Source organism: Mercenaria mercenaria, chromosome 3 (assembly GCF_021730395.1).
Source record: "Mercenaria mercenaria strain notata chromosome 3, MADL_Memer_1, whole genome shotgun sequence".
NCBI lineage: Eukaryota > Metazoa > Mollusca > Bivalvia > Venerida > Veneridae > Mercenaria > Mercenaria mercenaria.
In genome coordinates this window covers 19,025,662-19,169,840 of record NC_069363.1, presented here as the reverse complement: position 1 = coordinate 19,169,840, position 144,179 = coordinate 19,025,662, and the positions used below count along the sequence as shown (strand labels likewise).

General features: G+C 34.2%; 1 protein-coding gene across 1 annotated transcript; it reads left to right on the top strand.

The window, feature by feature from the left end:
• The first annotated feature begins 41,432 nt into the window (after positions 1-41,432).
• On the top strand, positions 41,433-92,870 carry LOC123525333 (QRFP-like peptide receptor). The gene is made up of 4 exons (XM_045304299.2): positions 41,433-42,148; positions 90,358-90,453; positions 90,680-91,395; positions 92,492-92,870. Exons 1-4 carry the CDS (start codon positions 41,818-41,820, stop codon positions 92,849-92,851), a joined length of 1,503 nt encoding a protein of 500 aa, XP_045160234.2. The 5' UTR covers positions 41,433-41,817; the 3' UTR covers positions 92,852-92,870.
• The last annotated feature ends 51,309 nt before the right edge of the window (positions 92,871-144,179 follow it).

Sequence of the window (144,179 nt, the reverse complement as noted above, 5' to 3'; positions counted from 1 at the left end):
ACCAGTCAATGACAGTCTTATATTTCAAATAAAACAAAAGCTTGGATTTCGTGAAGAAATAAAATCAATCAGATGCGTAAGCAAGCAACACCGCTGTTACATCTGTTAGCGCCACCGTGATTTTAATCTGCACACACAGTACTAAACGTATGAAAAGGAAGTGTAATCAGACAAAAAATAAATATCATTTCCACTTCATAGAAGAAGGTTCTTTTATTTGAGTTAATATATAGAAACGTCACAGTGTTTATACAAAGCCTTTATAGCTTATATCAGAAATAGGTAGATTGTTTCATTATTTTGCATTACTTATATGAGACCATGTAGATGACTTTTCTAACGTTATAAATTGATATAGAATATTCATAAAAATGTATCATTAAACAAAGATCTATAGGGTATCATTTCAATGCGATCTTTTAAATATACATAATATATTATATTGAAGTATGTTCAAGTTAAAAAATAAAATTTCAATGTAATGTTTTATATCTGATAACAGATTTTACATTTTACATTTTCTTTCATATCTCTTTCAAGAGTAGGCAGAAATAAACACCAATGCTCTAAAAATGAATTTAAAGACTTATAATGATGTCCTTTTAGCGTTATATCAAAACACGTTACTGGCCCCAATATTGGCGAAATAGTCATTAGACAAAATTTAAGTAACTTTTATGACGTAAATGAAAACATGCAGGCAGTATACAGCCCTATTTATTGTCTGTCCGTCCTGGACTGTCACAGTGTTTCTGGGTCACTTCGGGTATTGATTTGATAATTTCTTTGCTGAAAGACGCGTCAATTGAACGTTTGAAATATGTTTTGCTGACGTCCTTAATGCCTTGCTTAGTACTGCATTCATTTTTACATTGCCAATAGGAGGTCACAAACATAATTTGTAGACGTATTTAAAAGGTGCTTTTAGAGTTCTCGGAAGTCCCTTTCAACCGGTCTCAAGAGGTCAAAGTTTATGAACTTTTTTTTTGGAGGAGAGATGTTATAAAAACACCTTACTCATTGTTTTCAAAATAACTCGGAACAATGGCGCAACACTGATAAACTTCTGCCTTCAAACGGTCTGGCCTATATCCCCTTACTGTAGCAGTGTCATTATTTTGATATATATTTAATATGCTGTTTTTAATCTGTATAGTGTCTTTAAACATGTTAAGCTGACAAATCAGACAGGGGTCTTTAATGTAATTGAAATGTGTTCAGCAATTCCATGAATTTTCCATGCATAGTTATTTTTAGACTTGTTTACTTGGTTTCTCAGCCAATCATATTGTCGCATTGGTTGAAATGTGTGGTCACATGACTTAGTAGTTCTGTGCAGAACATATTGATGACAGCTAGTGATGTGTTGTCTTTTTGAGAGATGTCATATGTTTTACTTGGTTTTAAGATTTGTTTGGATTGTTTGGATTCAGGTATTTATTTCTTTGGTTTGCAGTTTATTATTGCTTTGCCTAGATTTATTTGTTTAAGTGCTGTTTCTTGAATAGCGGTTTTATTCATCCTGTGCACGTTCTTCTGTCATTCTTGAATTGGCGCTTGTTTTTGTAATGGCTGACCTACGAACTGCCACTCCATTCTTTTAACACCTTGCATAAATATTTGGAACTTAACTTTACAGCACAGTTAATACAGTTGCTGCACAGAGAACAGTGTGTGTTTGTTTGAGATCAGATGTCAGTAGAATGTAGGAATCAGAGTTGTACTTGTGTTACACATAAGGTATGTCATGTTATGTTTTGTGTTGATTATATACATGTTATACATGTACGTAAATATAGAATATGATTAAGATGTGATAAACTATGTTTCTATTAATATGTGATATGTTTAGGTTCTGCCAGATATATTGACAACTAGGCTGAGTAATGTTTATCATGGAGAACTATGTATTTTATATGTTTTAAAGGATATCTTGTAATGTATTTATTTGTAATATACATGATGTTATATGTGATTAAGTAATTAATTAATGGGTCTATAACAAATATGTTTTAAGAGTGTTAGATGTTATAAATATTGATATCTTTTGTCTGTATGATATCAACATGATACCCTTTGATATCATTCATTTATTTATGATGCTTACATGTGTTTTTCAGACCCAACACTCTATTTCAGTATATTCCATATCCCAGAGAATGATGTATTGTTTGTGTTATTGTATGATAGACAGATAAGTAAATAAACATCCAGTAAACTACCACTGAGTTCAGTCGTGTGGCCCTGCTAGACTGATACGACACGGGTTCCATATCAAAGATATCCTCATTAAAAATGACATTGTAAGCTTTACCAAAACACACATTACGTCATTTCTGTTCTTACAAGCAGCAACTGCTCGTGTCACATGTTCGAATTCCGAGTCTTAGGACTCTATAAATAATAATGGCGGTCTGTCAGTTACAGCCAGTGAGTATTTATGATATTCATATAAATTATACAGTAAAATACTTGTATAAATGTAACAGCACAATATGGCCATTCTGTATAATTATTATAAGAGAGTTAGTATTCTTGCACACCGGACTGGCGTTTCCAATGGTTTTACACATGCCGGCAAAACCCATCTGGCACCCCATGCCAGATGACTCTCGGGCTGGTAATGACAACTTGAGATTCATACATTGATCATATATTGTTTATGTAAAATACGAAATAACAGTTCCTTTACAGTTTCTCTCCGTTCCTTATAGTATATTTCTCGATTCAAAAAACGTTATTTACGGTAACAACATACCGTTACGCTACAAATGATAAAACTAAAGTTGAACTTTATTATTGTGCATCGCTGATACGTCGTGGCGTCACTTCTGCTTACGGACGTTAATTTCCCGCGCTTTGTGTATATACGCTACTATAAGAAAGAGTGTTACAAAGAAAGTACTTCTATTTGCTTTATATGTTCTATTATTTGTAAAATACGGTATGAAAGAAAAATAATCTGTAAGAATAAAAAGCTTATATTATACGATATGCAAGAAAAAGTATCAGTCATGTGTTTACGAATCGGATAGAAATATCCGTCCCTCGTTACCGCCCAATGCGCAGGTGCCCTCGGGATGGATATTTTTATTCGATTCGTAAACACGTGTCAGATATTATGTATATACATATATACACAAACACATCTACGTATCTGTAAGAATCGCGACATTTTCTATGCATCAGTTACTAGTATTTCCAGAGTGAATCCAAGGAACATATTCTTATTACTAGTTTAATGTGAGATGAACAGCATTGTTCATAACGCTGACTGCAATAGGAGCACTTAATTAAGCGCACTTAAGAAATATTGTTTAAAAAGTATAATCTATCGATGGCGAACAAATTAGCGCAGCTGTTTCCGTGATATAAACAGACAGGTACAGAGTTAAAATAAAGTAATACATTATTTAAATACATAAAATATCGTCTTTGTTGTATATCATAACAGGTTTTTGGAACAAAGTTATATTAAAGACGGATGAGTCTTTTTGTTCAATCTTGCTAAATTAAAAAAAAATCATTTTCAAAGGAAGAAGCTTTCTCATTTTTTTTCTCTAAGATCACGGCACTATTTGGCAAAAACGGCTTTTACCTATTTACCACACAACAGGCATCAAAACCAATATTTGAAAGCCTTTATTGTTAGGGCCTTTCGAAAATGAAGTACCGCTTTTATTTTTGATGATATTAAAATTTCTGGAGCCCATAGGGCAAGCTTTAGAATAAGAAAATATAGCTATTTCAGTCCAGTTATTATGAGTTCTGATAAGTGTTTAATATCTATGAAATAATTGAAATTCAGGAATGTTTTTGAAATAACTTGACAATTATTTTATATCATGTTTGGTTAAATCGATTAAATTAATCTCAATATCGTTATTATAGAAAGTACTATGTCATCAATGCAAATGTTTTCACATTTGGTGTAAATGTCACGGTATAAGACAAATATTAAAAAGGGGAGAAGTGTTTAGGTGGCCGGGTAGTTCAGTCGGTAGAGCACCGGAAAGGTATTCCGAAGCCCCGGTGGCTGCACATTTTTCTCAGCCTGTGACATTTGGTGCCCAACGTGGGACCGTGACAGCATTGCACTGGTTAGTCTCCGACGCCTGCAATTGCTCATATATAAGGTATGGGGAAACATGTCATGGTGCAGGACTTATTAAAAGAGGTTACGACCCAACTGTTTTGAGACATACCGCATGTTTAGTGTTCAATCAGTTTACAGTTGGACATTACGCTTCCCTCTTTGACTGTGTCTGACGGAAGAGGGGGAGGACTCTATGATAAGCAGTTTTTAAATCCCATTAGGACTGAACTGTTTTGATATTTGTCTTCTAGCCTGTTTCGTCGGGTCCTTAAGGGTGTTTTTCTTGATACTCTTCTTCTGCAAAGGCATTGAGTACATACGTTTTGGCTTTTTATATAATTATACAGGAACATTTTTGTGTTTTACATGCCATGCCTTTTTGTTTCCATTACGTGTGTTAGAGATTTACCTGGCGGGGATTACTTTTATTTACACTGTTCCGTGTCTTTGGAACATGGAGGGGGTAAGAGTGAGGTTGGGTGCGCACCATAAACCGGTTTAAGCTCCCCAATGGTCGTTTTGCCACTGACCGATCCAAAGGGGTCCCCCCACCTCCTTTATTTGTTCGTTTTGTCCTGGTGTGTCTGCTTTGTGTGAGTGCTTGTGTGTGTTGCTGCGCGTCCGCGGTCTGGGTTAACCTTTTGGGAGGCTGCGTTTTTGGAACGTGGCATTCTCTGTTCGATATTTATTCTGATTTTCATTAATATTACAACAGGGAGAACATGTGTAGGCGGCCGGATACTTCAGTCAGTAGAGCACCGGAACGTTATGGTTGGCTGCAAATGTTTTTCACCCTGTGACATAAGAAATACTCATTGTTTTCTAATTTATCCTAATATTATCATAAAGAACTTTTCACATTATTATAGAATACCATTATTATAAAAATGAAATTGAACATTTTTCCGTTTATTTTCAAATCCGCAGCTGTATCTAAACCACACTGCCTAAGCGGACTCTCTGTATATGATGATTTATAGTTACATCAATTGTTACATATTGACCACCAAAATGCATGTTTGCATTTCGCTTATTTGTAAATAATGACAATAGTCAAATGTCTCCTCGGAACTGCATGCCTAATTAAAATTAATCAGAAATGTTGAAGTTAGAAAACTGCAAACAACATCTTCTCCTGGAAAGGGGTGTGCCTCCGGTGATTGTTAATATTGCTATGACTTCGTAAACAGGGTCATTAGAATTATCTGTATACATCTTCCCTCCTTAACCACATGTCCAATCATGACATAATTTCACAGAAGTGTTTCTTGCTGAATTCTAATCCATTTTTATTAAAGCCTCTAGATTTCTCAGAATGACATGGCGGACTGGGTGGGTCAGCATATGGCCTAGAGGAAGTCTTTGGTTTAAATATTACAGTCATATTGGTTATACATTTATTTATAGTAATTAGAGAAGCAAGATTTACGGAGACGGAGTTGAAAATGAATATGAAATAATATTTTGAATATATTTTAAACATACCATAATGTTCTCTTTTTCATTTTAAATCTAAGAATATGTGTATTGAATAAATAAATTACTTTACTACTACTTTCCTAGTGTTTTAGGGAAGGTCGGTGGTCCTACCCATGTGTAAGGCCGCGATGAAATAATGCACGGAGAGACAGATGCGTCTTCCTCCAAAGCCGCCATATGACCTATAATTGTGTCGGTGCGACGTTTAACCGAACAAAAAACCCTTCCTAGCGTCAACGCATTTTAGCTCACCAGAGCCAAAGGCTCAGGGTGAGCTATTAGGATCACTCACTGTCCGGCGTCCGTCGTCCGTTGTCCGTAAACATTTACTTTAAACGACATCTCCTCATAAACTGCTAGGCCAATTGCATCCAAACTTCACAGGAATGTTCCTTCGGTGAAGCTCTACAAAAATTGTTCAAAGAATTGAATTCCATGCAGAACTGTGGCAACCGAAAGGAAAAACTTTAAACATCTTCTTATCAAAAACCAGAAGATCTAGAGCTTAGATATTTGGTGTGAAGCATTGCCTAGAGGAACTCTACTAAATTTGTTCAAACCATGACACCGGGGTCAAAATTGACCCCGCCCCAGGGGTCATTTGATTTTACATAGGAAAATCTTAAAAAATCTTCTTCTCAAAAACCAGAAGCCCTAGAGCTTAGATATTGACATGTAGCATTGCCTAGTAGACCTCTACTAAAGTTGTTTAAATCATGACCCCAGGGGTCACTTTATTTTACATAGATTTCTATAGGAAAATATTCAAAAAAAAATAAATAAACCAGAAGGCATAGAACTTAGATATTTGACATGTAGCATTGCCTAGTGATCTCTACAAAATTTATCCAAATCATGATCCTCGGGGTCAAAATTGACCCTGCCTCAGGGGTCACTTGATTTTACATAGGAAAATCTTCAAAAATTTTCTAAAAATAAACCAGAAGGCCTAGAGCTTAGATATTTGACATGTAGCATTGCCTAGTGGACCTCTACAAAATTCATTCAAATCATGACCCCCGGGATCAAATTGACCCCGCCCCATGGGGTTACTTGATTGTACATAGAAAAATCTTCAAAATTTTCTAAAAATAAACCAGAAGGCTAGAGCTTAGATATTTGACATGTACCATTGCCTAGTGGACCTCTACAAAATATGTTGTTCAAATCATGATCCTCGGGGTCAAAACTGACCCCACCCCAGGGGTCACTTGATTTTACATAGGAAAATCTTCAAAAAATTTCTAAAAATAAACCAGAAGGCCTAGGTCTTAGATATTTGACAGGTAGCATTGCCTACTAGACTTCTACAAAATTTGTTCAAATCATGACCCTCGGGGTCAAACTGACCCCGCCCCATGGGGTTACTTGATTGTACATAGAAAAATCTTCATAAATTTGCTAAATAAAAACCAGAAGGCCTAGATCTTAGATATTTGACATGTAGCATTGCCTAGTAGACTTCTTCAAATTTTGTTCAAATCATGACCCTCGGGGTCAAATTGACCCCGCCCCATGGGGTTACTTGATTGTACATAGAAAAATCTTCAAAATTTTCTAAAAATAAACCAGAAGGCCTAGAGCTTAGATATTTGACATGTAGCATCGTCTAGTGGACCTCTACAAAATTTGTTGTTCAAATCTTGACCCCCCACGGTCAATTTGACCCAGCCCCAGGGGTTACTTGATTGTACATAGGGAAAACTTCATAAATTTGCTAAAAATAAACCAGAAGGCCTAGCTCTTAGATATTTGATATGTAACATTGCCTAGTAAACTTCTACAAACGTTGTTGAAATCATGACCCCCAGGGTAAAATTGGCCCCGCCCCAGGGTTTACTTGATTGTACATCGGAAAATCTTCCAAAAAAATTCTAAAAATCACCAGTTTGACATTTGAAACATGTAGTTTATATTTCTCAGGTGAGCGATCCAGGGTCATCATGACCCTCTTGTTTAGGTCATTCAACGATCTAGGTAAAAATTAGATTTACATAAGAAATTGAAATTAGATTTACATATTCAATCATGCATTCCCGCGCTCAAGCTGTTAATACGAATATATTATGCATTTCACGAGCTCAACACAAATTTTAAACGCCAAACATGTCTGGGATATTATTATTATTTATTTTTATACCAGATTTGTATAGCTCTAGACACGTTCAAAGGCGTACCGATACACACGAAGCCGTCTTTTCTGGGAAGAAACAGTATACAGGCCTCTTAGATATTATACAACAGAGCGAAATGTGTTAAAGGGCACGAAGTCATGACTTAAACGAAATAACTCCTTACCCTGTCATATCTTTAAACAGATGACCATTTATTGGTGATAGTTGAATATGCCCTCTAATCTTATTTAAATATCACAATTACTTGAACAAAGTGACAAGGTTTATTTTCCATATAAATTAGGCTATGAGGCATACAAATACAAAACTACTGGTAAACAGTAGCAACAACACATGTATAATGACTATGAATACTAAGTATAGAGACCGTACCATAGCCCTTCGCATACTTTGATTTTTCAAACTAAAGTGATTTTTACAAGTGCACCGGTTACGATAAAAATGTAAACAACGGACTCTGTCTATGAAACTTTGAAATGAATGAATGACAGTCGATCTTAGTCATAATACTGACTGACAGTGAATGCTAATGACTCCATGTGTTGCAGAAAGGTATTTAGTTTGTAACTGTAATTTCCCAGCAATTGAAATCTTCTCAAAACTGGTAAAATAATTACTTATATTTGGACAAAACTCACCGTCTTTGCCGTTCGGCAGCTGCAAAAAGGGCAACTATAAAAGATTCAGTGTAAGTAATATTTCACTGGTACTACCAGTTAGTAAGTTCATACTCTGAACAACACGTCAGAGAAATTTTGGCAGATTTGACCGATTATGACGTTGGCAGCATTAGATTATATTTTTTCTTTACACAAAAATTGCCGTTAGGTAACAAAGCGAATACGCCAATAATCCGGAGTTCACCGATTATTGTTCCAGTTCACGCAATGTAATCCAGCAATTAAACTGCATAGCTATTAGCTACTGCTGTTATAGGGAAGTGGTAGAGTGTCTGCCTTGGGTGTGAGAGGTCCTGGGTTCGAGTCCCAGTTAGAGCTTAACTATTTAGATTCTGCTAAAGCATAGTTTTGCTGTTAATAGACTGTTCCAGATGTTCTAAATTTTTAGCACACAGTATCATGGATCATTATTTAGCAATCCAGATCAAAACTGAATGTTAAATCAAATGCACCCAATTAGAAAATATTGACTATATTATGTCCCTTTGATGTTTATGCTCTCCATGTTCAAGAACAGTTACATTTCCTTGATCACAAAATTTTCGTTAACATGAAAATATTAAATGCTCATAACTCCACACTTCTGGTTAAAATATTGTCGGTATTTCTGTTTTTGAGAAATATATGGACATTTGTATTCATTTCAAAGCTTTTTAACTTCAAACCTATGATTTGAAAAATTTAGGTACTATCTCTACTAAGTAGCTATTATATATAGTTTATCACAATGGAGAAGGTGATATAAAGTTGAAAGCAATCTCTTGCTTGCATGGTCATTTTCATACAGTTTTGGTAATTACACATTTGTACATTTACAACACAATCAAATGTCTACAATATTCCAGTTTTACGTTACCTTAAACGAAACGAAACAAAACGGAACTATCAAATTTATGCGAGAATATTTAGTAATACCATATGTGAAAAAATTGTCAAAAAGTGCAAATTATCAGAATAATTATTTGTACTGATATTCTTAATCATAACACCGTGTTATGTTATAGTAATATATACAAAGAACGCGTCTGTATTTTGTAACTTTTTGTAAACATTGGTTATAAGATTCTTAACGATATTGTTGCACTATCTTTTATATTTTCTGAAAAACATATCTGTCTAGATTTTTGTGAATAGGACAATGTTCTCTTAAACCTTATTTTGCCTACACAATTCTGTTCCCAACATGCCATAAAATATTACTGCTGAAATTAAAGATTTTCGAGAAAATGGGCATTGCCCCATATTTAGGCCACAAAAGTAAAGATTTTAGTAGAAAGCGCAGTCAATGACCACAAAAATATTTTGACCGTAATTCCAGCTTTTTTCATTGAATTAATGGGGTTTTTTTTTGTTTTGGTCGTCGCTGTGCCCATGTTGAAAATTTCTTATTTCTTTAAAAATTCGGTTGGAAATTAAAGGTTTCCAATTCTCAAAATGTTAAAAGTATTTTAATTTAGTCAGCTATTTTCTTCACCAATGAATGCAATTTAAACAATTGCATACCGTTTGATAAAACAATACTTTCAGATGAAAGAAAACTTGTAATTGTCCATTTAGAGACTTCCAGCTTTTAGGTCATTTTGGGCAAAACGAATGTTAGTGCTATGTAAGATATTGCAAAAAACTATAGAAGGGCTTTGGAAGTTTCAATTAATATACAAAAATGTATATACTTTTATTTTGAAGTAACATTTATGTTTTTCACCTGCACTAAAGTTTATATTTCATTTTTTTGACATCTAAATACTAGTAGCATCATTGAGAGATCAGATCTAGTAATTATCAATACAAGTATTGAAATAGTAGTGTTGCTTTATTTGCCTACAAACGAATAATTCGCCGAGTCTGGTCGCATCACAACTATCATACAAGACATTGATCTGTCTATATTCTGCGGTAGCCAAGTGAATCATTTTTCACTTCTGTAAAACCAATAAGAGGTTAAAAAGTGAGTGTTAGACAATACAATCTGATGATTCAAAATTCTCCGTCCTTTTCGAAAACAACACATTAATTGCGAGCCATCGAAAAGTTCCATCTAAATCGGGAACAATATCTTCTAAGCTATACATCATGCTTGTAAGAAAATTTAGTTTGTTCTAATTACAGGTCAATGAGATATATCTAAACTGTATTATGTAGGTTAAAGTTTCTGATCGGGACCTCCGTAGTCGAGTGGTAAAGGTCTCTGACTTTGATTCAATTGTCTGTCACCGTGTTTTGGTTTGAAATTCGGGTTTGGTGAAAACCTCTTTTATGTGATTAATCAGACTGCTTTACGGAAGGTCGGTGGTTCTAGAAAAGTGTCAGCACTTACCTGAAAAAATGTCATAATGGACTCCTTGGGCCTTCCTCAAAAGCTTTAGTTGCCAAATGATCCAAAAGTGTGCCGATGAGACTTAATATCTGATAAGCTTTCATTGTAACCCTCATTACGGCAAAGGTTAGCAGAATACAGGTAGGAAACAAATCACTGTTTTGATGCTGCGCAAATCTTTTGTCCAACATTTTTATAAATAATGTTCCATATTTAAATAACAAAAGTAATACGGGTGACGGTTTCCTTTTTTTTTTGTATATCAGATGACGCTGAAAAATATTGTTGAATTTTCATAGCAAATATTAGTAAAAACACACGACGTATTACAAGAACCATTTCTCAAGGTATATTTTTAATTTTAAAGAGTTTTCAACTTTTCCCGACTTCTTTGGCAAGGTCAAAGAATTAAAACGCTCCTTAACGGGATCTTGTCTTTTGATCGTAGTTACACGTGTACCGTTGATAAAAATACTTTTACAATATCCTTTAAGATGTAACTTTTGAGTTTTGCTTTATTATACAGCATTCCTTCTCAAAGCGAATACAAAATGATCAATGTAAGAAATACCAGTCACAAAAAGTCGTGATATATTAACCCTTTGTAAAATATACATATAAACGTTTGTCAGAAGCATCTTCAGTCAATTAACATTTCCTAAAAGAATTGTTCGAGAATGAAATTGATTGCAGTCTCCTAAAGTTGGGTACAGTTAAATGTTTTCTTTAGACAATATGCCTTAGATGAAATGTTTACTGATAGATTTGATTTAACATCATGAAACATTTCGAACACATGTTGCATATATTCAGTTTTGATCTCGGTCAGATAAGGCCGTATGACAATTTCATTAATCATATATCTGTCATATAAATACATTATTGAACGATTGCTTCAATAGGTAGTTAGATATACATCTGTTAAAAAAGAATCTCCTTCATCATACGCTTCTGAAGTATTTCAATGGTGACATGAATCCCTCCCATGTTTTATAATACTGTAACTGTTTCTTACGAAGCGAAAATAACGTTTTATTCTCTTTGCAGTTACATGTTAGATAAAACTATTTGATGCAGATTGTGCTGTTGTTTATTTATATATTTATTTATTTGCCGCAAGATCAATTGTGTCCATTTGCGTGTAAACTGAGATGCTTAGTAATGACTGGTATCATTCTCGATTTTAAGTTGGTACACACCAACATTATTTGTTACATGAGATTTGATTGTTCAAAAAGATCATGCGATTCAAATTTATACGGCTGACCTACTCATATAAAATAAGAAATGATTGTAAAGCGAATCGGTTTTGAAATGCAATTGAACTGATAACAAAGACAAATGACATAATCAAAATAAGTGTTCCTCAATTTCTTGGCAAGATCATTTCTCATACTCCAGACATTGTCTTGACCAGAATAAAATGCCCCTATTGAAATTAAAATGATATAAATTTTTATGTTTGTATGGCGGCTGTAAAAAGTCTCTCCGTACTTGGATTGAGTGTTGTTATATTTTCTGGTCCTTAGGGATCATGGAGTTCATTCAACTTATGTGAAATAAGTGTTCCGCCTAAGCCGGTGCTAGGGGGCGTGAGAGGTGTTGCACATTTCATTACCTGTCATGAACAGATTCAATCAAACCGAGTTACTATTATTCTAGGTTGCATTCTTTGTTTCCAAAGGATCTTTGTACAGATTCACAACAGCAATCTTTAAGTGCAGTGTGACGGATGTAAAAAGTCTTCCCGTACTTGGATTCAGTGTTGTTATATTTTCTGGTCCTTTGGAATCATGGAATCTATTCAATTTATGTGTAATAGAGTTGCTATGGGCGTGAGAGGTGTTGCACAATTCATAACCTCTCATCAACAGACTCGATCAAACCGAGTTTGCTATTATTCTTCTTGGTTGCATTCCTTGCTTCCAAAGGATCTTTTTACAGATTTTGTTTGATGTATTTGCATATGATATACATGCATAGAACGTAGAAAACAGAAGTAATTCCTGTAAGAGTTATTACAGGCCTAAAGGAGGTAAAGGAACAAATGCGAGGATCTACTGCTATACTCGCGTAATGGCGGAGAAGATATAGAATACTATTTGTTTCACTTGAGACGGGCACATTGGTATACGTTAGAGCTAGTTCTGTTTTAAAATATTGCGGATGTATATCGAGATTTTGGTTAAAACAATGAGGGAGGATCTGCATTCATTGAAGCAAAACCAAATATCAGTATGGGCAGTACCAAGCAACATCATTTCAATTTTGATGTAATTCTGAAATGATCAAAATGTGACTTTGATATAAGATGCATGCCTCTTTATTTTATAGTAACTTATGTCAGTTGAAAGTTATTCTTCAAATTAAGGTACATATTTGTTATGACTGACAATCCCCTGCCCATATTATGTAGAACATAAAATAGTGGACAATGTGTACTGTAGCCCGACAAACAAAGTGGATTATAATACTTGATATAGACAAATTAAATGGTTTTGAATTTAATGTGTTAACATTTACGCCAAATCCCGTAGTATAATTTCCCTACAAATTAAATGAGCTATGTATGTTAGATAACTTAACCATTAAAAGCAAAGATTTTTCAAAATATTTCAGGTAATGTTACCACTATCCATAAATTGTATCGTCAAGTACCATTCGAAACATTTAATACTCCATCCTATCTCCCATCATAGAATAACTTGAAATGTAAAACAAATGTTAGAGCATGCACTCAACAACTTAACATCAGTTCTGTAGACTTCCGTACTTTCCTTATGTCTAATCGATATTGTTGTGGTTTGTGTAGGAATTAGATTTGCATAAACATTTAGTCAAGTGATTTTATTGTCATGCAAAACTTAATAATAGAGGCTGATTTTGGAAGCACTGGAAGCAGATCTTATTCCTTGCATAAAATGAGATGTACATGAATAATCCTTACTGCTTTGTATCAAGCTTACACAAAAATAAGCGACTGTATATCTGTAACATTTAGTACTTTTTTATCTGCATTAAATTAGTTGGATGACGGTTAAGTATTGAGAAATGTGAGTAAAAAGTGTATGTAGCTTTTATAGAATATATCAACAAACATACATATTTCTTTAATTAATAAGCTAATCTGTGTAAAATCATAGATCGTATATATAATTATGCTTTTTATCAAGAAGAAGTATATTCAAAAATTGATACCTCGATGTTGATGAAAAAGAACGATACTAGCAATTTAAGTACAAAATTTCCCTGTAACGTTTTAAAGCCTTGCTATATGTATTTGCATCTGTGGTGTATGATATCTAAGCTATTCGAGTAGAAAAAAGAACAGTACAGCAGTTTGCACAAAAGATATTTAAGAGCAGGATAGGCTAATTGAAATCAACCGTATTTTGCTCATTGTCGAAGCTGCTGTATTATATATTAGAATAGAGGGAAAAAGATACTTGTGAATTATTCTAAAAAAAAACTAACATAATACAAATATTGAATATTATTAACTATTAAACATTGCAACACTTTCGAAAGGGGACACGTACAAGCTATTCACACAGTTCTGTTATTATTCACAGACAACTGGAGTTATGTCTTTACCTGTAATATTGTAACCATTATAAGGTATTTTATATATACAGTCCAACACACATATTACACTGAAGCAAAGGGACCTTCGGAAAATGAATGAGTCAATGATTGCTTATATATTGACACCTGCCTATATAACAAATTGTGACTGACATATTAAAGTCATAATAACTTTAATATAGTTATGCCAGCGCCTTTTACAAACATCCTCTACAGGCCTGGACCGAGAAAAGTGAAGAGAGAATATAACATATTAATTTTACCATCCCGCTTTGAGTACTCTATGAAAACTAATTACTGTAAGACAACAGAGTGACAGATAGACGTTTCAATACTTTGACGTTAGACATCAGCTTTTAGCGGTTTTGGGAATTTTTTGATTGTTATTTCACATATATTTACCATGCCTTCTTATTTCAGATGACTAAAAAATGAATTTAATTTTTTTCAGAATAAATATTTTCCTTGTGTTTACTATAATAACTACTTGAAGGGAGCAGCCAGGGTATTAATTTAGACGCGGTATTTTAGACAATAATCAGGTAAGCAACGATATGTTATAAGAATTATGGAATGATACACGGGTTGTGGCGTGTAATTCCAAGAATAGCGGCGTTTAGTCCCCAGATAAATTAATGGGTTTGCCCCAAACGAGAAAACAATGGGCAGAACTAAACAAACTGAAATTTAGAAAGGGGATCTGAGGTTATAGAGCCTGCATATCACAGGAACTGTCAAAAGAAAAAATTAAAAAGCAGGCACCATATCCAAGGGGTGATCATACAATACCCAAGGCTATGAAAGCGGGAGTATTGGAACCACCCTGGCCGAAATGGTCATGCTGAGAAACTAAACAGTACCATTAATACGACATAAAAATTGTGCGAAACGATCTGAGAAGATCGAAATATAAAAGTCATGCAAGGCTCGAAATGGAGCTGTAATTGGACTGTTATGGTGATAATGTTATCTAAATTTCACGAGCGGTTTTCATAACAAAATATATGGCTCTTCTTGGGTAGGATTAATTCTATGTACGGTGCAAATAATGATTGTATTCTCAACAAGATTTGCAGCTTTGTGCAGTATTTGAAGTGATTAAATTTCTCTGTTTTTTTTTTTTTTAGATAATTGCATTAATTTGGTAATATAGTACTTTGAAGAGTGATCTGTAAAACAGAATCGTTCTTGAATTATAACACTTTTTAATTCAGCAGGGAAGGAAATGAATTAATTTCCTAAAATACTATTCGTCTGTTCCACATTTTTTATTGATAATTAATGAAAACTTTATGCTTAACCTTGGAAATTTATTCTGCCCAATTAAAGTATTGGTGGGAAAAGTGTACCTATTTAAAACACTTCATTTCATATTTAGAACATTTAATCATGTTAATGACAAGTCTTCTTTTTAATTTGGTATGCAACGTAGTATGCAATCTGACTAAAGTACATATCCTATTACGCTACGCATAGGATCTGAGAACGACCTATTCATTGCCTCGTTCTGACGACCCTTTCGCTAGCCAATCAGAGCCTAACTTACAACATCTTGCAAATCTACCTGTAGCCTTGACTTTTGATATTTACAATTTTTATGTCATAATGTATCAGATAGCCGGTTAGCTCAGTCGGTAGGCCACTTGCTTTGTAAGCGAGGGGTCCTGGGTTCGAGCCCTGGAATAACTGCACATTTTTCTTACTCTTTGACATTCGAACATGTCGTCTGATTGGATAAAATAAAAATAGCAATACTGGAAATCCAAAATATACAGAAGACGAATGTGAATGGGTCGTTCTCAGATCTTCGTTTAGAAGATCAAGTACTTTAGTCAGATTGACGTAGTATGGTGTTTAAAGCAGTAATTGAGGTTGCTGAAGTTATGGGTCAGCATTTTCGGCCATTATAATATACTGAAACAAACAATTAGTTCGAGTAGATTACAGACCTATAAATACAAATGTTAGGCAAAAGTCAATTTTGTCTATGGAAGTTGCGAGGTCATCGTGTGTTTGGCATGCAGATTGCTCTAAAATGACTGAAATTTATAAATCATGGTGAACAACTGGTTTGGAGAAATCCGCAGTAAAATCACACTGAGAGACAGTGATATAATTTAACTACTTAAAAGAGGTAGAAACCAACAGACTCGAGATTGCATATGTAATCGAGTTTAATCTGCAAAACAAAGTACATCGCAAAACTGTATCGAAGTTAGGATAGTCACAGTAGCTCAAAATATTGAACAGTAAGTCTATGTAAATATATGTTTTGTTTTGTAACGTTCTGTATACTGAAACTTTAAGTACACTAAGTTCAATGATTATTATAAAACAAAGCTTCTAAAACACTAACAATTGTAAGCTAACTTATTTCATTTTTAAAGCATAATAGCCATATTATTCTGAACTGTTCAAGAGTTCTCGACCTTGAGGCTTAGCATTTGTTGTGGAATCACAGTACTATAGATAAAACCTTTTAAAAGTTAAATTTTATAATAAAAGATATCCACGGATGTTGGTTGAAAGATCAACAGCCCTGGACTTTGGAGCAAACGTATTGGAAACCGGACGTCATTACTGAAATGTAATCTAATGTTCTAAGACCCTTTTACTGAAAACATGATAAATGCTTTAGCTTGTGGTGAACAATACTTCCAGGTTACAAAGCCATCCAACTGTCATGCAGACGGTCGGCTGGTCTACCCATGTGCCCACGGATTTTCACCTGGGGTCTTCCTCCACCCAAAAAATCTGGAAAGTCATCATATGATCTTTAATTCTGCACTTCTGTTGGAGAGACGTTCAACAATGTGCCTCCGCCACTCCCCCAGTTGTGGTATGAGAATGATATAGCCTCATGCAATCATATATAGACTGGCAATTTAAATGTATGTTATTTGGTATCTTATTTTTATATACTTGCGCAAAATGTACATGGATGAGATTTTAATAAACTATCTTAGCTTGGAGCAGATAATTATCTTCAGTTGTTAACACCACTTATTTTATACACCACAGAGTTTTATCTGTTGGTCAGTAACCTTTTTACATTCATATACAAGGTTGCTTATTACTTTGGTATATCATTATCGAAAACAAAATATTTATTAGATAGTCTCTATTTTGAATATTGTTTGAGTGAATCGTAAACATTAAATATGATAAAAATGCACGGGAAATTCCGTCGTGTCACAGTCATAATTGGTTTATGTTGTTCATTTGAATCACACAGATTTAGGGTAAGTTATGCTATACCGACATTTAAGGAAATCCGTTACCTTCTGTAAACGATTTTCTTAAATTTTAGTGTACTTTGGTCTCATCATATTTAATGCTATAATAAATTGTAAGTATATATGCAGATGAATACAAATGAAACATGATAAACAACAGTATGATAGGCTGTCTTTAATCAACAGCAAATAATATAGGTGACAAGTTTTATCAGTATAAGAGATAAGTAAATGTGCTGTGTAATGTATTATTACTTGCATTTAGGACGACACTGAGAAAAAGTATTTCATCAGATTACTGTAAACAATACTCGTGGCTAAATGAATAATTTTTCATATAGAACACTGCTTCATATCTTTTAAAATGTAACTTTTATTCAAACGTATTTCTAAATTGCATATCAGTAAAACAATGCGGCGCTTTTGATACACTTACCCTGGTTTACCTTGATGATAAGCCATGGCTTTTTAATATTTTCTGGAAGATTTGGTGTCTTAATATCTTATTCTTGAGTGCTTTAAACAAAATTAGTTAATTTTAAAGCAGTTGTTCTTAACCATTTTAATTAAGCTACAATCAGCATGTAGATATATTCGGCTTAATGTTTTACACTTGTACAGAAGTGGGATGTGGTTAAATTAAATTTTTTAACTTTACTTATCACTGCCTATAGTAAATCCATGCGGGGTTTTTCAGTGTGGCTAACGTTCTGCGATATTTCGGTCATTGCAAAATCTGAGGCTTATTTTCACAGTCGGCTTACTACTGAGATTTTATTAGAATTTAGGTATCTATATCAATAAGCAAATATAGGGTTCCTATTCTATTTTCAACAACTGAACAGTTCTCAAACTATCATTTCAACATTTCTTTTGTACTATATATTGAAGTTCAATCTCTTTTTTCAAGTAAATAATACCGTACATATTTGAAGATTAGCCTACAAGATCAGATAAAACATTGTATAACTACATGCTTTAGCTTTCAGGCTCATTTTATATGTTTCTAAATGATTTGATCGTAGATTATATACTGACGTTTGCACAGTATGTGAACGATATATGAACCTTTCTGCGAGGTGAAAACCCGTTTATTTTTGTACCTATCTCTTGATGTTAGAGCAAATGGTTATCTGAAATAAATAAATAATATTCAAGACATTGAAAGAATAATTATAGGAAAACCAGTGTAAAGAAATGAAATGCTATTACAATTACGTATACTTGCTCTTCCTGTTAATAGTTTGTATTTCTGTTGCTTAATGTTCATATTCGTTATGTATGTCGTTTTATTATCACTTTATAAGTCCATGTATCTAGTTTTAAATTCTTATTTGGAAACCAAGTACGGTCATATTCTATCATGTTTTTCACAATAACTTGCGAAAAGGACTTTTTTCATAACATAAATCATCATACAACTGTATCTGAGGTTTTACATAGTGAGAGTTATGTAGAATTGAGCATAACAGGATGGAATCATTAGGGATGTCGTTCGCAATTTTTGCTTGGTTATAGCTTAATTATCAATGCTGCAAAACATATCACGCAATCCTGCAATTGTAACTGATGAATAAATACATCACGAGTAGAAAACAGAGCACGAAGACATAAATGTAAAACAAATAACAGTGATATGAAGTTTGATCAGACATGTAAAAACATTCAACAGAATGTGTAGATATGTTAGTAATAAGAATGTGACAAATACATCAGTTGATGTCAATGAATATATTGCGAAACCTTATAACAGACGTATTGTTTGCGCCATAACGGAAGAGTTGTAAAGGTGGCTTACTTCGGATCACTTGTCCCTTACCACTGTCTTTTTGAAACCTCGCTTGACCTGTAGAAATCATTAATGTTATGAAGCCATCACGACGGCTTTACACAGGTGCCAGCCCATGACTTATAATTCTCAGATGGGCACATTGGGTTTTCCTTCAAAGTAAAGAAGAGTCACTTGTGAGCATTTGGCCTAAATTGTGTGGGTTTACGTTAATTCCAAAGAATACAAAAAATACAAAAAGTTTTTTTTCAGCCACACATCGAGTCAAAGTAGTCGTGGATGTTGAAAATAGTTGTAATGAACAGAAACTTTATCAAATGACTACTTGTCAGTGAATAACCTTTTTACATAATGCATGAATCTAAAGCTGGAGAAATACAATCTCGCAGAAGTGTAAACAAATAGCAATGTTGTTACACCTGTCGTGGTCTCAGCTGCATATGCAGTGCTATACTTATAAAAAGGAAGATTAATGAAACATAAGATAAATCTTCTTGATCGTTTATCATTTCGCGCTTCATGGAAAGGTGTTTTTTTAAGTGAATGATACAGAAGCTCTTCAGTGTTTTGAACATGTCCCTTTTTTCGTTATTATTTTATATAGGAAATAGGAAACACAAGACATATTTTGCAGACGAATGACATAGGTCCTTCTACCGCTAAGAAGAGTAATTGTTCCACGTGCTCAAAGTATGTGAAACTTAATACACGAGAGAGGAGACGTTATTAAAATACCATTTACCAATGGTTTCGAAAATGGTTAAATCATGATTAACTTATGTCTTCAAACCATCTGATCTTTATCCCCATGACATGAGAGGTTCCATATCAAATTTTTCATTGTAAGCTTTACCTGAAACGCCATCTCCATCTTTGCAACTGCAACATCTCGCGTCACATGTTCATCTCAAAGTCTACTGCCTCTGTAAATGGTAATGCCGGTTTATCAGCCACAGCCATTGTGAACGAGGTGCTTTTCCTTATAAAGGTAGTAGTGTATCTATTGGACTTCTTATGGTATTTGGTTATCTTTAAACATTCGGTACTTTTGCCTCGGCGATATATGTCGATTCGCCATAAAAACCCAACTCACTCACCCGGTACTTTTGCCCTTCGCTCTACAACAAAATTCACGAAAATTAGTAATCATGGCCAGCAAAACGTTTTAGCTATGTCAATGAAATGTGCACTCGCTGTTTGTAAATATTATGTACAGTCATTATTTCAAATAAGACTTTTACAAAGGATAACTTTGTTAAACAGCGACAGAAAATCAACCTTGGTGTGATTTTTTAAGATTCTTAGTACTTTTTCGTTTGCTTTGTTGCCTAAAAATATATAATTTAAATCATACCCTTTGTTTTTATATTTCTTAGAAGTGCCACTTATGTATGCTTCCTTCTTAAAAACTTATATTACTTTTGTATTAGATAATTATGAAAATTATGTGCCTTGTTAAATGTCATAAAAACAGAAAAATGATTAAGGTGCTTCCGAGGGATCTACTTTCTAGATTTTATTTTATTAGGATAAAACGTTAATGAGATATTGGCACTATTAAAACTACATATAACGTTTGTTGTTTACGTTGTTGCTCAAAGAAATATACTGATCCCAACTATCAATAACTCTTCTTTTGAAATATATTGACATAATTAAAAAGCAACATCTATATAATTATGCGGAAAAATTGATTCCTGTTTAATTAACTTAGTGTGTGTATTTATCACATATGTGTTATAAGTAAGATTATCACAGCTGTAATATTTTCTTTGGTATATGAAGCGTGACTAGCGCTTTTGAAACTTGTTTGAATTTAAAGAAAACTTTAAAAACCTTCTTAGAAACTGCTTGTACAATTAAAATTAATCAAACAAATATTTCTTGGGTGACTCTATCAGGATTGTTCTACATTGTTAAATCAAGTGACCAGAGGTCAAACCAGAAAACTTTGCAAACAACATTTCATCGTAAATTATTGGTTTGACTTTGAAATAATTTCATAAAAATACTGCAGTAGGCCTTTGGTTACTGTAATTTTATTCTGCTTTTTCATAAACATTGATCACCAGAGCTAAAAGTAAAAATATTTGTATGCGCCATCTCTTCCTTAACCATATGTCCAATGATACAATTTCACAGAAATGTTTCTTGACTGATCCTTAACTTAAATCTGGAAGCAATTTGGCAGAAATGATTCTCGTTATACCTGCTTCAACTGTAAAACCCTAAATGTAAATGTATGAAGATTGAAAAATAAATTATAAAAAGAAAACTGTAAAACTCTAGTAACGGGTATATTCTCTTGTTATGAATTTGACTGACACATGTAACATTTTTGTACATGTCATATTTGTTCTAAAGAATGATTTATTTTTATTTTGGTAGGTGCAGATGGCACTTTCATTAATCACATATCTGTAACTTAGAGGGACTTTTCACTTACACTCATCTGCAATTAATTCTACAAAAGGTGTAGTTACCCATGTTCAGCGACTTACAAAGTGTATTTTAAAACATCTCTTTGAAATATCAATTTATTCAGTGATTGAATGTTTTGAAGAAGGATGACTACATCATAGACACAGTGTGAAAATGACCTTGATCTAGCAAAGTTTTGTGTCTGATAAAGATGATATTTTTTTTAAGTTAGGTTTCAAAGTTACTAACATTAGCATAAAATTGTTGTTTATTAATACATTATGATTGAAATGGCATGTGCCGAAGGAAATGTTAACCGACTTTAACATGAAATGTGCAACATTACATCATCTAGTGTAATAGATTACTGAAAAATACATATATATATCTCTGTAAAATCAGTCGTGTGCTAGTACTTTTAGGATATGTTCTTTTCGGAAAAGTTCTAGATATTGTTTGAAATGGTATTGTTCTGTTTATCAAGATCTAAAGAGGAGAAACATTCTTATTTCGACTGTTTCTTCCCTATGTATATCGCGTTTAGTATCACACTCTTATCGTTCGTACGTTTATTTTGAGTAATTGGAGCAGCAAGAATTACTGAGACAGAGCTGTTAAAAGAAAATGAGCATAAGATATGAAATGGATACGTTGGGTGTTTGTGCCTTTTAAGCTGAATCCTATGGGACATGTCTCTAAAAGGATGTCAGTTTGTATTACATTGGCAATGCCTTTATGCTACGAGTACTACGGAAGTTTGAATCATTCTTCAGATATATACATACCTCATACTTTATGAAGTACAATATTTTTTAATATATTTTAAAAAATACTGCAGTAGTTTTTCAGTTTTAGCTTAGGAAAATGTTATGTGTATTTATCATGCAACTACTATGCAATGTGCCTGATATCACTTGCCTGATATTTTATTTTGTTATCAGGTCATTGACCTGATATCAAAATGAAGCCCCTCCCATATTGACGGACTAGTTTTTACATCATTCCAGATTGAATTTTATTAGAGTCCAGTTTCGATGTTGCACAACTTTTTTTCTAAATAGATTCTGTAATTTCAACAAATTCCTCGAATATGGTTGTCTCTAATTTTATCACACAGACAATAGCACTGAATGACGTCATTGTGAAACGTTCATCATGACATCACAATGTTCACATGCATCGATTCTTGGAAAGGTTTACAATACACTTGACAATGTATGATGTACTTATTCTTGATTTAAGCCTTATTTAAGGCATGCACATTTTATTAAGTATAACCAAAAGTATTTATGTTAATCATTATTCTTGAATCAGTTTAAAATTAGTGATTTTAAAAAACTTTAAAGTATCTCAAAGACTCTGACCTGAGTCTGGAAATGGAAGTAGTGAAATTTTCAGCGCTTTGGACATGTAGTTGTCTGAGTCAAATGTTTCATAATATGGAAATAAATCATGTTTTGATTTATTCAAGGAGATGATTTTTGATTTTTTTTATGCCGGTAAGAGTTTATTTCATTGTTATTTTTTTAAAAAGAATATCAGAAAGTCAATAAACTTTGTCGGAGTTGAATTCAATATGGCTGCCGTATTGTTTCGTTCAGAAGTTTCAGGGGCGGATGAATTTTCAAATCCGTAAAATATAAATCTAATTAATTGCTTCAGTAGACATTTTTTACAAAATAAGAGATGAAGACATAGGTTGTTCTAAGCAGTTTGTGCGAGTTTCATGATAACTAGAATAACAGGCTACTGTCTTTTGATATCAATGTTATCAGGTCTCGGCTGATATGGGCGGAAGGGGTTCGGTTCCCTCACCCCTTCAAGCCCATATCAACCTCGACCTGATAACATTGATATCAAAAGACAGTAGCCTGTTACTCTCTATAAAATAGATTTCATTACTGCGAATTCCTTCCTAGGTAGAATTGGTTTTACATAAGTTGTAATAAGATTTACATTTTCAGACATGCATTCCAATGTTTAAGCTGCTGATGCGTATATAACCAAATGACGCCCCAAGAATATACGTAAACTAATCACTTTCTTTTATCGTTTATCGTTGTGGAGCTGAGAATTCAAAACTCTTGAATGAACATAAAGAAATCCTGAACCATTACTACAAATAATCGATTGTGTTGCTCCACAAGATCTATTTATTTGTGTTTCTGTTTTGCAATTAGTATATATCTATTATCACTTTGATTATGATACTGTTTTGTTTGCTTTTTATGGTGTGTATTGGGAAAAAAGCTTGTAATGATAACTAATTTGTTTGCAAAGTATAATGGTTTTGTGAGAGGCATAGTAGAATTTCCTCATGAGATGTACTAGAAAAAACGAGAATGAGAGTTCAATTTTGGCAGTACACATTCATCATACTCACCAAAGATAGTGATAATTGTCAGGATACGAGTTATATGACCCAGGGAAGTGCCTACGCCTTAGTATCTTGAACAATGGTTTGAGTCCAATCGCTAAGGTGACTACGTCTTAGACTAGCTGACAAACGATGTAGAATGTCCTTTGTTAAAACGTAGAGCTGGTGAGACCAAATATCTCGTATTTAAAAGTTTCCTCTGGCTACCTTGCCTAAATGATTTCAGTTATAAGCTAGATAATTTCAGGGATTAGGCAAAAATCATTCAAAGTTTCAACTATCAACCTTTAACTCAAAATCAGCAGCTTAAACTCCTATAGGCTGGATATACTTTACTTGATTGGTCTCTCGAAGTTCCCTTCAGACAATGTCTGAACAACAACGTACGAGTCCTATCGCATAGATGCTGAACCTATGTTCTCTTAATGAAAGCTGCAACTCAAAAAGATTGCCCTGACTCCTGGATGCTCAGCGCCTATATGCTATCACTTATAGCATTCAACTACCATATAGGTATAACCCTGATACCTTGGCTGTACTTTGCCAATAACGCTGAACCTCGGCTATAAGCTGGAACTCTCCTACTTTCACAGTAGATCACCAAAACCTATGTCTCTGCCTCAGCTTTCCGATGCTCAGCCTATATTTGCTATCGTCTATAGTATTCAACTACCCTTAAGGTAAAATTCCTATGCGCTGGCCCTATAGCTCGAAACCTTGTTGAAATTCTGCAACTTTTCTTTAGTCTATGAACTTCAAACGTTTTCTTTTTAATAATTTATCCGCCCTGACAGTGTAGTTGCAATAACTTCCTCATCAATGTACTGGGATAAATTATTAGTTGAGTCCTCGATGTGTCTTCTTCGACCGCTGGATACAGAATGGTATCTCTGTCACCATCTACCTATTTATACCTTAGCAAACTAAGCTTTGATTGGTGCTGTTAATAGAACTTGTTTCTGATTGGTCCAAATTTATACATAGTATTTTACAACGAGTACTTGCTCTAACAAATATCTGTTTCCCTTTAACTATTGTATATAACATAATGTGAGATGCTGGGATCCAGCAATCAACATATGAACCCAATTCAGTCACAAATGACCCAAATCATATAATTAACAGCAATTCAACAATAATTATAGCAATGATAGCATGAAAAGGGAGTCAAGCACTATCTGTGCTTATGTGTTACGTTATCAATATATCAGATATAAAAATCACACACATAGACACACATACACACACACACACACACACACACACACACACACACACCTTAAAGACAACCAGCCTGTTTAGCCAAATAAAGAGAGCACATGTCTGTATGTTGTTATTTATATTGCATTGTACACAGAAATAAATCTATCTATCTATCTAATGATCATCGGGTCGTGTAATTCGGTCCTCGGTCGAAGATTGTGCCTTAAATCATTGGTCATCCACCCCTTATTCCTGTAGAGAAGTTGGCAGTAACTAGCTGAAAACAGGTTGGTAATGTTAAAGGAACACAGGTTAGGTTCACTGTTCACCGTCACATAACTGAAATGATGTTTGAAAAACGTCGCCAAACCCGAAATACAAACAAAACCAATAAAAAGACACGTTCTTGGGAAGAGCCAACCCACTCATGTTTTTATAGCAGTACGTTAAACCCTTTTGCTTTTGACAATTTTGATATATGTTGCTTCGTTTTAAGAACTATGTAGAAACTATTTTATTAGCTCTAGTTATGTAAATATCATATATTGAAATTTATCATGAAGAGGTGAGAAAATATGTGATTTAGTGCACCCTTTCTAACTCCTTTGCTGATTGAAATTCGAAGCAAATAGCATTGAAGTTGATTCTTTAGGGGTGTAGCCGGGTGTGCAACGGGTTCGAACGCCTACGTGTTAAATTCTTCTTGTGAGTAAGCCATCCAACTGGCTTACGTAGGGTCGGTGATTTTACCCACGTACCTGCCCATGAAGAAATAATGCACGGAGTGGCATCTGGGGTCTTTCTCCACCAAAGCTTGAAAGTTACCTTCACTGTGTTGGTGAAACGCAAAACCAAACGAAATGTATCCAACTTTGCAATTTCCTACAATCACAAATACCATTTAATCTAACACAGTTTTCATTTTACAATTATGATAACTAAAAGTTTTATATTTAATACTGATTATTTGAATGCGGCCAGTATATTTCATATGAAACCCAGTCTGCCACAGAATATTTTAACAGAATATTAGGTCGCTTTAGCAGAATTTCTCTTAATCACTGTAAGTTTCTGGAAGGTGGTTACGTTGTCAAGCTACTGCGAATAATCTTTCTATAGAGCAGATTTGCCTGTTTAACGAAGTATTCCAAAGATTGGGTAATTTTGGGCTCATTTTCCTGTCAATAAGATAAAACATCCCAATTTTCACCACACATTTCTTATATCGAAATGCCTTTTCTACGACAGAACTGCCAAACATTTACAATATCACAGAATCTATTATGATATTACTGATATTAACCCTTACCATGCTGGACACGTTTGGTTGTGCCTTTGCGCCCATGATCTGCACTGTTCGCTATTCAGCCAGTATCTTTTTGGTAAGCACCCCTTTTAACAGATAATGGTACTGTCCAAATTGGAAGATGGACAAGTTCATAATAGAAGTTTAACATTTTATTTCTATATTCATTTTATTATACCACATTCACATCTACACGTTAAAAAGTGCTTTACAGAATAAATTGCAACACAAATTCAGCTCGAAACAAAAGTAATTGCCTTTTTACATTAACAAATATAAAAAATCTTATAGATATAACCAAACAAGAAAAAGATATATACATATCTAAAAAAAAAACACACACACAAAACAAAACAAAATTAAGTGATTTTAGGATAACATACTGTTCTACGCTTTGATATGTAAAACAAAAGTGTATCGGTCGGTTTGTAAAATATTGTACAAAGAAGTGGGTTTTAGTAGGTTTTTTAAAGCAGTCAGCGTATCAGCTTCCCTAATCTTGACGGGAAGGGAATTCTAAAGCTTGGGAGCAGTGAACGAAAAGCTGTGATTGCCATGTATCACGGTTTGAATCTTTGGCACAACCAGTGACAGCGTGTCTTATGATCTTAGGTTAAATACACTTCTATCATATTCCTCATATAGGCAGATGACTGATTGTGTTAAAGGCCGGGGTCAGAACCGTGTACTGTACCGTGTATTTCACTGGTAACCTGTACCGATGTAACATGATTGAGACGGGACGTTCTGGTGATAATGCGACCTACCGTATTTTGGACATGTTGCAATTTGTTAAGTGTGGTGTTTGGAATACAACTTAACAAGGTATTTCAGTAGTCTAACCATGTGGGAACCAGGTAATTGACAAGGGTCTTTGTTGTATCACTGCTAAGATTATGTGACCGTCTGATGTGACCAAATCTACGTAGTTGTGCATATCCAGCCTGGCAAACAGAGTGATTTGCTCTTTCATATCAATGTTATTGTCTAATAGTACGTCAATATTCCTATACTATTTTGTTTATCCAACACAGAGTCACCGACACGCCTGCAATGTACTTGGAGTTATGCTTAGATGTGAATAACATGTCTGTTTTATCAGCGTTTAGCTTCAGCATGATGCAATGCATCCACGAAAATATTTCAGCCAGACAACCTTTAATACCTCTATTGGTTTAAAGAACAGGTATAATTGAGAGTCGTCGGCACAGAAATAATGAATAACTAAGTACTTATCCCTTGGGCACACTGAACATTATCAACATAGACGTCGACAACTCACCATCAACGAACACAGTTTGACAGCAGACACATTGATATAGCGACACCCATGCATGCGCTTTGTCTGTGACTCCGAAACGATGTTTTGGTCTATGTAATAGTGTTCATTGGTCAATCTGGTCGAAAACTGCAGATAGATCGACTAGCAAGAGGATTGTTACAGAATTTTGGTCGAGAGATTTGAGGATGTCATTATGTGCCTTTATCAAAGCTGACTCTGTATGCAGACTGAAGTCCCTCGCGTAGTTTAATTTCACTCAAATGCCGCTCAAGACGTGCATCAACAAACTTTCCAGTTTTTTTAAATGAACGGGAGGTAGAACAAAAGTCTATAGGTTTCGAGAATATTTTGTTCAAGACCTAGTTTCTTAAGCTGCGGTCCTATCCTCGCATTCTTAAACATCTTGGTACGTAACCTAATTCCAGGATTTGTTTGGAGATTTTTGTATGATTTCTGTTACCTCGTCAACAAGAAAGTTCACTACTTCCTGATGCTCTGTACAATTTAAGTCTACTTAATCACAATCAGTCTGGCTATGTGACAAGATGAAGTTTGAAGTTTATTCCATAATACACATAATATATTTGATGTAGGTCAACATTACCAATGATCAAAACTTGACAGTAAATACACATTCTGAAAAGGATTCTCGATGGCGAGAATATGCTTAAAGAGTTTAAGTACATCCATAAAAAATACACCTCGCTGTAACAAATCATCAATTTTTCCTAACAGTTGCAAAGCTGTGAAAGGAGACTATGTATTTTTAGTTCCAGTACGGTAGAAGTACAATCAGAAAGAAAAAATATATAATTCAAATACTGTCTGTGTTACTCACAGTGGATTAAACAATTACGCATACGAGTTTCTGTTTTCAAAGGCGCTATATATGAAAGTAGATAAATTTCTTATGACTTTTATGTTTTCAGATGTTAATAATTCGATTGCTTTGTGCATGCTCGGTCTTTTAAAAAATATGACTAAATATATTTCTTTCTAAAATCATTATATAAAACTCATTCTAGCAATAAATGGTATGTCACTGGTAATGTGAATTTGTAGGGACGGGCATCATCTTGACTGATTGAATCATTGAAAACCTAATAGTTCTTTTGTTAAGACCTTGCAAAGCAGTGAAAGCATAATTATATCTTTCTTCTTCTTTATTTATTTGCATTTAAGGCCACCGGCCCATACACAATAGTATAATACAAGCATAAATAATAAAATATGTGTATGTTGTCATGACAAAATGTTCAGGTAAAGGTATATGGTAATACAAAACTAAATAATTAAACAAAACGTAAGTGATGACAAGATGTTACATCTAAACAAAATTACATGACATTATAAATATACACTGTGCTAGGTCACATTGCATACCTAATAATTTAAAGTTACGATATTATTTCAGAGCGTAATTTCATGGCATAATATATAAACTGTGAAAGGTTACGCAGTAACAAGCAATTCTTACTAGACATTAAAACATTAAATTTGTGTATAGTTGGATGGCGCCAAAACTTATCAGGTATATATCTTATGCGAATTATCTCATAAAGTGGACATTCCAGCAGGAAATGAAACTCGTTCTCAATAACATGATCACAATGAATGCAAAAACGGGTTTCTTTTGATAAGCCCATATATCTACCTTTTTCAATCATTAATTGATGAGATGATGTTCTAAGACACAATACTACGTCGGAATTTAACAATATTTATGTGTTCAAGGTAATCTTCAAAAACAAATCTTTGCTTAAACCCTTTATATAATACCAGTTTCTTATTGTTAACCATTTCAACGTTCCAAATTTGTAAATATTGATCTTTTAATCTAGTTGTATATTGTTTTAAGAATACATTTGGATTATCTATTGCTTGTTTCTCCCATATATATCCAAAGCCATTACTATACAAATTATTTCTCAATGTAGTAACCCAGTTTTTATAACCAAGATGGTCCCAGTGTTTAAGCATATTGTAACATTTCTTAACATATCTATCTTCAGGCATATTAACAATACGAATCCAAAATTTTATACATCTCTTTGAAGCCCATATATACATAGGAAATCTGGCACAATCACCTAAAACAGCAGCATTGCAAGCATACAATGGTGCATTCATATACCTTTTACAAGCATATACATGAACACGTTCTATACAATCCCTGACTTCTAAGCCCCAAAGTTCTGAACCGTATAGTAAAACCGGAGATATCTTAGCATCAAAAATCTTAAAGAAAGTTTTATAAGACATTGGTAACAAATTATACATACTCTTTAAAAGGGATATCAAAGCCTTGAGATGTCTGGTGGTTGCGGGTTTTGCTAGATTTATTTTCATTTTAAATGCCAATCTTTAAATATACATGTATAAGAAACAAATACTAATGTGCCTCATATCTAAGATAACCTCTGCCTGACCTTACATGAACAGCTGGAAGTCAGTGATGTAACCATAGACTGGAATACCTAATCATTGACAGGTCTTATATAATCTAAATGGCCAGTGTGAATGGATATAGAGGATGAATAAGAACTACTTGATCATTGATAATTCATCCGCATTGTTCATGAATGGAACTACTTTTTGTAGCACATGAACATATCCTTTGGATGTGATTTGGAATCAAATAAAGATGCTACATGATTGTCAGAAATACACTTAACTTTGGTTACGGGATAAACCCGCAACCAATAAATAAGGTGCAAACATTTTCTTTGTGATCTGAAACTTTAGCAGGCAGATCAATGACACTGCAGAACATTAATTGCAGCAAACACCTGAAATTATAAATGATCAGTGATTATACTTGAAATTACCTAATTATCAAAGGCACAAAGGAATGAGTTTCGCTTATAAAATGATGTGCTTCATTATATAATTTGATCAAGGTCGAGACATTTTGTCATTTTTAGTTTAATGTATTTATTCTTCAACTAAACTTACTTTTAGGCTCCTTGGCTGTGTTTGGGGTGTTGTGTGGTTCCGGGAAATCTACATTCACCTTTATCTTCTAAGTATAAATATAATCGAAAGTAATCGAAAATGTAACCGATAATTACACAAGCTTTAGGTCCATAATCAAATACATTACGATTACAAGTGATTGATATTGACTTCAATTACTGATACTGTCTATTACTCGGGAAATGTATTTGATTACATTTGATTATGATTACTGATTACGATTACATAATCCCTTTAACCAACCATTTGATTTTGTTGATTTACCGACCATTTGGTCTTGATGAATTACCAACCATTTGATCTTGATGATTTACCAACCATTTGATCTTGGCCACTTCCAATAGTTTCAGGGTCATATCAATACAAAAAAATCATATCACGCCGTATGTAAAGTGTCATGTAAGCAAATGATTGTACTATAAGCAAACAATTTATTACAACCAACTGACAAATTAAGACACAGCAAGGAAACGACCGTTTTCTGTTTACAGGTGAAAGAGTGTTTTTTTCCACAAGAGATATTCACGCTTATCAAATAACATGGTCCATTCCGTACATGTTAGCCATGTCGACACCATTCAAGAATTGTTTCTTAGCATTTGACTGGCAAGTTTTGCACCCTGTTAAAGTAAGTATCAAATAAATAAATGGAACTAAATGAATGATCGAAAACCGTCTACAAAATTTTGTGTGACCTGACCAGTAACATCAGTATAAGATATTGCCATCTCTGCGGATACTCGCAGCCATGTTAGAAAAAGAGCATAGTCTTGCATCTTAAGAAAACACTGCCCAGAGCAGCTGGTTAAAATGTGTTTCATGTCGTATTAATGAGCAATTTGCATCTGTTATTAAAGTGATTATATCTATATTGACGACGCAAGTTAAACTTTGCTGTGTTATTTGAATATTTTAATGTTTACAATACAATGTTTTATATCTTTCGCTAAATTCTTTTATTTCGTCAAAATATATAAGACTGAGTTAAAAAGTTCTCTAAACTTAAATGTTCTTTTAATTTATTGTTTCTTCCAATTTATGAATAAGATCGCGATGCCAAACGAGGTCAAATGCCTTGGAAATGTCACAGAAGACAGAACGTACCCCCTTTCCTTCGTCAAGAGCCTGACAGAATGTTTTATAGATGGAGATGAGCTGATTTGTAGTGGAATCATTGGGAAGCCAGATTTAAGAGATGTAATAGTGTTGTTTGGAATAAAGAAGTTGAAAACATGTTTGTGCTTAGAAGAGAGATTGGTCTGTAATTTGAAACTATGGTAGGGTCGTTTTTCTCGAGGACTGCACAGACGTGTGCTAGTTTCCACTTGGAAGGTACTTTTCCAGTTTGTAATGATTTGTTGAAGAGATGACTGAGAGGATGTGCTAGTTCTTGCAAAAGTTCTTTTAGTATTCTGTTGTTTATGGATTCTGGACCCGATGCCTTACCTGTAGATAATGAATTTAGTACTGATGCTACTTCTTGTGGTGTTATTTCAATGTTTTTTAACTGTGGTGTGTCTACATTTCTATTTGCATTTGGAAGGGGTTTATTGTTATCGTTCAGTTCTGTCTGCGAGTGAAAGTTGTTCAATAGATTTGCTTTGTCTGTGTCTGAAGTTACATATGTCCCGTTGTCATTAAGTATTTGTATGCCTGTGTTTTTGTCGATTTTGATGTAAACTGTTTGAGTGTTTTCCAAAATTCTGTTGGAATTAACCCCCCCTCTGTTTTTAGTTTATCTGCGAGTTTCACAGTTAAGTTATTTTTGGCGTTTCTTAGGAGAGTTGTTGTTTTATTTCTGATTTGTTTATATGTTTGCCAGTGTTGTGGGTTATTTGATTTTTTTTGCTTTGTCGTATGCTCTTTTGCGTTTTTTGATTTGTTTTCTTATCTCTTTGTGGATCCATTGTTCGAATATGGTGACTAATTTTCATAAAAACTATAGATTTTATTCTTTCAAGAGATTATAAATTTTAATAATTGTGTTCGAGCTTAACAGTTAAATCCTGACATTTTACTTGTATTGCCTACTGCTGTTTCATTGGTAGAAAAATACAACAATATTATGGAGTTTCATGAAAACCAGAGTCGCTTTTGGGCGTTTATTTAAGAACTATGCATAATATATACAAAGTATGAAAATGGTTGATTTTAGCGAATACTAAATTTACATTTTGCAACCAGTTCCGTTTTGAATTCTGCTTACATTCCACTCATTATTACCTACAATACAGTAAGCAAATTACCGGTAATTAAGGAGCTGATACATTACTGTTAAAACATTCATAACTTCAGTTTAGATTTTAGATTTCAATAGTTGAACTGACTTATGGCCCAGCTACTTTGCTCAAAACATTTGGCATATTTCATAAAGAATTCTCTGATGGTTTTGAAAACTTTTTTTCAGTTGATAAATTTACATTTGAAAGATTTGAAAACAAAAATGGATTTGTGTTCATATAGAAACAGAATCTCCTTTATTTGACAGAATATAACAGAAAACCATGAAAATGACAACTTACAAACATGCCAGATATAACATGTAACGCATAGAGGTTTGTTAATTAGGAGTTAATGTTCGATTGCCCGGGGTTTTTACGGAATAATTGGTCGAAGGAGTGCATAAGGGCCTGAGAGTTTTTTTTGGAAAGGGCTTGTGTTTGATAACAATTGACATGTCATGAACATTAGATGAAATAAGGAAGCCTTAAGATATAACCTTCAACAAGATTCTCCTCAAACTAGTTTTACATTATCCTTTCAAGAACTTTCGGTGTATGGCAGGGCTTGCTGTAAGTCATGAATATTTGAGATTCCTCATTATCTTTAAATATCATCAAAATATAATAAGAATGCTCTAATTTTAACTAAAACAGTTACTTTCGAAAAAGAATCATTCAAATGGAAAATATAAAGAGACCACGTTTTGCGTTTGCTTGTTATGAGAAATAAAGATTCTCCAGTTTCTCGTATAGACTACATTGTAATAAATTACAATGCCGACGCATAAAATATTACTAGACGATAAATCTTATGTTAGCATCACAGTTTGAGTGGTTTCGGGTTACATTTTTCAAATTATCTCAAACACAGCAAACTCAGATTTGCTATGAAAGGCAAAAATGCATTTCCTGCATTCCGAATTTACACAGACATATAGACAAGACTGTTTTCCAAACAAAAAGAATACATTATCGAAAGAAAATTCTGTGTTGTTTATGTTCCTTTAACATGAAATTACACCGAGTACTGGTTCCGTGGTTAGAAGAGAAATATGAAATGAAATCCATTATGATGTGATTTTGCAGTAAGAGGGATGGTCTGTTGCGTTTTCAGCATGATTTTAAAATAAAGCCTACCTGGAATCGTAAAAAATATATATTAAATTATTCACGTTTTTCATCGTCTGCTAACTATTTTTGTCTCCGGTTCCCGGTAGTTATTTTACCGCGTTTTCTGCTTGCAATACACGATTTTCTCATGTTTTCAGTGCATATAAATGATTGTTAACTGATATTTTTCGCTCGAGGTTGAATATTTGAGAGCATAACAAGTATTTTGATTATTTGTTTATACCCGCCCACCCACCCTTACAGACATTTAAAGTTTCTTAATAGTTATTGCTGGTGGCTTGTAGCAGTACTCGAATATTAAAGGCAGATCGAATATTAAAGGCAGATTTGACGTTTTGATTGTAATTTAAACAAGAGTTATCATATAGTTCTAGAGAAATACCTCAGGTCAGACATTACGTCTCCTTTATGTTCTGATAGAAAATAAGGTTCACAGTTACGTACCTTATATTTCAAGGGTCTTTAGACATGAACATTTCCTTGATAATTACTGTTCACGGGGAGGGAAGTGTCACACGAAGGATGGAGTTCTTCTGATAACCTGTCATGTTTTCTTCTGATAACTGTTACGGAATTCCTGGAAAACGTTACAGAGTTCGTCTGATTTCTGAATGACGTGCCAAGGAATCGTAGGAAAAAATGGTAATTATCTATCTTTAAATAGAGAGAACTAAAGTTTGATGATCAAGGTTGCCTGATGTCTTGTGCTATGCGTCAGAAAAAACTGTTTAGTCTAATAATCAGCGCCACTGCTTTGAAAAGAAGACATTTTGAGTAAAATAACGAAATCGTTTGCTCATCCATACATATTATTCTTCTTATTCACGTGCTTCATCCGCAGCACATGCAATAGAATAACTTTTAGTGCAAAGTTGCAAACATATACCACTTTCTAACAATTTTATGCCCGATTTTTCAAATGTTACGGAATTCCGGTGATAACTCTGAAGATGTCACAGAGTTCTTATGATAACTTTTATTACTGCCAGGGTGTTTCTTGAGCTATGTTAAGATACTTTTTAGCTAATTTTATTATTTAAAAAGGGTGTTAACGATGTTCTAACGTAATATATTTATCCAAGGTACAGTATTGTGGTTATATAATGTACGGTATGAGTCTTTTCTAAAGTTTAAAACTATATGCAGTATAATGACATATATAGTAAAATACGAATAGTTAATAAATACAGTAAATTGTATTTTTTTTCGTTCTATCAATGGATGTGCTAATGGTCGTGAACAACGATTTATTGGTTTCCGTTTTGATTGATCACTGAATTGAAATCAAATCCGTTATCTTTAATTTAGGGTACATCTATTTGCTGCATTTGCAGAGGCTGTCCTTTTCTGAAGTGGTTGATTGGTTTATAGTAAAAGTTCAGTACCTCATGCAATCTCAACCATCAACATAATACTGTAGCATGTGTGATTTGACTAGAGCATGACCATACTATGAGAATATGGAAATAACTCTAAATTAAAATCGTTATTGTATGATATTTGTTGAATAGGGACCATAATTTGCCACACGACAGTAGATTATACTCCATAATCAACAAAAATCGTACAATAACTAATTAATACTTAAACGGCGACAAGAAATTATTTTAAAACACACCAATATTATAGCCCCAAATGTACAATACACATAAAATTTATCAAGGATAATTGTGTTTGCTAATGTTAATCGCATGACTATTTTCATGAAAGCATTTAACTTTAATCCGAACGCCTTCGCCTACAGTTGTATTCATATCAATAGAATTTTTATAAAGAATGTAATAATGATAAAAAATAATGCTATATAGTATGATTTACCATGATAATTATAACTTTACCATCATCATTTTTTAATCCTTCATATAGCTGACACTGAAAAAGTACAGTCACAATGCGACACTACGCAACACAGAGAGCGAGCTACCGCTTCATGTGTAATCAAATGACATGAGTCATATGATGCTATAGCATACTTACCACAGATTCGAGGCAGATAACCGACATGTTCGTAATGTGACTGGCGTTAATACTGCAGTATTGTCATTACATCTTACAGAATGCATATAATTTTCGATGCGCTGAATACTGCGTACCAAATAGGGAGTTGTCATCCTCATACGTGCATATACTATTTGTCATATAGAATATCATAATGAGTGAATACTGTGAATTTTAAAGTGCTATCTAAATGCTATAAGATGAATAGAATGGCATTTTAGAGTTTAGCTGGAAATATTATAAAGTAAGAGGATTCTGCACTTTCTTACAATAGAATCCACAATGTAATTTCCAAGCCAATTAAAGAGTTTAGCTGGAAATATTATAAAGTAAGAGGATTCTGCACTTTCTTACAATAGAATCCACAATGTAATTTCCAAGCCAATTAAATGAAAATAAGAGTATATTTCTGTCACTGTTTAACACTGTACATCATTTATGTGCAATTTGTATTTAAAAAATTAACCAAAGTTAGCCAGATCATCAATTTTAGCGTACACAGTCCTTTTAAAAGTAACATCTAGTCAGAATAACAAATATAACACTAAAAACTTATCATTGGAACTCAAAAACACACATACCGTACATTATATAACCACAATACTGTGCCTTGGATAAATATATTACGTTAGAACATCGTTAACACCCTTTTTAAATAATAAAATTAGCTAGAAAGTATTTTAACATAGCTCAAGAAATACCCTGGCAGTAATAAAAGTTATCATAAGAACTCTGTGACATCTTCGGAGTTATCACCGGAATGCCGTAACATTTGAAAAATCGGGCATAAAATTGTTAGAAAGTGGTATATGTTTGCAACTTTGCACTAAAATTATTCTGTTGCATGTGCTGCGGATGAAGAACGTGAATAAGAAGAATAATATGTATGAACCAGCAAACGATTTCGATATTTTACTCAAAAGTCTTCTTTTCAAAGTAGTGGCGCTGATTATTAGACTAAACAGTTTTTTCTGACGCATAGCACAAGACATCAGGCAACCTTGATCATCAAACTTTAGTTTTACACCCCATTCTCTCTATTTAAAGATAAATAATTACCATTTTTTTTTCCTACGATTCCTTGGCACGTCATTCAGAAATCAGACGAACTCTGTAACGTTTTACAGGAACTCCGTAACAGTTATCAGAAGAAAACATGACAGGTTATCAGAAGAACTCCATCCTTCGTGTGACACTTCCTCCCCCGTGCTGTTGAGTATTCATGTATTACTAGAACTTTAAAGGCAGATATACATTTAACATTAAATGAGAACATTTGAATTCTTCATGCCAGACTCGGTATCTACATTTTGAAAACTGACATTCATATGTACGCATTTAATTCTATATCAATATATTTTATGTTGTTTTCCCCATGCAATGTTATTCTTTCGTTATCAAATGTAAATTGCCGTTATCATCTTTTGAGCTAGTTTTCATTTTATTTTGATTTTACCTTGAAAGAATGTTATGTTTTAAACACTGCACATTTTTTCTTATTTTGTGGTTGTTCAATGAAGCTGAGAGAGACCAGAATGGCCATCTTATTTGCTGTTTAACTATTCCAGATTAGATGAGTTCAAGTTATTACATTTGGTTCATTCTTGACCTAATAGAAAACACATTTTTACAGTTAAGATTTTCATGTACATCTGATTATATGTTTGCCTTAAATGTTGATAGTATTTTTCAGGCTGAGTGGTGTACAAAGATAAAGATAATCACATTTACCCCACTTCTACTGGTCGACCATCACCACATTGCACAACATCGTACCATCTGACATTTGCAAGACAAATATATTCGTATTTTTTGTACATTGGAATGCTGTCAAATACTAAGACCTGTATCCTATATTTTGTTTGTTGTTTTTGTAGTTAGGAACATGAAATTAGTGAATAATTGATTTACTCACGACAAAGAGTGAGTAAGACAAAATAATGTGTTCTAAAGTAGCAATCTTTTAGGGCATTATGCAAGCCATGCGAGAAACAATCCCTGTAATGCGGAGAAACATTGTTTTGGAAGAGATGAAGATATAAGTAACCTATGTAGTGTATGTTCCGATTTTGTATATTATCTGACACTGTACAAATAGTCTTTCATATAACAGTATGTAAACATTTACCTTATTTTTCTTGCATTTACATGCCAAAATTTCAAAATGTTTTTTTGTATTGTAAATAGCTAAGAATTAAATAGCATTGTAAAAAATGAATTCTAACGCGACCCGATTCATATTAAACAAAGAAGGCTGAAAACAGTGAATTATTATACAACAATTCACTGTTCTGACGTCACAATCATTACGTCATGGCGTCAAACGGCATAGCGGCGCGCTGGAAAAGAAACCGATTGAAAACGGGCAAATATTTAATGAATGCCGTCAAGGATGTACTTTAAAGTCTCAGGTAACGTGTTAGAATCGAAATAATATATCTCATTTAGTGATTTGCTCTTGAATAAAATCATTGTTTGTCGTTCAGATGCGTATTATTATATCACTCGGGCTGCGCCCTCGTGATATAATTCCTTCGCATCTGAACTCAAAACAATGATTTATTCAGCGACAAATCACTAAATGAGATATATTGTTTCTTAAATAAAGCTTACGCGGTTCATTTAACAGTTTTGTTAAATAATAAAAGTGTAAAATTTTACCAATAAATCAGCAATTGCTTAAGGTTTATTTGGATGTTGCTAAATGGAGAAAATATTTTTATTGGGACAAATCTGCAAAAGAAAGTCATACTGGTGTATATTACTCTACACAAACATTTATCTGTATCATAAAAACGTTTGTGTGTTTCCCTTTTTTAATTTGACGTTTTCTGGCCCATAAAAACAGTGTAATGACCGGTCTTATTGTATATGCTCCCGAGGGTGATTTATACGGAGCAGTTTTTCCACCACCCAATTGATTTTCGATACCGATGGCTAAGATAATTGCGGGTTTAGTTTATGACCTTGTATTTTTGGTTTTTGAGGTTACATTATACTAATTCAGTTCCTACTTTATTTTATATAAATGATTTAATTTTGAGACCTCATTTTCAGTGCAATGATATGAAAATCATAATAGGCAGTTAGTATAATATGTCTTCTTACTAAAAACGTAAAAAAAAACCTTGAGATGTTATAATGTTAATCTGTTTTGAAAAATAACATCCTCTCAAAATGCTCACAAGAAGTTTGCTGTTTAGCAATTACGCGCATGTAGACATGTTCTCAATCAATTAAACAAAAATATCAACATTTACAATAAAAGTGGTCTTGATCTATACAGTCAAACCTGTCTTAAGCGACCGCACAGGAAAAGTTTAGACTGTGGTCTCTTAAGACAGGTTGTCTCTTAACTCAGGAAAGACTTCTGAGCATATCTCTAGGTAAAAAAAAACTGTCACGAAGAAACAATTGCTACTACTATGGAGTTTATTAAGTACATGTATTAAAAAATAAATATGGGTGCTCTGACATGCAAAACATATACATTTAAAATCCTGTTTTTGTTATTGCAAAGGTTTTCAATTTCAAAACACAATCGTTTGTTATTGAACATGACACATGTATATCAGGACGACTATGGCTCTCTTTATTTTCTCCATCGGCATCATCATCATCATCATCAATATCATCATCATCATCACATATTTGCCGATCTGTCTCAGACTCGCGCAGCTCATGAAGGAGTTCATTTTCATTTAAGTTCCAGTTAAAACTGCTGTTTTCACATGTTACAATATTTCTGTCAATTTCTATCTAATCTTTAAAGGGGCACCCAAAACGTTCTTCAGCAAGTTTTTATATAATCAGCAATAAAACTAAGCCAAAAATAAAATGATGTCTCATAACACCATATTTCATCAGCAACATGGAACTATATTTGGGACTACTTCATATGTATACTGTAATTGATCTTTTGTTTATTTAGTATAAAACATTCGGTGATTACACACTTGGCAAAATGATCCATATTAAAAGTAGGCTATTTTTTATATTACATTTATGGACTGCGTAACAGGTCCGCGAACTGGCACATTTACATCATTCAGGAATTATGTATAATATTATACAGGTTTATGTTATTACGCCGTGTAACACCTCCCGATAATTGTTTTATTACGTACGTATCTACATTGACATATATGACGTCACGAAGTCTGTATGAAAAAGGGCAATATTAACTGGACCTTTGGTTCCAATGTCAATAAACGGAAACAGCAAATGCAGGGATAATAAATGTATGTTTCGTTGGCACAGCATATATCGTGAGGCTTACATTACATTGAGAGCTACCTATTTCTTTAGTTCAGTAAATTCCAAGCTGTATGGCATTATAGTGGCTATTAAGGATTAAATGTTATTTCTTGTGCGTTACATATGGGTATAAACCATTTTCGATGATTTGCCAGAAGTCCCTATTTGGTTTTTAACGCGCGAGAAATTATATTAAATCCTGATATCTACATTTTTATAATAGCTTACTATAAAAATATAACGTTCCTTTCCAAAAAAGCATGAGAAAATCATAATTATAAGAAATCTCCGATTATCGATCTTTACAATAAATTTATTGTAAATCGCCGTCCGATAAAATATTTTAAATGCAATGAAGACTTGTATGGTCATATTGTTTAATTTTTTATCTTTACCGTAAGAAAAATAAATTTCAGTTTTAATTGAATGTTCTTATTGAAATTTTAATTGACGATTTTTAGATTTTTTTTAAACGACGCCATTGTGTTTATTATTCTTTTTTTTTATGAATGACCCCAGATCCTACGTGCAAGCCCATGAAAAGGGTCGCCCTTGATATTGTTGAAACAGCATTGTTCATACGAAAATAAATGTTATTTTCTTTGTACATAAATTATTATGTTAATGTTAATATTTATATATAATTCATAAAATTATCACATATATATAATTATATTTAAACGAAGTTTCGTACATGCAAATGGAATAGCAAGGCAAGTGGAAAATATCTACTTCAATAATTTAATACTCGGCGGAATAAAAAGAAACAGTATTTCCCCCACAAAAGTATGCTTTTCTACTAGTTGCGATATATCCCTTGAATCTTTGCGAGATTCTATCCAATACGCAAAATGTTTCTATATTGATGATACAAAATTTCCAATAGCGTCTTGCCCTGTCTGTTATAAAAGTTTTCTCTGTGCACTAAGTCTTGACGGGTAAAATGCGATTTATCCTATAACGTTTACTGCATATATCTTTGGTGATATACAGATCATTCAGATAATAGAAACTCAAGGTAGTTGATCACAGAGTTCAACTCTTGGATTACATGATCTAGCGACAAACATGATTTCATAAATTTTATTTCATAAATATAATAACACACGCGAGTAACTCCGCCGTATATATTCTTGAGAAACTGTGAAAAAAAATTAATTCTTAAAAAAAGAATGGATGAATACATTATTTGGATATGTAAAACATCATAGTTATGTTTCATTTGATGAAGTTCATAAATAGTTAATGCATGGTATTTCTTTTGAACAAAATTAGAGTAAGGGCCTAGGTATGAAACTAGACTATACATATACACGGTCACACTGAAATGCTTATCAGCAATACTGAAGATATGGATGTGTCACATGTTGGATTATTTGAGGATAATCACTTGGTCGAAAACACTACATATAATATCAGTGAAACCTTTGATGGTGATTGGCAAGACTCACTATGGAAAAATGTGATAGAAGATTTCAAACAGACACAGTTCACGCTGAACGAACCAACTACAATAGTTTTAATGGTGTTATATGTGCCTATATTTTTAACATCTTTAATTGGAAATGCAATCGTCCTGCTCGTGATTGTACCAAACCAAAGGATGTGGACTGTCACAAATAACTTCCTCGTCAATTTAGCTGTTGCCGATTTATTAGGTATATAATTTTCTCTTAGTTTACGTAAATGGCGTTCATTGTATATTTATAAATTATATCATTTTAAACCCCTACCACTTTAAATATAACCATGCCGCTGTTACAGCGACCTGTTATATCATTTTCAGAAAAAAATGTGAACATTTTTAAGATAAAACTATTTGCAAATATATTTTAACCTAGTTCTCATAATAATCTAGACCTTATTTTTCTCTCTGGTTTATGCTAATCAGTTTGCAGTTTCAAATACTCGTTTTTTTCATGTATCCATTCAAAATCCCACCAATGATGCGACTATGTTCTGTTACAAATAAAAAAATCAGTATCGTGTTGTTCATCAAGTTGCTAACTATGCTTTAAATTTATTATCTTAGGGAAGTAGTTGTTTTATTATCGGTGATATTACACAAAATATGAGCCGCACCATGAGAAAACCAACATAGTGCATTTGCGACCAGCATGGATCCAGACCGGCCTGCGCATCAGCGCAGTCTGGTCAGGATCGATGCTGTTCGCTTTCAAAGCCTATTGCAATTAGAGAAAACGTTAGCGAACAGCATGGATCCTGACCAGACTGTGCATATGCGCAGGCTGGTCTGGATCTATGCTGGTCGCAAATGCACTATGTTGGTTTTCTCATGGTGCGGCTCATATCATGTTGTGGAAACGTAAACAATAACACATTTTACCTGGAACATTTTTGCTCTGTAGAATCCATTAAATTCTTGGAACTCAAAATAAAATTATCTCTATAAATTAACAAAACATATGTTTTCAATAAATTGACTGTTGGCAAATCATGGATCGTTTCTCTTATCGCTGACGATTTATTTATTAGCAATGCTGACGAGCAGTTGATTTCAAAAGATACCCTGTAGTGATAGAATATTGTTGATCTCTATTCCCAAAGGAAAAGATAAAAGAATGGATAAAAATGTCAGCTGACATGGTAATGGAGGAAAACATTATTGTCACTACCTATTGTTACTATAGAAAACAAACTACTGTGTGTGATCGCTGAATAACAACACTTCAGTATAAGAACTATAAAGTAAATATGATGTTAAATTGTCAACTACTAGCTACAAAAAAAATCATTTATACACAACGTATTTAAAACTGCGTAATAGAATCAAAGTTCTCAAAACACCGTCCGCAGTCAAATATGTTTTCTTCATAAAACCGACATTAATGTAGCTCCTTCTCTCGACCCTTTTTCAACCTGGTGATCAATTAATGATTATAACAAGATCTGCCGAGTGTATGTTATTATATAAATACACCAAATCAGTGCCCAGTCAGTAAGGAAAATAACAGTCTGTATTTATTTGGTTTACATTGTGCATATACATGTGTTCAAAATGCTTGAATTTCGCCGATAAGAATTATTTTCCTTAATTGGCCACGGGAGATTAAATGCTTAAGTGATCTTATGACATAAGGAGTCCTTTCTTTCTTAAATGCACGTTTTAAATAGGCTAGTAGGCTTGTTCTAATATCACCTTTAAGTTTCTGACGTATCCTGTTAACTTATCAGTAAACGGAACTATTGTGCACGAATTGTAATTTTTCACCGAATACAATATGACATTATGTCTGTTAAAGGAGCGTGAATAAAAAGATTTTATTAAATCGTTAGATGGATTTTCCTTTTATGATCACACATTTTGTACTTTTACACTAGTAACACTTACAAAGCATTGTGTGGTAAACCAATTTGCATTACTTCACGTAATATACCCTGCTCAATCTATTAGATTAGATTAGTTTTTGGACCATGTATATGTCTTTCATAACTATTATGCATCATTATGTGACAGGTCTTGTTAAATATGGACTTAGATCGACTTAATGATATAGATAATATTCGACATCAATCTATTTTATGCAGACACTGACTGTTTCTTTCTGTGACCAGCAGTCGTTATCATAGAAGAATAAAAGGTACTTTAAACGAAGTCGTTAAATATTTACGCAGTGCAAAATATGAGATAATAGTTGTTAATAATACATCGAAATTAAGTGATGATAATTACGTATTTGTATAATATATAAAGCTTCTTATCCAAATATGATACAACGGAAATTAGGTAACACTATATACCATAAAATCATTTTGTACTGCTCGTTACGCCGTTTGATATTAAAAAGATCAACACCAACACGATATTAACAACATTTTTGTAGTTTGTGTTTTATCTTTCATTACTTTTACTTTTTCTGTTACTACATTTGGAATTTTTGGCAATAAATAAATGTAAACTTGTATTAGAGGCTATGCATATATAAATATAAATATTTGATTGTTCATAAAGGATGGCAAATCAGCAACTTCTGAATTAATACAAGAAAAAGCTCAGTTAATAATCAGTAACTAATAAAACATTATCTTAGAAAACTGCGTGTCATTCGTAATATGAATTAAGGCACCGCCTAGCATGGGGATTTATTTTTTATATATCCACTTAGAAAGAAATATTTAACGCTCAAGAAAGTGAAACTTCGCTCTAAACAGTAGTTTACATTTTGTGTCATCATACCTCTTACAGCGAATATCATACATTGCAAAATTTACGGGAATCCGTGACGGTGACGTCATTCAGCGTTCTCGCACTGGCTTTAGGATTTTTTTGTTTGTTTGCATTCCACGCAGAAACTTGACGGCCTTTACACTTCCTTAATGTTTTAAAAGTGTTTTTCAGTTGCATGTACAGTTTTCATTACGAAAAAGAAGTAAAATAGTCATGTTGGCGCGGTTTACGAATCTGTGTGACAGATTCGGGGTGCTCGGATGTTCATAAAGACAACCAGTCAGCAGATTTTACATAAACCGGAACCGGAAAACATCGAAAAAATTGCCTCAGTAGGGTAGAGACCACCAATTGTTTTCCCATAGACTTACATTATAACATTATGGCGTGTACGGCCTTCCATACATCGAAACATGTATATCTAACTACACTATCTTAGTTCTACCAAAATATCGGACGAAACACATATGAATAGTGATGCTTTATATAAGTAATTTTCGTGTGAATGAGATGACCCCCTGTTTACATCGTTGGCATGGCGGGAGAAATTCGTTTGATAAAAATTTTTTTTAATACACATAAAATGTAGCAAATTTTGTCAAAATGTATAATAAAATACTGTAAATGCAGTGAAAAAATATCAATTTTGAAAAAATAATCACTTCCTGGGTTTGTTTACATGACTGACCAATCAGAACGCACAGACGTTACCTTATTCCCAGGTATACACTTACCTCATTCCCAGTAAGTTCCCTGTACTTTTTTGAATTGGTGGTCTCTGACCAGTATATGCAAACAGCAAAGACGAATATCTATATACGGACGTTACCGTCTCGGGGATTTTCATCCCCTATAAACACAACTACGTGAGGTGTTCATCTTGTATTTGAACATATTGCCGACATACATATATGTTCAAAGCTCTGAATTTCGTTACAACAAATGTTTTATTTGAGATCTGGTCACAGTAATAAACATGATTGAGAAGGCAAAGTTGTATTCATAGTTTGTTATTCCAGTTTACTCCATACGTCATTAAACAAAATTCTAAGTCAGTTAATCTGTTTATAATCCGGTTGTCTCGCCAGGATTTCTGATAACCCACATGTCATTTTGGCTGCTTACAACGACTTCTGAATCCATCCCTCCTCTGAGTAAGGATTTTGAGTTTTTTAGTTTGATTTACCCAATGCCTGATCAGATGTATGCCTAGATACGGTCTACTGATGAACCATCAAATATTAAATGAAATTTTCTGTGCATATATTTGTTCACAAATGTTCGTAGCGGTTTCAATTTTATTATCGAATTCAGAGTTCGCTGAAATTCATTTGTTAAGAATTCGGATCGATTTCAATTTTGTTTGAAACAGTACTTCAGCCCAAGCAATAACCTCTACAGCAAAAGAGCTAAGCTTAACGATCATCAATTTCTCACTGTCAATATCACATTTTCTAATATATCATAAGAACTTAGTCTCATCAGATAAAAGAAAAAATATTCATATTCGATTGTACATTATTTACAGCATCCAAGAACTAGCCCTTTGTTGATTTGTATGGTGTTTAACTAATGAATCTTCTTGCTATTTTCCATGAGTTTTCTCTCATACTTTAGAATAAAACACTATTTACTTGGCAGAAATGTTCTCTGTATCGGTTAACCGGGTTCTGAGGTCAAACTAGCAATAATATCAGTATATCTTTTATTGCACTGTAGCCAAATTTTGTGACGAATATCTGATAATCATCTTAGAAAATACATAAGAAGCACATTTACCCCTTTATACATACTTTTACATAAATGACTAGTCTTCAGCACTATTCAGTATGCCTCATCACACATGTTACAGTTGCTTAAGTACTCTGGCTACATTCAAGATAATATGTTTAAAAATGTTAACAAATCATAAGTTCTGTTATTCATTAGTATGTCAGCAACAAAATTGCACTTGACATAGAAGACTAACACGACAATCATGATCCGCATTGCAAAGTATGTGATAATGGTTGTTAATGATCCGTGGTAATAGTTAAGCAGTTTATGTAACGTGGGATATTTCAGAATTCTTATATAATAACATTTGTGAAAAGCTTCTCTCGAAGCACAGAACGCAACCAAGCAACATAATAGCAGACTCAGTTTGATTTAGTCTGTTAATAAGAGGTTATGAAGCATCAGCTTAAGTGTAATTCTGTTATTCTAAAACAGAATATTTTCAATGATTCCAAAGGACCAGAAAATATAACAACACTGAACCCCACTCAGGATTAACCTGCCAAAGGAAGTGGTATAACAAAAAAATATCAGCAACACATTTTATTTTAAAAGCTGCTCTCGTTGGCATTTCTTTGCATGCAGGCGTATTTTTATTTTGCATCATACGCATTCACTATTCACAATGTGACAACACTTAGCCAAAAAATTGTTAAGCTGTACTTTACAGAGGGAAAAGTATCAGCTGTGAAGTAAGTAAGTCCAAAATGATTAATACTAGTGATTATGATCCACACACATAACTGGGCCGTAGTTATAACAAATACCCACTTTTCATTGGGTTTATCTGAAGTTTTGCTTAGCCTGTCTGCTATTGTATCATTTGCCAACATGTTTTCATGATACCTGCACTGGGAATACTATTTCTTTTTTCAAAAAAAAAATTTACGCCTGGAATACTCACAGTTTTTACATGTTAAATATGTCAGACATCACTCATGAACACACAACTGGAATTTACACGTCGCCTGAAGGCTGATGTAATTTCAGTGAATGGGCAGTATATCATGCTGTGACAGCTATGTGCATTTTACCATGTTGTAGCAGATATAATGTTATCAATCACTGTCACTCACTACCATTGTGTATTTTTGTGCACAGCTGTGCACGTCTTTATATATATCTAAAACCTGCATACCACATAAAATGCATATTTCCGTCTATTTTTCTTATTTTGTATACTAACTGTGACTTGAACATACTTAAGAGAGTTAGTTGGGCAAATCAGACAAATTTGATAAAATTATCACTAAACAGAATGAGAACCAAGACCTTGAAGTAATATATCTAAATTAGGTATTCAAAACTGCCTATCAGAAGTAGTGTTGGCATGTACAGTCTAAGGAAAATTTTATTTACAAATAATCTGATAAGCACCGTCACATTTCATGTGCTACAAAGACTTCAGAGAAAACTACACAAAATATGTACATTTTATTACTACTACATTCATTATTTATATATCTTGTACTCTTGTCATTTTCATCCTCAGCAGAAGGCGGAGGGATATAGTTTTGGCATTGTCCGTCTGACAGTCTGTTTGTTCGTCTTTCAGTCCGTCCGTCTGTCTCCGTTCGTCGGAAGCCATATCTTCCAAATGGTTCGGAGTGTGTTGCAATATGGTAGAAATGCTAACTGCTATAGGGAAATACCACCCTGCAAGTTTCAGTCAGACTGCCTGAGTAAGACAAGTTTTATGTCCCCTTGAACATGTAAAATAAACATTCCATTTTCTTCCTTCCGGAGTCATATCTCGGCCTTGGTTTGAAGGATTTTAATAAAATATGATAGAAATGCTAACCGCTTTAAGGAAATGCGGACCTGCAAGATTCAGACAGATTGATTCATGTCCATCCTGAGTCATATTTCAGACTTTTGTTTGAATGATTTCATTAATTGTTAATGAATGAGATTTTAATGTATGAATGGGTCTAATTATTTCTACGTAAAAATGTTTTATCACAACCGCGCTAAACATATATGTTAGTACAAAGCATAAGTCAAAACAAAAACAGGAAACGACAAATTTCTGAATATAAGTATAGTTTCATACCTATTCAAATCAAATTTGCGAATGGGGACTGGTCTCCTGTCAATATTTGAAATAAAAAACATGGTAAATGAAAAAGATTTTACATTTCCTTTTTAAGGAAGTAGCAACCATCTACACCGTTTTGCTAGCAAGAAACTCTTCTTATATATATAATCAAAGCACTGAGAGTACTGATGGGGCGGTGCATTTCAGCTGTCTTTTGTAACATTCTTAGATGAAAGTCAAATATTGAGATAGGAACCTATGGTTTGCACAAGAGACTTCGTCTGACTGAGGATGACATTCATGCCAAATATAAGTTAGATTGCATTATTAAATGTGAAACACCACATTTTATCAATTATATTCAACGAGTTTAATAAATTTAATGTGGATAGTCACAAATGTCAGATGAATTCTTTTTATCACATGTTAGCCCTTCTTGTCGAAACACCAAATATTCGAATTTCTTCTGTTATATAAACAAGTCAATTTGACCGACGTCGCCTATACTATAAATGACGTCAATGTCAAAGCTTTATTACAATAGTGTAGTATCGTTATTATTTAATGGCTGTATTACACTCCTGCAACATCAAACATGTAATAAATAGAGAATATTAGGTTACTGTCATATAAACTAAAATTTATTAAATGAGTCAGAGAAAATATAACCAAGAGGGCCATGAAGGCCCTGTATCGCTCGCCTGACCTTTTGACTTAAAGAGTATCAAGATTAACATTCTCACCAAGTTTTATTAAGATATGGTCATAAATGTGGTTTCTAAAGTGTAAAATAGCTTTTCCTTTGATTTAACCCGGTGACCCAGTTTTTGACCTGACATGACCCAAGTTCGAACTTGACCTAAAGAGCATCAAGATTAACATTCTGGCCAAGTTTCATGAAATTATAGTCATAAATGTGGCCTCAATAAGCTTTTCCTTTGATTTGACCTAGTGACCTAGTTTTTAACGCACCTGACCCAAGTTTGCACTTCAAATAAAGATCATCAAAATTAATATGCTGACTAAGTCTCATCAAGATATCGTCATAAATGTGGCCTCTACAGTGTAAGTTAGCTTTTCCTTTAATTTGAACTGGTGACCTAGTTTTTGACCCAAGATAACTCAATATCAAACTGTCAAAGACTTTATTGAGGGTAACATACTGGCTAAGCTTCATTAAGATTGGGCCCAAATTGTGACCTCAGGGGTGTAAACAAGCTTTTCCTTTAATTTGAACTGGTGACCTAGATTTTGACCTCAGATGACCCAATGTAAAACTCTTCCAAGATTTTATTGAGGGTTCCATTCTGACCATGTTTCATTAAGATTGGGCCAAAAACTTGACCTCTAGTGTTTACAAGCTTTTCCTTTGACTTGACCTGGTGACCTAGTTTTACAGCTAAGATGACCCAATCTAAAACTCATCAAAAATTATATTAAGGGTAACACTCTGACTAAGTTTCATTGAGATTGGCTCAAAATTGTGACCTCTAGAGTGCTAACAGTCAAATTGTTGACAACGACGACCGATGACCGACACAGGTCGATCACAAAAGCTCACCTTTGAGCACTTTGTGCTCAGGTGAGCTAAAAATGAGGCTAAAAATAATTTTTTACTACATTCAATTTGATCCGAGTCTGCCTTGCATATAATTCTGGATATCATAACTAAATAAGGTCTTTTATATACTGACAGTGATCATTTAGTTATGGCATTGTCCTCTTAAATTCAATTGTTTAAGATCAGCACAGAATGCAGGTATATAAAAGTAATGTCTACATATAATTGTAATATAATTCAAATGTTTTGTCAAAAGAAGAGGCCTAGGCCTTTAAAATTGGGAAATTTCTGCGTGCTAACTGCACAGATTGGGAAAAATGCCATTTATGGAAATATGTTGTTAATGTAAACTAGAAATGTGTCCATTGGACACAGATGCCCCCACTACATGACATTAAAATGACAAATTTTTCCCAGGTCAGGGGTCAGAACTCCTACAATACTGAATGAATCTGGATGCGAAACCCCAGGTACACAACTGCACATGCTGACCAACATTCCTGTAAACTTTGGTGATTCTAGGTCAAATACTTTTGGAGCTACTAAGGCATGACACAACGTTAAAATGACCAATTTTTACAAAGTCAGGGGCCATAACTTCTACATGACTATTTGTATCCGTACGCGAAACCCCAGGTGCACAACTACACATGCTGACCAACATTCCTGTAAACTTTGGTGATTCTATGTCAAATATTTTTGGAGCTATGCGCGACACAACATTAAAATGACCAATTTTTACTAAGTCAGGGGCCATAACTCCTACATGACTCGATGAATCCGGACGCGAAACCCCAAGTGCACAACTACACATGCTGACCAACATTCCTGTAAAGTTTTGTGACTCTATGTCAAATACTTTCAGAGCTATGAGCGACACAACATTTTCGGAAGGACGGACAGACGGACGGATGGACAGGAGCAAATCTATATGCCCCCCCCCCCCCCAAAGTGGGGGCATAAAAAGTTAAACAGTAATAAATATTTTAGACTCAAATTTAATTTTTACTGTTAATGATTAGACTACGTATACAGCACTTTATTTTTCAGACTTCCAAGTTTCACAAATCTAATCACAGGCTGAGTTTTTGGGTTATTATTACCGGTACCCTCAAATTTACGCTTATTTAATACACAGGCGAACCATGACCTCTGATTTCTTTAGATACTGCCGCGCATTTGATTGATTTACTGTAATAATTCCCGTCATATGACATTTTGTTGGGAGAATAATCAACCGGAAGTAAACAGAAAAAGATGAATTAAATTTATCTCCCCTGGGTGTAAGGCTATGGATCGTCAGACAAGTGGCGATCCGATCCGATCTGCGAGTCAGGGTTGGCGAGTCACAGATCGAACCACGGATCATGAGCAACAACATATAATGATAAAAAAATGCAAGCTTGTTATTTTTGTACTGTTTTCTCTATGGAATCTAAGCTTTGCAGTTCTTATAGTGTTCAGTTTAACAGTTTGACCTGTGTTTTGCTCATTAATTAAAGTTAGGTTTCGCAGTAGGACTTCTGTAATGTTCGGCCATTCTTGCAGATGAACGATATCAAACGTCGGTCATTATTATCACAATATTTAGTAACAGTTCTGCTTTTTCTGATAAAAATTTTTATTTGTTGGACAGAAATTTTGTATCTAACATTTTATTGAATTTAATTACTTAAATGATAAATGTTTATTCACTGTTTTGACAGATTCCGTATTAATTTTAGTTCGAAAATAGGACCGAAGCTTAGACTACCAAAGACATTTGTTTACATCCGGTTTAGAATCTAAAAACGCGTAATCATCTTAGATGTGCAAGAAAATTCATTGAAGACATTAAATGTAGAGACCGTACCATAGCCCTTCGCATACTTTGATTTTTCAAACTATAGTGATTTTTACAAGTGCACCGGTTACGATAAAAATGTAAACAACGGACTCTGTCTATGAAACTTTGAAATGAATGAATGACAGTCGATCTTAGTCATAATACTGACTTACAGTGAATGCTAATGACTCCATGTGTTGCAGAAAGGTATTTAGTTTGTAACTGTAATTTCCCAGCAATTGAAATCCTCTCAAAACTGGTAAAATAATTACTTATATTTGGACAAAACTCACCGTCTTTGCCGTTCGGCAGCTGCAAAAAGGGCAACTATAAAAGATTCAGTGTAAGTAATATTTCACTGGTACTACCAGTTAGTAAGTTCATACTCTGAACAACACGTCAGAGAAATTTTGGCAGATTTGACCGATTATGACGTTGGCAGCATTAGATTATATTTTTTCTTTACACAAAAATTGCCGTTAGGTAACAAAGCGAATACGCCAATAATCCGGAGTTCACCGATTATTGGTCCAGTTCACGCAATGTAATCCAGCAATTAAACTGCATAGCTATTAGCTACTGCTGTTATAGGGAAGTGGTAGAGTGTCTGCCTTGGGTGTGAGAGGTCCTGGGTTCGAGTCCCAGTTAGAGCTTAACTATTTAGATTCTGCTAAAGCATAGTTTTGCTGTTAATAGACTGTTCCAGATGTTCTAAATTTTTAGCACACAGTATCATGGATCATTATTTAGCAATCCAGATCAAAACTGAATGTTAAATCAAATGCACCCAATTAGAAAATATTGACTATATTATGTCCCTTTGATGTTTATGCTCTCCATGTTCAAGAAGAGTTACATTTCCTTGATCACAAAATTTTCGTTAACATGAAAATATTAAATGCTCATAACTCCACACTTCTGGTTAAAATATTGTCGGTATTTCTGTTTTTGAGAAATATATGGACATTTGTATTCATTTCAAAGCTTTTTAACTTCAAACCTATGATTTGAAAAATTTAGGTACTATCTCTATTTAATGTGGCTTTAATTTAGTTTTATTGATAGAATTTTACATATTGCATGTATTAATGAAAAAGATCGCGATCCAACGATCTTAACAATGACGAATATCCGTACTCGAACTTTTTGTCAAACTCGTGGATATCCGAGTACTCGGATACTCGTTACAGCGTTACAACTTCAAATCACTTGCCCCTCATCGATGTGGGTTCGAGGTTCGTGACCAGTACACCTTTAGTTGGGAAACACTGAAAAGCGTTTCTGAAAAATCCCGAGTAGCTGCCGGGGATCGAACCCCCGACCTCAGGATTGGAAGGCCAGTGTGCAAACCACTGAGCTATTTGTCCACCCAGTAGGGCTGTAACGAGTATCCGAGTACTCGGATATCCACGAGTTTGACAAAAAGTTCGAGTACGGATATTCGTCATTGTCAAGATCGTTGGATCGCGATCGTTTTCATTCATACATGCAATTTGTAAAATTTTATCAATAAAACTAAATTAAAGCCACATTAAATGTCTTCAATGAATTTTCTTGCACATGATCCGTGGTTCGATCTGTGACTCACCAACCCTGACTCGCAGATCGGATCGGATCGCCACTTGTCTGACGATCCATTACCCTACTGAATAGAGCCTTTGAAATAAATCAAAAATATTATAAAATAGGAGCTGAAAAACAAACGCTTACCTTGTTTAGCTTTGTGCCCGACCTCTCTGTTCTGCCTAACATTCTTGAATAATTTTGATTTGCTGCCATGCAAAATTTTGTCCGAAGTTAATTGTATACCGAATTACCCATCTTCACCAAGCAAAACGAATGACGTGACTTATACACACGCCATAACGCCGCTTGACAGAACAAATAGGCAACCCGTATCCTCGATGATTTTATTCAATAACATTCCATTCCAGATGCAATATGTCCTTAGATTGAATTGCAAAAAAGCTAAAATCCTGTTGTTTCCTGAACAAATGCTAACACGAGTCACCTTCCGTTTCCTCAAAGCGTTTCCGTTATAAAAACGTTTATGTAGTAATTGCAAATACGGTATGCATACACTATACAGTACGTTTGTACTATGGTCTCAGGAACCTAATAAAAGTCCAGTTTATAATAATAATCGCATAGATATGTCTTTTTGCAATTATTCTAAAGAACAAGATGGCGTCGTTTTAGAAAATAATAAAAAAGTAGTCCGCCAAGCTTACAAGTCACTGACCTGCATATATTTTTAGACAATTCAGGTTAAAACCAAGTGGGGTTTTCCCTCATGACGTCAGAGTTAAAAATAGTCTGGCTTACCTGCCCCTTCACTGTCGTACTATAATACATAGTACGACGGGAACCAGACTAGTCTAAAATAACCGTAATATCAAGATCAGCCTGCACAGCCTGTACATCTTTGCAGTCTGATCATGGTCTGCACTGTTCGCTATTCAGTCAGTAAATTTTCATTGAACACCCCGTCGAATAATAAATGGTACTGTCCAAATTGAATGATGGACCAGTCCATTTTAGAAATTTAGGGGGCCTCCGTTGCCGAGTGGTTAAGGTCGCTGAGTTCAAATCACTTGCCCCTCATCGATGTAGGTTCGAGCCTCACTCGGGGTGTGAATTCTTCGTGTGAGGAAGCCATCCAGCTGGCTTACGGAAGGTCGGTGGTTCTACCCAGGTGCCCGCTCGTGATGAAATAATGCACGGAGGAGCACCTGGGGTCTTCCTCCACCATTAAAGCTGGAAAGTTGCCATATGACCTATCATGTGTCGGTGCGTCGTTAAATCCAAAAAATGTTTTTAGAAATTTAGCAGGCTAAAGGTTAATGTGTTTACTCTGAAATATAATTTGCATGCAATGCTCTAACAAAAAAATTTAAGAAGTAGGATTATAAGTATGTAGTTACTTTCTGAATTGCCAGTCAGTACAGGGTATATCAGAAATAGATAAATATTTGAGCCATGCCATGGGAAAACCAACATAGTGGGTATGCGACCAGCATGGATCCAGACCAGCCTGCGCATCCGCGCAGTCTGGTCAGGATCCATGCTGTTCGCTTTTAAAGCCTACTGCAACTAGAGAAACTGTTAGCGAACAGTATGGATCCTGACCAGACTGCGCAGATGCGCAGGCTGGTCTGGATCCATGCTGGTCGCAAAGCCACTAGGTTGGTTTTCTCATGGCACGGCTCATTTATTGTTTTCTATGTACAAGGGTTTCCTGCTTGGATTTTAGCCTAGAAGTCTTACTGAAATGTTTCTTTACCCCTGAAAAAGCCACTCCGTAGCAGCCTCAAACATTTCATATCTTAACATTTTGCTTTTACCAAAACAAAAGTGCATTTCTCAAATCTGATTTATTTTTTTAGAGTCACATCGACATAAATTAGGTCATATGTCGACTTCAAGCTTTTCAATCCAGGTGCCCATCTAGCATTTATTTCAGGCATAAGCAATCACCTGGGTGAAACCACCACCGGCCTTCTGTTAGCCAGCTGGATGGCATTCTAACATGTGAAAGTCTACACCCCACCCCAACTGGGCTTAATACACGCTACTTTGAAAGATGTATACATAAAGGCATGCGATAATTCATTAGGACATTAAAGACTCTCTAATTCTCTAAAACGTTTTCAGCATTGACTGCCATTGCGATATCAAAATAAAAAGTTTCACTGTTCACTGTTGAAGAAAATTGATAGAAATATGCAAGACGCAGTATGTTCAAAATATTGAAAATGCTGTAATAACGTGCAAGGAAGTGTCTAGCCGTCTGGTAATCAATTTGTTTATTAATGAAAATCTGTTTGATCCACCTTTTTCGAAACAATGCTTTCCATTGATCTCTTTGAAATCAAGGCAAAACCATTGGTAATATTATCCGTTATTCTTAAGAACTCCGAGTTGAAATATTAACATTGTAAATTCAGGATATCTTGATAAGATAAAAGATTTTGATTGGACATTTTTAATACTTGCTAGGTTATGAATAGGAAAAATCTAAATCGGTACATAAACAGAGAAGTCCGACTCGTGCTTCTATTACACTCTGTTGCGAAAGTTAGAGCACTGCACTTTCCCCTTTTTCTATTTTTCTTTTGTGTGAAAGAGGGATTTTGATTTTTTCTTGCCAGATACTGTAAAAATCCAATTCCGAATTCCGTCTTTATTTGTATAGGATTAATAGGACCAGATTAATCATTGTTTTTAAATCAGATCGCTTCATAATACCATCATCTCAAAACATAGACTAACATTCCTATGTAATTCATTAGGAAATCTTATTAAGAAAAAAAGGTTGTTAAGTTTCAAATTCTATGACATGACTTTTAACACAACATAAAAATTATCAGAAAAAGAATACAACAAATTTCTATTATTCTTACATCAGTAATAGTTCAAAACATGATACTTATCTTAAAATATTAATGAACAAATTCTGGTTGTGAACTTTGTATGGAATGCATGGAACACTTGATTGCTCTTTAGATGTCCGGTTGGACATTTTCCACTTGCAAAGGGTTCACAGCACTGATACAAATTAATATACATTGCATTGCCATAAATACTTGTTAAAATCATAACGGGACGAGCTGGCCAGGCCTTTAGCACAAGCTAAAGATACTTGTCCATTCAACATTAAATAGACATTGCAAAACGGTAAATTGAGCCACTTAAAAGAATCGCTGTCGTTGTAATTTTGAATACTGGACGCCACGTGTGATTACTAACAGGTTAATGAAGACGCTAGTTGTTACCCGTCGTACGTTCTCAAAGTTGACAGGGGAATAGTCGTTGTAATTTTGAATACTGGACACCACGTGTGATTACTAACAGGTTAATGAAGACGCTAGTTGTTACCCGTCGTACGTTCTCAAAGTTGACAGGGGAATAGTCGTTGTAATTTTGAATACTGGACGCCACGTGTGATTACTAACAGGTTAATGAAGACGCTAGTTGTTACCCGTCGTACGTTCTCAAAGTTGACAGGGGAATAGGGTATTTACATTAGAGATGTAAAATGATCGTCGTGCTGTAATTGACGTATAATGAGTCCAGTCCTTTTTTTTGCATATAGATAGTATATTTGTCGGATCATAAGACATTATTTTACGACACAGAAAGTAACGTTACAATGCAGATGATAAAAAACTGGAACTTTACGTTGTTGTTTGTAGAGACCGTACCATAGCCCTTCGCATACTTTGATTTTTCAAACTAAAGTGATTTTTACAAGTGCACCGGTTACGATAAAAATGTAAACAACGGACTCTGTCTATGAAACTTTGAAATGAATGAATGACAGTCGATCTTAGTCATAATACTGACTGACAGTGAATGCTAATGACTCCATGTGTTGCAGAAAGGTATTTAGTTTGTAACTGTAATTTCCCAGCAATTGAAATCCTCTCAAAACTGGTAAAATAATTACTTATATTTGGACAAAACTCACCGTCTTTGCCGTTCGGCAGCTGCAAAAAGGGCAACTATAAAAGATTCAGTGTAAGTAATATTTCACTGGTACTACCAGTTAGTAAGTTCATACTCTGAACAACACGTCAGAGAAATTTTGGCAGATTTGACCGATTATTACGTTGGCAGCATTAGATTATATTTTTTCTTTACACAAAAATTGCCGTTAGGTAACAAAGCGAATACGTAAATAATCCGGAGTTCACCGTTTATTGTTCCAGTTCACGCAATGTAATCCAGCAATTAAACTGCATAGCTATTAGCTACTGTTGTTATAGGGAAGTGGTAGAGTGTCTGCCTTGGGTGTGAGAGGTCCTGGGTTCGAGTCCCAGTTAGAGCTTAACTATTTAGATTCTGCTAAAGCATAGTTTTGCTGTTAATAGACTGTTCCAGATGTTCTAAATTTTTAGCACACAGTATCATGGATCATTATTTAGCAATCCAGATCAAAACTGAATGTTAAATCAAATGCACCCAATTAGAAAATATTGACTATATTATGTCCCTTTGATGTTTATGCTCTCCATGTTCAAGAAGAGTTACATTTCCTTGATCACAAAATTTTCGTTAACATGAAAATATTAAATGCTCATAACTCCACACTTCTGGTTAAAATATTGTCGGTATTTCTGGACTGTAATGATGGACCAGTCCATTTTAGAAATTTAGGGGGCCTCCGTTGCCGAGTGGTTAAGGTCGCTGAGTTCAAATCACTTGCCCCTCATCGATGTAGGTTCGAGCCTCACTCGGGGTGTGAATTCTTCGTGTGAGGAAGCCATCCAGCTGCCTTACGGAAGGTCGGTGGTTCTACCCAGGTGCCCGCTCGTGATGAAATAATGCACGGAGGAGCACCTGGGGTCTTCCTCCACCATTAAAGCTGGAAAGTTGCCATATGACCTATCATGTGTCGGTGCGTCGTTAAATCCAAAAAATGTTTTTAGAAATTTAGCAGGCTAAAGGTTAATGTGTTTACTCTGAAATATAATTTGCATGCAATGCTCTAACAAAAAAATTTAAGAAGTAGGATTATAAGTATGTAGTTACTTTCTGAATTGCCAGTCAGTACAGGGTATATCAGAAATAGATAAATATTTGAGCCATGCCATGGGAAAACCAACATAGTGGGTATGCGACCAGCATGGATCCAGACCAGCCTGCGCATCCGCGCAGTATGGTCAGGATCCATGCTGTTCGCTTTTAAAGCCTACTGCAACTAGAGAAACTGTTAGCGAACAGCATGGATCCTGACCAGACTGCGCAGATGCGCAGGCTGGTCTGGATCCATGCTGGTCGCAAAGCCACTAGGTTGGTTTTCTCATGGCACGGCTCATTTATTGTTTTCTATGTACAAGGGTTTCCTGCTTGGATTTTAGCCTAGAAGTCTTACTGAAATGTTTCTTTACCCCTGAAAAAGCCACTCCGTAGCAGCCTCAAACATTTCATATCTTAACATTTTGCTTTTACCAAAACAAAAGTGCATTTCTCAAATCTGATTTATTTTTTTAGAGTCACATCGACATAAATTAGGTCATATGTCGACTTCAAGCTTTTCAACCCAGGTGCCCATCTAGCATTTATTTCAGGCATAAGCAATCACCTGGGTGAAACCACCACCGGCCTTCTGTTAGCCAGCTGGATGGCATTCTAACATGTGAAAGTCTACACCCCACCCCAACTGGGCTTAATACACGCTACTTTGAAAGATGTATACATAAAGGCATGCGATAATTCATTAGGACATTAAAGACTCTCTAATTCTCTAAAACGTTTTCAGCATTGACTGCCATTGCGATATCAAAATAAAAAGTTTCACTGTTCACTGTTGAAGAAAATTGATAGAAATATGCAAGACGCAGTATGTTCAAAATATTGAAAATGCTGTAATAACGTGCAAGGAAGTGTCTAGCCGTCTGGTAATCAATTTGTTTATTAATGAAAATCTGTTTGATCCACCTTTTTCGAAACAATGCTTTCCATTGATCTCTTTGAAATCAAGGCAAAACCATTGGTAATATTATCCGTTATTCTTAAGAACTCCGAGTTGAAATATTAACATTGTAAATTCAGGATATCTTGATAAGGTAAAAGATTTTGATTTGACATTTTTAAATACTTGCTAGGTTATGAATAGGAAAAAATCTAAATCGGTACATAAACAGAGAAGTCCGACTCGTGCTTCTATTACACTCTGTTGCGAAAGTTAGAGCACTGCACTTTCCCCTTTTTCTATTTTTCTTTTGTGTGAAAGAGGGATTTTGATTTTTTCTTGCCAGATACTGTAAAAATCCAATTCCGAATTCCGTCTTTATTTGTATAGGATTAATAGGACCAGATCAATCATTGTTTTTAAATCAGATCGCTTCATAATACCATCATCTCAAAATATAGACTAACATTCCTATGTAATTCATTAAGAAATCTTATTAAAATAAAAGGTTGTTAAGTTTCAAATTCTATGACATGACGTTTAACACAACATAAAAATTATCAGAAAAAGAATACAACAAATTTCTATTATTCTTACATCAGTAATAGTTCAAAACATGATACTTATCTTAAAATATTAATGAACAAATTCTGGTTGTGAACTTTGTATGGAATGCATGGAACACTTGATTGCTCTTTAGATGTCCGGTTGGACATTTTCCACTTGCAAAGGGTTCACAGCACTGATACAAATTAATATACATTGCATTGCCATAAATACTTGTTAAAATCATAACGGGGACGAGCTGGCCAGGCCTTTAGCACAAGCTAAAGATACTTGTCCATTCAACATTAAATAGACATTGCAAAACGGTAAAATTGAGCCACTTAAAAGAATCGCTGTCGTTGTAATTTTGAATACTGGACGCCACGTGTGATTACTAACAGGTTAATGAAGACGCTAGTTGTTACCCGTCGTACGTTCTCAAAGTTGACAGGGGAATAGTCGTTGTAATTTTGAATACTGGACGCCACGTGTGATTACTAACAGGTTAATGAAGACGCTAGTTGTTACCCGTCGTACGTTCTCAAAGTTGACAGGGGAATAGTCGTTGTAATTTTGAATACTGGACGCCACGTGTGATTACTAACAGGTTAACGAAGACGCTAGTTGTTACCCGTCGTACGTTCTCAAAGTTGACAGGGGAATAGTGTATTTACATTAGAGATGTAAAATGATCGTCGTGCTGTAATTGACGTATAATGAGTCCAGTCCTTTTTGTTGCTTATAGATAGTATATTTGTCGGATCATAAGACATTATTTTACGACACAGAAAGTAACGTTACAATGCAGATGATAAAAAACTGGAACTTTACGTTGTTGTTTGTAGAGACCGTACCATAGCCCTTCGCATACTTTGATTTTTCAAACTAAAGTGATTTTTACAAGTGCACCGGTTACGATAAAAATGTAAACAACGGACTCTGTCTATGAAACTTTGAAATGAATGAATGACAGTCGATCTTAGTCATAATACTGACTGACAGTGAATGCTAATGACTCCATGTGTTGCAGAAAGGTATTTAGTTTGTAACTGTAATTTCCCAGCAATTGAAATCCTCTCAAAACTGGTAAAATAATTACTTATATTTGGACAAAACTCACCGTCTTTGCCGTTCGGCAGCTGCAAAAAGGGCAACTATAAAAGATTCAGTGTAAGTAATATTTCACTGGTACTACCAGTTAGTAAGTTCATACTCTGAACAACACGTCAGAGAAATTTTGGCAGATTTGACCGATTATGACGTTGGCAGCATTAGATTATATTTTTTCTTTACACAAAAATTGCCGTTAGGTAACAAAGCGAATACGCCAATAATCCGGAGTTCACCGATTATTGGTCCAGTTCACGCAATGTAATCCAGCAATTAAACTGCATAGCTATTAGCTACTGCTGTTATAGGGAAGTGGTAGAGTGTCTGCCTTGGGTGTGAGAGGTCCTGGGTTCGAGTCCCAGTTAGAGCTTAACTATTTATATTCTGCTAAAGCATAGTTTTGCTGTTAATAGACTGTTCCAGATGTTCTAAATTTTTAGCACACAGTATCATGGATCATTATTTAGCAATCCAGATCAAAACTGAATGTTAAATCAAATGCACCCAATTAGAAAATATTGACTATATTATGTCCCTTTGATGTTTATGCTCTCCATGTTCAAGAAGAGTTACATTTCCTTGATCACAAAATTTTCGTTAACATGAAAATATTAAATGCTCATAACTCCACACTTCTGGTTAAAATATTGTCGGTATTTCTGTTTTTGAAAAATATATGGACATTTGTATTCATTTCAAAGCTTTTTAACTTCAAACCTATGATTTGAAAAATTTAGGTACTATCTCTATTGTTTGCCACGTATTTTCCTGTTTACGAACGTACATTACCGTCCTGTGTTAAAATATGTAGTTCTTTTAATTTTAGTTTTTTTACTATGATTATTTGTTGAAAATTGCCTGCAAGAAAAAGATTAATCACTAAAGGAATGAATTTCTCTCGGATAACTTTTTACGCTGCATCTAGGCAGAGCCCAATTAAGTAAAAATACTGAAAGATGCTGCTTTATCTCAAAAAGGTTAACGTTATCAATAATTTAAGGATATCTGATAAAGGAATCAAATTATTCATGTTTGCCTTATGCCTTCTTGAGGATATTTCAGTTCTTTTTAGAGAGCCTAACAGCTGAAGGTTCTTTGTAAAACAGTAATACTTAATTTCTTTTCAAGAATTGAATACGTTTCATTACATACTTTATTATTTTTTAAAGATAGTATGAGTCCATACAATGTAACGCAATCATATAAACACACAAAATCTACATATGCCTGCATTTACCATCAGTTTATTGTTGTATTATGGCAGCTTTTTCAAAAGTCCCGATACAAGTCATTAGACACATATATATCTTTATTATCCCCCTTCAAAACAACAGTATTTTATATAGATCGACAATACATTGGGATCCTCGACCAGTGTCTGATACTATAATATAGTACTATTAAATTTAACATGCTTAGCTGCAAGTTTATCGAAATATACTAAACGGGAACTTGCAGTATTACATCGTATATGAACTGGGACATGTCCACATTTTTACAGCAGATATTTGTTTATTATAGACGGTTGAATTATGCTCAACTGTGGTGGCTGATTTGTGCCATTTTATCTTTGCGCCCCGCGACCCTGCCAAGTGAAAACACACATGAGATTTATGAATTTTCAATGGCGGGTCGCAGAGCGAAATAAAATAGTTGCGCAGCGAAAAGTCGACGTAAACAGAACGCTTATGAGCGCCTCTCCCTAACTTAAGTAGTCCTCACCCAATGTTCACCAACCTAGGTTACAATTTCAGTGGGCAATATATCTCGGTTACGTTTAATAACACACCTGAGTGTCCCAGTTGCTCTAAAGTTACGGTACTTAAATGCGACAGTATCCGCTTTCTAACTTTAGTAGCTCTTATTCAGTGTTCACAAAACTTGTTCATGGGATAACAAATCGGAGAAGTTTGATTACCAACCGTATACTCCTAGTCATTCTTCAGCTATGGCTCCTGAATTACTTACATTTGCGAAAACTGACATAATTACTACTCAGATCTACATAATGACTTTATAACATCTTATCCAGTTCGATAACCAGCCGGTTAGTCGCCCTGGAATCATGACCCTTGAACTAATCAGACTTGAGAATATTGACCGATAGCCTACTCAATAGGTATAGAGTATTTCAAAAGTCAAAAGAAATTTGCTGTGACCTTTATTGTGACAGTTTGACCTTCTTGAATTTGTTGGTGTGTTTCTCTTTCAAGACAGCCGCCGCATCATACAATTGTACATTTTTAGTTATTTTACGACACTTTCTAAAAGTTTTGAAAATATACAAAATGCTTTGTTGGATAAATTGAGCAAGCAAATACAAACGTACTATGAAAGTAAACAAAGGTGTTGTTGTTGTTGGAAAGTTTTATTTTCGAAGTTTTTCAAATATTGGCAAAACAATAAAAGCGTTACGAAATACTCAAAACTAAATTGCTTCTATGAGAAATAAATAAGAGTTTGGAAATTGGACTTAAAACAAATAAATATTTTATAACATTATGACTAATTTATGTCCGTATTATATATATTATGCAATGTTTATACAAATGAGAAAACACATATAATTTAATATTCTAAAGACATGGTCTTATTAATTTTCGTAATCACTAGCTCTCAAATTTCTCACAGTGAACACGCCATCCCTAGTATTAAGGTATTTCAAACACGATCACTTGCATGCAGGGAGGACGTATTGCATGCAGGGAGGACGTATATTTGCTAGCTTATAAAAAGAAAAAAAAAAGAAAATCGATACATCAAAAGAGGTCTGACACGTACTTTCATTATACTCTGTTGCAAAATTGAGTGCACTGCAGTTTTCTTCAAAATATTAGTTTTATGTCCCATTTCTCTATATTTTTTCTTCTTTTCGTTGGAAGGAGGATTTGCTTTTGTCCATTTGGATGCCCAACCGTACGACAAGATTCGTTTCACACATATCTTAACATTTCAAAATTGATATTTAGGAAACTGTGCACCAAGCATTTTGTTTATCATTTCACTCAGTAAGACCAGAGGTATGACCCTTGACTTTATCAAAATATGTTTAAAGGCACTAAAGTTTGTGTTTGGTGTATCTTGAAAGATTTTACGTATTTGTCCTAAGTTGAAAATATTCGAAGTCCTTAAAGTCTGTGTCGCCTAATCATTAAAAGTACTTTAGTTAGCGTCATGAGAGTAAATAGGATTGTTATTAAGTTTGTATTGCCGAATCTCAAATTGTATTTGACTTAGAACCAGAAAACTTTGTAAGAATGATATTCAGCATGCACATGCACCTGGAATTTCGCATGGGATCTAATACGCCGTCAAACACCAAATCAAATTTATGATCTACCTACCCAAATCCTAGGTTCTTTTAAATTCAGGTTTGTTTGTCTTTTTCACTGTGAATATTGTCCTCTTTGAGACGATGAAGATGATAATATGTAAGTTTCCTTGTAACAAATGACTTGAACTAACAGTAACTGTAGGTACCTGTTCCCTTATGGTACAATCTCGTTTTTAAATCATATCCTATTATGTTTTTACCATATTTTGAAGAAATTAATTGCCTTTAAAGTGGATGTTGTTGTTTTTGCTAAATTAGCCTTTTAAGATTATATCATTTAAGCCGAAAGATACCATGAGCCAAAACAAAGGTTACTTTTTGTTTTATGATCAAACAAGGCGCTGTCCTGCTCAATGCGTCAACATGTCATTGCTTGTATTATTGGAAGAGGTTGTTATAGATGGAACTCGAGATACTTTAGATAAATTGTTCTAATATTGCCCCTGTCTTCATACGTCTTCTTTAGTTATTTAATCTTTACCCTGCTTAATTTCTATAATGAACTTGTCCATCTTTTAATTTGGATGGTACCATTAACTGTTAAGGGGTGCATACCAAAAAGATACTGACTGAATGGCGAACAGTGCAGACCATGATCAGACTGCACGGATGTGCAGGCGGATCTTGGTCTGCGCTGGTCGCAAAGGCAGAATAACTTGTCGCCAGCAGGCTAAGGGTTAAGGATGTGAAATAGTTTTCAAATCTGTTTTTAAAATGAGAAATGTTTTTTTACTGTGTTTAAAATTTAATAAAAAAGACCGCCACTTTTTCCCAAAGCTACATACAAAAAGGATGGTTTGTGTGCTTTTTAAATAATTAATTGAACTGTAATTCCCTAATCCTGGAAAATATTTTCCCGTTTTCTTACTAGAACGAAATAAGGTATCATGGTTTAGAAACTTAAGAAATATTACTAAAAACATATTTCAGACACTTAAAAGGGCCGCCTATTCTTAAATTTAAACTGTCATGTCTTTAATACATGTAGTGGTCCGGTTAAAACAGTCTTTCGTCGTTATGAATGGCTATGCGATGCTTTAAACAAATTTAACTTAAGTTTAAGCATTCCTTCCTCATTTTTTTTGCCTAAAAGTAACCATCACGTTTAATCTTTTTTTCGGCCCCATGAAGAAAATCTAGTGTGCAAACGTTTGATTGCAAGAGAGTTATAATTCGCAACGACCACTTGTTTAATACAGACAAAATATGAATAAAATCACTGAAAGCCAGTGGTTACAGTTGTTCTGTGAAAACTGATATCGACCTTCCCATGTCGAAACCTGCATGAATTCAATACAAACAAAGGGAACATATATTATTTATGATGAGCATTGATTTTACATAATGCTTAACATTTGCATAACACATATGAAAAGTGCATAGTCGGGTGAAATATAGCTTACCATTGAAACATCGTCATTTTTTTTTGTGCGTAGTTCTCATAAAATTTTTCAAAGATTAAAGAAATAGGCTGCGTCCTTCCGCCCGTCCTTCTGTCCTTCCGTCCACCACATTTCGTGTTCGATCCTTAACTCTGTCATCTTTGAAGGGATTTTGAAATACTCTGGCATAAATGTTCCCCATGAGACGACGTGTCATGCGCAAGGCCCATACCCCTGGCTGTAAGATCAAGGTCACACTTAGAGGTCAAATGTTAACAGGGTTTGTTTTGTGCCAGGACCATAACTCTGCCATTCATCAAGGTCTTTTCAAATTACTTGACATAAATATTCCCCACAATGAGTCGATATGTCATGCGCAAGACCCAGACCCCTAGCTCCAAGGTTAAGGTCACACTTAAAGGTCAAAGGCTACAGGTTCTGTTCCTTGTCCTGTTAATAACTCTGCCATTCATCAAGGGATTTTAAAATTACTTGGGAAAAATGTTCCCCATAATGAGTTGATGTATCTTGTGCAAGACCCAGACCCCTAGCTCCAAGGTCAATGTCACACTTAGAAGTCAAATGTTAGCATGGTCCGTTTCTTGTCCAGCCCATAACTCTGCCATTCATCAAGAGATTTTAAAACTACTTGGCATAAATGTTCCCCATAATGAGTTGATGTTTCTTGTGCAAGACCCAGGCCCTAGCTACAAGGTCAAGGTCACACTTAGAAGTCCAAGAACCATAGCTCCAAGACTAAGGTCATCTTTGGAGATTTTTGGTCTGTAACTTGTATATGCATTGGATTATATTCAAATAACTTTGAATATATATTCATCATTCAAGACATTGTGTCATGTACAAAGCACCCAAGTTATTTTTCTTTTTACGTACATAAAATTATCTCCCTTTTTATGCTAAAGTACAATACATGTGTTTTTATGCCCCCGAAGGGAGGCATATAGTTTTTGAACCGTCTGTCCGTCTGTCGGTATGTCAGTCTGTCCGCAATTTTCGTGTTCGGTCCATATCTTTGTCATCCATGGATGTATTTTCAAATAACTTGGCATGAATGTGTACCACAGTAAGACGACGTGTCGCGCGCAAGACCCAGGTCCGTAGCTCAAAGGTCAAGGTCACACTTAGACGTTAAAGGTGTTTTTTCATGATAATGCATTGATGGGCGTGTCCGGTCCATATCTTTGTCATCCATGGATGGATTTTCAAGTAACTATGCATAAATGTGTGGCACAGTAAGACGACGTGTCGCGCGCAAGACCCATTCTGTAGCTCAAAGGTCAAGGTCACACTTAGACGTTAAAGGTCATATTTCATGATAGTGTAATGATGGGCGTGTCCGGTCCACATCTTTGTCATTCATGCATGGATTTTAAAATTATTTGGCATGAATGTGTACCACAGTAAGACGACGTGTCGCGCGCAAGACCCAGGTCCGTAGCTCAAAAGTCAAGGTCACACTTAGACGTTAAAGATCATATTTCATGATAGTGCAATGATGGGCGTGTCCGGTCCATATCTTTGTCATTCATGCATGGATTTTAAAATAACTACGCATGAATGTGTGGCACAGTAAGACAACGTGTCGCGCGCAAGACCCAGGTCCGTAGGTCAAAGGTCCTAAACTCTAACATCGGCCATAACTATTCATTCAAAGTCTCATCGGGGGCATGTGTCATCCTATGGTGACAGCTCTTGTTATATATGTTTTTCCAATTATATTTTAAGTAAGATGATTGGTTTTGATAGATATAAAAACCTATTAACAATTTCAGACTTGTAAAATGCAAACCTGGCCACAAGTTATAACTTAATGGTTAATATAGCTAAATGTAGCATTACTACGCAACATATTAGGTTGATATGTAGTGCAGCTCTGCATTGACAAACAATAGAATTAACATTTTCTTGTGTGTAATTCAAAAACAAGTTTTTAGTACCATATGTCATGCATTTCATTTGTTTATTAATTACCTCCCTTTAATACATAAAATATTTCATTAAATTTTTATTTATTTTTCCTTACCAATTTAAAGATAAAATCAAAATACAGATATTAGCATTCTAAACCATTCAACTTCAGAATGTCTCCATGAATTATATGATATATAGTTATAATTAATATACATTGTTAGTATGTTGCCCTATTACCTAGAAGATATTGTATGGGCATGCAGTATGTTTTGTGAAAAATGCCCCTAGGCGGGGTAACTCTGTTACAATTTCTTGTTTTTCTTATCTGTTTTACCTGTTTGCAATTACCTTATATCATATGCCATATCGGCGTCTGGAATTTCTTGTCGCAATTGTACAGATATAATAATAAACACTCGAACAAATCAAGATATTTTCTATGAAAAAAAAAAACAACTGATAAACCCACATGGCAAAACATAATAATCCGCCCGCTTAGCTCAATACGGAGAGCGCCGATCTAAGGATCGCGGGGTCGCGAGTTCGATCCTCCGGCAGGCCGTATATGTTCTCAGTGACGATTTGATAAAATACATTGTGTCTGAAATCATTCGTCCTCCACCTCTGATTCATGTGGGAAATTTGGCAGTTACTTGCGGAGAAGAGTTTGTACTGGTACAGAATCCAGGAACACTGGTTAGGTTAACTGCCCGCCGTTACATAACTGAAATACTATTGAAAAACAGCGTTAAGCCCAAAACAAACAAACATAATCAGTATGCTTATGTCTGAGCTGTATGCTTATGTCTGAGCTGATTTAAACCAGAAATCTTTAGTTACAAAAATGTTGATTCCATCTGTTTCTAATATTTGTAAACATCACATTATCTTTGGGGAATATGTTATAATTTGGGAAAACTTGACATTAAATCAAACAGATGTATACTCGTTTATTATTTTTTTTTATAATTTGTATTGATGAGCACATCTGCCGTTCTAATAACGATCTGTTGGTAATAAGATAAAAGTGTTTCCTTAGCAAGTTATTGTTTCACTTTCGTATCTGTACCGAACTGCTCAAACGACATAACTTCTTAAATAAATGACTAGTGTTTGAGGTCAGCATTGTTCAAACTTTAGTAAATACAAATTACAATTTTTGTGGGATAATGTATCGCCTTAGTAGCCGTAATAGTTCTAGTCCGGGTTAGTATCCAATATTAAATGTGTAAAGCTATTTTGTTACTATATTTTGCATTGTTCAAGCTCTGTACAGCTAAACTTCATTTCAATGCAGAAACGGTAATTGTAGCGTCTCAAGCTGTGACACTGGATTCCTGCAGTTGTTGTTCTCACCTTTTTCAGTGAAGCATTAAATACAGTTGTCGCATATGTTATTTGTACATTATTTAGCAGAACAGAACAGAACATATATTTTATTATAGACTTGTACGAAGTACATCGTCTCAACACATAAATACAAGAATATAACATCACGTACATGAAATACATACAATAAAAAGATAATTAGACAAAAAGAGTAAAACAGCTTGGTACAACAGATTACATATAGGAGGTTAGACAGTTAAACAACGTTATTAATTATGGAATTTCTTACAGTAAGAGTTTTTTTTACAAACAATGATAGTTTCACAAGAATATTTTTATCAGCTGATCTTAACAATTGTAAATACTTATAAACAGATGGACGGATGGAGTATAAGTTATTTATATATTTTCTTCTAATATCATTATATGCAGGACAAACACATACGAAGTGATATTCATCTTCTATATCAACATTATTGCAAATTAATCAATGTCTTTCTTCACGTGGTATTCTATTTCTATCGAATCTTCCAGTTTGTATTCTAAGCGCAGTGATTTAGTTGTGCATACGATTTTATGCTTATTTGAAGAAAAACATTAAATTAAGCTATACAGCTATACAGACTTCCTTACTTTTTTTCATTTTAAGAATTATATTAGCTCACTTAACGCTATGTTTTAGATGAAAACACATCAAACTAAATACTAAAATAATACAACTTATCTATCGGTTATCAATTCCTTAATCACAGTAAGCTTTAAGTTACATATACTGTCAAGGCTATTACTCGTACTAATGAAATCACAGACCGTAATAAAATGAACTGCAGTAATCAAAATGGCATGATGTCAATAAACGACTCTGATTAGTAAGAAATAAGCGAATTTTTGAAATCATGTTTAAGTATAAAAAGTTTAAAGTCTAGCGGATGCAAACAAATTGGAGATTTCAAAGACACATACAATCGAAAATCTTTTAATTTCTCGATAATGTGGCCAGATTATTTTTACCTATTATATTTGGTAACGAAATTTTTGTGTGTATATGTTTTAAATCTTTGAACAGAGAAGCTTTAAAGGACATATTAATTTGTTAAAATTTTCTTATATTGTTGTGATTTTTTACATCAGTTTGATTATTTGCTAAGTGATCCATGACTTTCTAAAGATATACACATGTGGAACCAGATAATACATAAAAACATATGGGCTTTAGCAGAATAAAATAGTTTAAACTTCACTGGACAACTGAAGCCAGGTTCACACGAGCAAGGCAGACACTCGAATAACCACTTCCTATAAAGCAGTACGTAAATGCATCATATGTCTGTGCATTTTTTGAATATCATTGCAATGACCAATAACGTAAACTGCTAGATTATTGGTTTATATACGCCTTTGTTACTAACGCAATTTTATTTGGAGTAAATCAATACATATGATTTCAAGAGTATACTCATGTTCGTTACATTAATTCTCTGTCGTGTTGTTCAAGATACTGAATCTTAGCCATAACTTAGACCAGTGATATTATTACATAACATTTTTTAGTTCCGTTTTGCAGTAAACAATTCTGTCAGTACGTGTTAATCTACAAATCAATAATAATTTCTTACGTTTTATTGTGTGATTTTGCTATTGCGGGAATTAATAAAGATTACAAACTAAATACATTTCTGAACACAGGTAGTCAAGCTAGTCAGTGAAGTAATTAAGACAATCCGATGCTGAGTCAATTATTCGTTTTCAATTTATAACACATTCCTAATTGTTTAACGTTTTATCTAATCGTGATTTACGTCGTTTTTTGAATAACAATATAAGCAAGCTTGTTATCCAACATGTGATTCAATGAACACGACTCCTGATTTATAAAGATAAATTATGCGATCTTCGGTTTGATAAGGATTATTGTTTTGTATACAAAAGGGAAAAGTCAGTGCGAGCGAAGTTAGCAAACAAGATTTGGAGATTCTAAGACATGCTTACTTTAATCGAAGCAATCTTATTAATTTACTTCGATAATGTGGCCAAATTATTTTTACCTAAATATTTGGGCCAAACAAAAAGAATCATTTTAGGATTGTGTGTTATATTGTTTTAGAATCTTTGAAGCACGGAAGCTTTAAAGCGACATATTTAACTGTTTGTTTAAAATTTTTCTGTATGAGCTATGTTAGTAGAATTTTTGTCACATCTGGTTGTTATTTGCTAAGTGTTCAAGACTTTCAATAGGATATCACACATGTAGAGCATGACGCAGATAATACATAAAAGAACATAGTGGAAGGCTGTCTTTGAACGCGAGACAAACACATCAGATAAGTTCACTGTGCACAAAACTGAAGTCCTGTAGTTGTTCGACACTGAGCAGATGGATATACAATGCGAAAAATGCGAACCAGGATGCATTGCATATAAGAGTATCGTAAATGCATCATACGTGTCTGTTGGCATTTTTTTAAGAACTATGCATTGCATGTAGCAATAACGTAAATTAATGCTAGTTAATATAAAGGTTTATACTACCAAAACACTTTATGTCTGAACTCAAATCTTTATTCTGGAAGTAAATCAAGTAGCATTGATTACAAGGAAGATATATCATTGTTCGTTATACATTAATTCAGTGTTCGTGTTTAGTTTGCAATAGTATAGCTGAATTCTTGCCAAGTAACTATGCCCAGCATGTGTGGCATTTTACATATACAATGTTCTTTAGGTGTTCGTTTGGTAAAATATTCTGTCAGTACGTTTAAATCATACAACAATAATGAAAGTGTTCCTTGACGTTTACACTATGTGTTGTGATTTCTGTATATGTTCCCAAGCATTCTGAAATGAAAGATTATCCTGAAAACAATATGTGGAATACGGTAGTCAGCTGGAGTCAGTGGAAATAATTACAGACAAACCTCACGATGCGCTGAAGTAAATTGAATATGTTTGTAGCAATTTATACACATTCCTAATATTAGTTCCATCCAGGAACGAAATATTACATCCATCTGATCTGATTTAGCGTCGTTTTTCATAACAATAAATGCACTGCTGTTTGATCCAACAAGTTCATTCTTGGAATTTTCGCGACTTTCTGAATTTGGCAAGACCCAGATATAAATTATGCATCATTTAATAGGTTTTCAGGGGAGATAGAAGAAAGAAGATTATATTGAATCATTTTGATTATACAGGCAGTATAAAATACTTACAGAAAAATGTGTGGTTGTGTTAATATACATACTACCGTATATTGCTGACTTGAGATATGTTGCTAATTTTGCATCAACAACCGTATACACCAGTATACAACATTACAGATACACCAGCTTACAACATTACAGATACACCAGCCTACAACATTACAAATACACCAGCCTACAACATTACAAATACACCAGCATACAACATTACAGATACACCAGCCTACAACATTACAGATACACCAGCATACAACATTACAGATACACCAGCCTACAACATTACAGATACACCAGCATACAACATTACAGATACACCAGCCTACAACATTACAGATACACCAGCATACAACATTACAAATACACCAGCATACAACATTACAGATACACCAGCCTACAACATTACAAATACACCAGCATACAACATTACAGATACACCAGCCTACAACATTACAGATCACTTCAAATAATTATTAAACCATGTTCTACGACTGCATTATCATATGAGACTCCTATCACATTTGAATTAATTGCACAAAAACTATTTAGGTCATTTAATATATTGAAAATAAGAACACCAACATTAAATTTTAGACAGCAGTAAATGTTTTATGTAACAAATTTTGCCCAAAGATCTTGCCTCCATATTGTATTAAAGACACTCTTTAAGACAAGAATGGAACAGAAAATACATTTCCTGTGCTTGCGAAGAATACTGATATGAGACGTTAGAACAAACATGCTATATGAGGTTGTATACCCTTTCTGAAAAAATGAGTTGATATGCACGGGTGATTTGTTTATTGTTCAGTTACCCATTATTGAATCGTTCACATGTTACAATTTATACAATAACAATACATTTTCTTATTTATCACGAATTTCAGCAGCCAAACCTTTCTGCAGTCTTCACTGAATAAATCAAATAAGTGATTTCATCAAAACTTCTTTGTATGTACACGAATACATTTTAGAAATAAACTACTCTTGTATTTCAAAAGACTGACTAAAAAGACCATTTTTCTCAACTTGAAGAGAATGTTAAAGAGAATGAATTTAAAATGAAATTTACCATAGTTATGGAATATATTATCTAGTCTTTCGATAGAATTACATTCCTTTGCTGAACAAAACAATTTCTGTCGGGGTGTTCACAAATATTCAATTTATCGCATAATAAGTTTGTTCTTATGCGATCTATGATCTCAGCCGGGCGCACGATAGGAGATTTGTTAAAATAATTGGCTCGAAAAGCAATCACGAATGGCAATTATCTCATTCAAAGTAAACAAAATTGAAAGAAATCATTGGAAATGTAACGGAGTTAATCTTCGAAAAAGAGAGATTCTTATCCGTTTATAAAAAGATAATTATTTAATATTAGAATACATGTTATGTAGCACTTGCAAGCGTTATTTACAACACGGAAATATCAGATGTGATAAAAGTTATATTGGACACAGCCTGAAGTGAATTTACCTGACAGGAAGAGAAGAGAATATATTTGATGATGATAAAATGGACTAAAGGATTTATGATTGACGCAATTAATGTTGCTTTTTTTCTAGTGTCAGACTGTTAATAATCTATCATTCGTCTGCGTTATGCTACATTTTGGATATATAAAAGAGTGGGAAGCAGGTCGTTTTGATATATATCCCTTAGTCCTTAATTTTGTCGTGAACCTGGACTGTTTATTTCATGCTTAAATGTAATACTGTTATAATTTTTCACATGTCAGGCATTTGTGAAAGTAGTTTTCCTGTTGTTTGTATTGTTAATATTGCCCATTGCTGTTTTCGATAATATCCCTGATGTTAGCGTGGGTTAACGTCCGTTAACATAAATGACATCATGACGTTTCACAGACACAAATTAGCAAATATTTCTGTTTTATTTTTACTATCATGCCTTTGACTAGTTAAACAACCTTTAATCAATAATTGTAAGCAACCCAGTAGAAGTGGTTCGTTTGGATTTGGCAAAACAAAATACTGGAATACTAAAAAATACTACACTGAAATTATTGTTGTTGCTGGACTTAGCGTCGCACGGACGCAATTATAGGTCATATGGCAACTTTCTAGCTTTCATGGTGAAGGAAGACCCCAGGTGCCCCTACGTGCATTATTTCATGACGGGCGGGTACCTAAAATATGGTATACTATTAAAATATATTGTTATACCTGTCTTGCAATGCTGTAGGCAAAACGTAATAAATAGTTAAACACATGGAATTGGAGGCGGATATTTGTCTTCTAGCTATTACCAAGTTACCAAAGCACCACCGGTGTACCATGCTAATAGCCAAATGTTAATTGCCGTTTAATTAATGCCAAATGCGAAAAACTTAATGACAAATGATAAACTAAATGTTTTATGCCGTACACCTTATACCAAATGACAAATGCTAAATTCCAAACACTAAATTCTGAATGTCAAATAATTAATGCTTATTGCAAAGTATTTCGCTTGATAAGTTAATGAACTAATGTCATAGTATGGAAAGCCAGAGCTACAAACAACAAGTTCTTGTGTTTCATGTTGTAATAACATGAAGAAAACTACAGTGATTTACGCTTCCGGATCAGATTATGAGTTTTTGAGACAGATTCAAAATCCAAAATGTTCCTACTAACACCAGAGAGGGATATAAGTTCTAATCTATCCTGACGACATATCAAAAATGTCCCTATTTGTTGGCTTATGTTAGTGATGAACTTAGCAATAAGTGTTTTGCATCGCATATGGTTTCGTATTTCGCAATTAACATTTATCATTTATTGCTTTACAATTACCATTTAACAGTCACTATTTGGCATTAAGCATTTAGCAAACAGCATTTTTCACAATATTTTAGCGTTTAGCATTTGGCAGTTAGCATGGCGCATTTAGCATTAAATATGTGGCATAAAGCATTTAGTATGTAGCATCTAGCATTAAGTATCTGGCATTTAGCATTAAATAATTGGCTTTAAGCATTAAATATTTTTTCTTTTAGCATTTGGCAATTAGCAAGGCGCACCGGCCTTCCATAATTAATGAATGTATCTTTCAAGTACTGGAAAATATATAATATTCCACCAGTCTGGTTTGAAGAAATATCATGTTCTACCGGTCATGCAAACGTTAGACCGAACTGTTTGCTCTAAAATGAGTTTAAAAGAGCTTTTAAAAGAGAATTAGCCAATAGTGTTTTAAGTATGCATTTACCTACTGATTAGTATACTCTGCTCTTCGTAACTGAAGTATTTTCTATTGTTCTGCATTTCGCAATTAACAATTATTACCTATCATTTGAAAATAACCAATTGACGTAAAGCAATTCGTAATTAGAATCAGCCATTTATTTAACTTAACGGATTTTTATGAAATAATTTTCCCCATTGGGAATCGAATCACGGGACTTAACATATCTTAATCCAAAAAGGCACTAAAGGACAACGTCTTGGAACACACGACAACTATGCAGCTTTCATAGAGGTAGTGAAGTATGGAAAGTAGCATCACAATAACAGCGAACTTAGAAAAACTTGCATTAAATTGAGTCACAGTCATTTAATTCCTGCCGCTTATGGAAAGATGTAGAACAAGACCTTATCACCCTCCCCAACAAGTCAGTCTAAAAGAAGTAACAATTTTTGTGTTTCAACCTTTTGCAATTCTGTGAAGGAAGGAAGAGTAAAACTTCATATTTAGTTTATACTTATTTATTTTAGCTCAGTCGTGACGAAAGCTTCAAGTTTGTTTGAACCACTCTCTAGTACGCATCCTGGAAAAAACAGTACTGGTGTCATATTAGAGGGCGTTGTCGTGACCCTAATGGACTCGAACCCACGACCCCCTCCCCTACCCCGCGATAAACAGCTGACACGTTAACTCAAGACCACCACCCTCTTCAAATCATTCACTGAAAAGCATGTTTCTTATATTCTAATTAAGATGAGACGAAGTGGTTAAGGAAGGAAAACAATTGTCATTCAAAACGCCTTGTTTCCACAAATGCTTAACTCAATAAAATACAATTGCAATAAATATTTTAGAAACAAAGCAATTAAAATGTTACCTGTAACGACATTTTTGAGATCTTTAGAATGATATATATATATATATATATATATATAATATATATATATATATGACATGTATACTACAAATGAAACATCATTATCGGATGCAACATAATGTTTGTCGAGGCGACAGTTAACATAATATAATTTTAAAAATCTTTATGAGGCTGACACATTGCGTGTTCGTACATTGACTAGCATTCGTTCAGCTGTTTTGTATAACGTCGTTCATTGATTTGATGGCAGTCTTCAAGGCCGTATGACTAATTATATTTTCTAAACAAATATAGGTCTTTCGCTCGGGATGTGATGTGTATTTTTCATTTCATTACCTCTTGTGAACAGATTTTGTTAAACCGAGTCTTGCTTGGTTGATTTTTGTGCTGAATAATGCTACGCGTATAGATGTTATTAGGTATTCAGGGGAGCGTTGGTAAAGTGAGGCGAGAAGTGGTCTAGTGGTTACGGTGTCGGCCGTTCCCCGAATATCTATGATGAAACACTAATCTTATGTTGAATTAGATGTTTCGAAAAAGAATACAGATCAAAGAAAATTAAATCGTGCTAGTGATAATATTATTAGAAAATATGTACACTCTTAAGACATATTCCAATGTTATGCACTGCTTAACTAAACAATTTGTGTTTCATACGAGTTCAATGTTTATAAACAGCATTTATCTTAATTCAAAAAAGAGAGAGAGAGAAAAAAAAACAAATGAGAGCTGAAGAGCACAGAATATAGCATTTGTTGCAAAATGGTTTAAAGTGATCAATTACATTTGAGCAACATTTTATGACATTTTTGAAGTTTTTATATATTCTGTTTGAGATTTATGAAAGGAACAAAAGGACCCATTACAAAGAGTTAGGTCCCTATTGGAAATATATATTTCGTTTACTTTTTACGAAATTTTGTAATTACCGTCCTTTAACATAAAAGTTTTAAGAAGTGAAAAATGTTCTTTGATTTCAGTAAAATTTCTAGTTTTACATTTGCATTTAATGAATAATGGGGTAATTAAACTATCTGAAACAAAAACAGCGCGTAGCTTTGAAATTCATATTTTTTCAATCTATCTTGATTGCGCAACCGAGAAATACAAAGGGAGGTAAAAACAATTTTGTTAACCTGCATTTCTAATGAATTTTGGCAGAATGTGTATTTGTCAATACAAATCTTTTACAACTGTAATACAGTAGTGCTCATATTCTTTTATTCGTTGGGCAAAATGAGTTTATTAAATTGATACTCATGCTAAAATAACACTATCTTGGTTGGGCAAAATGGCAGTAGAACTCTATGTTTACGAGTTTCAATACGGATAAATAAAGATTACTGACGTGTCTGTTAATGCATTAGCGAAATCGCCTATACATGAATCTACGATAAAATGTGGTTGGCTGTTACATTTCACCCCCTATGATTGTGGCATAAGAGATTCTACTTCAGTTCCATTACATACAAACTATTTCAAGGCCAAACGGTTGAAAACAGCATTTCAAAAACATAAATAAAATAAAAAGTAATACTGACTTATGTGTAGGACCGTAAAACACGTTTCGATCTCTACGAGCGAATTCAATTAGCTTAATTAAGATTCAGCGGTGACGTCATAAATGTATGACATAAAGTATGACGTCAAAATGATGTGACGTCATATAAAGTTTAAGCTCATAACTTGTAACACAGGGTCAACTCGCCTAATTTGATGATTTTCTTCATAAATAGTTTGCGAGCTGTTAGATTACAATATAAATACTCTCAAATTGATAAAAAACAATATCTATAGTTCCATGGCATCAATCTTCTACGTGGGTAAATTGTAACAGCATATACCGAATGAGTTTCGCTAAAAGTAGTACTTAAATGCAATTTTTTGCGTAAATCGAATAATAAATATGTCCATAATTTTTCAATAATAAACATGGCATCGTTGATGCAAATAATCACGGCTACCACCGATTTATTATTAGCTCCACTCCTCCCTATTTATTAACGATAAATATAGAACAATTTTTTTTCTTAACATATATTTCTTACGCCAATAACGTCATTGACGGCCGACGATCTTCGTTACAATGCTTTCTGTGCATGTCAATATTTCATTATGTAACTATTTTCAATGATATTTTCAAACACTATTTGCAAATAGATTGAGGTACTTTGGTAAAAAACAAAGAAAAATATCAAACAGGGAATGTCACGCACCAAAAACGCAGCCTCCCCAAAAACGAAACCCCCAGCACACAGACGCGCGCACCACACACACATACACACACACACACACGCACACACACCCAAAGCCAACACATAAGGACAAAACGAACATCACACACGCGCACAAAGCCAACACATAAGACGAAACGAACAAACAAAGGAACACAGTGGGGCACCGCCTTGGAACGGTCAGTGGCAAAAACACCACTGGGGAGCTTAAACCGGTTTATGGTGCACCTAACCTCACTCTTACCCCCACCATGTTCCAAAGACATGGGACAGTGTAAATAAAAGTAATCCCCTCCAGGTGAATCTCTTACACACGTAATGGAAACAAAAAGGCATGGCATGTAAAACACAAAAATGCTCGTGTATAAATATATAAAAAACAAACCTTAAGAACCAAAAACGTATGTACTCAATGCCTTTTCAGAAGACAGAGCAACAAGAGAAACACCCTTAAGGGCCCGACGAAACAGGCCAGAAGACAAATATCAAAACAGTTCAGTCCTGGTAGGATTTAAAAACTGCTCATCATAGAGTCCTCCCCCTCTTCCGTCAGACGCAATCAAAGAGGGAAGCGTAGTGTCCAACTGTAAACGGGTTGAACACTAAACATGCGGTATGTCTCAAAACAGTTGGGTCGTAACCTCTTTTAATAAAACGTTTGATAATCTTTCCAAATACATTTAGAAAATTACCGTGACCCAAGATCTTACGAAGTTTGTAAACCACATCCCATAAAAAACGGGTTTAGAAATACCTTCTCGCAGAAGTGTCTTTAAATAACTATTGAATTTTAAAACTAAATCAGAATTACGATAATAAAATTTAGCAAAATATTTACGCAATTTGTAATAATGGTAGCCTTGCTGAAGAAGTTGACCTGTAATATATTGATTACGTTCATTGAAATGCTTGACATGACTACACGCTCTGGCAAATCCTGAGGTACATCCCCATTCAAATGGGGAAAATTTACAATACTAAAATTAAAATCATCCTTCTTGTCATAAATTTTGGTATGTATAAAATTGTCATAAATGAGGATGTAATCCAAAAATAATCAGACGATTATCCATATTAAGAATATCATCTAGATAGCGTGATGTATTATTAAATGCCGTTATAATATCTGCCTGCGTATCTGGAGAGAGGCTCAACATAAAGTCTCTTTCATAACAATATAAAAACAAATCTGCGACAAGGGGTGCACAATTTGATCCCATGGGAATACCAACAACTTGTCTAAAAACTGCATTCCCAAACCTGATGTAAATGTTGTTCAATAAAAAGGAAAGGGCTTTACAAACTTCGTCACAGGTCCACATTGTATAATGTTTAATAATATTGTTAGTAAAAAAAGCTTTATCAAAATTGCAAGCAATAATTGTAGCATTCTCGCTGGCAAAAGTCTTTTGAATTAGGGCAGTTAATTTGTCATTTATTAAGTTATGTGGTAAAGTGGTATACAAAGTAGAAAAATCGTATGTACTGACTGTAGATAGACTTATTATTGTTTTTTTTTTCATTATACACATTTCTATAGCTCTAGTGACATTACATTGTGATCAAACCTTGTACATAGTTGATGAAATCGCAAACTAAAAAGGATGCGCCTTAAGGTATTAGATGCCTAATAGTAATGTTTACAAAATGGCATTTGTTTGATATATTCTTAAAGGTGACCGTGTTTCGCACTGTTTTGCAATTTTTAACAGCTTTTACCGTGCCGCTTTTTATAAATTTTGTATAACTTATGGTTTCTCCTCAAGCTCAAGTAGAGACAAATTTCAAAGTGATGGCCACTACCCAAAACGTTTGCAGAGAATTCATTTTACCATTAATTTTAATAAAAGAAACATCAAACTATTGGTAAACAATTATAAAACACAAAATAAAAATGTCAATATCATTTTTTTCTAGGGTGCCTCAAGTAAACGGATTTAATGAGACAGAATTCTAACTTCAACATTGAAAAAATAAGGTCGAATCTTGTGTTTCTGTTTTGAATTTTGCTTACTTCATTCAAAACTAACTTTGTGGCAGACGTAAAACCTACCTAAATTTCTTCGACTATATGTAATCTAAAGAGTGAAAGCAAAATAGAGAACTTTAACTGCATGTTACTCAATATTTTTAAAGATGTGTAACTCTACCCTTTCTGTTTAAGTAGTAAATTCACTTTGAGCAGCAAGAAATCGCTTATCGAATTATTTTTTTTTTCCATTTTTGTACAATAAATCAATTAAGTCTTGAAAGAAGTAAAAACTTACTAGAAAAAAAGGATGTATGCTTTAGTTGTCAGTTTGAATCGAAATACCATTTTTACTGCATGCAGTCATTCTATTGCTCCTGTCATTTTGCTTTTCAATTTATTCATATATCGTTACAATGTATACATATTTAAAGAATCGAAAATATAACCATCAAGAAAATGTATCGATCTAAAAATGTACCAGCGAGAAATGTTTGAGTTTATCTTTAATGTAATTACCAACATTCCTGTTATTGATGTCATAAAATTTGCAATGGACTGTGTTTGACACTGAGAAGGATATAGATTGTCTTTGCTGTATCTATTTCAAATAAGGAAATTTAAACTCTAGAAAGTAACCTAGCAACTCAGATTAACTGATTCTGTTCATAACAGGTAATGGAATCTGCATCACCTTCGCGGCCTCTAGCACCGGCTTAAACAGATACATTAAATGGATCCCACAATCTTAAAAGGACCATTAAATATAAGTCAGTGAATAGTTTTAGCAGCCACAACGTGACACTTATAGACTTGTAAATGTGTTGGAATCAAAAAGACATAACGCTGACTTTAATGTTGGGATATCTATTGAAATTAAACAACACAAAATGTGCCAGAAACATTCAGAATAAAGTCATATATTGTAAGCAAACTGAACATTCGCTAACTGAATAATATATCCCCGTAATATTTCGAAGTAAATTGTAAACCACGAAAATGTTATACGAGCGATAACTGCACGAGAGAAAATAAATATATTATTTCTGCGTTTGTGATATATTGCAACGTTATTCATTCTCTTTGTAAAATTATAACAAATGTTTATATTTTACCATGGCCGATCAAATTTTTTCTACTTAATATGCATAAAAGAAGTATTAAGGTACGCACGCAGTCTTAGTGGGTGAGGCAAGTTATAAGTATATTACATTTCAAAAATTATTTTCTCATATTGTTATCATATCTGCATTAATCGAACATCAACGGTGTTTGATTATACACCAAATATATTTTCTATTTATGTATAATCTTGATTAATTTTACCATGTTCGAGTAGTTTTGAAACTGGACTTAAGGCAAACATACAGCCTAGCTATATCTACAAATGACATGAAGTTAATTTAAGGTAACAGAGAAAATACAAGAGCACCGGAATGTGGAGCAATATACGCCCGAAGGTATGATCTTTGATCCCTATGTGTGACCTTGACCTTGAAGCGAGCCATCCAGAACATGCACTCTGCACATCGTATTAATGTGGTGAACATTTATGTCAAGTTTCTTCGAAATCATGAAAGGGGTTCAAGAGTAACAGAGCAGACACAAAATTGCTAACAGACGGACAGTGTGACATTGACTTTGAAGAGAGCCATCCGAAACATGCGCTCTGCACATCGTCTCGATGTGGTAAACATTTGTGCTAAGTTTCTTTAAAATCCTTCAAGCAGTTCAAGAGTTAAAGAGCGGACAGGAAACAAACTCATATGACCTTTGACCCCTAAATGTGACCTTGACCTTAAACCGAGCCATTCAGAACATGCGCTCTACACGTCATCTTGATGTGGTGAACATTTTTGTCAAGTTTCTTCGAAATCCGTCAATGGGTTCAAGAGTGACAGAGCGGACACGAAATTGCTGACAGACAGACGGACATCGGGGCCATAACATAATATGTCCCTTCGGGCGTATAAAAACACCCGATACCTTATCAACATTTAGATATTGAGTCAGTTTGGATGAAATAAATATTTAATCAGTTTGACAGAAATAACCTATTTTTAACATTTACTTTTTTCTGGATCTTAAATATGGTCGTGGTGAGATCTTATTTGAAATATCACACCAGTATCGCAGCTGAGAACATCTTCTTGACGTATGAACAAATAAACGTATGTATATACAATAATGGAAATAACTGACTTCTGTTAAAAAAAAAGTAATCTAAGTTCATGTTGATTTTACAAAAAGCATAAATTTTGACCTGCTTGTCATCGGCATATCTGTTTTGCTGCAATACACTATGTTACGAGCCTTGAAAAGCTCACTAAAAAGATAAATCTTTGTACAAATCGGACAGTATAAAAGGAAATATATTTGCTATTAACTTATTGGAGAAGCGCCTCTAATTAACTGACTTCGATTTGTCACCCTTGTATTGTTTCACTCAATAATGCCATTTCCGCACAACATCTGAATGCTTTTTATCAAGAAACCACTATTTTCTATCTAAATTTTTACCTACGTATATCATTTCCATCAGATGACCAAAGTCATTGTCTATATTTGTGTTAAGATTAACTTTGACCATCCTAAGAAGAATTTGAAAAGGTGAGTTAAGCAAAGAGTTCATGCTTTTAGATGTGTTTATATATACACTGTATCTGCCCTATTTACATTGTATATATACATTTCATAGACCTGTTTGGGGAATATGCAAGTGAATATATTACATTTTACAATGAAACAAATAGCCTGTCACACCATTCTCATATGCCTTTGCAAGGTATTAAGCAAGATGTCAGTATTTGATTTTTGTTATCAAGAGTTTTAACCCCTCACATGTTATAACAATGGATGTATCCAGTAACAATATACATGTACTTCCCATCTCAGAGAATGGATCACGAATATTGTCATTCTTTTTAACTAGGCAGAGTGGATTAAATTAAATAGACATGTAATGAAATTAGTCCTGAAATTCATGTTGCAGGTGAAACAAATCGTTTAAAGGGTTTTCTTTTTATTTTTGCTCGGGTGGCCCCTAGAGGCCAAGTAGAACCGTTAACAAATTTGAGAGAAGCCGTTACAAGGATGCCGCAGACGAAGTTTAGTGAAGGTCCATAAAGTGGTTAATGAAAAGTAGTTTAAAGGGTATTTCTTTATTTTTAGCTCTTGCGATCCCTCAAAGGGGCCAAGCAAAACCATTTGACAAATTTATGAGAGGTATATACACGGATTTGGAAAAGATCCGTCACGTGGTATAGAAGTTGTTTAGTTAAAGGCACTAAGTTTAACCCAACGTTTTATGATATTCAAAAAAGCAAGGATTTGCTACAAACTTAAACAAGTCATTATATTCTTTAGAACGCTTGTGCTTAAATAATGGTATGCAATTAAATACAGATAAAACAAAGGTAATTTTCATTGCAACTGCTCAAAGAAAACGTGCTTTACCTAACTGTAAACTTAAGCTTAACTACAAAGATATTTTACTTGGACAACGTTCAGGCGAAAAACTTCTTGGCATATATTTTCAAGATAATCTTAAGTGGGATACTCATATTAAACATGTTTGCAAAAAAAAGCATAATATATTGTAGGGTTAACGCACGTTTTTTGTGTAACAACATCTGCAGAATCCCAAGGGGTTGGTTGGTGCACGAGCCCGTAGGGTGAGTGCACCAACATTGCCCGAGGGATTCTGCAGATGTTGTTTCACAAAACAAACGTGTGTTATCGCTATTCTTGCATAAAACACAACTAATGTGCTCGAAATATCGAAAAAACAAGACTATTCAGCTGACATTAGCCGATCGAAGTCGGCCGTTTCAGGTTGTTATGGACACATGTTTAATTTATGCATTTCCTGGGCCAACAGAAACAGTGCATATTTTATACATGCTGAACGGACATTCTTGATGTGGTAATTTCTATAATATTAAATATATGTAAAATAAGTATGATTCCCCCTTTTTCCGATACTTTAGGTTTAGAGACTCGGAATTATGAGAAAAGGGCCTACACGGCATCCTGTCTTTACACAATATTTGCAGGTGTAGTGAGATGCAGATAGAACCCCACAATTCTGCTTGGTTTAAATTGATAGTCTGTCCCTTACGCTTTTTTGTAAACATTATCGTGCAATAGAAATTGGTATCGATACCTATATTCTTCATATCGTTAGAAATGAAATCTCTAGGCCTATATCGTAGAAAATTTTGCTTTGCACCCAGCCCCATCGCGATCAAAGTTTGATAAACACAAAATTTTGAATTTTTCCAACATCGATATAATCAATTGAATACATAAACTCAAACATGGTTGGTAAGATCTACAAATAAATTGAAAAATATATAAGAAATACCTTCTGTTAATCAAATGTCCTTTAACTATGGAAAAATCCTTCAAACTTAACGCTTCGTCATGTAAACTTATGCTTTAAATTATACACCATCAATACATCAGTAGACTGCACAGATGTGTAAAGTCGACACAAACATTTTTTTAAAGTTTTATTTTAAGATTTAAAGTTAGCATGTCAACTTTCTCGACTCAAATTAATTTGAAAAACGAAATTGTATTTTTGTAAATATTGTTTGCATATCATTTTCAGGGATTAAATCGCGGCGTGTAAACTTACTTTGAGTCAAATACGCGTAATAATACAATAATAAGGAACGTCAATGCAGTCGCGTATCAAGAGAAGAGGTAGCACTTACTACAAGTTAAAGTAAAGTTAGGTTGAAAAATGATATTTTTAATAAAAATGCAGATGAAAAGATTTCATAAGTCTAGGACCTTTCGACTTCGGCCAAAATTGATTCGGGATCCATAATTTGCTTACGTTGGACCCGCAACAGCATATTCAAAACGTTCACCAACAGCGCGTGCTCACGATAATCTCCTTGTTTGTACACGTTTTTTCCCTGTTTGTGCATGGTCGAAATCGGCAAAAAAACAAAGGTTTTATGCAAGAATTGGCTACTGTATAGAGATTTCTTAACAGTATCATATCGAACTTTGTTTCATAAAGCATATATTCAACCGCACTTGGATTATTATTAGGGGAAAAACATCTATAATTAACACAAACAAAATTATAAGACTACAAAAACGAGCCTGTCGCACTATTTTAGGTAACGAATTTCAAGATTTTGATCAAGCTTTGAAATTACTTAATATTCAAAGATTTGATAAGCGTCTTTTTTCCAGAAGGCATGCTTTATGTGTAAAGTGTCAACTGGCTTACATCCTTCTTATATAAATGAAATGTTTCTGCAAAAGCCACAAACAAATAACACATCCTTAACATTGCGTTCTAATACAAACTTAAATTTTTATATACCAAATACAAACTGTGAAATATTTAAAGGTAGTCTTTTATACTCGGGGCCAATTGTATGGAATTGTTTGCCAATAGAAATCAAAACCTCATCTTCTTTGTCATGTTTTAAATTTAACTGTATAAAATGGACCGATGAATGAATGGATTTTAATGCTAACTACATTTTTTATGTATTTTTACTTTTATTTTATGCATATATAATTTCTTCTTTGATTTCTGTTAAATATTTGTTTCTATGATCACAATACTGTACAATCTAGTCGTTCATTCTAGTCGTAAGAGGGCCCCATGGAAGATTAGCTTTGCTAAATGGATTACCCTCTTTAAATAAAGAATTTACTTACTTACTTACTTACTTACTTACCCTTTGAACAACCTTGAAAAAGTCTATGCTAAGATACTACCAAACTTCACAAGTTTGGTGTCATTTTTTAGTAGAAATATGGACGACGGACGCCGGCTCATTCACGTATACTTTTTAGTGAGCTCACTCTGAATATAGTTCAGGTGAGCTTAAACCACAGTAGATTTCATATCGATTTGTTTATGTATCATAATATTCAATTTAGCGCATACAATGTTCTATGTATGATGTTTAAGCGGTATTTCACAAGTAACCTCCTACCTATGTTTATATATTAACACTCACCGCAACCTGGTGACCTACTATTTTCCGCAAATGAACGTCATGAAAATAATTCAGATAATAAAGGTCTACACGAATTTAAAGGCCCTTCCTGAATGGATTGATGTATTTTTAATCTGCTAACTTTTTTAAGCCTTTTATTCAGCCAATCTTGTTTCAGTATACAGCTAAATATTTTTCTTACACTTGGCCTCCAATATGTAAATGTCAATTTGTAATAATAAAACACAAGGTACATACATATATCTCTCATATTTCCGATCCCAAACATGTGTTATTACCATCATAAAAACACAAAAGATTACAGCAATTTTGGTCTTTAAGATATAGTTTTAATAAAAGAGGTGATGACAGTACTGTTTTGAGACAACCCGCATGTTGAGTGTTCAACTCTTTTACAGTTGGATAATACGCTGTCCTCTTTGAATGGCTCTGATTTGAGTACATGCGTTTACTTCTTAAGGACTGCTTTTTACCTGGCGGGGATACTCATTTACACTGTCCTGTGACTTTGAACAATAAACTGGTTTACGCATCCCTGTGGTGTTTTGCCATTGACCGTTCCAAGGCGGTGCCTTAATGTGTTCTTTTATTTGATCGTTGTCCACATGTATTTGCTTTGTCTGTATGTGCGTGTACGTTTGTTTGTGTTAGTTGTGCTGTGGATTGCTGCTCGGGAAGGCTGCGTTTTGAGAACGTGGCGTTACTGCATAAAGCTTTTTCAGAACCGTTGCACCTTCTGCTGACACTTGTATGGAATTTAATATTCTATCAAAACGAATCAGAACTTTTACATTTACTCGTAGTTTTTTACGTTTATTCTGGATGAAAAAACTACAATTTAAGTCAATAAAGTGACTCCATTACTTTTTTATCATATTCTTTCAGTGTTATCATAAGTTGTGAAAAGAAAAAGTTAATACAAAGATTTTAGTAAAACATAAATTAAGTAAAGTTGCGAAAAAGTATGAGAGATTTCCCAGAAAATATTGTAGATGTGTCTCCTTTTAAGTAATTATGTGGAATCGATCTTTTTTTCTACAACGTAGAATTTGATTCTACCGTGATTTAAAAAAACAACAACATAAAATATACATGGAAAGTTTGGAAAATAATGCTCTTATGGTGGTGTGCTTGATTCTTTTCTAGTTGATTCAAACATGTGGACCTTGAAGTCTATGGAAATAGTCAAAATAAACATATAGACATAAAATGTATTGGTCCGTGTGCTTTTGTTTAAGATATTTGCAAATGAAAGGGACCAGGCATTCGAAGCCGATGCAAGACATTGCGTTGGATTATTTAACGTATCAAAAATTTGATATCATATTTTATCTTAATAAAGATATCTACGTTGCCATATTGATAAATTTACTCACGAGTTGCCATTAATTCTTTACAGAATTTTCGTTCCCGTCTGCCAAGTCAGGCTTTATTCTATGTTATCCAGATAAATGACGTTACGCTTTTACTTCCAATTGAACTACCTGCAGAACTACCTTAATGCTATTCGTATGTGTATCAATTAATGTTAATACTAGCATCATTCTATTAACGATATTTGCCTGCGAATAATGTATACTGTTACAAAGCAAAAGAACTAAAATTCGAAAATTGATTTGCCAATTAGTCACTTTAAAAATGCTATGTAAAAAGTAATTCGTCAGATATGGAAGGATTGTTCCTCAACCCTTTCTTAAAGCGACGTTGAACGCATAATGAATTTCATTCGTCTAAATTGTAGATTTTTCCACTTAGACCGTTTCATATTCATATTCCAAATATCTCCCATTAAAATATTCTGTCGTAACGATATTTTGAACGTTTTTTACAAGCAAACGTCTGCATACGCACACATGATGAGCAACTCGTTGTCCATGAAAAATGAGTCATTTTGCCTTTGGTCTCATAGCGGTATTATTACAACGTCAAAAGACGTCTGACTTAAACCGAGTTGATAGATTAGCCTGCAGAAACATGTTGAATGTCAAATAAAATAATGCTAGCGCAAACGGTTAGGTGCCCTAGGGGAAAGTATGTTATTATTTTAAATTAATATGATTTAAGCAACGCTCTGTGGCTGTGTTTGTGGTGCTCTGTGCTTCCGAAAAATCTATCCTTACCTTTTATCTTTTGTAATCAACCCTAAAGGTCTGTACCATGCAAAGCAAAGTGTCTGCCATCCATGAAATTTAAGGAGAAAACTTTTTTCTACAGTAAACAGACTACTTCACTCGAATCTGCCTCCAAAATTATTGACCAAAATAATTTATGGAAAAGTTTCTGAATATACCCTTTAATATTTCAGATAATTGATAATATACACGTACATAATGCATTATTCTACGCGCGATATTGCAGTTAGCGACATGATAACCTCAAAGTACGGATAACTTGTACTTTGTTGAATTGTACGTTAGAAATACACTTAAAATTTAAAATGTCACAATGCTACTTCAAACGTAAGAGCAAACATATAAATCCAAGGCGAAAAGACACACAAAAGGGTCTATTACGTAACTTATGAAATAATTTGAAATTACATATATCGAATTTTAAAATGATCTAGATGCACTTTATTTTAATGTTTGCTTTTCTGTCTTCGAAGAATTCATGATCGCTATACATCGGTTCATGTTTGCATTTTTATTTCCATTTGTTAGGCATGCCGTATACGCCAAACGTAAGAGCGATATTGAAACTTTACATTTAATCTCTAGCTTAAAACAACTTCAAAATATTGACATTGCTCTTACATTTTCATTTACAGACAAAATTACTGTCATTCTAATAGTGATATTGTTTGCGCAAACGGTTTTGAAAGGATTCTATTCACTATAATAGTTTAAAAATATTTAACCAATAAAGTGCACAATTTAAGCCTTGAACTGGAAATATTAAAACGATGTTTTCTGTTTCTAGAAAACAGATCAATTTCCTTTTTAAAACGGAAAAGCTTCGCTTTAGAACCACTGCCTTTGGCGATAATGATTCTTCAGAATCTATGTATTTTCTATCTTGCAATCAATATACTTAAATGTATATTATGATTAGATATCTGCATGAAGTTTGCCCTCCCACGCAAGGAGTAATGTAACTTTTGCGCATTGAAAATAAAATGGGTCTTTACCAAATGTAAACGTCTATTAAAATCTGCTAACATAAGATAATTGTATCGAATTCATGTGTAAATTCGTGTGTAATAGCACGATGTCAGTTCACACATAGTAAATTCCTAAATCACTAATAAGACTAAGTTTTGCGGAGGAAAGATCTGTACTGGTACAGAATCCAGGAACTCTGGTTAGATTTTCTGCCTGCCGTTGCATAACTGAAATACTGTTAAAAAGCCGCGTTAAACCCAAAACAAAAAAGTTAAATTTTGAGACTTACTAGAAATAACATTTCTAAACTGTTTCATTATTTTCCATTTCAAGACAGTATCCTACAAGTTTAAAAGAGAACAAAATAATTAAGTATATGAATATTTGCTTAAAGTGGAGATAATCATATAATTGTTCAAGATAGTTTTCACTAATTTGCTACTTTTTAATATGTTTTCATAAAATGCATTTCAGTAGCTGATAAGGATTTGTGTGATTACTAAAACATGAAAAAACATTAGAATAATTCAAAATAGCCCTGTAATCATACATTTTACTCCTATCAACTGACTATGATTACATGAAATTCGTTTCACTGGAGTCAGAGTTTTTGGTGTCACAAATTTAAAAATTATAAAAAATCAAGTAACAATTTTAGAATGGATAATGAATATTATTCATGATATAAAGTCGAGTAGGATAATTTGTTTTTCACTATAGATCAAATCTCTACCTATCACTGTATCTTTGTTTACTTCGAGTCAAGTTAAATCTTTTGAAAAATATATACAGGAATAAAGCATCCGTATCATGACAGATTTAAGAGTTGATAGAATGTTTATCTAATTATTTTCTATTACAGTTACCCTGTTATGCATGCCGATGACATTAGCTGGAAAGGTATACAAACTGTGGATATATGGCGACGTTTTGTGCAAAATGACCCCTTACTTGCAAGGTAAAATATTTATATTTGTTTAATCGACTGATCTACAATAAATTTAAACAGCTTATGTTTCATTTGCTGCTAAAATGCACTTTATTTTTAACATTTATTGACGACATACTCGAATTAGTTACCTTATATGAATTGATTCATATAATTTAGAAGCTCTGTAAATTACCTCAGAGAATACACGTTATACTTCATGCAAAATAATTTCAGATGCATTTATTTGTTTCAGGTGTTTCAGTAACTTCAAGCACATTTACCATCACTGCTATGAGTTTAGATAGATGTTTAGCTATATTGCATCCAGTCAAATTTCGTAATCTTCGGACAAAACGGAATGTTCGGACATTAATTTCGATAATTTGGTTAACTTCCATACTTCTAATGATTCCATTGCTAATAGTTAACAAGACAAAATCGCAGGAAATATTTACTAATTTCAAAGTAACAACCTGTGCAGAAGATTGGCAGTATGTGGTCCAACGGAGAGCATATGACTTTAGTTTGTTATTCATAATTTGTTTAATACCAGCTCAAATAGTATTTGTCTCTTATCTGTTAATGGGCAAACGCCTGTGGGTTACTGATTCTAGACTAGATGCAAACAATGAAAGTCGTAAAAGAGATGGTAGTGGGCGATTTTCCGGAAAAGGATCATTCAATCAGATACGAGCAAGTCGCAGACGAACAGCCAAAATGTGCATTGTAGTGTCAATAATATTTGTTGTTTGTTGGTTGCCGTATTATACCGCAAACATATATCTTGACTTTAAAAAAGACCACGATGCATTGGACATTGTATACTGGGGACTGTTAATAGGGCATTTACACTGTCTTACGAATCCAATACTATATTGTTTTATGCATAAAACATTTAGATACTGTGTTAAAAGGATGCTGCCTTGCTGGAAGAATACGTTGATCAGAACACCCTCTGGATATGGCACAGTAAGTAGATATTAAACTGATTCGGCATGCCCCTGTTTAGCTAGGAAATATGTTTTTGAATCACCAGTTGATTAACGCAATGTATGAAGTTATAAACTTCTATAAACAATAATTGAAATATTTATGATGTTGACTTGTATTTAGAAGCGTGTTCCTTTACTTAGAATGCATAGCTAGAATGCATAACAAATTAATAATAACTACGATAAGATGAATGTCATGTAGGTACTAAGTGTTTTGCACAGATGAAAATGAAATATTTATACATGTATGCTCTTTTTTAAAGTTTGACACAACAAATCGTAATATACAACAGAGTAATGCTTTATTACTTTTAAAGTAGGCTTTTGTTAAAAGATCAGTGCTATTGACCGAATAATGATAGTTTTGTCTGTAAACATATAGATATATCAACTGTATTATTTTGTAATAACAATTAAGTAACTGAAAATGTCAGCACACGTTATAAATTGATTGTTATACACGCTGCTGTATTGATCTCATATTGAAAGCTCAACTGAATGAAAGACAGATGGTGAAAAGATGTTGCAATAATACGAAAATGAAAGGAAAAATATCTAAATAAATGTATAAAGCATAGAACACATTCAAGCAAAGATCAAAACTAGGTTTGATAAAGTCAGTTCATGAGTGATAGCGAAAACTGCAACCCATTGTGCCGAAATCTTTGAATGGATTCCATGATACAAAGGAACTAGAAATAAAAACAACACAGGTATTAAATATGGGGTAATTACTGACTGTCGCTATACTGCACCTGAAGAATGGTGTTACAAAAAAACAAACTTGGAAGCATCAAGCGTAAACAAGCAAATAATCGGCAAACGCGGTTTGATGTAGTCTGTTCATAAGAGGTAAGGATAAGTGCAGCACATCTAATGGCCGCTAGGACCAGCAGCTCATATATAACCTTTACAATATTTGATGATCGGACTAAAACTAATAAAGATTTAAAAAAAAACGAGCTAAATGGTAAACGGATATACTAAAACATAATTTTGAAAATAAACCAAATTGACTTTTTAATTGGGAAGTGACACGTCAATTAATATAATACAATTTTGTGTTTTTGTAGAATGGTTACCAGGGTAGCAGAATGAGTAATCGGATGGCAAGCAAACGATCAGCGAGAGGCCAAAGTTACAGATCCGCTAGTAAAAAGCACACACATTTGTCAGCTACTTCGAGCAATAGCTCGAACAAGTCATCTACAAACAATGAGCATGATGAAAATGGTCAAATTGTTGTAGATTATCCAGACAATGGCAATACTTTCAACCGAAAGAAAGTTAGACTTATTTTTAAACGGCTTCGGCGAAAAAATCTATGCAACAAGTGTAACAATGACAATTTCAAAAATAATATGATAGAGATTCCAGATGCTATCTCAGAAGAAAGTCAATGTCATAATGCATCAACTACTTTCAAGAATTAATAAATTTAATGCAACTGTACTTCGTTCGTATAAAAGTGTCCATCCAAACATTTCTACTGCAACGACTGAGCATGTTCGATCGATTATAAGTTGTCTTTTAGCTAGTGGTATGGAACAGTAAGTGTATTCCCTTGTTGCCGGACGGTGAATGTCATTACATACCTTCTATAGGTGATCTCAGAGTCTTTCTCCACCAAAATGCCTAGATTGGTCGCTATATAATTAATATTTGTCATCCTCTGAAAGCAATTTATACAGTGAACTTGCACTATTGTATCTGGTGTCCCTTGTTCGTTGTTACAAATATCATATTATTTTGTTTTACTTATCGCATGCAATCCGTGATAAGATCCTATGGGGCAATAAAAATCAAACAAGCTGCAAAATAGAAGACTCGGTTTGACTGAATCTATTCATGAGAGGCAACACCCCTGCCGCCCCAACCGCCAACCCATAGTACCGGCTAAAGCGGAATTCTATTATAGAAAAAAAAATAAATGTACACCGTGATGACAAAGGACCAGAAAATATAACAACAATCAGTCCAAGTACGGGGAGACTTTAAACATCTGCCACATTTTCATCTGATAGATATTAAAATATTTCATTTATCTAACACAATAGGCAAGTTTTAAAACAATGTACAGTTTCTGAAGTCATCTATTTTCAGTATATCTTAATTAAACAACGAATATAGGTAAGGGGGTGGGTTATAAAAATTTTACAAACCTGCATTTCTAATGAATTTCGGCAAATATACATGTATATACTTTTCATTGCATGTCTTTTAAAAATATGAGACAAAAATTATTGTATTCATATCATTCTATTGGCAAATTATGTTTTGTTTAAGTCTTATACCTATACATAAATAATGATACCAGGATAGAAAAATAAAGTTTTCAGAAAATATTCCGATACACACCTTCTGACAGGAAAATACCTCCCTGTACTGTCTTTAGGGGTAGAAATTGATAGAAAACTTTCTAAAAAGCATTTCTGTGAAGTTTGAATGAAAGTAGTCAAGTAGTAGCTGTTGTTTAAAGCAACGGACTGATGTTGAGTGACGGTCAATAGACGGTGAGTGATCATAAAAAAGCTTGCCAGGAATAAAGCTGAACAAACAAGACTGTAAGAATACAAGAACTTACAAACTAATGTTTGTCTTTTTAATCTTTAAACTAATAGTTCCAAATCATTCGAATCCATATCAGTGTCCAGAGACTGCTGGATCCTGGTCGTAAACTATGTTGAACCAGTCTGAGAAACTCGGGACCTGGAATAAAAACATTCACTTCTTTAAAGAATCGGGAAACACTAGAGTATTTAGTAAAAATTACACCATACGATTGCTGATAATTAATCAAGTGTCTATTTTAATGCTCAAAAAGTAGTATCAGTTAAATAGAAGTAGTGAATGTCATAAAGTAATGACCAACTACTTTAATCCTGGTTAAAAAGAGCGCCTTAACTGCATATATCTAGTACTGAATATTTTATAGACACATACAATTGTGTTATTTTATAGATGTAAATGATATTAATAGAAAGGGAACTATATTAGTATGCAAATGGTTAACTCTACTACTAGGCAAGCACACCTGTGCTATTATTTTGCCTGTGTACCATTTCTTCTTCTTAGATCCACCCTCCACCGCTTCTAACCTGTGCCTGACTCTCTTTCCCACAAGAATGTGTTTCTCCTGTTGGTTTTTTTTCCATCTCACACCACTGCTTGGCTAATCAAAGCTTTTATATTCAATGTTAAATCTTCGGGACTTAAACTTTGCCTGGATTTCCTCCCCTGTACAGATTTAGTGAAATTGAATGTCTTTTTGTCATCTGGTACTTGCAGTAACGTCTTCTCGAAATAGTATCTGTCACTTTAACACCTCTGTTTGCTCTGTTTTAGTAAGGTAACTCGCCATCATGTTATCAGCCTCTGTTTCGGATTGCCAAAGCCCATGTAGCATTATATTGTTAGTGTATTCTGTCTGTTTTCTAAGTTTCTCTCGTTCCTATCTTTCTTTCAATCTTATTTTTCCTGAAGTTTTTCTCTCTTTTTTTTGTGATTGATTTTGTACTTTTTTACTTGACTTGATGCATCTAATATCAACTTATTTCTCTCTCCTTCCTCCATTGATTTGAACCATTCCATAGTCCCGTTATTTAGAAACATTATACAAGATTCTGCAGCCAATGTACTAACGTTAGGTTTTGTCCGCATAAACTGATCCAACTACCAAAAACACTCTCGGCAAAACAGGACGTTTTGGGGTTTCCTTTGATTTAACATTTCAGGGTTTCTAACAGTTAATTTTCCACCAGGTAGATGCTCTTTGTAGAGCTTTTTACTTAACTGACACAGTGTTCCTAAAATAACTTGCAAATAGCTTTTAACAATGTCATCATATTCTCTAGGTACAGGTTATAACACAATAAATAGTTGTTGTTCTTTATTCTATATAAAATTGAACTATTTCCAATGACCGCAGCACGCATCAGGACCCATTTTAAATTTCTGTAACTTACATTTTCTTGAAGAATATTGTCAGTGCTAACTAAAAATCAAAAGAAAAGTGGGGGTCATGTTTGATGCAAGAAAAATAATTTCAGTCAAACACACAAACTGCAAAATCAGCTAAAAACTGAGACCCCAAATTATACTGGTGGTGTATGATCTAAGTTTCCATGAAAAATTTTGTCATGTTGTTATTTCATTATGAAAATGCTACCTACATGTCAAGCATAGATCTGTTATGTGATTTTAGCAAAACAATTGCAAAGAAAATAAGGAAAATAGCTCTACAGAGCAAAAAAAACTGAGGACTATTTGTGTCCGCCATTTTTTTTTTGCGCCATTTTTCTATTTAGTGTCTGTATGCCTATAAGAAAAACTTTTTTCTCTGAGAGTGTGCCAGTTTCATTTGAAATGTACCAGAAACCCAAATGCATGAAGAAATACAAGGTTTTAGCTTGATATCAACAGTGTCCAAGTTTTTACGGCATTTTCAGTACCATAAGACAAAGCGTCAGATTTTCTTAGTTACCCTAAATTCAGCCTTGTTTTGCCTGTTTTGACATTTTCTACTATGATCTGCATGCAAATTACACGTTTAAACTGTTATATATGTTCACTTTTACCTCTGATGGCCTGCAAAATAGCAATCAGTAGCTTATAAATATGCAGCTTTTGAAAAAAATACACTCAAAACGGTGAAAATGTGATATTTTTGGGGTTTATCCTCATTTTCAACAAAATTGCAATTAATTTGTCATTTTCTATCAAATTCTAATCAAACTAGCCCATTCCCACCATCATTTGGCCAGATTTCATTTTTTACTAATGTCATCTTATAAGCAGAAATTTTAATACACTGTCTTTCTGGAGATGTTCTTCAAACAGAAGTATATTCCCTGACATAAACTGAGCAATATTGTCTGATGCATCTTCTAAGAAAATAACAAGTTCCAGATATTTAATGTTCTTGTCCATTAATGACACTTGCTTGTCCTCCAATACAAAGCATAGACGGCAAGTTACAAATTTACTTAATAGTGCTAATGCTTTTACACCTGCTAGGAACTCGGGAACTTTAAGATCAAATAAAATATATTTCTGAAATTTGTTGATAGAACCAACCGTTTCAAGATATGAAAGCATTTTTTCGTGTAAGAAAAAGTCTGAACAGGCATTGCTAAACAGAATATTAAAACGTGATCCCTTGTACGCTCGAAGTGGAACATATTTCAACCGTTTTTCCTGCAGAAAGTCAGTGACATAAGTTCCAAATTGACCCTGACATCACCTCCACTTCCTTGGCCGAAACATTTTGAAGCAGTTCTAACTTATCTGCACATACCAGATTCATCCCTAGAAAATGTGTTGTCGTATGAAGGCGTATTACCATCAAAACTTCCATTTTCAATTTCTTTAATTGATTTTTGCGCTGCTTCAGCATAATTCACCAGCGCATGCAGCCCACAGAAAAAGTTATTCAAATTACCTAAACTGGCCTCCTCTTCTTCTGAGAAGGTATAATAGTTAGCAGAAAATCTGGAATGTAGATCCCTCGGAAGCATCGAGAACAAGGCAAACAGTGAAAATTGCAGACTCGGTTTGATTGAGTCTGTTCATGAGCAGTAATGGAAAATGCAACACTGCTCACGCCCCAGTTAAAGGTATAACCTCTTTCCGATACACTTCAAGCAGCTCATTAAACTTAACTTCGGTGGCAGCCCTGTCAGACATTGTCGATGAAATGTGAGTTATTATGTTACGTGACAAAGACTCATTTGAAGCAATACCATCGAGGTCAAGTAAAATTTCTAGAACACTTTTAATGTATCATCTGCAGACTTGGTCTCAATGTCACGTAGACCAAGAACCCAGAAATATCAACTTGAATCGGACGCTTTGTAACCCATACATTTGCTACCAAACTTAGAAGTTTCATCGGTTAATAAACAAGTATTTTTTTTCTTTAGAGAAAACTTCAGCTAACTGCTTGTGTGCAAGACAAAGACGTTGCAAATTCATACTAAGAACTGTTGATATGGATGGAACTTTATCTGGCTCTTTATTTACCAGTTTTAATACAACTTTAATTACTTCGCCAACTTTTGATGCACTAACATTTAATGTCAAGAGTCCATACACACAGTGTTTTAAACGTGGAGTGTACCTCTTACTTTGTACATCAAATAGATTAACTGTAACACCATTATCATTTATAATATCATTCAAGTACTGCAAACTTTCATTCAGTTCTGTAATCTCCCTTTCTTTTTCATTTAAAGCTGCCTCCAACTGTTGAATAATTCTATTTTTCTCAGTTCAACATCGCTCATTTATATTTTCTCCAATTAAGAACTGTATCTTCTTATTTGCATATGTTTCACGAGAAGCTGTTCTTTTAAGATCAAGTTTTAGGTTTTGAACTTGTTTAGAGGAAAAAACTAACTTTTCATCTGCATTCATCAGTTCCTTATCTTTACTATTTAGTATTTACTAATTTCTCTGTTTCTATTACTTTTTCAGTTAATACCTGATTTCTAAGCTTTTCTTGGAAAAGAGACTCTTCTAAGTTTAAACTTTCATCTGCTGAAACTTGTGGACCTCTCTTGTTAACATCTGCTTTGGGAAATACCAAGTCACTTTCTAGAAAAACATTCAATTCTTAAGCAACATCTTTACGACTTTTATTCAGTTTCTCAACTTTATCAACTACTTTTTTTACTGAATACTGAAAAGCTTTATCCGTAGGTTTAACCTCAGAATTAAAGTTATTATCTGTAGCTGTAAAATTATCTTTAATGAAATGCAAACTTTTGTCCAGTCCATTACTTTTGTAAAACTGAAAGACTGCCTTATTGCTTAATTTCGACATTTTAAAAAAAGTTTTTAACTTTTTCAGATATAGGTAAAATTATACAACGTTTTATTAAAAGAAGTTTCGCCCCAACTGTTTTGAGACATACCGCATGTTTAGTGTTCAACCATTTTACAGTTGGACACTACGCTTCCCTCTTTGATTGTGTCTGACGGAAGAGGGGTGGGGGACTCTATGATAAGCAGTTTTTAAATCCCACCAGGACTGAACTGTTTTGATATCTGTCTTTTGGCCTGTTTCGTCGGGCCCTTAAGGGTGTTTCTCTTGTTGCTCTGTCTTCTGCAAAGGTATTGAGTACATACGTTTTTGGTTCTTAAGGTTTGCTTTTTATATATTTATCCACGAGCATTTTTGTGTTTTATATGACGTGCCTTTTGTTTCCATTGTGTGTGTTAGAGATTCACCTGGAAGGGATTAATTTTATTTACACTGTCCCATGTCTTTGGAACATGGTGGGGGTAAGAGTGTGGTTGGGTGCGCACCATAATCCGGTTTAAGCTCCCCAGTGGTGTTTTTGCCACTGACCATTCCAAGGCGGTGCCCCACTGTGTTTCTTTGTTTGTTTTGTCCTCGTGTGTTGGCTTTATGAACGTGTGTGTGTGTGTGAGAGACAGAGTTTGTGGTGTGGGTGTCGTTTTGGGGGTGGGGGCTGCGTTTTTGGTACGTGGCATCCCCTGTTTGATATTTGTCTTTGTTTTTTTACACATATCCCAGCAAACAAAAGACGTCTTGAAGACGTCTTTATATAAATGTTTTATGGTCACGACGTCTGTGACCAGGTCACAACGTCTGTGACCAGAAAAAGGCGTCTTTATTTGAATGTTTTATAGTCACGACATCTGTGACCAGAAAAAGACGTCCTTTTATGTCGTTTTATCTACAAAATAACGACGTCTTTTAAAAGACGTTTTAAAGCCGTCATAAAAACGTCTTTGACTATTTTTTATAGGTTAGCAAGATGTTTAGCACTATCTGTACAGAATGGAGGAACAAGATACTTCAATTCATATTCAATCATCAATGCATGAACGTAATTATACGTGTCAATAATGAAATTGTACGAGCACACAGTCACTCTCTATCGATGACAAACTTTGAAAGTTTTGTTTATATTTCCTGTAGATATTTTAATAAAATATAAAGAATAAACATGTTGCTATCAAAATGATTCAAAATTAAAGATGAACGTCATAAAATTGTAAAAATATATTGCTATTTTTATGAAATGTCTTCATCTCTATTTCAGTAGAGGGCACTAAATATGAGATACTGTGAACATAGAGATTCCACGAGAATAGGTTCCACCGCTATATAGGTAAAATAATAGTTTATATCTACAAGCACAAAATGTACACTAATAACTAAATTACATATCAGCTTACGTCTATCGGAGCATTCTAACAACCAGGTTACACATTATTCTAGATTTAATTAATTTAAAATAACAAAAGAAATCCCCAGAAAGCAATTTTGCATAGCAACCACAACCAGACACAGAAATATCATAACACGAAAGATAATAGGTAAGGGTAGAAGCATCCCTAAACATTAAGTACAAATATATTGTAAGCTAAATTTACCTCAGTTAATCTCCATGTTGTAGGTGGGCATAAACTAGTACTAGTATTAGGGACAGTGTCAGGATGTTGGCGTCCTTTTTTAAACACTGGACTTAAAGTTGAACTGGCTTGATCCTCTAAGGCTGTGACAGGAAAGGCCGTACCGGCGACAGTAACCATCAGAACAAATCAACACCCTTTACAATATTTACAAATTTATTTACATAAGATGATTATTAACAATGAATGGATATGAAAAGAAAAAAAACTGATTATAAGAAAGAAAAAAAAATTTCAGTATCTCTAGATACAAAAGTTCTTATAGTCCATTCTAATCTGACGTGACACAGGTCTTTAATGTAATTGTGAACTTTAAGTAGCACAAACAAAACATAGCTTCTTAATTCAAAATACAGTCCCTTTTAAACCGTGAATACGTTGATTCCGTGTTGGCTCCCTATGGTGGTAGGTGATTGCATCCCTGAGCTGACTTCAGAGGATAACAAAAATCATCGTCTTTGCGGTTTACGGCACAACCATGGGACGAAAGCTCTGCGCTGGGAATATCACATCCAGGCGAGTGAAGACAAGTGAACCTCGGGCATTGTACTTCCGGGTTATGACATCACCAGGTAAAATCGTCTGGCGGAAGAAGCTAAAATATATAACATATGGTAAGCACCATAGCAAAACAAATAAGTCGGGGCATAAAGCTGCTCCTTTGGGTACACCATACCTCCGTAGGCTCCCATAAATAATACGTGCTACTTATACAAAATATATGTGCTACTAAGTTCAAACGTCACATGATTAAAATACGTCACTTATTACTTCCATTATTACAAAGATTACTTACTTAAAAGACTAAAGTTAAAGTATGAAAAAGATATGAAAAGTTTATGATGAAACATTATAGATACGGACATGATAAACTGCAGCCATTATTTACAACTACAAATTAACAAAATTCAATGTAAATCAAACGTTATATGAGAGTTGGCATCCATATAATATCAAATGCCATACACTACAACGGACATTAATTAGATGTGCTATAGACTGGCACACAATTACAAATTACAATAATATATTACAAACATGGCACTAGACTTGCCATATAGATTTATACATAACAATACAATGCAGTAATGGCGTTCCATAATTAACAAAATGTTTGACATAAGTTTTTGAAACAAAGTACTTTATAAATATCATGTTACAAATTTCAGTACAAATTTTACATCTTATATAAATGAAACATTTTAGACTCCTCTTTCTAAATAATTTACAAAAGTCTGAAAAATTTAATAAATTATCCTGACATACCGAAACTAGCCAAAATCATATGCCGAAAAGTAAATGTTACAGAATTCTGTAGAATGAACAAAAATTTACCAAATAAAAATTCGTAATGCAAAAATCATACAAAAATCTAACAAATAAATTTCTTACCTCGATCGAGCATAAATTTCTAGCAAGAAAATAATTCAGACATAGATTCGTCTATAAAGTCGTAAGGTGGTGTGCGCAAGGCATATCTAGTCCAGTCTATTTAAAGGATAATGTCCCGCCAAATACTAAATTTCATAGGATTCACGGCTAAGCCGTGAGCTATGACTATTGTCATTTTCACGGGATTCACGATATAGCCGGGAAATCTAACTACTTTGGCGCGAATTGAAATTGACAATTTGAGGCCCATTATAGTGGTTTTGGGGATAAAAACATAAATTACTGAAGTTTATAAAATATCAACTTTCTTATTACTGAACAGAATTTAATGAAATTTACATGGAAATTTAAGTTATGAAATACAGAAAAATATGAGAGGTATTTCATGCGTGAAATCTGACATTTACCTCAATAACTCAAAAATTTACAAAAAGATGATGCAATACCTGCATTTACAATACAGATAAAATAAGGCCCGTATGTCAATTTGTGACAAAGGCTCTTTGACTTTGTTCATCATTCATGTCTGAAAGTTCCTATCAACCTAAATAACATTTACGTGACTAAGTTACACTACATGATATTCGTTGTAGGACGGGTCACATTGGGCGCTCAAAGGCTTTAATTTGAGCAGAAATGCGCAAGGCGTTACAAATTAAATAAATGCATCACTACATCAAAGACATAAAAACAAAGAAAAATATCAAACAGGGAATGCCACGCACCAAAAGCGCAGCCTCCTCAGAACGAACCCCCCAGCACGCAAACGCGTGCACCACACACACACACACACACACACACATCAGGACAAAACGAACAACACACATACACACACTCAAAGCCAACAAACGAGGACAAAACGAACAAACAAAGGAACACACACACACATACACGCGCGCACACACAAAGCCTACACAAGACAAAACGAACAAACAAAGGAACACAGTGGGGCACCGCCTTGGAACGGTCAGTTGCAAAAACACCACTGGGGAGCTTAAACCGGTTTATGGTGCGCACCCAACCTCACTCTTACCCCCACCATGTTCCAAAGACATGGGACAGTGTAAATAAAAGTAATCCCCTCGAGGATTGAATGTCGTGCAGCTTATCATTCATTTTCATCGGAAGTCGAATGATGCACAACATGAAATTTTGTCAGGGCAAAACATTCTTTCTCGACGAATGTCGAATGACGTACATCGCATAATGTATTCTAGGCGAATGTTGTGCAACGTGACATTCGTTCTGGGCTAATATGAAATGACCACAAGGCAATATTTGGTCTTTGTGAATGTCGTGCGGTGTGACATTTGGTTTGGACAAAAGTCGAATGACGTACAGCGCAGTATTTGATTTCGGTGAATGCAAGCAGCAGGTGGGTATTAGTTGTTTGCGAGTTCTGTATTTAAATTTACTTACTTAGTATTTATGATAATAAATAAAATTTATTTATATTTTAAAGTTAGGAACTTTCTAATTATCAAAGTTTTAATTAACCTTGCCTTTGATACAGACATTTTTATATGACATGCACACCAGTGGTTGTATAAATGTAGTTTATAGTTTATCTATTTATACAATTTCATATGCACTGATATAGTATATCCAGTTAGCAATTATTGGTTTGTTTGTGCCGTGTGGCGGCCGTAAAAAGTCTCCCCGTACATTCAATAGGGCTGTTATATTTCGATCTTCTCAGATCGTTCAGCACGACTTTTATGTCATGTTATTGGTACTGTTTAGTTTCTCAGCATGTACATTTCGGCCTTGGTGGTTCCAATACTCCCGATTTCATAGCTTTGAGTATTGTATTATCACTCCATGGATATGGTGCCTGCTTTTTAATTTTGTCTTTTGGCAGTTCCTGTGATATGCAGGCTCCATAACCTCAGATCCCCTTTCTAAATTCCAGTTTGTTTAGTTCTGCCCATTGTTTTCTCGTTTAGGGCAAACCCATTATTTTAACTGGGGACCATACACCACTTTTCATGGAATTACACACTAGTGTAGCACTGAAGGTTCCATGTGCACCGCCGTATGAACACATCTGCGGATGTCTCTAAATTATTTTTTGTACTTTTAGCATGTGTAAATGTTGAGTTCTGCTCAACCCGGGGCTAGAGGGCGTGGACGGTAGCATGCATTTCCGCTACCGTCCAGGAACAGGCTCAATCAAACCGAGCCTGCAACATTTTCGTTTTTGTTGTGTTGACCGACCTGTGGAGTTTCCACTTTTTCTATTTTAATATGCCAGGTTACGCAGTATCTATTAAGTGTCCCCATTTAGTAGACCATTTATTGACAAATACGGACGTTGCTAATGGTTGCCTTCGGTTTAACAAATATAGAAAGAAGAGGATATTTTATTAATCTTGTAATGAATTAAATTATTAATTTTACTTTGCTGCACACCTTCACTGCAAAATCTGATCTCTTTAGTAGGTCAGTAAATGGTCTATAACCTCATTTATATATTTCCGTACACATACAGATCGGTGGATAACAGCTACTGTTCCTGTTTATAGCTGTCTTTCCTTATACTCGTGCATGATGTGATACCGTAGTTTTTGAGAAAGAAAAAAAGCTTGATTATAAATAAAAAATGATTATTGTAATGACAGCATTATGTTATTGCCATTGTTTTAGCGGAATGACACATTCCCTTTTGTTACCGAATCGAAATTCAATCATTATGGACTTATTGACTGTTTTATATAAAGCAAAAAAGTGTCAATATGACATTAATACCTCTGGTAGCTGGTGTAAATGCACACCTCGGATGATAATCTGGTCCCAGATGTAACTGCTGTTATAATAACCCTGTTATTACATTGGTGCTAAAAACAATCAATGCCGGGGTAAGTACTTTAGGTATTACAAAATCTATTATTCATCCCAAAAGAATCAGCCGTTAAAAATTAAAGACTGTGCGTTGTTAATTTTTCTTAAACTTTTAAAAGATGTTTATCTTGTCTACCAGCCTATATTGAAAGTATTCTCACTTTTTTTAAGCTCAGTAGTGAACAACGATGCTAATATTCAAGAAAAAGGAACGAGTTAAGAAATTGGACCTTAACATTTAACTATAGTTTGAGTGATCTAATACACAATACTTTTACATTCCTAATGGCTATAACACATTGCAGTACATTTGAAGTTTGAACACATGAACATTGTTCACATGTTTAATAACCGTTTTGAAATGTATGTAACACTGTATAAGATACCGAACATTTCCATTTATAACATTTAAACTTAAAACTGTCAACGCGGTTCTGCTGTAATGACTTAAGATGGCGTAGAATACGCGTTATGGAATTGTAATTGCTAAAATCTTCTCTATGTTTCAAACGTATTTAAACATATAAAGTTTTGAAAGGTCTTTAAAATTTCTGAACAAATTAAATCAAATCGATCATATAGCTAATGACTAAAGAAAATTTGCACTGCATTTTATACATTATTCCTTGCTTCAGAAAAGCGTGTCGAAACCATGTCACAGAATTTTGGTTATAGTGTCTCTCTTGATCATTAAAATGACATATCATACTCCGGTAGTGGACCCATTATGACACTCGGCAATTTCCGTGTGATAACGTAATATCGTTAGGCAGGTTGGCATTCTCCGAACATAAAGAAGCTCAACACGCCATAATATTCCGTTAAAAACTGGAAATCGCATACGGGGAAAACGCAATTTTCCGATTGTCATTACGGATCCACTACTTTAAGCAGGGACAATTGTATAAAATGTTTATGAAGGATCATACATAAGACACTTCATATCCTTTAAAGACCTAAAACTTTTTGTAGTTGTAGGACTATGATCAGTTTTGTTTTTATATATTTAAAGATTTAAAAGACCTTTCCTAATATGTATAGTTTTATATATTTCCTTGATATAATAATACAAACCCCGAACTTTGACTATGTTAGCAAATACAATTCCATAGAGCATTAAACGTTATACGGTAATACTTTGAAAATATCCAACTCGGCAATTTCGTGATACTTTAAAGAAAATCAGTGAAATGGGCAAGTTCCGCAGCTTTGAACTAACAGAACCAAAGTAGCTAACTCCGTGATCATGAGACATTAATTCTTTACAAGGACAGAATAATCGAACATAATTTGCAGCGCTTCGAAGTTTGAACTCATTTGGCAATAATCATTAGCGCTTGTGTGCATTTTCCCAAGTTAGACAAAACCTTATATAACTCTCTGCATGGAACTTGTTGTTAGACACAATCTTTTTTTCAAATTTAAAGCATAAACCGCGGTAGTTTTATTTTGGTTCTGAATTACGCTGAATAGACAGTAGACAGTTTAGAAATAGAGTATCTTTAGATAGGTGTCTTTCCATATTGAATGTATTAAGCGATGGTTTGTTGAGAATTGTATCAGTTTTATTCCATGAGTTAAATAAATTCAATGTAGAAAGATGAAAACGTACGATTTCAGAATACAAATGTATGGTTACCTCAACAAATACCGCAGCAGGATTAAAATTTCTTACGATAAATATGTAGCTCTGTGCCTTACGTAGACTCCACTGTGTACCATTTATTTATATATCTAACACTTTGCTAAGGTCTATAACTGACTAGACAATGACAGTATACAAACGACAGCGATATGATTAACGTGTGTGCTGTCCCAATTGTGAGGTATTTTTACATTTATGGACCCGAAAAGGAATGACAGAGCATTTATGTATCCCAAATATCTTTATTAAGAAGCCATGTTCATTACCCATGACGTCAAAGACTGTACGTTGTATAGCGGTAAATCTAGTACACTGACATATCATTAGAATCTATCAAAGCCTGATTACTGCTATTAATTCGATGCATTCGTTTAATGTGTAGTTCGCTTTGTGTTAGAATCCCCTTCTACAGCGTTATAAATATTAAATTTTATGTTCGAATCCTATTACCACAAACAACGTCATATCCGAGAAATCATTTTTCTCTAGGATATATTTTTGAAAGAGAAAGATAAAAATCTACATAATTAACTATGTTTATAAATAACAGACAGGTCGTAAAATAGGTTTCTCCTATCACTGATAGATTAATTCAAACAATGCATTTAATTAATCAAAGCCATTATTTAAGTGAACGAGCTAGTTTTGAATACAGATTATTTCAAAAGATACCCTTGTCCCAGGAGAAATGTGAATAAAATAAATTCAAATGAAACTTGGCATGGTAATAGAGGACATAATTTACTTTATTCTCGTCTCACTGTACATATTGTTACATTCCCTTGTCAATGTTAATATTGGTATCATAAAAAACAACGTGATTGCTTTAACAAAAACAATTTTTAGTACGATACATAGTTGTACCTAGAAAATTCATCCGAAAAAAGAACAGTAATCAATTAAGTCACCAGAATATTAATTGAAATTACTGACTGAAAGAATAGCCCTATTGATTTAGCTCTTTCTGTAGAAGTTTCTGTGTTCTAGTCATGTGCAAAACAAGCCTTTTAAGAAGCGTTTAAGATAAAAACTAAATGTCGAGTGTATGTTATTCAATAAACCAGTGTATCATTACAATAACAATTATCTATTGAAATTTTATTAACCTTTGTATACTACTTAGAAATTTATTCCTTTTATAGTTGACAAAGGTTATGGAGCTGAATAGTTAAAAAGAATTCAGCGTAAACAGTCATTCTTTATGGAGCAATGTTGTCGCAAAGAAAATTATCCGATGAGATTTCCCTGGAATAGTTTATTTATAATTAAATAGAAAGCAGTGCCGTTTGTATTTGTAAAATTTCTATTTGTGGCATCTAATTGATATCTGAATTCCATTACCAGTAACCTTTTCAATAAACGCAATATATGTATGTTTAAAGCACTAGACTGTAAACAACATTTTTGAAATCTAAAGATGGATTTTAGATTGATACTAACACACATTATGTATTAAAAGTAAAATTCACAAAGCATGGTGTGGTAAGCTGTACGCAAAACACAGTTCAATTCTATATAGGCAATATGATTGACTACATTTTCCGACCATGTGTATGCTTTCTTAACTATTCGAGCGCATTATTTGACAGGTCTTGTTAATAAAGAAATTGCTTGTTCAGCAGAGCAAATATAACCGGTTTGATGAAAGATCTACTTGTCATTAATCTTTCTTGCTGACACAATTTTCGAGTCGAAGACTGATTGGTTCAGTTATTTCCACAGTGCAAAATACAAGTAAATTGTTGTTAATGATAGATCGAATAAATTGTTAGTATAGTTCCGTTTTCGAGGTCAGTTTTTTCGACTTTTATCAATGGAACGGACTGCTATTTAAGTTAGATAATGTTACAAATAAGTATATTTCAATACAATTTATTTGGGATAATGATTAATTGCCGTGATAGTATATGTATACGCATTGTAATATTTGTTATCCCCCGCCGATGAAATCGGAAGGGGGGTATTGAAATGGCGTTGTCCGTCCCTCAGTCCGTCCGTGCGTCCGAAGCCATTTCTCAGTAACTATAGTAACTCAGTAACTTTATTTCATGAAATTTGAAATAAAGATGAACCAACATACCTGCGATGATGCCCGTCAAGTTTTCTTTTTTTGATTGGCCACTTTCCCTTAGAGTTATTGCCTTTTATTTACTGAATAATGTCCGTCCGCGGCCATTTCTCAGTAACTAGCGGGTAGAATTTCATGAATTTTGAAATAAAGATGAAACAACATACTGCAATGATGACCGTCAAGTTTTTTTTTTATTGGTCAATTTCCCTTAGATTTATTGCCCTTGATTTAATGAAAAATGCCCAAAAATGTCCGTCTGCAGCCATTTCTCAGTAACTAACAGGTAGAATTTCATAAAACTTGAAATAAACATGAACCAGCATACTGCGATGATGTCCGTCATTTTTTTTTTTGATTCAGTTTCCCTTAGAGTTATTGTCCTTTAATTGTTTAAAAACCCACAGATTTGTACATAACAAACCAATCAATTGGTAGAATTTCATTAAACTTCTTTCATTCTTTTCCATGAACATTTTTTTAATAAACATGTGAAGTTGTGTACCCACACCTGATCACCACCTTGCCTTGATCACACCCCCTCTCCCTCCATCCCCCACACCTTCCATGAATATTTTATTAACATGCAAAGTTGTACCTTTCCCCCACCTCACTCACCACTCAGTCTTGGCCACCACCCCGATCATGCATCCCTTCCCCCCCCCCCACTCCCCCACCCCAATTTTTTTTTTCATTTTTATTTTTCCATCCATATTTATAATCAACATGTGAAGTTTTGTACCCTCATCCGGTCACCCCCGCTGCTCTCTCTTCCCCCCCCCCCCACCCCCCCTCCCCCCCTCCACACACAGAAGCATTCATTTTCTGTTAAAATGATTTTGACTAATGAAATTATTTGCTTCTTAGTAACAGCCTTAACGTTTTGCCGGGTATATTTTTTTTTGCCATTCCTCACCACAAACCCTTTCGGCGGGGGATACCAATTCATTGAATTTGCTTATTTATATTAGGCGTGGGTTCAATACCCGATAGACACAACAGGCGAAACTACAGGTAAACTATTAAAAGATTATAATTGAAATAGAATGTACTTGTACGTAACAATTTTAATGAAACAAATAAAATAACAAAATTACATTACAAAATGCAATAGATAATGACACCACAAACTTTTTCAAAGAAATGAATTCAGCGTCGTCGGAGTATTTAACTCTATCCGCCTATGTGAAAGGCCAACGAGCAACAATTACTTGATTTAAAAGTTAATCTTTCGGATTTCCCTAAAAGACAAAAAATTCTATAGTTTGAACTCTCAAACGTCAAAATCAAATTATAATTAACCATATTCAAAATTTGGTAGTTCTTATGTAATCATCACTGTGGAATAACATGCCAAAGGGTATGCATGGCTCCGAATATCGCAAAAGCACTTTATATTTAAATGTTACAAACTTGTGTACGTTTGGCGGACGCTGTTAACTGCTGGCACACAAACTCACACGCATGTATATACGCACGCATGCACGCACGCACACCCGTAGACGAAGACTAAACTGCTAAAAGACAAAATCTTCGAAATGTTGCATGTTTTATAGGAGTTTTATAATAAAATGTAGTGCAATAAAATGACAGATGTTTAGCTGCAAGTTTGTTTTTAGTGAAGGGATTAGACCGGAAGATACAAAATAGAGATGTTCACTTTATCTTCCTAACTATTTGGGCATTTAGTTACTTTAATTTCTGGTATCTGTCAATACCAAATGAAATGTGTATGGAATTTAACAAAACACTTTTCATCAAAATATAAATTTAGCAGTATAATCATATATGTTTAACATAGTAGATACATTTTAAAAATGTTTATGATATACATCTGTTTTAAACTTGAATATAATGATATACATCGGCAGTGTATATTTTAGAGTAAGGGATTGGTCTGCTTATAAAATTAATATTTCGTTGTTCTCAAAACGTTTTACTGAAGGACAAAATACATGAATATTGCTTGTCATGGTGTCATCTTTTTGTTTAAGTGTTTTACTCGAGTTGAACTTGTTTGTGTTTGTTTTGTTTAAAACTAAAAGCTATTTTTTATGTTATATGGTTAATATTCACATTGGAGCTTCTTGCAAATCCATGAATCGCTTGCTACAAAAATAGATTGTTTGATTTCATTGAGTATCAGCAAATTAAAATTGATTTCAGGATATCGATCTTTTCAGCATCTACATAGTGAAGTCAATAAGACACGCCCACGTTCACTGTAATTCGCTTTCTAATATAAATATAGTTCCTAGTATCTATTTAAAAAATAGTTAAATCCTGTGAAACTTTCATATAGTTGTTTCGATTCAATTCTGATTTCCATTTTATTCAAGATATTCATGAATGACGTCAGCTAGCGTGTGCAATCTCACGGAAGCAATTCATTGAAAGGGTCATCCTTGATATTATTACACTTACGTTGTTTATACGAAAATAAACGTATTTTTCTTCTTTCCGTACAAAATATTTAGTAAATGTAAATAATTATATATATTTATTTTGCCATTTCGTAAGGGAACCTTTACGGAGTGGTATTATACAATTATTGCAAAGAAAAAAAGATTTAAAGTACTTGAAAATTAAATTCTCAGACATATAGTTGTATCGTTTAAAAGCCATTTATGTTACATGATAAGTTATTTATAGCTAATGGGCCCTTGATAATCATTAAATTATCTTACGATTTTTTTCTTAAACCGGCCTTTAATATTTCAATATATATGATACGCAATTTATATAAGCCGCATACATTACATATAATGTATTATCTATACTAGGCCGTCTGAACTTTTGCCACGAAAATGTGCTCAGAATGTGTGGCATTTAGCATATACAATATTCTTTTATTCTTTATTTGTTTCGAAGGTATTTATAGACAATACGTTTAAATAATACAAAAATAAAATAAAATAATGAAAATAATTTATGTTGTTTTCAGTGTGTTTTGATTTTGTCGTGTTTTTCATGGAATCTAAAATAATGATCGTAAAACTATGGGAACTTGTTTTGTCGGAAGAATATTAGAATATTGTGCCGAAGTAAATTGAATCTGTTATTAGTAATGTATACATATCCCATAGTATTCTTTCCGTCTTATGAAATATGACAAAGATCTTTTTGCTTTAGCGTCGTATTCGATAGTAATACTACTACTGTTTGATCCTCACTGGTTCATAGTTATTTTGTGATTATTTACTTTATTTCAGAATATCCAGACAGAAATGATTATTTCATTTAACAGGTTTTCAGATATAGCGGTAGGATGAGGTTATATGAACAAAATACTATTTACAGAAGAAAACTCATGCTAAATTTGAATAAAAGAATTAAACTCATTTTATTGTAATGTTTACTGTACGTTGTTTTATTCTATCTTTGGCACTGTACTCTTCGATAATACAGGCTCTGAAAAACCACAACGTGCATTCAGTCAAAATGCCTTACCAACAACATTCACGAAAGACTGGTAGTAGGTAGGTAGGCAGGCAAGCTGAAACACAAAGACAGACATGTAACAGACTTTTGTTTAAGCCGATGCTACGGGCATGTGGGTGTTACATATTTTATCAAGTCAGCTAATGTTCTTTGCTTCACATATATCTTCTACAAGTATTATCTTTTATTGTCTGATTTCTTTGTGTTATAATACACATTCTAAGTACTTTTATTGCTATTATGTTTATGAAACAGTTAACTGGTGTAAAATTCACCACAATAAGATGCTTACTGGAGATCTTCAGCTAACTTTGCAACGAAATCCGTCGGCACAAAATAAGACAAATTAATTCAAATAATTTATAAAAAGAATTTTTTACATCTACTTTATTATATGAGAGTCATATCATAACTGAATTAATTGCAAAGTAACTATGCAGGTCTTTTAGGCATACTGAAAATTAAAAAGTGATACATTTTCACATTAAAATTGAAAACTTATAAATATTAAAATATTTTTGAGTTTGGAAAGTACACAATTTTGCATCGTTTTGAACGGTTTCCTAAAATTTAACAATACTGTTTTCGCATTCTAAGTCAATAAATGCAACAAAAAGAGTAGTCAATATAAATAGATGATAAACAAAACGACTATCATCATTTTCAATGTTCATTACCATATTATGTTGGGACCCATTCAGACAGATATAAAATTAAACACTTTAAATTCAGATGGGATATATTGATAAATTATTTAAACCTTTCTGCTATCGGTAGTTATATAAATCAAACAAATGAATAATGTCATCAAAACTTTTCTGTACATAAACGAAATAGAAATAGAATAATATATATATTATATTCAAAAGGTGAACCCTATAAAAGAATGTATTAGCTCAAGAGAAATGTTAATACATGTATATGGACTGGAAAAGTAGCCTCCCACGGGTAAGGATTATATGACCTTCTAGTTGATTGCAGCCGAAAGCCAAAATAAATTCTTTCGCAAAACACTAGACTAGCCACTAGACTGATAATAACTATATTTCTATCTTTTTCCCTTTTTTGACAAATTCAATTTCATAGAGACAAAAGCCAGTCTATTTTAAAGATTTTCACACAGGACTGATGTGAAATTGGACATAGGATATAGACTGGTTCAGTTCACTGCATTCAATCATAAAAATGTAAAAAGATATATCATAGTCTAGGAGCTAGTCTAGCAAAACACTAACTTATTTCTCTAAATAGATTGTAGACTGGATTTTGCTAAATATACGCAAGGTAGTTTTAAAATACTATTGAAAGAGAACCGAAATGTCGAGTTCATGATATTCTGGCCAGTACGGATTCTATGAATTTGCATTTACCTTGTGCATTAAAAAACCGGGATGTTTGGTCCTAAAGAGCTAGTTACCGGACAGGCCTGTATCTAAAAATGTCTCTCTCTCTCTCTCTCTCTCTCTCCCTCTCTCTCCCTCCTGTTGGATTTCTCTCGCTTTGTCCCTCCGGTTTGATCGCTGTCTGTATGAACAAATGTACAAAAAGAGGATAAATTCAGCGCCCTGTCTGGCTGCCTTTGTATGTTAAGTACCTTGAACGTATTTATCATGAAAATATAAGAACATGCTGCTATCTATATTATTCTAACTTTAAAATATAAGAACAAAGTGTCATGTAGAAATACAATTGAAAATAAAACATCTGGTGTCCACACGCTTTGAATGTTAAATGTAACACAGAACTGCTTTATATCACATTTTGATATCAGCACATAAATGGTTGCAACATAATATGTCAAGGTGACCGTATACAGAGTTTTGAAAATCTATAGATGGATTTTACATTAATGCTGACAAGTAGTGCATTCTAACATTGACTGGTATTCAGAAAGCATTATGATCCCACACGGGCCATGTGATTGATTACATTTTCTACTCAAACGTAGACCTTTCTTCATCATTCATGCGGTTTATGTGACAGAACTTTTTACTAAAGGACTTGCCTTGCATGTTACACCAATATGACTCAGTTAGATTAAAGATATCCTTAAGATCAACCGTGCAGACATTTTGAAGAAACAACACAAGTAAAACAGCCTGCATAGCAATTATAGCTGTTTCTTGCATTTCCTACTTTTAGAAATGCAGACGCATCATATTTCAACTAGACATACTACTCCTTGACATTGAAACCAAATTGTCTATCGTAAACAACCTAAGCATGTTATACAATTTTGCACCAGTAATGATGCCTCAGTTCTAGAGATGCTGTATATGTCTTGGAAATCATGTATATAACTGAAAGGACGGAGGAATAATCTGTAATAAGCATGTGATAAAAACAAATTTTACGTTTATATTTAACAACCTCTTCCGCCAGTATGTAATCTACTTTTCCATATGTATTTTCGTGGGGCTGGGGTTGTAAGAGTAATACCGGCACAATTGAAGTTGACTTTTGCAGCTTTTGATGGTGAGAGAACTCAATTGTCCCTCCGTGCATTGTGACAAGTACGGTAGGACCACCGATTGTCCGTAAATCAGTTTGATAATTCCTAACATGAAGAATTCTACACTCCTGGCGAGGTTTTGAGAGTCAAGTGATTCGAAGTCAGCGATTTAACCACTCTACCACAGAGGCCTTTTTTCCGGCCGCATGTCGGTAGTGATTTAACCTTTACTTCCTGTAATTATCTGGGGTGAAGGTCATTTAACAGCTGATTAAAACTGAACATTTTGATTGATGGAAAGATTCCATAGGGTTTCCAATGGAAGAGATATTTTCTTAAGAGGTGTGCAGGTGCTCTGAGCTGTATTGTTAGACAGTATAATCCATTGCAAGACTCCTGTGGAAATAGCTTACGTCATAAACCTGAATCCCCTCGGTAGTGAAACTGCGAGAGAGTTCGACTACGGTGTGCTCCCGTAAACGATTTAGTCAACTCGTCCCCTAGTCAACTCGTCCCCCCCCCCCCCCCCCTCAGTCAACCCGTCCCAACTTTGGTATCTCTTGACGATTTCAAATCGGTCATTTCGTCCCCCATTTTTCGGCCCCTCCTTTTGTTCAAGGTTTCCTAGATTATGATTAATATAACTATGATGTAAAATATGTGTTTTGTAAAATATGTTCAACATAAAAAAAACATGAAAATTTTACTTTAAAAACTACATTTTGTTTTGCTTAAATACCTGGTCGTATGTAAAAGTGCAGAGTGCATGCACGTTTCGTCGACTTTCTGAATAAAATGAATAAATGCATTTAATCGGCATATATAACATTCGGTTGTTATGACATTTGTAAGGAATTAAAAAGTGTATGATTTAAATTTCCGGATTCCATAGAGAAGACCGGGTTAAAGTATTTACCTATGGTCCCGAAAGCGATCAAAACTGGAACCGTCATTCTGCTATAAAGTAAACGAATAGGAGACACTTTTGTCCCTACCATTCTTACGTCATGCCTCAAATCATAAAATACGTATCCGCTATTAGCCAGGCAATCAGGTGACCAGTTCGGGTCATATTTTGTATCAAATTGTAGCGTCCTTAAACTGCCTTTAAAGATGACAGACGGCAAAGAATGTCAGGTGCGCCTTGAGTTATATTTATGCTCAAAGACTGCCGAACAGACATAGGATAAGGCGTAATCACGAAATTACATCATTTAGCTGACGTCATTCATGAATATCTTGAATAAAATGGAATTTCCAGTGTCACTATCCCTTGTCCCTATAAGTTGCAAATACGGCAATGGGGAATTTAAACCTGTAACTTTGCAAACCTTACTTTAAAGTCCAACCATGTTCCAAAATAAAAGGAACGCTACCCCGCCAGGTGAATCAATGATAAATCCTAATCACACGCATGTGAACAGGTATTGAATAAGTATAAAAATACACTTTACTATGTTCATATCCGGAATATTCATTTATTCCAAAATTCAAGGTTATAAAACAGCACATCTCGTGAATCCGTTCTCTAAAACTTGTAAATCATGTAAATGTCACAAAATAAAAAGTAAAAATTAAGTTATGCCTAATGAAACCCCCGGAATCAAAACTGTTGAATAGGTTTATATAAGAATGATTGTATTCAGCTTCATTGTTTATGGAATTTATTAGAAACAGACAAGGCAAATCAAAAGCGAAGTTTTTTTTTAAAGTAGATCTATAAGTTTGGCCACATGAACAGGCCATTCAGTAAATATGAATTCTCTTTACCTATACATATTGACAGGCGATAGAAAATATTAGTACACAAATAAAAATTCGTCCAGTTTAAAGTTTTATTGTTGCTTTTACAGCATTATTTGTGGTTAACCTTGCCTTGATTCTTATCATTTCTAATTAATACCATATCCACTACCACATGTTTTCACGCCCAATAACTAAAGTAGTTATACCTGTCTAATTTCTTTATAAGGGCCCTTTTACATGATGAAGTTGCACGAGTGTCTTCAAAGAAGTTGTAAATAAAGCTTTCAAGAAACCAATTTGCTTAAAAGCTGCAAGAGGAAGTGGTACGAGTTCTTATTTCGACTTGTTCTATAAGCATCCATGTCAATATTGTATCGCTGTAAGAAGGTAAGACAATTCTCTTACCTATACCAAGAGGAAATGTACAGATGAGAGTGTTTGAGTGGGGGATTCGTTTTGAGGAGGCTGCGCTTTTGGTGCGTGGCATTCCCCTGTTTGATATTTTTCTTTGTTTTGATATATAAGTGTTTTTGTAACTGTGTCGTTTACAGAATTTAATTTGCAATAAACTTTACTTATTAATAAGCAATAAAGCGATAGATACGTTCCGATTCGAAGGTAATATAAATCTTATTCGCTAGCGTTTAAACAATCGAGACCACAAAACACAAACAAGCAGTCTCAAAGTCAAAGTCCCATTGCAACCAGTAAAGTTTAATTTATACAGGTTCATCGAACGAACTCCATGATCCCAAAGCATGACCTGGGTCGAAGTAGGGGAATACCTTTTACTTCTGCCACAGAGCATGTCAAAAAGAAGACTGCTGTCGTGACAATTAATAAAGCTCTATAGCAGATCATACACCACAGGCACGCATTATTATTGAAATGGGTTTGAATTTGATGCGACTAATTATAGTGCATGCTCTAACTTGAATAATGCATAATTGAAAGGCAGCCAATTGTTACTAGACTTAAACAGCACGAATTGGACTTAAACAGCACGAAAATGTGCCAGTACCAGCCTAATAAATTTAGTATTAAGTTATATTTTATAAGCAAAATAAGAATCTTTGGCTTATGAACAAGGCAGGTACACGAATTCGTAATGCAAAAAGGAGCTTTGTTTTAATCAGCTTTTGTCGGATGAAATAATCATTAATAATTTCATATATGTTGCTCATATGTCAAATACGGTAATATTATAATCGGGGGCAGTGGCTTCTGTGATATGCTTGTTAAACTTAACTATTGTCTGAGAAAGTACTGCACCTTTGTTAACGTATGAAATTGATTTGAATCTTTTACGAAACTAGATCTAGTATTTTAAAATAATATTTTTTTTTTCTTTTACGTGCATCATTGTGTCAGATTAAATGCAATTCGTTTAAATGGAATCATAGTTTACAGGTTCCAAATATGACAATTTCAGTCCAAAATAGAAAAGACTTACACTGTAATCAGTCACAACAGAGTAGGGCTAGGCATTCTGTTTTTCCTGCCCGTTCCATCTCAGCTATCATTTTAACAAGTCAAATTTAATCTCTTTACTGCGAATCAAAGATATATTACATGTTTAAATTTCTGAGAATTAGATACCAAACAAGATAGAGTTAACAGTTGTAGTTGTTGCCTATAAGCTTCTATTACTAACCGTAATGTGCATCCGGTTGATATTAGGTGAGAATCTGTACAACCTATAGTTCGATGGTGACGTACTGAGCAAAATAACCCCAAACGACTCATACTTACTTTATTAACGCTGTATTCTTGCCACTGATTAAAATGTGCTATTTTAATAAAATTACACATTTGCGGTAACTATTCGTATATGTTTATTCAGATCCCTAATCAGGGGTAATCATATTGCAATTTCATTCATACGTCGCCAGATTTCTGATGCCCTTTTGTGAAGTGTAGCTATGTCATTATACAAACAATAACTTTTTTCATGACTTTGCAGTATCTATAAAAATAAGGCAGTGACCTCCAGATTTTGGCTAAAAGTGGTCTTTCTTTAAAATTGAAATTTGGTCATATTATGAATATTTAGACATGAGGTTTAGTTTCTAAACAATCTTTTAAAAACTGCCAAATTAAAAAAGAAACATGCCCTAGTCGGGAATCGAACCCGTGCCGCCGCAGTAATTAAAGTTTTCTGCGGTCTTGACCAATATACACCACCGAGGAATATGTACATATCCATCATTAGATTTAAAGCTTTATAAATAAGGCAGTCAAACGCTTTTCAATTTTGAATGGATATATTAGTAAAAACAACTACTAATAATTCTTATGTGTCATATAATCTGTCAGTAACTAAGTTTCAAAGGCTTTATAAGAAATATGGCAATAATTTTCTGATATCTATTTCTTTTATTTTGTTGTCATATGAATTGGAGGTTAGTGCCTTTAACAGATTTTCGGTCTTTCCGTAAATTCTAAGACATGCAATCTACACTTATATCAAAAGTCTTGTTATCTTCCGTAATGTGATTCTGTCGTATCAACACAATTTGTTGTGAAATGCGAACATGAGTGTCAAGACACTTATCTAGAAAGTAAATATCTCAGAATATAACGCATTTCTATACCATATATCTAGTCTCAGTTTCTATTTCCAGTCCTGTCTGGTTATTACTATGTATTTACCTTCTCGGATAGTTTGTTATTGAAGTGATTTGTTTGTTCAAAATTGCCAACATCTCCCAGAATACCGTATATTTATAACGATTCCGCGGCAACTCTCACTGTTATTCCTGAGGTTATCACAACTGTTCTGAAAATCGCCCACGATCGCATAAACATGAACAAAGGTCATATATAAGCATTATGGCCGAAATGACGCTTATTATTATTGCTTTGCGAGTTTGTGTATTATTGAAACTGACTATTCGGAGAGGGCTATAAAAGGATATTGGCGTTTGTTGATGTTGTTTATGTTCAGATTTATTCTAGCTGATTTATTCTTTGCATAAAAGCAAACCAAGCATAATAACTCCTCGTTACGTCTGAAGACAAACTATAATTTGCAGACATATAGTCTGAATAATCATGCAAATTTCGGATTTCTGGTAAAATATGTAAAGCATTTCACAGCACCGAAGCAATGAAAATGTATAATACTTTTAATACTATTATAATTACTCAGAAAATTCGGTAATGTAGTTTTCAGTCAAAACAAAAACTAAGACACTCTCACCATCGTATGAAACTATAGTTCTCTTGAGATGGACCTTAATTCATTACAGTTTGTAACAAAAGGGTAGGGCCCCAGTCCTGCCTCTTTTGTTTCTGTCCTGCATGGCAAGAAAATGTAAAAGAAAGATTTCGATTGTGATTATATCCTATAGACCATTGACTTAAACCAATAGAGATCATTCTTAGTGTTACTTAGACATTGTGTAAAATTTGAAAGCCGGTACGTTATATTTAATGACTTGAATTCTAGAAACTACATTCAAACACCCGCCCGCTTAGCTCAGTAGGTAGAGCGTCGGTCTACGGATCGCGGGGTCTTGAGTTCGATCCTCGGGCTGGGCGTATGTTCTCCGTGACTATTTGATAAACGACATTGTGTCTGAAATCATTAGTCCTCCACCTCTGATTCATGTGGGGAAGTTGGCAGTTACTTGCGGAGAACAGGTTTGTACTGGTACAGAATCCAGGAACACTGGTTAGGTTAACTGCCCGCCGTTACATGACTGAAACACTGTTGAAAAACGGCGTTAAACCCAAAACAAACAAAAACATTCAAACACCAGGTCACTGTGACCTTGATCTTTGACCTTCTGACCCCAAAAATGGGTATCGGATGGTGCTTTGTCATCATTTATAGTTTGATATCTGTATTTATAGTTTCTGACTTAGAGTCCGGAAAAAGAAAGTGCTGACGGACGGACGGACATCGCCAATGATCATACGTCACGTTTTTTTTCTTTAAAATATGCGTATAAAATCGTATATACTATATCATAAAGGTAGACTAGTAGTAATATATATTACGCAACCAGGTTGTTATTGATATCCAGTTTATTCAATTTCTAAATAAACAATCATTTACTGAAATTTCCATGTACATATTAAGCGTTTTATTCGACCTGGTGGGGCGGAGTTAATCTCTGACTTATGCAAATAATGGTAATCTCAAAAAACGAGCAAAATAGGTAGAGCAATATAATTGTTTAATTCCGTAACCAACGTTACATTGGTTACAATATAAAAAACAAAGACAAATATCAAACAGGGAATGCCACGTACCAAAAAACGCAGCCTCCCCAAAACGAAACCCACAGCACGCAGACGCGCACACCACATGCGGTATGTCTCAAAACAGTTGGGTCGTAACCTCTTTTAATAAAACGTTTTATAATTTTACCAAATACATTTGGAAAATGACCATGACCCAAGATCTTACGAAGTTCCCCATAAATCCCCATAAAAAATGGGTTTAGAAATAGCTTCTCGCAGAAGTGTCTTTAAATTAATATTGTAAGGTAGATGGCCACTGAATAAGAATCAGGTTGCCGAATATACTACATATCCTGCACAATAATGCAGTGGACCGTCGCGAAATCCCGCCCCGCCAGGTCGATAAAAACGCACAATACCGACTAGTAATTTGATAGCGAGGTCGAACAGCAGGCCCGAAAGGCCTGCTCGAATATCGAGCTTTACGGTAACGCAAGTATACTTTCACACTTGGTGATGGATTTTATAAATTTCGTCGGAAGTTATTAAAAAGCGCCTGTAGCGGAGGGAAGTACTTATCTCCGCAGTGAATACAGAACTTCATTCGATTGCTGAAAATTATTCATCGCTCAAAAATAATGCAAGAAATACTTCCAGTTGCTTGAAAAAAATATTATTTTCTTTTAAAAGATCCAACATTGGCCAGAAAATGAAAACAAATGTCATTAATTAGCATAAGACACGAGAACGCAGCGAATAGGTAATGGCGTCACCGTACGTGACACCGACTTCCCATAAATTTTGCAACGTATGAAATTCGCTGTTACAGGTATGATGTCACTAAACTAGTTTCTTTTCAAGCGAAAACGCGAATTCTTTTTGAGTAGTGAATAGTTTCTTTATTACAGTTTAGTTTAACCCGATTTCTTTGAGCTCGCTTTGAGGCTTTGCCTTATTTCATATCATTCTAATAGGGAGTCGATCGATCCCTCTACGGTAACATGCGATTTACCGAATGAGATATACTATCGAATTAAAAAATGTGTACTTCCGGCACGTGCTCAGAGCGTCTGATTTCGGATTTTTTGGAAGAATACGCTTTTTCCTTGTGCCTAATAAGCGTCCACATAATTTGTCTGAACCGCAACGTCTTGCACATCAGTACAAATATGGGCAATGTTGTTTTTATTCCATTAAAATCTACTTTAAATTGATGCAAACGTATATTTATGGGCAAGCTGATGGACTGTAATGACTGAAAAGAAAACGAACGACTAAAGCGGTAAACACGAGTTATTTCCCGTCCAGACTGAAAATAGCATAAACTTCGACAATACTCAATATGAGGGATGAAGTTACGAGGAAGGCGCTACCGTGTGTTGTGCTGTTGCCTTATAGGATGAGTTGAAGTCGGATCGATTCCCGATTGAGGCAGAGCCTTATTTCATATTATATCCAATACCCATGTTTCACTAAAATATTTTATCTTTAGATATTTGCTTTAAATGGAGAAAAAAAACGTCAGATTTATTTCACTTTGTTACATAAACAACCAAACCTGTATTGAGAATCCTGCCACCGGAGCAACATAATCTGGCTGCTAAAGGCAGGTGGCTGCTTAAGCAACATTAAAATTAAGGACATTTCTGGGAGTTGTACTGCGCAACCTTTCGAGTAGTTGCCGATCTGTTACTGATTTTCCTTTTACGTCATAGTAAAAAAAAATCGTACAAGATCGCAAACGTAATAGCTATAACACATGCCCTTTAACAATATCTGAAATTCATTTCTATATATTATGCTCATCATCATGGTCGTAATCACATGAATACATATATACCAAAATCCAATCCGCAATAAATAAATACGTAAATTAAATGAAATGATAATCAAATAGTTTTATGGAATACTGAATGTTATTACTGTATGCATGATACTGGACATATATCAACAACATATACTGCAAAGGATTGCACACAAAAAATCTTTTACTTTGAAAATTTAGGTATCTTGTTAAAGGGAAGTAATATAGGTAAATGAAAAATAATATCACAACACAATTCGGAAATCTAAAATTATTGTTATTAATTCAGGATGTCACTCGTGGAGGAAAAAGTATCTTAAAACATTAACCTCGAAAAAATGTTTTCCGGACTAGCAACTTCAGCAATGTTACAGGATGGAAACGTAAAGGCGGTGTTTCGTTTTGTTCATTGTTCATGATTTTCCTGTGTAATATTATAATATTCTTTCACTCTTTGCAGAGAACATTTGCCTCGATGGTAACTGACAGTGCTAGACGATAACCGCGTAAACAATTACCCGACAGATGGATATTCCAACCTGCGCCTACAACCAATGATACATGCCATTGTAAAAATAAAATCAAACAAATACCTTTCTTATAGTACTATTTTTTACTACCGTATTAACAAAGCTTGCGAACTTTACGTCCATAAACAGCACGTGTGTCATGACGTTACAAAGACAAACAATAGGCCAAAGTGGGCCTAAGTCGCTCACCTGAAGAAAACCTTAACTATCTGACTTTGCTTCTAACTATTTTTCTCCTTTAAGCTGTTCAATAAAACAAAAGTTATATAAAAGTTTTTTCTAGATTGTGCTGTCACGCACCATAAACGCATAACCATCAGAAGAATTCATTCAAAGATATTTCTGTTTGAAGTCTAGTGGCCACTGAAATGGCCCAAAGTGCCCCCATTTGAACACATTTGGCATAACACCTTATAATAATGTTATTACAGACAACTTAAAAGGGCCAAGCACCCCATTAGAACAAATTTGATGAGGACCTTATAATGATGCTACAGACCAATTTTAATGAATATCCATCGAACGGTTCATAAGAAGAAATTGCTACAATCTATTTTTACTTTTAGACCCTACAAGGGGCCAAATGCCCCCTTTTAAAACAAATTTGAGAGAGGACTTTATAATAATGCTCCTACAAGGGGCCAAATGCCCCCTTTTTAAACAAATTTGAGAGAGGACTTTATAATAATGCTACAAAACATGTTTGATGAAGATCTATCCAGCAGTTCATGAGAAAGAGTCTTTTAAAGGTATTTCTACTTTTAGCTCTAGTTATTCTGACCAGTAGTGTCAGAGGCGAAGATGTTTAAGTAAAAAATGTTGACGCAGGACGACGGACGATGAACGACAGATGCCGGAATATCCACCTATACTAATGGCCCACCCTGAACAAAGTTCAAGTGATCTTAAAACGTAATATTTCCAGTTTTGTTTAATCGTCTGCAGTGAAACATTATGCTTTTATTCTATAAGGAACAAAGAGGAACTATCAAAGTATTTTATTTTTATTCGGTTTTACGTAAAAATGATAATTACTGCACGAAATTACTACATATTTGTAATTCGTTATACGTCATTTACAACAGAGAGCCATCGTACAGCCCGGATGTAAGACGGAATTTTCAGCACCTGTGAACCACCGGAAATATTGAGTCCGATAAGCAAGGAACTTATATGAGCCGTGCCATGAGAAAACCAACATAGTGGGTTTGCGACCAGCATGGATCCAGACCAGCCTGCGCATCCGCGCAGTCTGGTCAGGATCCATGCTGTTCGCTTTCAAAGCCTATTGCTATTAGAGAAACTGTTAGCGAACAGCATGGATCCTGACCAGACTGCGCGGATGCGCAGGCTGGTCTGGATCCATGCTGGTCGCAAAGCCACTATGTTGGTTTTCCCATGGCACGGCTCATATATATCCTTAAGGTTTCATTTCTATACTTGATATAAAGATCTATATAGGTGAATATGTAGATAGTGACACGGGTATAGATTATATACGAATGCGTTATATATGCGAATATAAATTATTCACATGAAACATGATAAATAACGTTAAAAGATAATTTAATATTTAGAAGATACAGGTCAAAAACAAAAACAAAAATCAAACAAGATCGCGAACGTAACAGCTATAACACATGCCCTTTAACAGTATCTAAATGAATTGTGTACACATTCAAGGATTTAATGTTTGTATTCTAACATAAATACGTTTAATGGTTTCATTATGAATAATATATAGCAGACACATGTTCTGCTATATTTTATTATAACATAGTGGCTACCCGACTGCTGATTAATTTCACGAAGGCGTTGTTTGAGTGAATTATTCTTTGCTGAGTTTAACCTATGCAAAATGTTTAAATTATTAAAACGTGTTTCTGCTATGTATTACTTCGCTTCAGATGTGTCCTTTATGTGCAAATAAGATGATTAGGAATGTACTATTTCTAAGCACATGTTTCACTCCAAACGTGACGTCAGCGTGCAGGCCTGTGTTAGATTAATTAAAAGTCAATATTGCTAAACGATTATTTGCATTAAAAATCTACTTAACACAGCTCCTTAATGAGCACAAACATCATTGAAAACGAAGTCGGACAATTATTCAATTTCTGAAACTTTAATTCCGCTTAAACTATGTTATTTTCACTGTAACAGGAGAAAAACTCTGGTTTGGGAAAAATGTACATATTTCTCAAAGCTACCATCACAACTTAGATTACAAGTTATGATGCAATGGGAACTCGGATAGCAAAGCGTAGGCTTACAATGCATGATCTAAATGTTTGCTTTTGACAAAATAACATGTTTTATGTAACAAATGTGAAAACGATATATAACGACTTGCATTATTATTGCATTTTGAGTTTGCGTTTCATACAAACTGACTTTAGGCCACACCAAATTAATTTCTTGGTCATCGGATTTTTTTCAAAAAAATTTAGGAGGGAGCGAGCGAAATAAAAATAAAAATATTTGTTTTTGGATTTCACCTAGTTTTGGAGCGGGCGCGGAGCGATTGAAGAAAAAAATAAAAAAAAACCTTGCCACAAAAGTCAACAAGCACTGCAAAAACATATCAAAATGGCTTGAAAAGACATAAAAGAACCAAAGATCTTTAAATGATGAAGGTTAAATTACAAACTGTTCCCAAAATACATTACAAACATTTAGACATTTAAACAAACTGAGGGGACAACAGGCGGATACAAGAAAATTTGGCAATTTGACCGTATTTCTAGTGTATAGAACTAATGTGTTTGCTAAGTTTTATCACAGGCAAGCCAGTACCCTGGCCACATAAAAGGTTTTGCCTTAGATTCAATGTCACTACATAAGAATAAGAAAGCTGTTACTCTCGTGTAGTGTATAACAGAAATCGTTATATATATGGGAAATCTGCAATCACCTCACCAGTACCTTAGGTATACTCATGACCTATATATCATAGTGTCTGTCAACTTTCAATGCAATTTCACAAGATTCCAGGAAATCCATCATCCACTGACGGCCAAATTCACTTGTAAATTCAATGACAAATTTTGCACTTTCTGTTGTTCTTTGATTTCACATTTAACTTTGGCAGGTAAGGAAAGACTTACTTTTGATGATGCAAATCTTAACAATAAATGCGTTATCATCTTCAGTTTCTTTTTGATAAATAGATCTGATGGTACCCATTAAACAAATCTGAATAAGGATCTATAAACAGTTATATCATATTCTTGTTTTTCAACTCTACTTGAAAAATAAAAAAATAAGCCTTTAATGCATGTTTTCTTGGATTGTGAGTTTGTAACCTCTTTAGGATTCCTTTGCCCTAATAATGTTCCATGTGCGTACCCCTTCTCCGCAAGAAAATTGTGTTCATTTTACATAGCTGATAGAAGCAATGTTCCAGTCCTTAAAATCAAAGTTATTTCAACAATACATTATTTATAATGTAACACTATATGTAAAGTCCAAACTGAATTATACCGCCTGTTCATTTAAGTACTACCAAATTACTGCTGATATATGTGTATAATTTTAAGGATTGCAGCAAAACGTTGTTTTAATCACCAGCCATTATTAAAAGACTGTTTTAAATAATGAGATATTGATGTTCATCTTGAGAAAAAAATGTTCTGCGGAAACTCTTTCTGGTGATCTTTCAAGGATTTATTTACACAATCTAACTGTCATTTCGGCTGTCAGTTTTGCAAACTGGGGCAATACAGAGCCTCAAACATGTTCTTCTGGTGTTTTAATGGACATTTATGATTAAAAGTATTAAATTTTATGAATTACTGTCGCTTCTCAGTGATAATAAGGCCCATAAACAGTGAAAAACGCCCGCTCTGAAATTTTGAAATTGGTCTGCAAAAACTGAAGCGAGCGGAAGCTGATTTTCAAAAAAAATATTTGTTTTTGATTTTGGATAAACATGGAGCGGGAAATCCGTTGACCAAGTAATCAATTTGGTGTGGCCTTATTCAAGCAGTTCTAAAGAATAATCTTGGCGACTATATTGACGTTGTTTATGTTCAGATATATTCGTAGTAATTTATTCCAAACATAAAAGATTTCGTCTTAAGGAGTAATAATTCGTCGTTGAGTGGGGAGTTAAAATAAAACTGGCCGACATATCGTCTGTAAAATCCATCAAAATCGTCTTTCTGATAAGATACTTAAGCAATTTTGACAAATGAAAATATAAGAAAGTAAAGATGAAAAGGAATCGTGGCAACGCCAGGAAATCAGATTTTTTCAATGTTCGTAGAAACCGTTTTTTTTTATTTAGTTACAATAATCTTGATCCAAGTAACCGAAATACAATCTCAAACTTTGTCTTAATAAAAGTTACACAACAAGTTTGATGACATCTAAACAAACTAAATATAAACTGAGTAGATTTTTTTCTCGATATTTAGTTACAATAATATTATTGTGACATCAAATACAATCCCAACCTTTTTCTCGATAAAAGCTATCTACACATCAATTTCTTGATAATAGGTGTGCCAAAACTAAAGACAGTGACTTAACACCATTCTTATTTTAGTGCAATGTCTTAGACCTTACCAACTGGCATCTAAATGACTTTTCATATAACAAAAATGTCAGGCTCGGACAGGTATTTGAATCGCGATCCATCCGTTCAACGTTACAAAAATTACAATATATCAACGCTTTAGCCACGGTGGAATTTTCTAAGTACCCAGATTAATTAGATTATGCTTACCTTGAACTTGAACCCACTGATCACAACTTTTTTTTCCGAAACGAAACCCTTAGACCAAAATTAATTTCAATTCACCGATCCCAAAAAATAATTTTATGCGAGAAAACGGTTTTTTTTTCTATTTTGAGCAACAGTGGCATTGTTCTTGCCTCCACTGAACCCTAATACAAGCCAGCCTTTGGTTTACTTTTATCAACCTCTAGGCCAAGTTCATCTCGAAATCTCCAAAATAAATTTTGACACTGTCTGCCCACTCGTCCGCCTACCCGTCCGAACAAAGACATACCCGATTCTAGTAGTTTTTATAAACCTGGTTCAAAATATTTTTGTGTTAAGCTTACATCTTTTTCTTTATTGAAAAAGAAAGATTGATAAAAATTTCCCTTTATTTATAATTCATTCATGACCTATCGAATTTGGATGTAGTATTTATCACTTTGCTAAACTTACTATGTGAAACTAGCAGATGTTATTTTAAAGAATGCCTTACTAAGTAAACGAAATCGAAAGGGCAATAATTCAATGAAAAATATTCCAACCAGATTAAGTTGCCGAAGAGCACTACTACACTTGATACTAGTCACTTATGTAAGGTTTCTTTTAAACCCATGCCAGATTATTGAAAACGAAATCCAAATATCTATGCAGATTAAAATGGAAAATTAAAACATTTTATGCTCTATTCCTTGATTGAGAAAAAACGTATCAAATTATGCCGTGACGGGAAGTAATACCCAATTAACGCGGTTATTAAATACTATTGAACACAGGTAACAACATTTCTAGCACGGTTACCTAAGGTAGGAAACAGTGTCTCAAATGCAGTGAAATATTTAGGTGTATGGGAACGACACTAGCTATTGGCATTCGCCACAAATTAATGATTTGTAACATATTTTATCTCATTTAGAACCCATATCATGTTGTACATGTTAACTCTATAATCTTTTGTGTTTCCTTTTACATTTTTACAATAAAAAAGCGTTAAACACCGCCTTAAACTGTTCACAATAAAAAAAAAGAATTTGAGAAAAGCCTTTCAGAAAACTGTAAAGGGACAATGTCCTGTATTAAAGTTTTACAGCGTAACTGGAGACGAGTCGATCGAAAGTACATTATACGGTATCCCAATGCACGTGCTTCGTTTATATTTAATTAGAATTACCGTTAAAGAAACACAGATATGCTATTCATTTTTGTATTAACTGTTGGCCTTGTTGACTCCAAAATCAAGTTGATAGAAGCAATGTTACATAACAGACAGTATTGGTGCCACAGAAACATCCAGCTGTATATATAAAGATTGCGGTTGATTGAATTATTCTGTAAAACCAGCATCCTGCTATCTATCTGTATTGCTGACATTGGTATTATTATATCACAGTATTATAGTTCGGTTCTGAAGTAAGAGATGTATTTAAACTTTTAACAATGGAACGCTCTGTTACTTAAGTAATGTTTACAAATCAGTCTTATTCAATACAAGTATGTAGGATTAAGGAGGTAGATTACCTTGTTACCAGGGTAAATTCAAATTAGTTGAACCGCAGCAGTTTTTTCTATTTCGTGTAATTTAATGTTTTAACTGCTACAATCTCAATTTCGTTTATCACTGGCCCTTTAAGTAAAATTTCTTTTAAGGTTTGAAGCACATGACCCTCCAAAAGTATTTAATATTGAAAGAAGAAGGAAAATACGGATATTTAACACTTTTCAGTGTATTTTGGTTTCATTGTTACCCGTAGAAGTCTGCATAATTGATAATTTTACTAGTATGCGCGTTAGCTTTCTAATATAAGCTTAAAATGTATATGTCGCGGGGCTCGTGTTTCCATTGTAACGCATTTTCTCTCATTTTTAGACAGCTATGTATGAAAACGGGGTTTTTCGACGGCTTTAGTGCCATTCTGTTAATGACCAACAAGGAATATTTGGGTAATATTATTAGCACAATACCAAGCCCCTTACATGGTACCTTATTTTTTTAAAGTTTAAAGTAACCATGGCAACAGAGATGTTTAAAATAGCTTATATCATGATTTTAATCGTAATTTCTTATAACAAATATTGAATAAAAGTATCTTTCTTGATAGTGTAGCTTTAAAACTTCTTATTTCTAAGGTAAGTAATATTTCCGTGTTATTTGCATTTATTTAAACAAATTTCACAGCTTAACATACTTACAGCAGTACCCCTCATCTAACATCTTTTATGGAAAAATCGTTCTGCATGCTGCAATGATTCTCATGGATATTGTTGAATGCAAATAAAAAGCCGAAACTGTGTTCCTTAAATAGACCAGTGTCAACGCTTTTGAATTTTACATTTAGATATATAGGTCACGGGATTCGTTTCCATGGTAACATCAATTTAATTTAAGAAACCACAATTTTCTACTGAAATTTGAGCGATTTTAGAGCCTAGATTTAGTAGATAAGTAACAAACTATATATGAAACTGAAAAATAGGTAATACAAATCAAACTGCCCAATTTTTTTTATAAAAATGGCCGTAATGGGTAATCTTTCACCCACCTATATTCCCAATAACATCAATTACCATCATCCATTTTCTTACATTCCGCATAACATTTCAATATAACTACATAAACGAAGCAAAATATTAATCATTTCTAGAGCGAAAGATACATAAAAAATATTTCAGCAAATAATGGCAGTTTAAAAATAGTTCAAATAAATAAAATGCACAGAATTACGTACTTTCAAAATAAAAGCTGTTAATTTTTCGCGGTAACTGACACGTAACGTCATGACGTCAAAGACGTAATTTTAAGGCAACAATGTTTTGAAGCGTTTATTTAATTTTATTAATTATTTCTGCATTAAGAAAACATTAAGCATCAGATCGGAGACAGGTACATGATTTATTTTCAGAAGATTGGTTATACAAACACATTAAGTTTGTCGTAAACGTCGTCGTAAATCGTCACGTTGGCTTCCGGTTGGGCATGTGCACATACGAATATTAAGGTAACCTATCTCCTTAACGAGTAATTTTAGCAACACAAAAATGTACCTTCTTTATAGCCGTGATAGTACAGGTATGTATAAGCATTGTAATGTTTTTGTAGATGTGGGTTCGATATCTCACAGAATCACTATTTTTTGTATTGTCATCTTTAAAATAGTGTTATGTGAATCCATACATTCAGATACAGATACATTGAGGTAGTATCGAAGTCTGTTATGTATCGTAATATTTATTTACAAATAAATGTAACATTTTATAGAATATACAGTCAACCTGTTGTATATATGTGCAAATAAAACAAGCTGTAACTACATCTAATGCTTGCCTTGAGAAGTTTTTGCAGTGGACTCCAGAAATCCATTGATACAGTAGGCGAAATTTACCGCTTATAAAGCATTACGAATCATAGTTTGCATTGAAATAAAATTTATTTGTACATGACAATAATAATGAAAACAATAATTACAAAATAACATCAAAATCTTGAAACGAATAGAATTACATCTAATTTTTTTCACTGCTTTTAATCTAATGCATTACATGTGGCACTTTTGTGTACTTTCATGACTATTGGAACAAAATATTTTCAGATATACATATACATATTCTGACCTAACGTTTACGGGAGCCTTCATGTTACACAACCATGACGACACCAAGACAATATCAGATTAAGAATTCTCTTTTTTCCATAGATTGGTAGCAACTTGTTAATTTCAGTACTCACATAAGCTAATAAGTGGACCATGATGGTCCTAAATCGCTCACCTGGTATTAGTTGCTTGCTTGAACAAATTTCTATGCTAAAACTTCAAAAAAAAAACCTAGGTACGTAGGTCATGGTAATGATTATGCAAGATAACTACTGAAATCTGTTAAATATTATACAGGTGGTCCAACTCTCTTTGCTAAAGCTTCAAAAACAAGAAAGTAGGTCAGTAGGTCAGGGCTAAGAATATAAATGTTGAGTATTGAAATCTTTATCAAAAGTAATACACGTGATCCAAATTTCTATGCTGTAACTTCAAAAACAAGAAAGTAGGTCAGTAGGTCAAGATTAAAACTTTTCAAGATGAGTATTGAAATCTGTATCAAAAATTATACAGGTGGTTCAAATTTCTATGCTGTAACTTCAAAAACAAGAAAGTAGATCAATAGGTCACAATTAAAACTACTCAAGATGAGTATTGAAATCTGTATCAAACATTATACATGTGGTCAAAATTTCTTTGCTGTAACTTTAAAAAAACAAGTAGGTCAGTAGGTCACGATAAAAACTATTCAAAATGAGTATTGAAATATGTAATAAACATTTTACAGGTGGTCCAAATCTTTGCTGAACCTTCAAAAACAAGAAAGTAGGTCAGGGTTAAAAATATTCAAGATGAGTGTTGAAATCTGTGTCAAACATAATACTTGTGTTCGAAATTTCTTTGCAGCTGCTTCAAAAACAAATATGAGCCGCGCCATGAAAAACCCAACATATTGGGTTTGCGACCATCATGGATCCAGACCAGCCTGCGCATCCGCACAGTCTGGTCAGGATCCATGCTGTTCGCTAACAGTTTCTCCAATTCCAATAGGCTTTAAAAGCGAACAACATGGATCCATGCTGGTCGCAAACCCATTATGTTTGTTTTCTCATGGCACGGCTCATGTGTCTATGTACAACAAGGGACCACCTTGGTGTGGCCTATATTGACCCCAGTATCATGATTTGAACAGTCTTGGTAGAGAACCACTAGAACATGCCACAAAAAATATCTAAGCTCTGGGCCTTATGGTTTCAGAAAAGAAATTTTAAAAGGGTTTTCCCTATATAAGCCAATGTAAAAACTGTTGGCCACGGGGCACAGTCAATTTTGACCCAAGGATCATGATTTGAACAAATTTGACAGCTGACCACTAGACAATAATAAATACCAAATATCTAAGGTCTAGGCCTTATGGTTCTGGACAAGATTTTTAAAGATTTTTTTCTATTCTATATAAGTCATTGTAAAACAAGGGACCCCACGGGTTTGGCATATATTGACACCCATCAACACGTAATAAATACAATCATGAAATCAACCGTGAGGAAAGAGGGCGAGTGAGTGAATTAGATTTTACGGCGAATCGACAAAAAGGCCATATATCGCCGAAAACAAGTTGTTTTGAAAACGTAAATTGTAAAGCATCTCTAATATGCTCTAAGAGCAAGTATGTAAAAATGTATATACATATAAAGGGTTAAACTATCGGTGGCAAACAATAATATTGCAAAATATGTGAATAAAAATATATGCTGTTCAGATTTTGTGATAAATGCATATCTGCTATAAAGAGGATAAAATCTTGTCGACTGAAACTTTTCCAAACAACTCTTTCAAAGATTGACGTCATAGTATGCACAGTCGATTAAAATATGTTTAATAGAAAGCTGTGTTTGATATGGTACAAATTTAGGTTGATCTTCTTTGTTCCGAAGAGAAAAGGCTGATGACTCCTAGTCACAAAGTCTTAGTGCTAAAGGTGATTCAAAATGCTCCACTATTTGGTATCATCTGAAGTGACTGAAACCAAATCTGACAATATCAATGCAGTACACTTGCAGAAAAATTTGCTGGTCACTTTATGAACAAAAGTTCTAAAATAAGAGAGCTACTCAATGAGTTTCAAGATTTTGAACAGCAATTGAAAGAGTTACCATGAATTAATCAGTTTCAATATCATTGAACTAAATACCAAATCCTCACAGTTAAACATACTACCCACATTGTTCTTAAATTATGTTTAAAATATTATCACAAATTTATGAATTAATTTTTTAAATTAGGTATATTGCAGTCCTAATGGAAACAGGCAGTTGTTTTCCCCCTTTTTAAGAAGGATGGACTTGAAATTGAGTTTGCACTGTAGACCACGATATACTTCATAATTAATTTCAAAGCTAGTGTGGTGTCTGTGATAAGGCCTTAACTTGGGTTGAATCCTACTTCGGGCCACCTACTGTCGGGTGGTTATCATCGCAACGTTTTTATCAATACAGTTTTCCCCGAGGCAGGCTCTATCTTACTTATGCAGGGATAGCATTTAATTTTATTCCACCATGCATCATTGTCTGTTGGTTTTCGAATAATCATAAAGCAAACGACATTGATGATCAGTCAACAAATAATTACATGCGATTTAAGAACTTGAACATTGTGCAATGATGATAAACAGTTAGATGAAAGTAAACAAACTTTAAATGACACTTTAAAGGCTGACTTTATTATGTTTGGCAACAGAGCACAGTTGAATAAATGTTGTACTGGGGAGATTAGGATTGTTGGTGATAACATGAAACATGGAAGTAGTATAAGGTATTTGAGTACTTTTCTAGAAACGCTGAAGTTCAAAGGGCATGTTTTACAGCTATGTTGAACTATTAATACTAATACTAAGGATAAAGAGTATTCAAACATTTCTGACAAAGGCTGCTATAAAATTACTTTTTTTCTCACTAGTGTTTGGACTATCGCAATGTTATTTTGTATGGTACAACAGACATTGAAATCAGCATAATGCAACATACTTAAATTATGTGTACAAAACTTGTTTTAGACCGTAGGAAATTTGAAAGTTCTAAGCAGGCTTTTTACGATCTGCACCGATTTCTTATAAGCAAGGATTAGAATAAAATGGCTCTCTTTCAAGTACAATTGCTCTGGTTGAAATGCGTCAGCCTATTTCACTTAGCTTTTATTTCAGTTCTGGTCCAGTAGACTAGGTAGGTCCTCTGTAGGTCTTCGGACACTACAGGGGGGGGGGGGGGGGCGTTACATTGTTCCTTACACTAAAAGAAATTTTTTTATTGACTGTACGTCCGAGACTGCGGAATGATATACCTTTGAGCATTACGCAGTTTAAATGTGTGGTTTTTTTGGTCTTTATTTCTGTTATTCAACAAGTTAAATTATCATTTTTTTCTTGTCTTCAGTAACGTGATTCTTTCTAGTAAATACAGCTTATACTGGACTGTGAACATGAGTGTCTAGACATTGAATTCAAATGTTAAATTTTGCACTTATCTAGCTTCAGTTTCAATTTATTTTGTTATTCTCACTATCCTCAGAGTATTGTTATCTCTATATATCTGTCAGATGTTTGCTCATGAAGGTGACGTGTCTGTTCAAAATTTCCAACATCTCTCAGAATAGCAGTGAATAAATACAATATAACGGGAACTCGTTCTATAAATGTCACTCACGACCGAATAAACAAAACTGTTCATCATAGGAATTTAACGCATTTATTATGGCCGAAGTGACACATGATAATTACCCATCTAGTTTCGGTTTCATTGAATTACTTGATATATGTCTGCTCCTTTAATTTTGGTAGACATGCATAAGATTTAATGATGACTTTGATGACATAAAAAAAATAACATTTTCTTTCATTTTTATATAGATCTCAGTTCAATTTTCTAAATCAGAGGTCCCGTGCGACACTTGTTGAAGGCACTTTGTGTGTCATTTTCTTTAAGTATGTTATTCCATGCAATCGCTGACAAAGTTTCGTTTGTAGTCTCCGCTTTTCGTGCACACATTTAACTCTTAATAAATCGTTATTTGACGACTAAAACAAGTCCTGAACTAAGATGTTCTTACAAAAATGCAAGACAATGTATGTGTTATTTAATGACAGACGTTGGCACAACAACGTTAGGCCAATGAATTGATGTTTATTTCAGTTAATTTCTATAAAAAACACTGCATAATTGCAGAATAAAGTTTAGATGCCATAACATTTTCAACTAGAAGCTGGTGGTTCTTGATCACAATACATCGACTGTTACAGTCTTTTGTGCCAAGACCGGACGGATATGCATACAAATGATATATCTGTGCATAGCAGGTTCACTTTAATAAACAAAAACAAACTTTAAAAATGACTGTCAGTTTATGTTCCGTAGGAAAATGTTAAATGCCGTTCTTAGTGAAAGAAATATACACTTAGAAAATACAAACATTTCTTTTTATTTCACAGAAATCAGTCCTTACTTTATGAAATCAGTTTAACAATTGGATGACAATCTGAAGTAAAAAATAAGATTACAAGAAATACACATTAAAATGCACATGTGTGACTTAGTATACGTAGGAGTAGATACATTTAATTCCCGAAGTGCGATATTAGAATGGATATATTCACAATCACAAAAATAGGCTTGCTAACTCTCAAGTAGATTTTCATGTCACTCTAGAGATAATCCGGTTTCAAGTGCGTTAAATAATTCATTCATTGACCATCACTATAAAGCGATATGTTCTCACAGACCTGTAAACGTACTCAATAGTTAATTAGTGAGTTTTTCCCTTATTTTTCTTGTAGTGCTTCATGTACTTCCAAGTAATCAAACAAACAGATGAAAACCGTTGAAATGCAAATTGGTTTGATCAGGGAAACATTTATTTGTTTCAATCACAAAACGCCTTTTCCAGAAACAGACTTTCTGTGATAAGATGCAGTTTATGCTAAAATCCTTAAACAAGTGAAAATGAAACATTGCACATTGATAATATCTCTGTACAAATTCACTGTTACAAACTTTAGACATAAACCAACCTCATAAAGATAAAATAAAATAAGGATAGATTTCCCGGAAACACAGAGCACCACAAACACAACCATAGAGCCATGCATCGCAAAGTAGGGCTACAACAAAAAGAAGATATAACGGATTTTTTTAAAGGCAGTTTGCCTCAAAATATCCAACAACAAGTACATTTTAAAAATATGTAAAATACAATAAGGGAGAGTGGGCGGGGTTTGTGATAGATAAAAGATTCGGGTGTTGGGGTGGGGGACAAGGATGAATATTCAACAGGGAAAGCCACGTACACAAGGGGGAAGAGGTGGGAAGTGGCGGTGGGGGTAAGGGTGGTCAAGAAGAAAGAAACGCCAACAAAAAACAACACACGGACACAAAATACGAGACAGACAGAAAACATGTTGACATCGCTTTCGAACGATCAGAAATCTATATAAAGGCAACTAGAGGCTTAAAGGCGTTAACCTGAGAAAGGTTCTAACATTAGTGACAAAATACCAGATCATATAAAGTAAAACATATAAATACGGTCAATCTAAGGTATAATAAAACTAATGTACTCAACAACTTGTCTGATGTCACAGCACCAAGAGCCTAACTTTTAAGGGCACGACTAAGTAAGCTGCTCCCTCCGTCCGCTTTTTGTAGGATTTAGGAGAAAAGCATCATGGAGTCTTACACTTTATTAGTCATCGCACCATCAAATCGAGGCCTCAGCGCAAAACAAGTCCAACTCATATTTTTCAAATTTTTCAGGAGAGCTAGAACACTGTTTTACTTTGTAAGATATGAGAATATAACTATGATACTTCACATAAATGCTATAATTCCTGTAAGAATTATAGTACAGTTTTGTTTTTTATTCTAAAAGGTATTAAAATAATGCTTTTGATACTTGGTCTTATTGTGCACTATAATATTTAGTGCAAAATAAGTCCATCTCAAGATAGAGTTATTTTGCACTGTTATATTGTAAAGATTTGTTAGAAAAGTGCTCAAGATAGTCTGATTTGCAAATAAAATTAAGTTGTTTGTAAAACCCTTAAGAGGTGATTAAAGTTAAGTATATCTTGAAATAAGTTTATTAGAAAAAAATTTCAAAAACTGAAAATCTTTATTTGCATCTTTAACAGCAATATTTCAAAAAGTGCTTGAATAATTTTGTAACAGTTTATTCATAATTAAATGCAAGCAAACAATTTGAGAGGTAGAAAATTTTTGACTGTCACTCTTCTTTAATGTTAACACTTGACCAGTGTTTATATTATTTTCACATGGAGATCTAGAGCTGCAGACAGTTATAACGCATTTCAGTGTATTTCATATAACATAATTTGTGCTTGGTTATAACTTATTAAATCCTTCAGTAAAACAATATACTTTTAAATCTGTTAGTAACTGATGGTAGAGTTTCCTGGTACTCTAGTATCTGCTTTGTGGTACCAATAATATGAATTATCCAAAAGCTTTGTCATAATCTCCAACATTCTCCCGAGGAAAAAAAAATGGCAAATACTGAAATTATGTTTGATATATAGAGCAATAACTTTTATAAGTTCACAATGAAACATTTCTGGGTCAGGGAATTGAAGTAGGGGGGCTTTCCAGGGCAGGACTGATGGTTCATCCTTTTAACCCGGGATGTCTTGGGGGGGGGGCAAAGGGGGGGGGGTCTGGGGGGCTTCTTTTAAAAATTATAGGGTAATTTCTTTGGGGGGAGCCCCAAACCGGTGAAATTAAAAAATACCTAGTACCAACTAGTCTTCATAACAATTTGTACCCCCGTTACTTCACCTTAAAATAAATTAATTTCTGACAACGAAAAAAATGCTAATCTTGTTATTTAATATTTTATTTTGTATATTGTTTAGCATAGGTTAATACATTTTGTTATTTCAGCAAGAAAATTTTAGTATGTTCAGGATCTTTAAGTTGTGTTGAGAAGTGTGGTATTATGTTCAAGCTTTATGTACAATCTTAATATCAAATTGAGTTTGGTTAGGTTTGGGATTTTAGACCTATACTCATCATCAAGTGTTGTATTCATAATTTCATTTCTAAAATGCCAAACATAGCAATTTAAAAAATAATTAAGAAATAAATGGATCAGGTCAGAAATATGTACTTTTTATGTCAATTTGATTTGCCTCACAGAGATAAGCAAGTTTAATAACAAATAATGCCTGGGCCCCATTTTTTAAAATGTGATTTCTTAACAACCACATGTCACAGTTTGATATACAGATATTTTTATGGTAATAATACAAATAGTGTGGGACCGTTTTTAGTAGGACCCTACTTATCCCAAACGCATCTGGAAACATTAATTAATATGAAAATTAGGTTTGTTGACAGACTGTCTTGTTTTTCCAATGTCCTTAATTGAAAATAGTTAGCAACGAGTGGTGTGGTAATTGTGTGAAATGTATACATTGCCATCATCTAGTAAAAATGTAAATTATATAACATACTGTTGAAACTCAGTATCCCTAGTTTTCTGTTCTCAAATTTACGGCTATCTCAATGAGTGTTCAGTCATGTCAAAATTCTGTCTTAACATACATTAAGCTTTACTCTGTTTAAGTCAGATTAGACACTGCGACTCCGGTTGACTCAAAGCAAATTTTAAGTGCATCGGTCAATTTCCTACTTACGTATATATTGATCTGTTGAAGAAAACATTGATGCATTTCTAACATATTAAGATAAATAAACACTATGAAAAAAGCGTCTCAAATCATTTATTACCTAAACAATGTATATAAAATATAACGTTTACATGTATATGTTTGTATACAAGGGTACGGCTACACTTTTAGTAAAAATCACCTGTACCAAATATACAAAATTGGTAATCTCAAAGTAAAATTCACCGTGTTTCAACTATATAATATGAAATAAGGCACTGCATCAATCGGGAATCGATCCGGCTTCAACTCATCCCATAACATTTGAAAAGAATGTCTAATTGACAGCACGGAAGGACTCATTCGGTATGTTACCTAGAGGGGTCGATCCCGATTTTCGTCGCTAAGCAGATGTTGGAATAGGAAAATCATTGCCCATGATGTATTGTACTACAGGTAATTTCCGCCTCTTGGATAGGCGCTATATCCGGAGAGGTATATTTATTTATATTAACTGTGCTCATTAGGTGCTTTTATTTACAAGTGCACACTACGTGTATATATAGCATATATCCATATTTGTACTGATGCGCAAGACGGTGCGGTTCGGACAAGTAATGTGGACGCTAATTAGGCACAAGGAAAAAGCGTATTCTTCCAAACAATCCGAAGCCAGACGCTCTGTGCACTTGCCAGAATTACACATTTTTTAATTCGATAGTATATGTCTCATTCGGTATATCGCATTTTACCGTAGAGGGATCGATCCCGAGTTTCGTCGCGATAGGATCGATTCCCTATTAATAGATATGATTTGACTTTTGTAAACTTTTTTGTTTAAAAATATGTGTTCCCGCAATACGCCGTCTCAAAAATGCAAATTAATGGTTTTATGGCTGGTAATTTTCTTGATTTATCTTTTCTTTCTTGGAACCTTTAAATATTTCAGGTACTACATGCAATTCATTTTGCTATTTTCAATATACATCTGCAGCTTGCATTTTTCTCTAAATCAGGGAAGTTCTCACTTCATTTGAGTAATTTACATATTTGCAAGTCTTAATACACCAATCAAAATGAAAAAGCTAGATGTATTTTCAACTGATTAAAAGAATAAAAGGTAATGCCGTCCAAATCAGTTTTACATAAACATAGTAACAGATTTCAAATACTGATGTTGTTCCCTTTCAATAACTACCATAATATATAACTTCCTTTCATGTTTTTCACAATGAACATAACTAAAATTTCAGAGTTATTTCACTGAAAAAAAAAACAAAACAAGAGGGTCATGATGACCCTGGATCGCTCACCTGAATAATATGTCATTGAGCTACATGTTCCAATTTTTTTTTTTTTTGCAAATGTCATAATGATGATAAAATATTAAGAAAGTCAGTAGGTCACATTCATGGTCAATGAAATTTTACGATTTGTGTGCAAAATTGTGTATGTCATCAAAATTTCAAGGCTGTATCTTAAAAAACAAGAAAGTAGGTCAGTAGGTTTTTCCTATATAACTCACATAATAACTAAGTGACCCCAGGGCGGGACCTCTTTTAACCCCAGGGGCATAATTTGAAAAATTTTGGTAGAGGACTACTAGACAATGCATCATACCAAATATTAAAAGCCTAGGTCGTATGGTTTCAGACAGGAAGATTTTAAAAGCTTTTTCCTATTTAAGTCTGTATAAAATTTGGGACCCCCAGGGCAGGGCCTTTTTTCACCCAAGGGGTACAATTTGAACAATTTTGGTTGAGGACCATAAGACAATGCTACAAACCAAATATCAAAGGTCTAAGTGTTGTGGTTTCAGACAAGAAGATAAATGTGTTTCACCACAACAAGAAGATTTTTATCAGTCTATGTAAAACTTGGGAACCCCGGGGCGGGGCCATAATTGACCCTAGGGGGATAATTTGAACAATCTTGGTAGAGAACTACTAGATGATGATACATACCAAATATCAAAGCCCTAGGCCATGTGGTTTTGTACAAGAAGATTTTCAAATTTTTCCTTATATAAGTCTATATAAACCATGAGACCCCCGGGGCGGGGCCACATTTGACCCTAGGGGAATAATTTGAACAATCTTGGTAGAGGACCACTAGATGATGTTACATACCAAATATCAAAGCCCTAGGCCATGTGGTTTTGTACAAGAAGATTTTCAAAGTTTTCCCTATATAAGTCTATATAAACCATGTGACCCCCGGAGCGGGGCCATATTTGACCCTGGGGGATAATTTGAACAATTTTGGTAAAGGACCACTACACACCAGATATCAAAGCCCTAGGCCCTGTGGTTTTGGACAAGAAGATTTTTAAAGTTTTTCCTTTCGGTTGCCTTGGCAACCAGAGTTCTGCATGGAATTCAATTCTTTGAACAATTTTGAAAGGAGGCCACCCAAGGATCATTCCTGTGAAGTTTAGTGTAATTCTGCTCAGTGGTTTTCAAGAAGAAGATTTTTCTTAGAAATTGTTGACGCACGACGCACGACTGACGACGCACGACTGACGAACATCAAGCGGTCACAATAGCTCACCTTGTCACTTCGTGACAGGTGAGCTAAAAAGAAATATATTATCAAAAAAATTCACTGTTGTTGAACTACAAAATAGGTAAAATTTATTTAAAATCATTGAAAAGACACGAAATCAAAAGAAACGTATTTTTAAAGATCAAAATATCTTGTACTCCTGAACATCAGATGTTACATGTTTAGCTGTGACTATGCCAAACATAAAGATATTGCAACTGTAGTGCACTTGGTGAAAGATATTTCCATCTTGCACTGAAACAAACAAATATCTTCAATATTTTTAGTTTTTCTAGTATACTAATTATGTTATTTTTCAGTTGGTTTCATGAAAAGTTTATCAATAACATGACTGTGTAAAATAAGTCTAACTGGACAATAAATTGACAAAGAAAGACTTAATTCCTGTGCAAAAGAAGTCCAACTTAAGATGGACTTGTTTTGCAAAAACATAATAAGCCAGTTCAAGATAGACCTTTTTGATAATTAGTAATTAATTAATAATTAATCAACATCTGAATTTCACAATTTTAACAGAATATGTATTTCATCTTGCTGTAACCAAATATGCAAAAAAAAGTGATTTTGTGAAAAAAAATGTGAGTTGGACCTGTTTTGCACTGAGCCCTCGAAATAGGAAAGCGTAGCGACTAACTGTAGAGGGACCAATCACCAAACATGCACTGTGCTTAACGATTTTGATAACTTTTACACATTACTGTATAGCGGGTTATATTCACGGTGCCAAATGTTCGCGTTTTTTTAAGAGTTTTGAATTCACGGTGTCTTAATTTCGCGGAAATTACTTCTACCGCGAATTATAAACCTTGGTTGTAAACCACGGACAGGGAGGTCACTCTTCCTAGACATGCAAATAATAATAAACACGCGAATAAGTCTGCAGTTGTCGTCTCAATAGAGACGCATATAGCGTACAATAATAATTCAACACTTGTGCGAAATTTAGTTCTGTAATACATTGAAATAAAATCTCACCACTGTTTTACTAATATTTAATCACATATCGAAAGAAGTTTCTTACGACGTACTCATACAAACCCACGTGTTTATATTCAATTGAAATAATGAAAATGAACAGAAATAAAATTATCACACCGCGTCTGCTAAGACTTTTATTTGACTGATTGATAAGCATGTATCAATACACATGACAAGTTGTACTCGTACAATTTCCGTGTTTTTGATGAACATGTTTGTGCTGACAACTTATTTATTTTGGTTGCTCCGCGCAGAATTCGTTACATTATGTTATTGTATTCTTGGTGTTACGTGTATTCTAGTTTACGAAAATGTTGGATGTTATGGGAAAATGGATACAGAAAGGGAAGTACGGTATTAAAAGGCCACCTTTAATAATTTTGCCGGATCAAACGAAATTAAATGATGATGGAAAAGCGACTGCGATCACTGCTGCGAACAACGCTGTTTGTAAAGAACGTTTGGGTGGAGATACTATTAGTAAATCAAAACAATCTACATCATCTACCAGCCGAAAATAGAAAAGGTCTGGAAACTATTCTCCAGAAGTTCATCTGCAGATAGCAAAATACTGCATTGACAATGGTCCTGCAAAAACAGCCCGGCATTTCACTGGAAAACTTGGGCAACCCATCAACGAGAGCACCGTACGCAGTTTCAAGAAAACGTACTTATCCAGCCCAAAGAAAGAGCTTTTTAAGACAGAAATGCCAAGGTTTCCACGTGGTCGGCCGACATTACTTCCAAAGGACATTGATGAATTTGTCAAGGAATATGTACAGGGTCTGCGGATTATTGGAGGAGTGGTAAGTACAGATATCGTAAGAATAGCGCCCTGCTGAAAGTCAACGGTGACCCTGTTGAGCTAACAAAGGTAAATATATTAAATTGTTTAAATTGTTATTTTTTATCAGAATATCTATTTGTATTAAGTGTAATAGGAGAGGATAAATGCATTTCTGCGATGTTTTAGTAGTTTCTAGTATACAAATATATGATTAAAATAAGCATTATGTTAAACTTTCTGAATTTTATAAACTACCTCGATCCCAATAGTAAACCGGGTGTGTAAGACCAAGTTTTAAGTGTTTTAAGGTTTGTGTTATATTTCGTTAAAGGTTCGGACGATCTGTAGTAAAATTTAGAGAAAGCCTTCCGTAGTTTATAATATACCCTGTAATAATTTGCAAAAGAATAAGTTATGAAATATAGACACCGTAAGATGTCCCTCGAGCGACATCTCCATCAAGGTGGGGCGAGCTGATATCGTCTCTTTTATCATATTTTTTGTTTCTGTATTACTTTCCACATGTGTTAAATTTAAGTCCAAAAATAACGCTCCTACATCTGAGGTATTAGCCTTATAAAGCTGTACCTCTTTTGGATAAATGTGTTTCACCATTTTTGAAAAATATTGCTTGTTCATATTTAAAATATCATCAAGGTACATCGAGGTTCCATGAAAAGCTTTAATAATGTCAATTTTGTCTCAGTGGACAAACTGAGCAAGAAATCTCGTTCATAACAGTATGAAAATAAATCAGCAATGAGCGGGGCGCAGTTAGTCCCCAACGGGATACAAATTACTTGTCTATATGTTTTATGGAATATTTAATAAATATGTTACCCAACAGAAACCTTAGCGCCTCACAAAACTGATCAGAACTTCATAGGGTGTATTTGTTAAATTAACTTAGAAAGTAAATGCTCTAGTTTCATAACATGGCAGATATTTAACGTTTTCTCTTGCAAATGTTTTCTCAATAAGAGCTACTAGTTTTTATACGCCCGTTTGAAAAATGGGACGTATTATGGGAACGCCCCTGGCGGGTGGGCGGGCGGGCGGCGTCCACAGACCTTGTCCGGGGCATATCTTCTACATGCATGGAGGGATTTTGATGAAACTTGGCACAGTTGTTCACCATCATGAGACGGAGTGTTATGCGCAAGAACCAGGTCCCTAGGTCTAAGGACAAGGTCACACTTAGAGGTTAAAGGTCAGATTCAAGAATGACTTTGTCCGGAGCATATCTTCTTCTTGCATGGAGGGATTTTGATGAAACTTGGCACAATTGTTCATCATCATGAGACGGAGTGTCATGCGCAAAAACCAGGTCCCTAGGTCTAAGGTCAAGGTCACACTTAGAGGTCAAAGGATACAAGAATGAAAAATTCAAGAATGACTTTGTCCGGAGCATATCTTCTTCATGCATGGAAGGATTTTGATGTAGCTTGGCACATTTGTTCACCATAACGAGAGGGAGTGTCATGCGCAAGAACCAGGTCCCTAGGTCTAAGGTCAAGGTCACACTTAGAGGTCAAATGATACAAGAATGAAAACTTTGTCCGGAGCATATCTTCTTCATGCATTGAGGGATTTTGATAAAACTAAGCACAAATGTTCACAAGCATGAGACGGAGTGTCATGCGCAAGAACCAGGTCCCTAGGTCTAAGGTCAAGGTCACACTTAGAGGCCAAAGGTCAGATACAAGAATGACTTTGTCCGGAGCATTTCTTCTTCATGCATGGAAGGATTTTGATGTAACTTGGCACAATTGTACACCATCATGAGACGGAGTGTCATGCACTGGTCCCTTCTTTTGAATTACTTCCCTTTGCTGTTACTATAAATAGCTTATATTGTAACTTTTTCATTACAAGTCGTAGGGAAAAATCGAGACCACTTTTCTGTAGTACAACATGCATGTTACATCCAATTCTGAGGTGTATTTTG

Excerpts from the sequence above, each read along its gene's own strand:
- LOC123525333 (XM_045304299.2), top strand. The coding sequence starts at position 41,818 with ATGCTTATCAGCAATACTGAAGATATGGATGTGTCACATGTTGGATTA. Across the intron at positions 42,149-90,357 it reads AGCTGTTGCCGATTTATTAG|TTACCCTGTTATGCATGCCG; the intron begins GTATATAATTTT and ends TTTCTATTACAG. Across the intron at positions 91,396-92,491 it reads CACCCTCTGGATATGGCACA|AATGGTTACCAGGGTAGCAG; the intron begins GTAAGTAGATAT and ends GTGTTTTTGTAG.